Source organism: Phyllostomus hastatus, unplaced genomic scaffold, assembly GCF_019186645.2.
Source record: "Phyllostomus hastatus isolate PE091 unplaced genomic scaffold, TTU_PhHast_1.1 phas_contig_159, whole genome shotgun sequence".
Lineage (NCBI taxonomy): Eukaryota > Metazoa > Chordata > Mammalia > Chiroptera > Phyllostomidae > Phyllostomus > Phyllostomus hastatus.
In genome coordinates this window covers 29,654,573-29,798,751 of record NW_025333640.1, presented here as the reverse complement: position 1 = coordinate 29,798,751, position 144,179 = coordinate 29,654,573, and the positions used below count along the sequence as shown (strand labels likewise).

Here is a 144,179-nt window from a genome sequence, read left to right as displayed (position 1 = left end):
TACGCAAAGGAAGACTTTCTAGGCACAGGCCCCCAGAGAGGGAGGCCAGCGTGGCACACCCTGGGGCCCCCTGGGGAAGCACCAGGCTCAGTCGTCAGGCAGCGGGAGCAGGGCAGTCGTGGGTGAAGGCCTTTGTTGTGGCTTCTGCAGGAAAGGAATGGCGTGGTGGGGCAAGCAAGCTTAGGGTTGACCAGTTTAGATCGTTTCCGTGGTTGTCTGGGGCCTGGGGTCTCTCTCTGGTTGCCCTGGGTGATAGTAGGGCAATGGGCCAGTGGTCCGAATGTGAGGAACTGTACGGGACGTGGTTGGGGGTGGGCTCTAGATTGGCTGATTTGCCTATGAAAGACCTGCCTGCAAGCCAGTCCATTGCGAATTCCAGGAGTGGCTGGCCCTGGTCTCTCCAGAGGCAGTCAGGTTCCAGATGCCAAAGCATCAGAATAAGAAAACATGCTTCACACAGACAGACACAACGACCCTATGGTACAGGTGGCAAAGCAGAAGTCCAGAGAGGTCACATCTCCATCAAGGGCAGACCTGGACTGAAAGCTGGTTCGGCCGGACCCCTCACACTACGCTCTCACCCGTGTGCTGTCCTGCTGTCCCTCATCTGGCCGACTGAGTACACACGTGGGCACCAGTAACTACATAAAAAGGCAATTGACAGGCAGAGCAAAGGGAGCTGTTGAATCATTTCTACGTAAAATATTTACACTAAGCAGTGGGAGGGAGAAGGGATTGCTGGTTCCCCCTCTCCCGGGCAATGACGAGGCCAGCATGCTCGCCTGGTGGGTCTTGCGCGTGGGCTAGGATGAGGCCAGACAAGACTGAGAGGAAAAGATACTCTGAAAAGAAGGGAAATGATGTGACGACAAGACTCAAAGGCAGGAAGGGAGGTGCGAGGTCTGATGAGAACACCAAGTGCTAATGGGCTGCCTTGGCTACTTGAAAGTAGACTAGACAGGGAGAGATGAAGGGGAGATGCAGCTGGCTGATAGGCGACATCCATCGGAAGCAGTGCGTGGAGGCACAAACCATGCAGCACGACGGACTGAACATCAACGGAATCTCTGAAAGTAGTGCCATCATTTCAACACCTGGGCTAGAGGACATCAGAGTAAGAATCAAGCTGGGAATTTCCACTTTGACACAGCACAAGGTAAGTTATGCTGGGGATCTGTGCCCGACAGGCAGCACACAGACAAAGGAAAGTCTTTCCGCTTGGACTGAACAGAGTGTCAAAGGGTTGGGCAAGAGAAGCTGACGGCCACCCACTCATTTGGAGGTTTCTGAGAGCTCGCGCGGTGCCGGGCACTGTGCTGTGGAGCCAGGCCCTGCTCGTGTTAAGAAAGCAGGGTCCTTTTAGGGGCTGACAAAGCAGTGAGCGCTCACTTCTGCAGCACCGGACAGAGCAAAGGAGGTCCCCATGCAGCCCGGCCCTCCAGGGGCGCACTGAGTGGGCGCCGCCCACAAGAGGAAAGTCCCAGAGGCACCCGGAAAGTTCCTGGTAGCACAAGATCAACCCTCTCACAGGTGCCCCACTGTCTCTGCGGGGAGCCACACCGTGAATGGTCACACTCACACCTCTGGAGGGCCCAGTCACCTGGGGAGGTACACAGCGTGCACTGTCCCCCAGAGACACCCACCCTGGGTCACACGGCAAGTTCTGCCTTAAATCCTGATGGCTGCGTGGGTGCTCTCAGGTAACGTCTCCGCTGCCGGAATTAGCAAGACTTTAACTAGGATGTAGCAGGCTCCAGACAGGCGGAGACCGCTGTCTGTCTTGTTCACCGCTGTGTCCACCGTGTTTGGCCAACAGCAGATACCAGGTCTTTGCTGAATAAAGGCACTGGGCACGTGGGCACAGCGGAGGCAGGGAAGAAGTCAAGTCAAGAAGAAACGAGAAACAAGGGGTAAAATTAATGATGGAGATGGAAGCGTATGAAGTGCTTTATCAAAGTCCCGCAGTACTGGGGTGGCGGTAGGGAGCTGCAGGCCTTTACTGGGCTGAACCGGAGTCACACGTCGAATGGCACCTCTTACACACTGTCCTACAGGACACTGCGCTTACAAAAGAACGACTGTCCAGTGCAAATCCTGCAGAGGCTCCCCTGTCCTGTATTTCTAACCTCAGCCCGTGCCGTGTTCGGGGAGCACCAGCGTGAAACACATCTGAGCTGCAGGAGTCCCCGCAGAATCCCCGCACAGGGCCCCACGGCTCGTGCTGCACACGGCCGATCACCGGGTCAGCGTGAACGTGGGCCCCAGCCCCAGCCCCAGCCGGGAGGGCCTGCCATCCCCACATCTTCCCAAGGAGACGGGCGCTGCAGCCCGAGTGCTCCGGGCTAGAGGAGATCTGGGAAAAGGCGGAGGAGAAAACTCAGGGTGTCTCACCACATTAAGCACGTTTCCAAGCCAAACACCTGGACAAAAAGCCTGTGTGATCAGGTGTGTCTAAAATCACTTTCGACGGGAAATGCGGCTCTACTCGGCAACTGTTGGGCACCAGGTTTCCAATGCTCCCCCCCAACCCCCAGTCTTGAGGTCCTTTAAAAATTCTCTGTTTTGGTTTTGAGTCTAATTCATTCTTCTGTTCACATGTCTTCTTGGGAAAGATTATTTTTACAGGCTTTTCTCCTTTTCTTCCACCCTCACTCGTCACATCTGTGCTTGGCCTCGTGCTGCCCCTGCTTCGTGCCAGCACCGGGAGGGCTTCCGGGGGGAGGCGGGGAGGTGGCCGGTCTCCCTCACAGAACCGAGCAGGTGACACGTCTGTCAAACGGACACTTCGGCCCCAAGCTTCCCGTTCCGACAGGCTCAGCGCTGAGCTCTGATTTGCTCTAGTTAAAAAAAAAAAAATTCCCCTAATTTCACTGTCAAGATTTTGAGAAGCATTATCATGGTTTTAAAGAGATTATTGCATAATTTGTTCATGTTTAAAGAATTATATTGTTAAATAAATTTAGCTCTCCAGATTCTAAATGACAAAAACAAGTGAAGTTACATCATTTGAATTATGAAGTGATAATGCCTTCCAATTCTGCCCCAATCAAAAGTGTAACAGTTTAAAGCTTATAATAATCATGTTCAAACATATTCAGATTATAATTACTTTTCTTCTGATAATGATAGCCCGTCTGATTGGATGATTACCTATTTGACTTTGATAAGTCTCAGAGGTCAAAAAAGGGATAATTGCAGACATCTGTTTTCTATGGAAAATATAATCTCAGAAAATAGTGTTTAAAGTGACATCTGCAAATATGTTTTAGAAAGAAACTCGTTGCACATTTAAAACCACAGCGGAAAGAAGCGCTTCTTAAGTTACTGTGTCCCGCACCATCTTTGTAAACAGATACACAGCGGGAACTGACTCTCACTCCCGTGTGCGTCGGTGGGTCCAGGCAGGCACGGCTCTGTTCTGTGCAGGTGGAGCTGGACATGGAAACGGACTGCGAGAAAGGAGTTTGAAGGGGTCTGTGATGGGGCACAATGTGGATGCTTTTTCTCTTCGCTTGTGTGTGGTTCAGTCTGCACGTTCGTAGGTGTGCCATTTCCCCGACTGTCTTTTATCCTGAAATTGGAGCTGGAAGATCTCGTCCTCTTGGTGTCTCCTCGCCGTAAGTGACCTTCTCAGTGATGAGATGGCTCTCGGTGGATGAAAAGAGTCATCCATGGCCGCCACGATTTTCTCGTTAGAGGAGGCCTCAGTTTCCCTCTCTGCATGGGCATCAGCTTCCCAACTCTCCGAGGGAGATGCCAAAGCTGCCCCTCACCATCGCCCCCGAAGCTGTATGCTGCCATAAAAAGGGAGAGCTTTCTTCCGTATTCTCTTCCGCACACGTCCAAACTCCCTTGGTTTTAATTCACGAACTCACTGTCTTTTCGAATTCATGCAAGACCTAGGTAATGACTTCACCAGACTAAGCTTCTCAGAATACAACTTTCACCATAGCACTTCCCTTCTCAAGAGTCTTCAACGGCTCCCCGGTGTCTACAGAAGTTCCAAACTTCTCAGCGATTCATGGTCCTTCATCATCTGACCTCAACCTGTTTTCCTCAAACTTGTCTTCTACGTGCAACTCTCCGCTGCTGTTAAATCCATCTAGCACCAAGGGGTGTTCAAACCCTCTGGCCCCTAGTCCACATTTTTGGTGATGCCATGACCCTCCTTCACATCGTCTCTGCCTATGAATCTTTGGTTGTTGCTGCTTAGCTAGTGTTTGCACCTCAGGTGCAGAGCGCTGGCTACATCACAGCCTTTGATTCATGACATACGAGTACGACCGGCCTGTGCAAGAGCCTCTTTTATATTTATTCACACGTATCAAAAACTTACCCAGGTCTACCTGAAACCCTGCCTTTTCACTAAGGTCTTCCTCTCGCCACACGGAGATGATCACTTTGCTACGAAGGCCCTTGCTCTCCTCGGAGCGAGCCCAGCACTGACGAGCGAGCATCCAGACCACCCCTCGCCTGAAACCCCGCAGACGGCCTGGTCCACCATGGTGACTGCTCATGTCCGCAGCCACCCAGTCGGCAGGGTCCTGCCATGTCGGGTGTGCTTGGCGCTCGCCGGAGCTCTGTCACAGCCCTTACCGAGTTGTGTGACATTCATTTCATCCGGGCCTGTCTCCACCCCCGCCCCTGCCCCCAGAAGAGGGACTTCCTTGAGGCCAGATTCCCTTTCTCATTCATCTGTGCCTCCCAAGTACCGGTCAGAGTGCCTGACAAATAGAGTTTAGCAGGCAGTCATTGAATGTTTCAGGGAAATTAGATCACTGCCCCCTGGGAAGCCACAGAGTTTCCGGCCAGGGGTGGGCCCCGGGACTTCCATTCCTCTGGGGTCTCTCCCGGTGCCCAGCACGGTGCTGAGCAGCTGTAAATGCTCAAACGCTTATTCACCGATCGATGCTTCAGCTTCTTGAGAAAACTAGTAAACCCCATGTACTGGGGTTGGGGGCCAACTTATGTCCGTTTTTCCCTGATTGTCACCTTTTTAAAACAAAAAGTTCCGTGTCCAGGAGCTCCCCCAAGTCCCGGGTAAGCGGGACGGTTTGTCCGCCTCGTTACGGGGCTCACACACACGCCGACAGCACTAATCAACGCCAAGGCCCATGCTGGCAAACCCAACTTGAGTTTCTGTATATTTGGAAGTGATTTTTTAAAAAAAGTTTCTTGAAGATGAGTCTAAAATTCAGGCTCTTCAGATTTAAAAAAAATTTTTTTTAAGTATTACTATTCCCTCTACTCTAACTTAATAAGATTTTGAAAGTGAATGAAGAGAATTCCACTGCTCAGAGTGGGACTTCCCTCTCAGCAGCTTCAAGAGACAGAGCTCCGCACAGACTCGGGGCGGTGCCTTTTTGGCCCAGCGGGGACCTGGGGGTGCTGCCCTCTGCCAGGAGAGACCACGCCCCATGAGGCTGCACGCCCCTCCCACTGGGAAAAGCCCCATGACCTGCCCTGAGTCACCGGGTCCCTTTTGTGTAAGACCAGCCTCCCTAGGTCCTCTCAGAAAGCTTCTGTTATCTCCCGGAGAATTTCCTTACTCTCCACACTGTCCCATTTTCATTCCACTCCACATCCATTGTTGGTGAGGGAATATTTACTTGCTCTTGGAGGAGGTCGTGTGGGACGTCTAGTCAATAATTTCATCAAGGAAAAACTTATCTTTGTGCTTTTGGTGGGAAAGGGAGGGAAACAGTTTCACTCAAGTCGCTTATGAGCTTTTGAAGAATATTTACAAAGAGATATTTTTAGGCAGACAATGAGATGATTATTTTCCCGTTTTAGTAGAAAAGCAGCATAAAAACAAACAAAGCCCCAAACAAAGCAAAACAGCGGAGCCGTGGCCAGAAACTAGGACGGCCATTGATTTCTGTCTTAGTCGCTTCACAAACGTCACCCACAGAGGATGCACGTGCGTCTGGGGACCAGCTCGATGAAAGCCGCCCTGGGTGTAACTGCTGTGTTTAGGATTTGTTGGCTTTCTAAGGAGACAGAGAAGGTAAAACAAATACACTTAAAAAAAAAACCTCTAGGAAAAGCAAGACTTTGCCATAGTGTATGTTGGAACGTTGGTATACTTGCAGTTTGTATCATTTACTTAATTCTGTGGTTTCCTTTGGGCTTCTTTTGAGATACCTGTGTGAACTCAGTCTAGCTGGCTAAGGCTGTGACTGCTTTTTCGCCAGGAAATTGAGTACCAGCTCATAGCTGTCTCCACTGCCTGATGTAACTCTGGCCCTAATGGTCATCCTTGCTCACCCAGGGGGGATGGAAAAGGGCCGCATACTAACACTGACATGCTCAGGGGTGGCCTGCACGGTGGGTCCTACAGACTTGGAGACCAAAAGCAGCCACACGGGGTGGTCTGGACATAAACGTTCCAACTGAAAGTGACTCATGGAGAGTCGTCACATCCTAGACCAGCAGTTTCCTTGACAAAGGCCATTCTTCACCTTGAGTGAGCCTGTGCGTTGTCTTTTGTAACTAAGATGATGTACCCTTGGAATGTCGGTCAACCCCCACCCTCCAGACCCCTCAGGGCACACCCGCCACACCGGAGCGGAGCCCTCGGAGCCCCCCATTGCTTCTTGCGCCCTGTGTACCATCCGCACGCGCCGTGATGTGCCCCGCCAACCGTCCCGCACCCGTCTGTGTAAGAGAAGCATTTGTCCCTCCGTTTCGCCTTTGATCCAGTCCCAGAGATTTCCTTCCTTTGCTTTCTCCCTCCTCCCTAACCTACCACCAATGAATGCCATGTCACTCCTGACATCACCCCCTTAGACTGGGATGTATCAGATAAGCTGCCAAGGGCCCATCCTCCAGAGCCTTTTCTCCGTCTGCTGAGATTTTGCTCCCCAGCCATTGTCATCAGTTTGGCTCAAATTCACAGAACTCTCCAGGTTTGGATACTCCTTACCTCAGCACTAGGCTAGTGCCATCATTTTACTGCCCGCTCTCCGCACCCCCACCGCCCCTGGTCTTCACGGCGCACACAGGACCGACGTTCCATTTGCAGACACAAGCCTGTCATCCTCCCTCCCTATTCCCTGCCTAAATCCTTGCTTGAGAATGAAGTGCCCGGAGGATGAAGACCAAGAGCCCTCCCGTGGTCCTCAAGACCCTGTGTGTTTTGGTCACACCTACCACTCTACCTTGCCGTGCACCTCTCCGCCCTGGCCCTCTGCACCTTGGCCAGGCCCCCACCCAGCTCCTCGCACCGGACTCGGGGCCTTTGCACGTGCCGTTGCCCCCACCAGAAACATTCTGTCCCTCGCCTTCTCCACCTGGTCGAATCCTTGTCTCCCCCAGAGTGCAGGACAAGCCCACGCCCCCAGGAAAGCCTTCCAACAGCCCTTATCCAGGCCAGATTGCTTTGGGACAGGTTCTCTTAGATCCACGAACTTGGGTGAGTATATAATTAAATGACACACTCATTGTTGTGATTATGTAACCTCTCTCACCAACGCAACGGGCCGAGAAGGAACCCCTGAGTTGGACGTGGGGCTGAAGGGGCCCCAACAGAGCTTCTGGAACTGAGAAATAAGACAAAAGAGGAAGGCAGACGTAGGCCAAATTTTCCCCTACGCGACTGCAAAGGCCGGCGCTCGAGAATGCGGCTTACATGCCTTGACAGACAGTCGGCCTTCCAGATACCGAACTCACTCGGTAGCGCAGCACCTGAGCAGGTCCTCTTGTCCCCTCCCCACAAGCGAGCGCTGCCCCTCGGGGAGGTGAGCAGAGCCTGTTTCCAGTGGACACCTGGAGAGAAACACGAGGGACCACACACCCAGCGTCTCCCTCTCCCCCAAACCCGCATCACATTAAATCACGTTTTCTTCTCTGGGGCAAACGGGCTGGGGTTGCGGGTGGGGGAGGCCAGGATTTTCACGCTGACGATTCTCTTTCCACAGGCGTGGAGAAGAAGGGTTCCCCCCAACAAGAAAGACCGACAAATCATTTCTGGTACCCAGCCCCTCGTTCCTTTCCTGGGTGAGTTCCCAAGTCTCGTTCAGCCCCCTAGCACAGGAGACAATTCCGACCGGCACGTGGATGGCAGACCTTTTTGGTAATTGGGGTTCTGCGGAAGGCTTCCTTGAGCAGCGCTGCCCTTCCTGCTTTTCGGCCCCGGTCTCTGTCACCCGGGGCCCAGAGCACCTGCCTCCCTGCCGCGCCAGTCCCTCACCCAGCCACCCAGGGCCAGGGCGCAGGTGGCCTCCCCCGCGTTTCCCACTGAGGACCACCTGGGGCCGGGGGTGGTGCAGAGCTTCCTTTGAACGCACTCGCTGCTCCCGCGATCAGCTGACCTTGGGAAAGCAGAGACGTGGGAAACGGGGGAGCTGGAAATGAAGGCCCTTCCGCCACTAGCAAGTGGGGTCTCGGTACCTTGGTCTCTGACCTCAATTATCCTGTTTATAGGTGAACAATGCCTTTTCCTGTTTGCCTGCTCTCTAGAATGTATCCCCTGCAAATGGTAAGGAAATTGAGTGTGTGGTATGCATATAAATAGCATCCTTAATCATCATCAGCCAGCGCCCTGCGCCCTCCTCCTTGTGAAGTTTCAGGAAAACAACCAGGGCATTCCCGTGGCCTTTGGAGGGATTTTCCTTGATTCTGTAAAGCCCTGAGTGATATCGAAGCTCTGTAATAACACCGAGCTACTTTTTTTTTGCATTTATTCGAGTTCTTAGGCTTGAACGTTCTATGCGTTGTTTAAATTCTCATAGATTCCAAGGTTCGGAAGAGTTCTGGGGACGCCTTTTAAATTCCTCCTCCTGCAGGTCCCTGGTGTCGGGGTAGGGCTGCAACGCGGCTGACAAAGACAAATGGGTTTCCATCTGCTTCTGAACGGTCTCCAGGGGGAGCATCCCGTAACCAGCCACTGTAATCGCAAATTACTAATACGAGTGTGCCCCGACTCTAAGAAAACCTGATGTTGGGGGGACTCTGTGGCAGGACACTTTATTGAGATCCTAATCCCTGCTTTGTTCTCTGTAATTCACCTCGCCCCCTCTCCCCTCCATGAAGGTAGCCAGGTCTGTTTTCCCTCTCTGCGAGGCCATGGGATTTACTCAGGCTGGTTTTCTGTTGCTTGAGCGGAAAGAGACACAGGGAAAGGGGGTGCCCTCACCCACGGCCCAATTCTAAAGTCACGACTCAGCTCCTCAAGGAGGCGCGGTCCTTAGGGGGGGGCGGCACTGCCCTGGGGGAGAGGGGCAGCCCGCTGCGCTTTGCTGGCACACGGTTGTTATCCCCTGGGCCTCTGCTGGATCACCTGTAAAACGAAAGGCGGGTTTAATGATGTGTGGGTGCCTCCCGGCTCTCCACTCTGGGCGCCGTGGGACTCCCCATCCATGTGGCTCCGTCTCCCCAGGGCCAGCTGTGGGGCACGAGCACAAAACGTCTGGGGGTAGGCGGGCAGCTTTAGCGAAGGAAAAACTACTGGCAACATTTGGGACAAACTTAGACTGTAAAAGTTTGTTGTTCATCTTCAGTTCACATTTAACTGGGCATCCTATATTTGATCTGATAACCCTACTGAGGGGCACCTGTGTTCTGGGAGGGGCGAGGCTGAAATACGACCACCTCTGGTCATGCCCACCTAGACTGCAGCTGGTGTTCACAGAAACAGGTGCGTGCATTTCCTTTCCCTCTGAGTATGTCTGTTCCGTCCTGGAGTGTAGGGAACGGGCATCTTGGAGTGAAAACTACCCTAGCACAACTTTCTTCGGGATCTTTAAGATAGATATTTCACAGGAAAAAATATAAATGGAATCTGCCCGTTTTACTAAAGGTAACAATTTTTAAACTTTTTAGACATTAGAGACCATGCCCATGAATCATAAAGCAAGGAGAAACCAGCTTCTTAGTTGGTCAAAACAAGGAAAGCGGTTCCTAGCCTCGAACACTCTATGACACAGGAAAGCAAATGGAATCAAGGTTCTCAATGCATTTTCTGTACCACTAGCTTTAAAAAAAAAGTCCCTGTGTACTTTTCATTCCATATTTTAGATTGCATTTAATGCCTTTCCATGGTTTAAGGAAATTCTCTTTGGATCGAACCCACCTTGACGACAAGATGGGCTCCCTGTGATTTCCTGACACAAAACAGGCCAGGATCTAAAACTGAACGTGGAAATAAGCACGACTCATACCGCATCCAACCAGTGCACATCCGACCTTCACACGAAAGGAATAGGGCCTTGGGTGCAAGGACTCTCACTGATTCGTCCCAGGTTTAACCAGGGGGAGGTACCCACACATGTAGGACGCAGTAACTCACAGTCTCAGGACAGAATGCTATTAACATTTGTGACAAATTTAGTATCAGATATATCCTCACCCATAACTACGAAGTCACTGTATCGGTGAGGTGGTCTGGGTACAAAATGCAAAGTCCATTGTCCAGTTTTGATAACGTAGCGAAACTGAAAAGTTTGTGAATGAGAGTGACTGACTGACCCCAAAGGCCCTGAGGGCATCTGTGTTTGAACCGAGATTGACATAAATAGGACCTGCAGGAAACAGGTGCCCTTTAAAGATGAGAGACAGACAGACAGACAGACAGACAGAGGGGCGGCTGAGAGACTGAGTAAGCGCAAGTCATTTGTCGGTGCTCAACTTCCCTCAGTGTCAACCCGATCTCTCTCTCCTGCCGTACTTTACAATCTAGAAACAAGGCCACTTCAAGTCACCGGAAGCGCCCCAAACTCGCCTATTACTCCTAGTTTGCTTTGCCAAGAGACTTTGCTTTACTCGCCCTTATAGGAGGGGCGAGCGGAACGTGTTCCAGGGCCACGAAAGAATGCAGTGCCATTCGGCTGGGAAACGCACAGGCCTGGCCCGGACTCGGGACCCCGCTTCTGAAACGCATGGCCAAACCACCGAGCCTGCTGGAGCGCTTTCCGAGGGATGGGCCTGTCCTGCAGGATGGATAAGGTGGTCCACCTTCAGGAAGGTAGATCATTCACAAGAAACAACGTGGACACTCAGCCTTAGCAATGGCCTGGTGCTGAGTGGGCTGGAGACGCCAGGCTGAGCCCGGGCAGTGGGAGCCGGGTTGAAGGTGGGGAGACCCAGGGTCAGGACATGATCTTGCTTAATCAAGGTGAAGCCTCAGCCTGTTTTCGGGGAGTTGAAGAGCCGGTGAGCCTGACTACATAATTGCTATTTATCTCTTAAAAAAAAAAAAAGAAGACTTGGAAAGAAGGGAGGAAGGAAAAGACAAGCTTAGATTCTGTAGGTTATTTCTGAATAATAGAGATATTTGAAATTCTTGTTATAATTAATCAAATCTATGTTCTTTTGGAGTAAAAATTTAAACGGATGCATCATTAATGGCTTACTGTAAAAGCACAATCATGCAAATTTAGCATCGTCTCCAATCGGGCTAATTAAAAACTCTAGTGACAACGGTGAACACCTTGAACTTGCACCAGGCACCAGGCATCCGCGGCGACAGCTTCGCACACGTGTCCCCGCAGGCGCAGACGGGGAAACTGAGGCTGTGAGGAGGTGAGTTGACTGCCGCTGGATCTGCATGCAGCGTAACCAGGGCGTGGCTGTCTGAGGCCTTTTCCATCTTGTCCTTTTTCCTCCTGCCTCCCTGCGGCAGACTCATCCTTGCAGTAATTAGGAGCCGGTTTTTCTTAAGGATGGAAGAGCCCATTTAGATGATAGGAGGAAAACCGTGGTGGCGCACACCTCTGTCCCAAGCAGGCTTTTCAAAATCCCGGGTGACCGGACTGAAACAAGTGGAGAAAGCGTACTCACTCGATGCGCGGTGGGGCTCACTGCTCTAGCTAGCGCATCGGCCACACGCAAGGGGACAGTCCTCTGGAGACACAGATCGACGGCAGAGCAACAGCAAAGTGGCTCTTGGTCACTGCTTTCTTGGCTGGAGTCGTGAAAAGCGGTGGCATTTTGTGAATGTCTCTAGATTTTCATTTTTGTATTTTGGCGAATGGAGACGCTGAGAGAAAGACTATGGAAATAGGGCTTTGCCAACGTTCGGGGGAAATTCAGATGAGAATGCAGTAATTCCTTGGTCATACAGGTTAGCCAGGGACAACGGCCCCTCCCCTTCCCAGGGCCCCCGGTCGATGCTAAGCGCTCACTGCAGTGTGGGTGGCCCCGCGTGTGAGTGGCGCCCTGGGGAGAGCCAGGTGGAGCTGGCTGCCACCCACACTCCACACACAGGCAGGCCCTCCACCTCCTAGGCTCAGTGTCCTCATGTGGGCCATGGGGTTAGAGTGCTGACCCCGCTGGTTATCCGGAGGGTCAGAGGTCATGAACAGTCGTGCCTGGCACACAGTAGGTACTTGATAAACGGTGGTTACGATGAGCACACAGTTTTTACTGGGTGGGTGAGAGGAGGGTTAAACCAGGAAAGGAAAGCACTGTAAAGGCTGAAAGAGAAAAAGAGGAAGAGATGGGTGGTGGCATCCGGCCTGTGGGCCGGCTGCGGCCCCTCCCCGACTCTGGCCTTGGACAGAGCCCCACGCAGCTCTGGAGAGGCAGGTCGCAAAGACAAGGCGGAGCCACAAGGGATGGGGAGTGGGGTTGCTGACTGCCTCTCCCTCTGCGGAGCCGGCCTGCTCCTTGGGAACGCCCTGCCACTTGGAGTGCAGACTAGGTGGTGTGTGTAGTTGTGTGCCTGCACTGTCACACGCACATGGGTGGCTTGAGCACACGTGTGACTGCCAGCGTCATGGGTGGTTAGTTCCCAGCCCCGCGCTAGGCGGTGCGGTGCGCTGTGGTGCATGCAGGAGGTGTTGCCCTGGAGCCTGGTTGTCAAGGACAACTCAGGGAGCCCGGCCGCCTTCACGCTGCTGGGGAAATGGACCCCGTCAGCCGACGATGCTCTCGGAACCTCGCTGGGTGACGAGATGCTCTGGAAGTGACAGGAGGAAGAGACACTACCTGTCCCCAAAGGGCTCGTTGCTCTGCTGGGAGACCATATACATCCCGTGCACGTACACACCACACACACTCTACACATGCTACACACACATATATGCACACTGCAGTCAGATCACACACACACCATACATCACAGGTGTGCGTATACCATATGCGCCAAACGCACATGCACACAGACATACCACACACATGTACGCAAACCAACACACACTCTCTACATATACCACACACCTACACACAATCACACACATACATGCCACACACAGACTGTGGACACATAAAAATATACCACAAATCACACACATTTACACATATCACATGTACCAAACCTGTGCACATACCATACATGTCCCCCCACATGCATGGCACACATAACACAATACACAAATCCATATATATATCACACACACATACACATAACAGCCCCACACTCATCTCATGCACGTATGCCACACACAACACACACTCATACACATGCAGTGTACACATGGACTCTGCACTTAGAGAATGAAGTCCTAATATTCTGAGGCTGGCAGCTATTGAATGGTGTGATAATGTGATCCAACGAGGGGTCCCCTGGGTCCACCCCCTTTTTTCTTCATGGTGAGGCGGGTCCCCTGCTGGGAGCTATGTTGCGCAGGATTCTGAGACTGCAGAGCAGGCTACTGTAAACCCCGGGCAGTGAGTGACCCTGGCAGTGAGGACCCGAGGGCAGCGAAGACGAGTTCGTCCTGGGAGAGGTATCTCTCCCCGTTAGGAGGGACCACAGACCTTTCCAAGCGGGGAGGGGCCCGCGGTAAGCAGCCTGCCACCAAATGGCCCACCCGGCGGCTCCCGGAGGAGCGCCCGGCAGGGCCTCGGTGTCGATCTCTGCTGCCGACAGGCTGGGCATTCCAGTGTCCGGACCAGCCCGTGAGGGGAGCCATCCCTCATCTTCGTCTCCGCCCCTGTGGCCACTCCTTTCATGGGTCCGTTCTGCAGGCTCTGAGAGAGCTGACGACAGAGAATGGCCGACACCAGGGCGCCCGGTCCTTTGGCCTACGCGGTCGTCCAGGTCCTCCTCCGTGAGACGCCTTTGCGGTGGGCCTCACAGTGTGACACGACCGCCTCGACACACTCCGTGCCCAGCCCCAACGTCCACCAACACGCCTCTGCCCGGGACTGCTGGCCAGTCTTCCAGTTCTTCTCTGCGCAGGCTCCGGCCAGCCCAGGAACCACTGTGCCCTCCCCTCAGGCCACAGAGGGAGGGCCAGGCGCACTGCTCTCTGTCCTGCCCGCTGGGAAGGCTTTCCTCCTCCGCTGTCTCTCAGGGGCCCGCCCTGAACAGGCCTGTAGTCTGGGTGCCGTTCACTTTGGGCTGCATCCCATTCCGAGCCTTGGGAGAGGCAGCTCTCCGCAGGTCTCCGTTGCTTCTGCGCATTTGCAAGGGGAGGCACCGACCGTCTCTGCTCCAGACCATCTTCTCCAGGATGTGTGCACGGTGAGCAGCCTGGGGAGACAGAGATGGTGTCTCCCTCCAGAACGAACAGCAGACTTGCTTTGTCCATTTCAGGAGACTTGGGTTTCTTAAGCTCAAGGTTTCTCCCTTGTAGCGTAACCTGCTGCACAGCAGGTGTCACTTAGCATTGTTTGCATTGACTCCACAGGACTCGGAGCTCAGGGAACTGAGGCAAAACTGATACCGTGGCTACTGCTATGTGCTGAGCATTGTGCTTTGTCTCTGAACTCTTATCTTCTGACTGGACGCAACTGGGGCAGATAACCTGTTCGCTTGCAGGGCAGGCGAGGTGCAATCTCAGAGCCTCCATGGTCCTTGTCAAGCCGACCCATCATAAACCAAGCCTGGACTTTCACCTCCTTCAGCTGGTCACATGGGACACTCCTTTGGCAATAGGTGAGAGCTGGGGACAGGTACTAGTGCCATCGTGATGGGTGACAAAGGGGTCTGGGCTCCCCGCTCATGCAACTTCCTCCGGCTTCGGGTCCCACTCATTTCCGTGTTACAGCAGACGACTTCTGAGCCTGTCGGAGTTCCAACAGAACCGCGGTCACAGGGGACAGCTGGGATGCAGGGTCACTGGGAGGCCACATCGTCTAGCATTTGGTCAGGAACATGCCCAGAATCATGCTGGGAGCTTGCTCCAAAGATGTGGTTTTGCTGTGGATGGCATGGCCTTCCTCCGGAATCCCAGAGGCTGGGATGGTTGTGTTCTCACTGGGAAGTGCCATAAACTCCACACGACGTCTTCTTACACTAGCGACACGCCCAGCACCCAAGGGTCTCCTGGGTCACTGGCCAAGGGGCAGGGCAGCTCGCGCTCAGCCAGGAGCTGCTGCAGAGCTCGCTCCTGCCCCAGGCCCCAGGGAGAGCTGGCAGTCTGCTCGGGCACCTGGCGAACGGGCCAGGACGGCATTCCCAGGGGTGTGTGCTGTCCCCAGAAAGGGTCACGGAGGCCTATCAGGTGCTGTGCCGGAGGACAGGGGACAAGACAGAGAATGCGAGACACTGGTCTTTCACTTTAGGGGGACATCCTGGGCCCTGAGAGACGTAGCTTCAGGGCGGCACCCTGATTCTTCACGGGTCTCTGCCTCGGGGGGCGAGGGGGTGTCTCCTGCAGGCCTCTAATGTACAGCAACTTCTTTTTCTTCTTTCCTGATCGCCATGATGCCATCAACGTGCTGGATCAGTGTGATATTATTCCGCAGAATGTCCAGATGGTCCGGATCTCCTGGGACTGTATTGTGGCAGAGGGTGAGCACGTTAAAAAAGCTCCAGAACAAAACTGAATCACAACGACATCGTGCCTTAGGCACACAGTGGTCAGTGTGCCATGAACCTGAGGCTTACTACTCTGCCCTATCAATGAAGCCAGGGCACAGTGGCCCTGATCAGGGCTGCACTTGGCCAAGTCTGTAGTAGACAGCAGGTGTTCCCGAGGTGAGCCTGGCTTCCACAGGGGCCGACTGGCAAACTGAACAGAGGCATGGTGGGAACCACTGCCCCTGTGTCCACTGTCTGTAATGGACACCAGTGGTCACCCCTAGGATATGACATTGCTTTTGATTTACTGTTTTAGCTGGCGACGGGGTAGGGGTCGGGGCAATTGCAGAGGCTCCCATTTTGCCCTCCCTACAGTCGCAGCTCTCACTGAACAGGCCAAGGTCCAACGTGGGGCTGACGCCACCTCCCAAGTGCAGCACTTGCAATCACACACTCGGGGACCGGAGGCAAGACTATTGGGTAGATCCGTGGACCCCCCTGAGACACGCTGGAAATCAGGCTTCAGCCCAGACTATTTCCTGGCCCTGGGAGCCCCCACTCCCACAGGGGTGTCTGTGACAACACTGCAGGCCTCAGGCATCACTGCCAACTCAGGCCTGTGCCTGACAGTCCTCAGAATAACTGGGGACGCTCCTTTCCTCAGTGTATGAGGTCTCTCTGGAGAACGACTGGGGATCTGGCCACCTCTTTCGTCGATGGGATGCAGATCTGAAAATCTTCACGGGCCCAGAAAACAGAGCAAACAGGGACGCCTTTGACCGGCCTCTGCTCCCGCTCCTCCACTCATGCCACCTTCTGGTTCCTCGTCGGCTGACCGCCTGGTTTGCCCGTCTCATGTCCAGCCCTCCCAACCAAACATGCTCAAAACCTAACACCAGGGGTGCAGCCCTGGCTCCTGCTGGCTCCTGCCAGCTAATTTTTGCAGCTCCTTTAGGATGCAATCTCTTTCTTTCCTTATCCAGTGCAGTATATCCCCATCTGGATTATGCTGAAATGTAATCTTAGTTACTAGCCTGGCAGCCAGAACAAAAGGTAGGACAGCTCCCGAGGGAAGCACCTGTTAGCCGTTACCTTGCTGAGGAGAGGATTCGACAATACGTTTCTGAACTGAAACACGGCTGCTCTGCTCAGGGTGAGATGCCCCTGAGGGGATGCCCCGAAAGCTCCGAGGGTTCGGGAAGCTCTGAAGAATCAAACACTTGGTCGGATCCACTCAGATGTCCCCGTAGGGTCTTAAGTTTTCTCAGCCGGGGCGCTTAGTCCATAACAGATCCACCTTGGCTGAGCATGGCAGCATCGCCAGGGCTTTGCAGTCCTAACTGTCAGATGTCGAGCTGGCTCTTCAGCCGTGCCCGCCTGTCCACTGCGGGAGACTGATGAAAGCCTCTTTATGAAACTGCCAGCAAGGCGCTCTGGCTCCCACACTTAGCTTTTATCTGCATGTTAACGGCTCTCAGTTTCTCATTATTCCCCTATAGGCCACCAGGACAATTTAGCAGCGACCAGCAAATTCCCCTGTCCCTGTAGGCCATGTTCCCCCTCTGCCCACGTCTTGCAAATTTCTTAGCTATTGCATAGGCAAGGCCATTCTCCCCCATCAGAATATTTTCCTAGGTAACCGCACATGAGCTAGTCAACAACCGGGCTGCCACCTTGTGTCAGGGAGTATCTGTAACTCACGAGAAGGACCTAGGTTATGTCCTTCTTGTCAGCCAGGTTGTGGGTAACCCAGTCGCAAATCCCCGTCTCACTGCCAGCTTTCTCAGACCACGCCCGGTGGTGTCTGCGGTGTATTTTGGGCAGTAGGCGTGTGTGCAGGCTGAGATGCATGCGATGTTTATTGGAGCAAACACCCACACAGAATGGAAGAGGAGCAGGAGAAGGCACCAAGAGCCTGCAGACAGCAGTGGGGGTCTGTACCTGCAGAAGGACAGAGGGAGGGAAGGAACAAGTAGGAAGAGCTCTGGACCACCTTGCCGTTCTAGGTCAGTCTCAACCAGGTTGATGGGAAGGCCCTGATCCAACGTTGCTCGTTTGAGAATTCCAACTTAGGCAGGAATGGGCTGGTCTAGGAAGCCGGCCATTCTCTCTCACGGACTGGGAGCAGTCCAGAACCCATACTGAGCCAAAGGGGCAGGAGCTGGGGGCTGTCCATCAGCTGTACCCCCCAAAGCCAGTTCTCTTAAAAGGAAGTCTGCATGATGCACGTCCGTGCCACTGTGACGGGAGGATGACCCCGCTTACAGGACTGGTGGAGAGAGCTATCGAGAGGACAGCAGAGCAAGAGCCAGTCTCGTGGTGTTCTTTGGGAAAGAAGGAGACGCTACCAGGCAGCAGGAAAGTTAGAGTAAGGAGTCCCCAGACACCAACTCCTAACTTAGCTTTGCCCCATGCAGTCATAACTTGTCTACCCCTCTGGTTAAGGTGGGGATAAGCTGAAGAAAACCCTCTGGGGTCTACAGTGCTTAAAACCACAGCAGATACCTGTAACGGAGGCCTAAAGCCTGAGCTGGTAGGTGTGGTAACCACGACGATTCCGAAGCACCAAGTCCGCTGAGAGTGGCAATCCCAGGCATACTCTCCAGATGTATCAGTCCAGGTCGCCCCAGTTAGAAAATGCTTCTCCCTCCACCTCCCACCTCACTCGGTCCATCGAGAACAGGAGAGTAAGGCCGTGTCAATACCAGGGAAGGGCTCGGAGGAGAGGGCAGTAGTGCCAGACACTTCTCGGCCCACCGCCTGCGGAAGTGCTTGACGCCAACAGGAAAACGAAGCGATTCCTGACTGAAGACACTACTGCTTCAGTGTACGCCTGAGCCCGCAAGCCGCCTGCACGTATGGGCGCAGCGTGCTGTCTAATCGCCCAATTACCCTGCCCGTTGCCTGGAAGGTCCTTGGGCTCCGGAGCGTTCATATGGGCGCATGCTGATTGGCTGGCCGAATGACTGAGGTCTCCTGTTCGAAAACTTGGAGGAGGTGAGTCCAAATTCTGACGGCAGCAATTTTTAGCGGCTGTGTTCTGAGACTATTATCAAGGGTCGCCCTCATCCCCAGTCCCCCATCCGACCACAAGGTATGCAGTCCTAGCATCATGGAATTTCTCGGTGAGAAGGAACCATACAAGCCATGCCACCCAACGGCCCACAGCCTGACATGCTGGCGACACTGTCCTACAGGTGGACAGACGTGGTGATGCTGTCCCCATCAGCACTGGTGTCACATGTGCTTCCCCTTCACTGATCTGGACACAGCTAGAAGCAGTTACCGGCCCACACTCTGGCTCTTACAGTTACGGGTTGTCCAAGGTTCTCTGTGTCCAGCTGTCTCGGCCTGTGACTTGAGAGCTTACACTCTGTGCCTAAAGGTAGCTATTACAATAAGCTTGAAATCAAATCCCGCCTAACCTTCCCCGGCCACCCCACATTCTCCCGTGTCAGCGGGCATGCAGTTCAGGAAATACCAGCCACCCACCAGCGAAAACAAGACACAGTTAGGAAGCACATCTTCTGTCAAGAAACCATGCAATTAATTTCAAAGCAAAAAATAATTGGATTATCTGTGCCATGGCTTTCTTCATTAGTGCAGATAATTGGGAGATTCTAGCAGTATATTTCCTTCCTTCCTGAAGAAAATGCTTATCCTGTAGCGATGAAGATCCCTCCTCTGTAGGTTTGCACCGGGTGGGGGTTTGTAGGAGTTTATGTCTGGTGCTTGTGATTGGCAGGTCAAGGATAACATACTAGAAAAAAGGAAGTGTGGTGCCCCAGACCTTGGGGGAAAAAAGGACTAAAGCCCTAAATATCACAGCACTCTCCCCCGCCACGTGACCATGACAGCTGCCACATGCTGCCACACACTGGGATCAGAGCCACCCAGACGCACGCTCTCCAGAAGGGGTCAGGGGTCAGAGCCGGGCTGGCCAGGTGGGGCCTGGCCGTGGAGGAGCAGAATGCATCTGGGCAGGAAGGATCCCGAGGGCCAGGGCTGGGAGTCAGCGTGAACAGCAGGGAGAGGAGAGGACACCCCAGAACAACCAGGAGCTGCTCTGCCCTCCGTGTGGCCCTGCCTGCTGGCTGGGCTTGGCTCAAAGCGTGTTCACGAGACCGCCTACCTGCAGGAAAACCACCTGGGGAGCTTATGAGGATGCAGACTCCTGTCTCGCTGTCACAGGCCTGGTTAATCGGCGTCTTTGGGATCCAGGCCCAGGAACATGGATTTCCCTGGGTGATCCTTAGACAACGAAAGCCTCAGACTCACTGCTCCGGGCACATTGTGCAAATTCCAACAGGGGGGCCTAGTGTGAATCGGTGCCTGGCTGTGGCGGCCTCACCGCGGTGGAGGCGGGGGCCCCACGACCCCCACTGGCACCAATATTCACCAGGATCAAGTCCAAAATGGGTTTAATGAGCACGTTCTTTCTGAGAACCGCTGTCTGAAAATCCCAGACTAGCACTGGGCAATCTCTTAAGGCAGAAAGGCTGGAAATAAGCAACAGTTTATTTTCTCAGAGCCGGTAAGGGCAGAGTGGCTGTCTCTTCTAGCTGGGTGTACTGAATTAGAACCATGCAAAGCAAATACAGTTCCCCCGGGGCCTTGTGCAGGATTTATTTCCGGGCTTAATGAATGGCCGTGTGCCTGGGTTAGTGGAAAATAACCCAGAGCCTGGCTTGTCCCCGAAGCGCGGTGGGAACCCTCCAGCACGGAGGCTACTGCAGAAGGACGCCGGCCGTCTCGGCATCCTAAACCCCGGGCGAGGCGGGTGACAGGGTGGGTGGGTGAGGTGAGCAGGTCGCCTGCTCTGCCTCCAACAACCGTTTCCCGACATGCTACGAGATGTCTATTGATCTGAGCGTGCAGCTGGTGTCAACACCGGTTGTCTAAAGGGAGGCTGCTCAATATCACAAGGTCATGGCGAAGAAGAGAAACATCATCATTCACTCTCCTTGTACACAAAAGATGGGGCATTGTTTTTCTTCGTTCTTCATAAATATCTTTCCGCAGCTGCCCGGTGACTGACTCCTCCTGCCGCCGGCCTTGCTGTGGGATTTAGGTCTCGCATTCGCTCTCATTTACCTGGTTCTCCCTGGCTTAACTTCTCAGATTCATGTCACAGCACACACCTGCTTTATATGCTTCGTCCCTGCTGCAGCCTCTCGGCACAAAAGGCTGATTTAACTCCTCAAGAGCAAGCCACTCTCCCACCGGCCCTGGCACTTTCCGGAATCGTATTTGGGGCCTGTGAGGCGCACCACCTCTGTGCTGAAATAACGTTTCTCAGTGCTTAATTGGCTTAATGCGCACCTGCCCTGCGGGTATGCTGTCGGGCTTCATGAGTCCCTCAGTCTGTCAGGTTCTATGAGCCCCTGCGGAGGGCAGAGGGTGTTGGCCGCGCTGGGCACGGGCTGTGGCAGCACTTCGGGGTGGAGCCGGCATGTGCAGCCCCTCCCCAGGAGGGGCGGCCACCTTGGGCAGGGTTTCACGGCACAGAGCTCGCTCCATCCTCACGCTGCTCCTGCCCCCGATGACGACGAGGTGGGCGGAGTGTGTATTCGGAGGTACCACTCCCCCCGCACGACATTGTTTTGTCCCTTGATCCATCCCCCCCCACCCCCCCCGCTGCTGGTCTCCACGCTCTCGTCTCTCTCCATCCCTCACCCTCTTTCTCCCTCCGCCTCTCACCTAGAAAACGTTCCTCACTTGCACCCTGCTGTCAGAAAAACATGGAATAAACCGATTTGCATTAATGAATAAGTGACTAATAAGGTAGCATCCCTCAATAGCATGTGCATTTTAAGAGACAAATCTTAAATCTAAGGGGGGGAAACGTTATAACCGTGGAGATTTGTGCACTAGCACAGAAGTGAGGGAGAACGTGGGGTTTTCATTTTTCCTGAAATCGTGATACTAGTCACAACCTTTTGCCTTTTATTTTAAGTTAATAAAAAAAAAAACCCTGTTTCTTGGATCACACGTAAGAGGTATCCGACCTCTTCCACATAAGAGTGTCAGAAATATAATTCTTTGTTTGTCTTTTTTTTTTCTTTTTTAAGCCTCCATTCCTCTGGGGTTGCAAAAATTTAATTCCAATTAATTTGGCTTCTCCCCTCCCATCTTTCCCTGGGTTTCAGGTACACTCTGGAGGCTCACACAGTGCCAGGTCCTGGGAGGGGACATCTGGTCCTCGGGATCATTCGCCATCCATGCTGGCCTCCCCCGAGGTGTCCACCTTGCCATCTGCTCTTTGGTTGTTGCTTCCCCAGGTGGCTGCTGACTCACCCTTATCCCTGACCACGAGACACATCCAGCTCCCTCCAAGCCGCTTCCAGGACCTCTCAGCCATATGGAGAGCACTGTTCCTGCACACAGTTCCAGGCCTTGGAAATCTCCGGGAGGCTGTCTAAAACCTTTCCCCGTTTCTGTGCCGCTCGCATGAGCCCAGCACCATGGTGGGCACGCGCACGGCACTATTTTTATGGGATCGCGTTGCTTCCTGGGCTCTGGCCGGGAAGCTGGCTGCAGGCCGCTTCCTCTTCTAGGCAGAACCAACCAGGCTGGGGAAGAAGGGCATCCATCTCCCCTCCCCAGTCCTGCACCCGGCTCAGCTCCGGACGGGGCACAGGGACAGCTCTCAGAGACCACCAGCCTCTGCATTCTGGGGGCTGCCTTCCACCTCCCTTCCTCCCCCTGGCTCATCAGTTTCTCCTCTTTTCTCTGATTTCTGTTATGTTACCCTTTTCCTGAGGCCAAAAATGCAAACAGACTAAATAAAGGGATGATCCAAGCAATGCAAGAAAAAGATGGACAGGGTTGGTTTTATTTTAAAATGTCCATCAAACCATCGAATACGGTGCTAGCCATTTGTTAAGAGATACAAAGTATTGTAAAGTGTAGGCCTTGTCTGTGAAAAACTCACCCATATAATGTGATGCCAAATCCCAACTCAGGAGTCACATGAATTTATAAGGAAAAAAGAAGTCAGTTTATAATGGACCCCAAACTTTATTTTTTCTTTCTCATTTTTCCCCTCCAAAGGAATTAGGACCCTTCAGCTGCCAGGGGGCATTCCTTAAAGTTAGCAGCTAAAGAGAACACTGGTCAGACGCTGCAGCAGTAAATACTACTGCAGCTCGCATCTGCACTTACCCTAGAAATGTCAGAGCTGTACCGTCATGAGACTTACTTGCTTTGAGCGGTCCCAGAAACAAATGAATTCTAAGACTAAAGGATTTGAACACCACCTCCCAACCCCCTTAGACTTACAATGTCATTTGCCTTTTTAAAGATCTGTAAGTTTGGAGACTTTATTTCTAATATTTAAAAAAAAATAAAGGAGAACAGCAGCCAGCCTGCTTCGGGACCGGTGCAGGAGGAGGCGGTCCTGTGAGTCAGGGCAGGTAAGGCCTGCACTGCGGCGACAGCCCCGAGTCACCACAGCCTCACACAACGACAGTCATTTTTCACCCACTTCATGGTTCATTGTTCCCCCCAGTCATCCGGGTTCCTAGGCTCTGTCTTTAATGCACGGCTCCCAAGTTCACCCCGGGTGACATTGAGCCTGCTAACGGCGAGGGGGCACATGTAGGCCCGTGCCTGAGGTCTGGTGGGCCTGCCTTAGAGGTAATACACACACCACTTCCTCTCATCTGTCACCGTCCGCAGCTCGGTCACATGGCTCCATCTGATTCTAGACGCTGGGAAATGCCACCTAAGAGAGGGTCCAGGAGAACAAGGCAGCAGGTGTGGTGAGCGCATTGCAACGTCTCTGTCTCTGTCCTATTTGTGAGCACAATTCTCAGGCTGAATAAGGCTCCCGGGGACTGAAGCGTTGTTAGCAAAGAACCAGAATTGTTCAGACACAGAGGGAGCTGGAGTGCCAGAGAGGCGCGTACTTCTGTCCGATCTCCCTCCCTTTCTCCTGCTCCCGCTTCCTCATCTCGGCCAGCGCTCCTTGGGAGGATGGATGGGCAGGCGAGGCTGGAGCCTGCGTCTGCACGTGAGAAAGCAGCGGCAACAGCGGTCAGAGTCAGGTTCCTCCTCCAGGGGCTCTGAAACCACAGCACAGGAACACCCAGCACTCACACAACAGCGTGGGCTGCTGGCAGAGACCCGGACAGCCGTGCTGGGTGTGTGGGGCGGGCAAGGCACCAAGACCTGCTGGGCACGTGGCTGCAGGACGGTCTGCGCCAGGAGGGCTCTAATGGAAGATATTTGGGTCTCGCTTGTGCCGTTCAGACCAAGCCCAGGGTCTGTAGAGCGCTCACTTTGTTGATTGAAAGAGAATCATTCTGAGGCAGAAAATGTCAACGGCGCACGTGGGAATTCCGCTTTCGCTCTTTAGCCTCGAACTAAATGGCTTTAAGGAAATGAATTAACTTGGTGTTTTCGGATGAAATAGTCTCTCCACTTATCCCCGTGTGTTTGGCAAGGCGGCCTTCTTCCGGGATGAGCCGCACCGCCTCAAGACAGAGGGCTGGCACCTCCTGAGTGGCGGCGACATTTTTATCAAGGGATCCGGCTTGAGCAGCTGGTGGGCTCAGGCAGACATCTCCTTCCATTACACGCGCCTCGGAAAACCGGGGCCCGGGGAAGGGACATTTGTGCAAGAAGCCAAGATCACAATAAAGTAGCGGGGCGTTTAGGTCAGGGTCCAGGAGAAAGGCAGCTGCCACCCAAGAGTGGAATTGGGGTGGGGGGTTGGGGGGACAATGGAGAACTAACCTGGGCCCTTCACATGCAGGCACAGGTCAAGTTGAAGGTGAGGAGGATGAGTGTATCTGATGAAGGATGCAAAGGAGGAAGATCTCTGTCGTTCTTTCTTTTTACTTGTAGTCAGTCCTAACACAGTAAGGTACTGAATTTTCCTTCCCAGGGCTTTCAGCTAAAAAATAATCCATCTTCAAGTCGTCTCCGAGGACTCTGGGGAAGGTGGAATCCATGGAATTTGAAAGAGTCATCCCTCTGACACTCCTACACTCACAGGCTTCACAGAAATCCAAGCCAACCAACTCCTCGTTGCTCCGTACAACCTCATAACCCTCTTGTTTACTGGAGAAGGTCAAGGTCCTAACTGTAGCTTTCCTCGGAGAAGACAGCTGTGCCAGGTGCCGGCTGCAGAGGGACCCTTCCTGAGTGCCTCCCAGACTCTGTCACCACCACCACGTCCTGCTGAAGGGAGGTCGCGGTCCCCAGAATTTCTCCGGGTAAGTCCTTGTCCGATCCTGTCCAGCTTGGATAATCCAACAAGAGCCTGGGTCTCCACTGTGAAGTGACAGTCATTGTTGAATGTCGGTATACATAGTCCCATAAACTGTCAACCGGCCATGGAATTACATGATCACACTTCTTCTGCGGGTTTATGTTTCCAAAAAGATGCCTAATTGCCAAGAGCACAAGGAACAGGCTTTTGATATCTCAAGTCATGGTTTGAAGGAGCTGTCTTTTTCACAGTACAAAACTAGGAGATGAGGTCATTGTATCTCCTAAGCACTGTACAAGGTCAAGGGGGTCTTCGTCATTTCATCTTTTTTGTCATTCTTTCACGCCCTCATCAATGATTTCCTGTTAAAGATTACTATGGACCCGGGATAAATTACACAGAAAAGGAGGATTTTGTTGCCAAAAAGTATCAAGGAGATACGGTGCTCTTGGATTCTGGCTTCTAAAGAATCGAAGAAATTGAATAATCAGGAATGTACATTTGAGTTTCGGCACGGGCACGGAGCCAGCGTAAGACTGGGTAGAGTCAGTCAGTGGCCTATCCGAAGGTTTGCATGTCCCCATCCACGTGTGCCCTTCTTAGGTGAGATGCACCAAAAATAAGCCAGACACTATTTCTAGCCCTGAAGTCATCCTGAACAGTGTCTCTGGGAAGGATGAGCCCTCAATGACAATCGGGTGACTTGCTAAGATTAGGAGGGGAAATAAGTAAGCTAAGCAAGGCTTATGTCATTCACAAGAGACCAAAGCGAGTATCAAGAGACGTTATCAGGGTGGGTGTTCCCATCCGCGTACAGTATCGGGAGCCCGTAACGAAAGCAGATTGTAGACGCAGCTACCCAGCTGAATATTTAAATGTGTCCTTATCTGACTGTGCGTTCACACAGCCAGACATATTCAAGGGCGATTTCCTTTATCAAAAAACAAAACCATGAAATGCTTAAAGATGACCTTAGCTCAATTTTATGTTTGAAAACTTAATTCCACCCAAGTGGGAAAAAAACAAATTAAAGTTCTCACTGCAACAGCGGAGCCTTCCAGTGCCCGGTAACACGGGGAGATTTCGCCCCACGCGGTGGAGCCCACTGGGATGTGGGCACTGACACCGCAGCGGAGACACTGCCTGCACATCCATCACTGCGGTTTCGCTAGAGCTGGAAGGGGGGCTGCCTGCCGGCGGAGACCGCGCAGAGCTGCTGTCTGGGGAGTTAGACCAAGGAGTGCATCCTGGGCCGCACCCACTGCAGGGGGCGGCGGAAGGACATGACCGCTTACAAATTCTATGGAGAAGTAAGTTTGTCTTTGTCCGCTGTGCCTTGTATGCCAACACGACCCCATCCATGAGTTCAGGAAGATGACACAAGGCTCGTGTGAGTGTGTGGAAGGGACACCTCACGCCCCGCGGTCCCGCCGCCCGCCTGGCCCGGTTATGAGAGCACCTGAGGGCCCGGGAGGGCCTGCTGACCGGGCGGCTCCCGGGACTTCTCAGTGCTTGTGCTCAGATGCTGACCTGTTTCTTTCCTCGGGAGCTTTCTGGAGCCTTGGAAGTGCGGGTACGGCTTCTCCATACCCAAGCCAGCCCAGAAGAGCCCCGATCCCCCTCGCCTTCCTATAGGAGCGTCGCCCGAGGTCCCGAGTCTGGCTGGGCCTATGGGAACAATACCAGCAACTCTTACTGCCTTCAGAAAGAAAGACCTCCAAGAATCCAGGAAAAAGGGAGTGGAGCTCAGCCTGGTGAAACTGCATTTGGAGACCTTCCACTTGGAATTCCTGGGGCGCGGCTTAAGCCCTGCCCACCTGCCTCTGCTGCGCATGTTTGGGGTACAGCACTCAAGGCGATAAACTCGCTGCCGCCACTGCCACTACCTGCGTGCAGATCTCTCCGTTCAATTATGTACTCAGCAGACTGTCAGTCTACCACAGCGGTGCGTATCTCTTTGGGACATCCAGAGATGATTAAGATGTGGCCCTAACCCTAACGGGGCTCATCGTTTAGTCTGAGAGATGACGTGTACAACATGTATGACGTCAGCTAGACCGTGGGGTGCGGTGTGGGAAAACCCGAGTGCCATGGGGCTCAGACCTGAGAGGAGGCCTCAGGGAGGGGGGTGACGCTGGAGCTGGGCCTGGGCGGGGAAGAGCACACTGGCGTGGTGAGGCCCACGGCGCTGGTGCCATGAATAGGGCAACAGCAGATAAAGAGGAAACACAGGGATTTGCTGGGAGGTGCAATGGGCAATGAGGTAGCAGGTGGCAGGTGGGGGAGAGATGTGGAGATAATGCCACTGGTTCGGGACAAGTTGAATTTGAAGTTCCAGTTAGAGATCCCAGGGGAGCTTTCCAGCAGGCAAAAAAAAAAAAAGAGCAGCGTCTTGAGGAAGTTTAAACTCGGGATCATGTGTCTGCACAGAGGTCTGCGGAGATGTTGGATGTTGCCTAGGAACTGAAGCTAAGCACCGCAGTGAAGCAATTAATACCCTGAGCAACAGAGACCGATGTCTTCATTACTCGCAGGCCCACCACACACCAACACGCAGGGAGAAATCAACGTGCCCTCTGCAGGCCAGAGCAGTGCGGCTGGTCTTTGGCAAGTGGGTGACATTGGGGGCGTTTTGGTGTAGCGATCTCCGTGGCCGGAAGCTGACTTGTCCCTTTAAAAAAAGAAGAAGAACGCTGCCCCTTCCTCATTCAGAACCCCTGTGAGGCTGACGTCACGAGTGCCCCCGTTTCCCTCTTGCTATCTGGTGCACCCCGCCTTCTCAGAATGATGTGGACACGCGCCCTCACCCTCCTGTGACTGGTCCGTGCTGCACTATTATAAGCATTATTGATCACACGATCCATTAGGGCACCACTCACTGTAAATAATTTATCTCTTCAGGCCTGGGCTCGTCTCCACCACAGATGCCATCAGCAAGAATCCCCTTCAGGAGCTCTGGGCTAGGACAAAAAGGACTGCGTTGCAAATGTAGTTTCAGCATGCAATGCCCAGGGAGGCAAAAATGATCACTGAGCAAACCTCACGCCTGAAGACGGCATCACTGGGGAGGGTCCGTCCAGGGGAGAGCGGATCTGACGTGTGTCGGGCCAGCCTCCCTCCCAGAGAAAGCGCGCAGTCCTGACAGCGGGAGAGGTATAAGCCCATCCTCCCAGCTGGGGGAATCTGTGTAGGCAGCATATTCATATTTGTTCACCGCAGTAGGGCAGTGCTAAGTGTTCCAGTAGCAGGGGGGATGGGGGCCGGAGGCTGGAGGGGCTGAGTGAGGGGAAGGGACAGGCAGTCAAAGAAACAGCAGACGTGGCCTCACAGCCATCGAGACCTGAAACTTCTGAGGGTCACGTAAGACAGCATGTGCAATCAAAACGACAAGGTCTCTGGCGAAAATGAGCCTAAGAGAACAACAGCACCGAAGCTCAGATCGCATCTGCCACTCTCGAAGGACAGGCAGCAGTGCAGGGCGCCCAGATCTCAGGCTGCCAGCTGGGCTGCAAAGGAGGAAGAGCCCTGCAGACAGAGACGAGTGGGAGAGATGCTGTTCTAGGCAGGAGGGCGGATGTGCAGGGTCTGCCGCTGGGCGTTCACGCATCACGGGTACCAGCGAGCAGGCTTCAGCGGGGGCAGAGGCCTGTCGTGTGGGGCCCAAGAGCCACAGGTCAGGACAGCGGTTTTCATGCTCCCACACCACTCGGGAGCCAGAGGGGCCTTCTGTCGGGTAGACAAGGCCTGGGGCAAATTCTTCACCTTTTCTCCCCTGGGGTCCTTCCCTGAGCCCCCTAGGACTTCACTGCTACTGTGGGCCTTGCAGAGATGGAAATCATTCATCTCTCTTATAATATGTTTATATGCTAACCCTCTGAATAGGTCAGGGCTGAGACAAGGAGACAGAGCCAAGTCAGGTGGCTCACGAAAGGGATGGATAGGGAGACGGAGCACACACGGCTGGAAGAGCTGAAGCACCAACAAGAGGCAAGGAGGCAGAGCTTAGGAGCAGCAGGAGCTGGGGGTGCCAAGCGACGAGAGCCTGGACCACCGGGAGGACACAGGGGCCGTGGCTGAGCTGCCTGGTGGGAGCTGCAACCACAGAGGACAATGCAGGAGACGCCACCAGCTTCTCCCCTCCCCCAGTCCCCTGACTTCCTGCTATGGGCTCCCTCTGGCCTCACCCACCTGGAAGTCAGTTGGTAAAGAATCCTAAGACTTGTAGTTTGCACGGTGTAGGTACCGGCAGGGGAAGGGTGGGGAACGACAGGCATTTCCTCATATAGTGTCTGCAGATGGCTCGCAAGGGAGAGCAACGGCTGTCTCTCACGAATGGGTTTCTAATGGTGGATTTAGTCATCAAGTGACGCAATATTTGGGGGCAAGGTCTTCTTAGTGACTCCACAATTAACAGCACTGGGTCCGCTGCCTGTCCTATGGCAGAGGAGCTGAATTCATGATACGGTGTGGCTGAGGCGCTGCCTGCTCTCTCTCTCTCTCTCTCTCTCTCTCTCTCTCTCTCTCTCTCTCTCTCTCTCTCTCTCTCTCTCGGAATCTGAGACTCCTTCCAAGGTGATTACTCTCAAGATAGTTCTGGAGAAGAGTCAGCCACCGCCCCCCCCCCCTCCCCGGGCCCAGGCATAAAAGGGCTGCAGGTTTCTTCAGCGGGGGCGGAGCAGGAGCTGGTCAAAGCCCACGGTTTCTGCTCCCCTGACTCAGTCCCAGAGGCTGAGTCCTCCTCAGAGACATCGAGCGACCCAGAGGGGCACTCCTGACCTGTCTGAGTCTCTTAGGCCTGATTTCTACCAAGTGGCTTGTGCCAAAGCACCCCAAGGCTTGATGGACACCTGACACAGGGTCTCCCACAGAGATCCTGTCCCCCAGGAGATGCCACTTGGTAGGTAACCTTTAGGGGTCATATGCCTTTCCACTACATAGTTCAAAGTTATTTCAAATGACAGCCATGACTAGGAATGATAATGAGAGCAAAGAAGACTCTGTTTTTCTGTTTGTTTGTGTGTTTGTTTGTTTGTTTTTTAAATCCTGAGAAGTTACCGTTGATGCCATCACATTGACTTAACATAACCTACTTAATATGGACTGATCGGCCGCAGGGCAGATGGCCTTATAGATACCCGCTCCCTCCCCTCGTGCCAGTTTCGTCGGCGCCCAGAAGGCCGTGTCAGATGTCGCGGGCGGCAGCGGCTGCCGCAAGCCGGGCACTGTGCAGGCAGCGCGCGGATTTTGGGAGTGGGGCATGATTCCTGCACTGATCATCTGTTTAGTGCCATCGCGGCAATTTGCTGGTTCCGAAACAGAGCTTGACAAAATAGGCTTGTTGCTGAGCCAGGCTGCTAATTGTGCTGGTAATTAAAAATTGGCAGTACCGAGTTTGGCCCATGTTCCCTACCTTGAAACCTTCCAAATCGGCGTTTGCCTTTCACACCTCGCAAAACACCTGCTCGGTTTCCCTCACTCATTTTCTAGGGCTTTCGATAACGCCACTTAGCCCGTGCCTTCAGAGAGCCTGGAAGGACCTCCGGCATTTTCTTACGAAAGCGCGCATGTGCACCGCAGGAAGCAGGGTTATATATAGCCTGGGCCGACAGAGGGCGACCTGGACGAAAGCTCCAAGGAGCCAAGGGCAAGACTGCGTTGGCGGCCTCCTCCCACGCTCCTGCCAGGTTTCTTTGATGACACCACATTCTGTTCACACTCCCGGGCTGTGGGAGCCGCAGCGCTGATGCCCAGAGGGTGAGGGCCACGTGGCAGTCAACGGCTCGCAGGCTTGTTGGTGCGCGCGCACTCGCGCAGGCATCCACTCCAAGTGCGTGCGTCACCCCTCCTATATTTATCCAGCTGCTGCTGCACTGGCTCTAAAAGTGTCTGTAGAAAGACAAAGCCGCTCTCTCCTGCCAGGCACACTGTCTGAGCTCCAGAGACAAGCTCTGCTGTCTCAGTCTGGGTGTGTACACGCGTAGGGGCCGTGGTTCCCAGAGCACCTGGGGCACCGAGGAGACACCCGCTGCCTGCCCCAGTTAGCTTAGAGCGTAAGGTCGAGGGGCATGCAGCTTCCCTGCTCTCGCCATGGCTTGCGGTCCTTGCCCGTTCCCAGTTCGGTCTGATTGGGAGGGTACCTGGGTGTGGGAGGGGCGCTGGCCAGTTCTCTGGCACAGGACAAATGGGCACCAATAACTGCAGTAGGCGATGAGCACCTGGAAAGGTAACATGGAAGGTTAGAGCTAAAAGGGATCATTGATATCACCTTCCCAAGACCATTGTTTTACAGGGGAGGAACCTGGGGGCAAACAGGTGAAGGGTCATCCTGCACCAGGGCGGAGCCGGATGCCCAGCGCTTCCGAGTCCTGGCACCGTGCCTTGTGTAACACTGCGCGCAGCCGCTGGCACCCACCCGTCCAGCAAACGGCCTCTGGGATGGGAGGCCCACAGACAGTCTGCCGCAGACCGCTCGCAAGCTTTGGCCAAGGGAGCCGGTTGACAGGAGACAGGCAGTGTGCTGGCGAAGTGCGACTAGAGAGATGGTGGTACCACGGACCTCTGGTTTCTGCCACAGACCCCTCTCCGACGTGCTCCTGTCGCCACTCTGAGCCTGAGCCAGTGTCACATCCTGCTGTCCGCCATGGCCACGTCCCGGGCACTTCTCCTTACAACCGCCACTTGCCAGTACCCACTCCCTCTGGATGGCTCCCTCTAGAAAAATCCAGACTGACGACACAAATAAATCTGGGCTTCTTTGTCATTCTGTAAAGCCTATCCCCTCGTGAAAATTTATCCAGGAAAGAACAAATCCCATTCCAAAACCTTGAAGAGTGATGACGCTCTTCAGGGAAGCTTTCTTTCGATGATGGTAGGAGAGAGATACTCAGAAGTGCCTCTTGCAGATCTCCATTACTCCCCCTCCCCCGAATCCGCAGCCCATGGCAGCTGCTCAGCTTCCTCCCTTCCTCCCTCCCAGCGTCTCCCGCCCGAGCTGCCTCTCCTGTCACTCTCTCCTTCCTTCTCCCCTGCTGTCCCTTCGGAGTGATGGGTGTCTTCTTTGCTTCCTCAGGCGGCTCTGTGCCTTTTCCTAGGTAATCAAATTACACCTCTTCACTTCTCCCAGCTCTTTCTACCCACTTCCCTGACCAGAACACCAAAGGCATAGGAACTGAGCAACTGAGACAATTATCCTTAAAATGTGGGGAAAGGGACAGTTGTCAATTCATATATATTCATCCTTTTTCAACTGTGCCATGTGAAAAACCAGGTCAGACTGATTCTCAATTACCCATGTTTAGCTGTGTATAATGTGCACCCATGGTTTTTGTGCGCATTACACACAGGATTATTATACCCCTTACTATATATCTAGGGTATGTAATCATTATAGCCGTGCATAATGTGCGTCTTTATTTTCCCCTCAAAAATTTGAGCAAAAAAGTGTGCATTACACACAGCAAAATACTGTAGTTGTACTTGGTTGGTTTGCTCCTTATGGAATTCCTAAAGTGCTGGAAGGGATACAGTATTAATGAAAAGCTCCCTAAATCTGATGCCTCCCTACTTCAAGGAAGCTGTGCCTGTCTCTTCCCTGGACAGAGGCATTCTGAGGATGCGTGGTGAGTGCATTCCCAGCTACGGAACTACTGCCAGTTGGGTTTGTATCTCTCACTTCACAGGGTTATGGCCAAAGCTAATATAAATCATAAAACCCCATCAAACTCTTCAGGAACCTTCACTCCAGGCACAATAGATCCGTGTCCCTGTTCTACACGAGGGAGAACTCATGGCGGAAGCAGCACCCAGCGGGCTCAGAGCTTCCACACAGCTCCCCACCCTGGAGGGGGTCGTCCCTCACCCTTCCTCACAGGCCTCTGGCCCTGGGCCATCTGATAGGAGCTTCCACCCTTTTGAAACCACTGGGAAGTAGCTGCAGCCCCTCCCCGCCCCACCCTGTTTACTCTCCCCCGAGGGCCCTCGTCTCTATCTGCTGGGTGAGTTGGAAGGAATCAGCAGGAGGAACCCCGCCCTTTCTCCCTCTTCCTTTTTGGGTCTCCTGTCTGAGGATGGGTGTGATGCGCTCACCTCCTGCCGCTTGGGTGGCAGTCATGAGGTCCGGGGGGCGGGGGGGGGGCGGGGGGCGGTCAGAGCCTACCTGCTGCAAGGGCCAGGTCTACAGGCCTGGCTCTCGCTTGGTTGCGATGGAGGAGCATAGGAGATACAGCTGATGCAGCTGTTTTGCTCTGAATGTACAGCACACGTGTGAATGTATGTGTGTGCATGTGTGTCTGCAGAGCCAGCCTTCCCGTATGTGTGGTGTACAAAGTTTTAGACATGGGGAGAAGCATCAGAGAGTCTGTGCCCACAGTGAAGCTATCAGTCCAGCTATCTCATTAATAAAACATATTTATAAAACCTCCAATTGTCTGATTTCTGCAACTGTTTTTCAGTAGCCCTTTTGAAACTAATAATATCTGCATGCAAGTCATTTAAACTAATGTTCAATTAGCTATTCTATAAATACCCAAAGGGAGGGAGGGAACCAGTTGACTCATTCCCATATAATGAGGGAATCTATTGTACATCATACAATTAACATTTCCCAACCATCCACCGTAAGCCCGTCTAAAGCCAAGAGAAACAGTGGGGCCATCCGAGATAAATTCCTAGGATGATATCAAGGGTGAGGATGGAGACCTCAAACTCCACAATCCAATTTACAGTGGATTTTATCTCAATGTCAGACAGACTAGGAAACGTCCCCCCTCCTCCCGGTGAATCTGGGCTTCTGTTGGTTGCAGCATCTGTTGGTTAAGTGGGTGGGTCAGGGTCATGCATGAGTTCATCCTTTGTCCACCTCAAATATAAGATTGTGGGCTGCTAACCTAAACTCCTTTTTCCTGCAATTCCTTATCTGGAAAATTGGGACAGTATCTCTTATCATTGTGGGGATGAGAGAAGGGTGTAGGGATCTTAGAACAATGCCTGGCAGGTAGTAAGCCTTCAATAAATGTTAGCAACTGATTTTAGTGGTAATAAAATATTTTTCTAGCACCCAAAATATCTCATGAGAATGCATCTTCAGAATGTTTCAATGAGAGTCTGTGCTTTGCATTTAAAATAATTTTGTTTGGCAAACATTTTAGGAAAAGCACTTTAAGTGAGAAACAGTTCTATAACTTTCTAGCAAGTATGAATTGGAATTTACTTGTTAAAAAATAGAAATGCCATATTTATTGCTTTCTCCACCCACACCATCTCAAGGAACATTTCTTAGTAGCTTTTGCCCAAGATCCACATCAGACCTAAGATCTAGTGACAACTGCCTCTTGGAATTCTGGGCGTGGGCCCCTAAGAGGGGACATTTCTAGTTCTGAAATGAGCCACCTGATCCAAAAGCTCACACTTTCCAGCAAGTCGCTGATTGATCACTCACTGATCAAACTTGGTAAAAAGAAAAAACAGGACCTAAAAACACCCTTTGAGTTTGAACTAGGGGCATTACAAGCAAAGGAAACCCAGAGTTATGTATGTGATTACATAATTATATATTTAATTGGTTGTTTGGAGTAAAATTATTCTGAAATCTAGGGACTTTTGTTTTCTTATCTCATAAACTTGCTATTATTGCCACAAAGAGCAGAATGCTTCCTTGCTGATTTTTTTAAAAAAATACTGGCCATTATACCATCTAGGAATTTTACAATCTATAGAAAGAGCTGCCAAGAAAGAAATTCCTGCCTTGGCTGGTGTGGCTTAGTGGTTGAGCTCCAGTCTACAAACCAAGGGGTCACTGGTTCAATTCCCAGCAGGGACACATGCCTGTGTTGTGGGCCAGGTCCCCGGTTGGCAGCATGTGAGAGGCAACCTCTCCCTCCCTTCCCCTCTCTCGAGAAATGAATAAATAAAATTCAAAAGAAAGAAAGAAAGACATTCCTCTGAAGGTCACATCAGCCTTCACTCGGATTTTCTGTAAAATTGAGGAGACATTTTCTATGTTAGCTAAGCAAAGGTGACATGATAAATGATGGTCATTTCGGCTCTATTCCTCCCCTGCAGGGTGGAGTGTCCAGGTGCAGGGCTCCTTAGAGCACCTCTCACTGAGTCAGTCCTCTGTCTTTTCACGCCAGGAGATCCTCATGCCACTGCATGCACGCATCATGAGCTGCTGCTTTTCTGTTTGAACCAATTAACCAACAGTCACTAACCTGAAGTTTATCCTGCAAGCCAAAAACTTACCAAATTGGAAACGTAGATTTCAAGCTTGGCATATGAGCTCGCGTGGAGAGGAATAAGATCAGAAAATTCATCTCTCTCATTACAAACCTTCCATCTGCACCTAAGAGGTAGGAGTCGCCTAACCAAGGACCTAGGTTAGTATCCTCGGGAGGTAGCCATTGACTTCGAGACCCTCCCACTCACTCACATAGCAAAGGCAAGGATAAAGGCAGTGCGTCCTCGCTTTGTGACATAATTGGGTCCCATCTTCTCTCTCCTTTTGGGATTCCAGTGCTTTCTGTGAGTGAGAACTCAGCTCCATGACAGGAGCCCCCTACGCTGGAGAACAAAGGATCCCAGAGAGATTCTCTCTTGGGTGTGCATCTCAGGAGAAAGGGAAGCAGGAGCAGCAGACGTGGAAGCTGACAGAGAAGCTGGCCAGGTGTTCGGTGGAGACCCTGGTGTGCAGAGCGACGAGAAGGTGGTCTCGAAGGGCAATGAGATGCCCGTGGCCAGAGGGACCTGGGGGCCCAAGCTCCTGTATAACCGTGAATGCACCTCCATTTCCCTAGGTGTGGCTCCGTGGCTGCTGAGACAGTTCCCTGCCATTCTTATCTTTTTGTCTATTCTTTCAATAAGCCCCTAACCCCCAAATGGGTCTGAGTCCCTTGAACCCAAAGACTCAAACACCAGGCCACACTTTCTATCAAGAATCTGAGGGCTAGGTGGCCATTCAGTGTCCCCATATTTTGTTGGGACTCCTCCAAAAGGAACCTACTTGTTGGACCCTAACAGAACCCCCCAAAAGAAGTGAAATTCTCTCTTCTCGGTAAGGGAAATAATAAAAGTGCAAATCTCTATTCTTCCCCTGGATGTCAACAGACATTCCTGTTCTTGGGGAAGAGACCTTTGGGTGGTAGTGGACTGCGGCTAAGTGTTCACAAGGGAGGAGTGTAGCTAACACTATCCAGCACTGATTGTGCAGCTCCACGGGCCCTGCACTACAGTTTCTGATCTAGTCCCATCCATAGCCCCTGACTCACCCGGAGTCACACAACTCGTGAGTGGGATTTCAACGCAGTCGTAACCCCAGAGCTTGAGCTCCTCACCAATGCGCTGCACGCGGCAGGAGCAGACCCCGAAGAACACATTCCGTCCGGTCCCCGGCTGGGACGCTCCCTTCTCAGCCGTGTCTTCCACCAGCAGGTCCAGGGAGCAGCCCACGCCCGGCCTCGCTGGGCAGCAGCCAGGCCCTGTCCGTGGGTCGCCGGTGACACCCACACTGTCTAGGGGGACTGCCGTGTCTTCTGGGCTCCAGCAAGTCACCTTTTGAACATTTTAACCAAAACTTTTGAAAGTCTCTGCCTGGTTCTCGCAATCTGCTTCGATTCCCAAGGTATTCCTGGCCCTTAGGCTTTTCCGCTCCGGGGAAGAGAAGAAAGGCTTTGTAATACAATTTCGTGAGATGAGAGAAGCAGGCACACTATGGCGGCAGCCTTAAGACAGCTGGTTGCCATGACCTGCAGGTCATGCGGTGGTGAGACGTTGGCAAAAAATAAGAACAAGTTCCACAACCAGGTCCCTCACTGTTTCTCCGTGATGGCATCAGATAGGTGCTCTGGCAAACTCCAGGCAGAATCTGGCAGACTCCATGCAGAAGGCGCTGTCCCCCCAGCACTTGCCAGTCAGCCGCGGTCTCACGGGCAGGGCCACTGGCAACCCTGCCATCTCCACTCCGTGAGGTTGAGGGCCCCCTTCGACACACCAGCAGCAGCGCTGGGCCAACAGGACGGAATGGGAGATGCTCCCCCGTGCTCACTCGGGGGGCAATTGCACTCCGGCACTTCTTCCTGCGGCACAGACCCTTCCCGCCACCTCCGCGGAGGCCGGGTCAGAGGAGGGACAGCCTCCCAAGTCAGCAACAGCTTCACAAGGAGGAAATCCAGGGTTTGTTTTTTTTTCTCTCCTAGCTACGTATTCACAAATACACTTATTCTTTAGTTGTTTGTAATGCAAATGACACTTTATTTCAACGTATATATACAGCCCTCTATGTTTCACAGAAATGTGTTTGCTTTTACATGCAGCTTTGTAAGATCACACCTCCTGCTTAAACAGAGTCAATCTGTGCCCTTGTTTTAGTGTCCAGGTTGAGGAAAACAAGCATACAGACCAAGAGAGAGGAACGGGGATTCTCAGGGAAATGTGGGCAAAGCGAGCCAGTGCGGGGGAGGGCCAGTTGTCAGAATCACCTGCAAGCCTCAGTCAAACTGCCTCTCTACCCCTTCTCCCCCAATCCCCCTCTCTCTACCACCCTTCCCACGGCACCCCAGGAGGAATCATTACAATTGAGAGCACATTAACACCTCAGGTGCATGGAAGTGAAAGAAAATCTTGAGTCACCAGAATGTAAAATATTTTCAACAAAACAGAATGACAGTTAGGTCCCTGGGAATGAAATCCTTTCATGCCAGGTATGATTCTCAGTGCACAATTTAAGGTGTGCAAGCAATATTAAATCTCTATGTTCTAGAAATCTACTACATTGGACTCGGTACCCCCATCTCTCCATGCTCACGAGAAAATACAATCTGTCGTTCTTGGAGCCTCCCCTCCCTCTGACAAGGTCACGTCAGGGGTCCGGCCTGTTCTGCAGTGCGAAGGCATCTGTGGAGGTGGAGAACTCTGGTGTCTGTCACAGGTTTCCACTGCGGCTTCATAGCCTTCGGTCCTAAGGGCTTCTCGGGACTGGCGGTACTTTATGCTTCCAAGGCACGACTGAGATGGAAATCTCCTGTGAGGTGGCTCAGGGGTCCTGTCTACCCAGGCAGTGCACACAGGGCTTCCTCTCTAGCTTCTGCAGCCTCCTCCTTTCTGCTCTACTCTAAGGCCCTCTTTGATGTGCAGTCAAGGCGCAGGAAACTGCCTTCTTGTCCGGGACAGGCTCTTTTCCCTTCTGCCACCCTCTTTGCTTCTTCTAAGCCCTTACACCTTTCCTCCCCTGCAAACCTTCTAAGTTCTACTCTGGGTTCAGGCTTCTGGAAACAAAACCCAGAAGTTCTAGGAGTTACCTCTTTCTGTCCCCCCACGCCACTCTCCCCTTACGGCCATGAAACACAGAGTCAGCTCAAGTGTGAGTAAGGGAAACATACAGAAAAGAAAATACACATATAAATTAGTGACCCAAAACATTACGCCATCACATTTTTACGTCTTCGTTGGTGACCCCCAGTTCCAGTTTCCAAATATGCTTAGAAAGATGTTCCTGGAGTGTGGCAAAAGTCCTCCAAACCTTTAAACACCGAGTGAATGCTGATGAGATTTAAATTTTTAAATATGGGTAGTGGTTGAGATGAAAGCATTAAGAGCTTCAGGAAAGCTTTGTTTCCACCCTGTTTGGAAAAAAAAAAAAACTGGATACACTTCAAATTAATAGCTTTTCTTGAAGCTGCCAGAGAACTAATGCAGGGTGGGGCAAAAGTAGGTTTGTCGTTGTTTGTATGGAAAATAATGCAATAATTAAAAGTCATAATAGAAGAATAAACTCTGTGTTTCTTGTACTCACAAAACCCACTGTCGCCCGGGCCTGCACTGCAGGCCAGAAAGTGCCTTCAAACCGAGAGGAAGATGACAAGCTGCAGGGAGACAGGGGTTCAAGTATTCGCTTCCCTGGGACAGAGGCTGCTGAGTCCCAAAGAAGCTGGTAAGAAGATTAAACTAAAATTCTTGAAGGAATCTCTCAAGGCCAAGTGTGGGCTGGCACGCAGCGTGACGTCTCAGGGGGCTGCAAGCACAGGAGGGCTCACACCCCTTGTAGGTGTCTCCTCTGAGAACACCAGGCGCTTGCTCACGGGAAAGACCAGGAAGAACCCTTAGAAAACACCCAGGAAGGCGCCCCCTGGGGGAGGAGACTAGCAGCGCAGCCCAAGTCACCCTGAAGTGTCTCCTGCATCTTCCCTACCCAACCAGTCCTTACTCTAAGGAGGGAAGGAAACTGACACTGTGCCCTGAGGGCACTGGGGGCAACCACTGCAGCCAGGAGGGGAGAGTGGGGGGAAAGGGAAGTTCTCCCACGGGGGGATGGGGGGGGTGGGACACGGATGCTTGCTGGGCCCAGCACTACAACTTGCTGGGGGAGGGGCAGGAACGCTGGAGACCTGGTTTCCAGGGTCCCAGCCTGAGGTGTCGCCAGGCCCTAAGAGGCCAACCCTCCCCACTCTCACCGCCACGCTAACAAGGGTTGCAGTGGGACTGCTGAGAGATACAACAAGACAGAGACTCGCTCACAACGCTAGCCTATAGAAAGTCCCAAAGTCAAGGGGGGAGGCAGAACCACAGTGTCACTAGAGGAACTGGAGCCTCTGGAGTGCTGAGGATAACCATAGCAACAAGAAACTTCCGGTCCAATTTCTGACCAGAGAAACATACATTGTCACATTGAAGGCCTAGCAGAAGGAAAGGCGTGCTCACCTCTTGGCATAAAAAAAAATATTTACTTCGTTTCTATTTCCCTATACAGCATCGTCACCTTTCAACAGAACAAAATGGCATAGCACACAGAAAGGCAAGAAAAAACACAGTCTGCAAAGACAGAGCCGTCCTCAACACCAGACTGGGACGTACGCTGAGTTTATCAGCCAGGGAATTTAAAATGACTACGGTGAACCATTAAAATTTAATATGTTAAAGGATCCAATGGAAAAAGTAGACAAAATGCTGAAACAGATCATCTCAGCACAGAAATAGAAACAGTAAGAGAACTGAAAAAAATGCCAGAAATAAAAAAACTCAGTAACAGATCTAGAGAATGCCTGTGACAGGCTCACCAGTAAACTTGATGCAGTCAGAGAAACGACCAATGGCGCTGAATTTAGGTCAGTAAAATTGACCCAAACCGAAACACAATTAGGAAGAAACAGTGCGGAAAGAAATGGAACGAAGCGTGGGACAGTATCAAACAGTCCACTGGCTGCATAATTTAGAACCTCAGAAGGAGAAACAGAATGGACAGGAGAAATATTCGACAAATAATGGCTGAGAATTGTCTAAACTAGGTCCAACACCAAACTATAGATCCAAGAAGCTCAGAGAACACCAAAAAGAATAAAAAAAAAAACAAAAACCAAAGAAAATAAAACAACAAAATAAACAAAAGATAAAACACTGCGACATACCAAAGACAGAGAGAAAATCTATAAGGAAGCCAGAAAGGAAAACACATTACCTACATATGAACAAGAGTAAACATCACAGCAGATTTCTTGTGGTAAACTATAGAATAGAATAATATCTGCAGTGAGTTAAACGGGGGAAACCAGCAACCCTGACTTCTACACCCAGAAAAATGTCCCTTTAAAGTATAAACACAGCAACACCTTCTCAGAAAGAAACAGGCAGGGACCTACCTGCCAACAGCAGCCCTACCTTATAAGAAATATTAAAGGAAGTTCTTAAAGAAAAGTTACATGCCAGAAAATTAAATCTGCACCAAGAAATGAAGAGTGTCAGAAATAAAATAAATGAAGGGCTTATAAAATTGTTTTTGTCTTAAATTCAGGTATTTGCTCTGAAATACCTGACTGCTTACAGCAACAATATTAAAAATGTACTATGTGTTTACAGCATGTACAAACATGAAGTGTGTGAGGACAGTTGCATGTGACCAGGAGAGAAGAATTGAGGGTGTTCTGTTATAGGGTTCTTGACCCACACACGTAAGAGTATAATACATTTGAAGGTAGATTCAGGTTTTTTTTGTTTTTTTTTTTTAAGATTTTATTTATTTATTTTTAGAGAGGGAAGGGAGGGAGATAGAGAGATAGAGAGAGAAACGTCAATGTGCAGTTGCTGGGGGTCATGGCCTGCAACCCAGGCATGTACCCTGACTGGGAATCGAACCTGCGACACTTTGGTTTGCAGCCCGCGCTCAATCCACTGAGCTACGCCAGCCAGGGCTCCTAGATTCAGGTTTTTTAAAAAATATATATTGTAGACACTAGGGTGACCATTAAAAATGTTTCTAAATGTTGAATTAAGCCCAGAGAAGGCAGGAAAGAAGGTAAAAAGAAATAAATGGCAGTAAAACAAATAAAAAAACAGCTAGTCAGGCTTTAGTCCCATTCTATCAGTTATCATCCTTACTGTGAAAGGTCTGAGTGCACGGTTGAAGGATAATGATACAAACACTGTGACAGCTGTAACAGAATGACAATGCATTTTAAAAAGACAGAAATGATCTGAATTGACTAAAAACAACATCACCACCCCAGAATATTCAGTCTGTGAGAAACCCACTTCGGATATAAGGGCATGTTTAGGTTAAAAACAAAAGGATGGAGCAATACACGTCATGCAAACACTAATAAAGTATTTTCATTAATTTTAGATGAAGTAGACTTCATAATAGAAAATAGCATCAGGTATAAAGTGGATATGACATTATGAACAAGAAGTCGATTCCCCAAGAAAACAGAGCCATCTGAAACGTGCATGCACCCACAACAAACTGCAGACCACGGGAGGCACGAGCTGTCGGACCTCGCAGGAGAAACAGACAGATGTGCAATTTTAGATGAAGACGCAACAGTCGTCGCTCGGCAACGGACGGACGCGTAGGCAGAACCACCCGCGAGGACGCGGACGACCAGAACACCGCCATCCACTGGCTTGTCCGATCTGACCTTTCTAGAGCGCGGAATCCAACAGCAGAAAAATGCGGGCTGTTCTCGAGTGCACCAGGAATACTCTCAGACATAAAAGCCCTTAATGACGTAAAAGAATTGAAAATATACTAAGTATATTCTCAAACCACATGGAACTAAACTAGAAATGAATAATAGGAAGATATCTCATGTTTGGGAATTAAGCAACACATATCAAATACAATACTCTATGGGTCAAAGAGTAAACCTTTAGAGAAATGGAAAATTATTTTGAACCAAGTGAAGATAAAAAATACAACATCAATAATTTGTAGAATGCAGCCAAAGCATCTTAAATGGAAATTTATAGTATTAAGTGCTAATATTAGAAAAGAGCTGCAGAAAAACTTGAATTCATGGCCCTATTCTTTCACCTTAAGAAATTAAAGGGCAGCAAATTGAGTATAAAGCAAGCAGATGAAAGGAAATGATACAAAACAGAAATCCGTAAAATTAAAAATAGAAAAATATGCATTAAATCAATTAAACCTAAAGCTGATTCTTTGACTAAGTCATCAGTAAGCCTCTAGCTGGGCCGAACAAGCAAAAGAGAAAGACACAACTCATCAACATCTAGAATGAAGGGGCGGGGCACACCTTTCTCACAGGCATTAAAACCCAGTAAGGAAATACTACAGACACCCCATGTTCATAAATTCACCAACTCAGATAGGATGCACCCGTTCCCTGAAAAGCCCAACCCACTAAAACTTACTCAAGAAGAAATACTTAACCTGAATAGTCCTGTATTTATGAAAAGAATTGAATTTGTAGTTTGAGGACTTCCAAACAGAAAACCCAGATGGTTTCACTGGTGAATTCCGGGCACCGTGTAAGAAAGAAAGGATGTCAGTTATACACGATCTCTTCCAGGACACAGAAGAGAAGAGAATGTTTTCCCAGCTCATTTCATGAAATCAGCGCTACCCTGAGCCCCAACCAGACTATATGTCGCCTGAAAACTACGGGCCCAGGTGCCTCACGAGTGTAAAGGCAAAAATTCCCAAGAAAATACAAGCAAATTGAATTAGCAATATATAAAAAGGATAATACATGATCATAAACAGATGAATGAATATATGTAAAAATAAATAAACACATAATCGTAAGTAAACTGGCCAGATTTTAAGAAGACAAGGCTTCTTAAAAATCAAATGATAAAACTCACCATTATCAACAGCCTAAAAAAGAAAAGTTACTCAAAATAGATTATAAACCTACACATCAAATGTGAAACTATAAAACATCTAAAAGAGAACAGCAGAAAGTACGTGTCGTCTTGGCTCTGGGAAGGAGTTTTAGAAACCAAATAAAAAACACAATGCATAAAAGAAAAAATTGATGAATAGGACATTATTAAAACCTAAATCTTCTCTCTGCCAGAGACATAGTTAAGAAAGTGAAAAGACAAGGCACAGCCTGGGAAAAAATGTTTACAAAGCACATCTGACAAAAACTTGCATGCAGAACTGATAACACCTTAAAACTCAACAATTCAAAAAAGACCTCTAATCCAAGATTTCAATGGCAGATGAGCATAGAGAAGATGCTCAACATCTTCTATCAGGAAAATGCAAATGAAATCCACAGCGCGCTGGCACTGCACATTGATTAGAATTGCTAAAACAAGAACAACGACCAACAACCCTGCGAAAACCCAGTTCTGGTGAGGATGCGGAGCCCCAGGAGCTCTCCTCACTGCACCTGAGCACGCAGAACAGTGCCCCCCCCCCCGCTGCCCCCCCCGTCCCCCCGCCCCAGGCTGAAGGACAGTAATGGTTGTTTCTTATAAGGTTAAGCACACTGACTACAGGGCCCAGAAACCCCACTCCTAGTTATTTCAACTCCAAATGTGTTGAGAAGCGAATTTTAAACAAAAAAATATATATAAGAATGTTTATAGCAATTTTATTCATAGTTATACCAAATTGGAAACAACCAAGATGCCCTTCAACAGGGTAATGGATAAATGAACTTGACATACCCATAACGGACATGAATGAGCTATTGATTCGCACACAGTAACATCAATGGATCTTAAATACTTCCTGTAAGTGGAAGAAGTCAGGTCCAAGGGCTACGTGTTGTATGATCACATCTCTATGAAATGATGGAAAAGGCATCTCTATGGGATAGAAAGTAGGTCAGTGGTTGCCATGGGTTAGGGGAAGGGGACAAAAAGGCCCCTTTTTGTAGTTTTCTACAAAAGGGCCACACTGGGTAGTTTCTAGGGTGACAGAATGTTCTGTACAGTACTGCGGTGGTCGATTAGAGACCCTGTACGTTTATCACACTCCATGAAACTATACACTACAAAGAATGAACTTAACTGTAGGCGCATTAAAAAATAATCAACCAGGATGCCATTTCCCACAGGTATGCAGAATAAAACTGCAAAAAAATAATCAACCAGGATGCCATTTCCCACAGGTATGCAGAGTAAAACTGCGTGCTAAGTAGCAACTTTTAAAGCGTATCAAAGAGTAGAGAAAACAAACAGCAAGAAATGTAGTGCCACCACTTCAGGAAGCGGGTGTATAACCTTCCCCGTGTCCCCCGAGGAGCCAGCCTGCCTTTGTCTCCCCCTGTAGGTAGGCCCGGGGGTTGCAATGCGGTGCTTCTCAAACGAGCAACAGACGGACACCCTTTTAGGAAGGGGAACTTCTGGGCTGTCAACTCATGATGTTGATCTCTTCAATCGTTTTAAGAACAGATAAAAAAATACAAATGTATATTTTTATGCTGATAATTCTTTACAGTTATGAAACCATAACAAAATGACAAATTACAAGTAAAGCTGCATGCCCAGCAAAGCTGGATCTAGGCATGTGAAATGAACGAAGCCAAGTCACCGCTCACAGTGTGGTTGGGTCCTCGCGGGTGGGCGGGCCTGGCTGGGGGCCGGCCGCTCGGTGATCCTGCCTTATTTTCTCTACAAACAACTGCAAACATCATTTTCCCAGCACACCTTGCTGTCCCACACGATGGCTCGAAGGGGCTGGGAGCCACTTCCCACATGAACACCACCCTAGCTACGACCAGACCCCGTTACAATGTGTCTATTCCCATCTGCACCTCGCCTGAAATAAATAAAATTTAAGTTAAACTTGGCCCTTGCCCTCTGAGGAGCCTAAGTGTGAAGACATCACGATGATGCAAACGGACGTAACCCGCCCACGATCAGGGGGGAGGAGACTCCACTGACGGTTTTGAGAGAAGGCTTTGCCCTGTTTGTCCCGAGTCTGCCTGCTTTAGAGAATCCGACAGGAGGAAGATGCAAACACCATCCTCAGGTGGGATTTCAAAATCTCGCCCCGCTGCACTGATCTGTTTTGAACCGTTTGGAACTCCCTGAGGTCACAGGAATGCTTTCTACTGGGCTTTCAACACAGAGAGAAAGAAACCACTGATGATGGGGGCGGGGCGGGGGGGCACGCCCACAGCACCAATTTCAACAGAAAGCTTTACAACATCGTTTGACCCCTGATTCTGTTGATTGCCTGCGACTTGGAGAAATATATGCCATAACAATGAAAAGGCAAGTGTGAATTCCGCAGTAATTTTTGCTGTATTTCAATGATGTGGCCCGTTTTTGCCCGAGTCTGGAAGATGGCAAGTTGCGGGATGGACCAGAGCTGTGTCAGAAAAAAGATGCCTCCAGGCATTTTTTTCCTGCAGTGTTGAGTGTGGCTCCCTGCTGGGCAGCTCAACAGACAAAGCAGTCACAGACCTCCCTGCTGCCCTGCTGCCCTGCTGCCCTGCCTGAGCCTCCAGCGCCACGCCTGGGAAACAGCAGCAGGGGCGGGTACCGCTGCTGTGGGGGCTGGAGCCAGACCCTGGCTGCCTTGTTCGCCCGCTGTTTTGTCCTGGGGCAAATGACCAGTCGCGCTGCACTTCCATGTTCTCCCCAGTAAAGTAAGGTGATAGTGACGAGGGTCAAATGAGGAGATGCAGGGAACATCCCGCAGAAATACTCGAACGACATGCTCTATAAATGTCAGCTCTTGTTATTGTCGTACTTAACCCAGTGGTTTGGAATCACCCAGCTCCTCTTGCTTTTAACTCCGCTGGTCCATGGGTAAGGGCCCATGGGGAACACCCTTCCCAGAGCCCTCCCCACCCCCACATTCCTGAGCACACGGCACTCAGTCGAGGTGTTTTGAATGGCAGAGAAGGATCAGAATTAGAAAACTGTTCAAGAGACAGCACAGAGAATGCGGCCAAGCAAAGGGACGAAAGTGAGCCATTTTCACTTTGGAGGGCAGGACGGTCGATGCCCGTGCGCCACCTTAGAGTCAGCCTCGCACACAATTATATTTTCATCTCAGTCGCCACTTAACGAGTCACTGCTCACAGTCTCTTTGGGTAGACAACTGTGGCGACTCTGCAACTATCGGTGGCTTTCTCTGCTGCCAAACATATCCAGATGCTCATGAGCAAGCCAGTTTTTAAAGAGCCTCACCTCAGGTGCTGGAAATGTTTTGGATGTGAGTGTTTGGATATACATCATGTACCTATAATCTTCCAATGTGCACACTTTACTATATAACGTTATACCTCAAAACAAAATTTTAAAAAGCCCTTTGACATTGATAGCCATTCAGTCTGACATATATTTACAAAACCACCTCTACTGCCCCAACAGCAAGTCCTTTCCGTGGCTGGCTAGCACGCAAGCAGGGGAAATCTGTGACTCACTTTGAATAGGCAAAGGCAAGGCTTTAAAACGCTTTGTAACCGAGCATTCAAAATTAACGTGCACACAATTTAACCACCAGAGGGCGCCAACACAGCCAGAATGATAGGGACAGACCGACCTTAGCAAGGAGCTACCAGCCAAGCTTTTTAAACCGGGACTGCAGAGTTCCCGCACAAGCAGGTATCAATTGCTCAGTTCCTAGGAGGACAAGCGAAAATTTACTGAAGTCAGATTTAATTCATGGCTTTACTTTTGTCCTCAACTGCAGACATGTGTGAATAATCAGAGGCATCCGTCTCTGGAGGCATTACCTATAGTAAGTGCCTAGTGAGGCAATGGCCCAAAAATAAGGAGAGCTCACCTTTGAAACTCACTTTACAGACTAGGGAGAATCTTCAAATATAGTAAGTGCTGGCAGGTTTTCTCCTCAACAGAAGAATTTAATTTCTAAGTACGATTTGTGCCTGTTGGAGGTGAATAAAAAAGTAGTTCCCATTGAACTGATGCAGGGCCACCGCTGGCATGTATGCAAATTAGGAAAAGGCACGCCTGCCAGGTCTGGGCGTGGCTTGGCGTGCGCAGCACGGGATGGGTTCCGGGCCCCACTGCCCCCTGCCGGGCAGCTCTGTCCAGGCACAAACGTGCACACGTCTGTGGCGGCCCCACGCCTGGGCAGTGTAGCTCCAAGGGATGCGTGGGGGAGTTTTCAATCTTCCCTCTCCCCAGTTCTTTCATAGGATAATGCTAATTTCTTAATCTCACGTAAAATGCAGCTGCCAGACACGTTGACCACCTGCCCCCTTCCAATCAAATCCTGATTTTAAGGTTTTCCTATGGGGAGATTCTGGCTCCCCCACAGAGCTGTGGAAACGGACATTTCCCACCCGTTTCTCCTCTGCTTCCAGTCTGCCCAGCTGCTGGAAGGGTCTTGCTCACAGTTTCCAAGGTGCTTTCTTTCCTTTATAATTTCCATTCCCTGATCACTCCCCAGCTCCCGATTTTTGTGCTCGTGAGTTTTTTCATTGGCTAAATTTTTTTTTGTAACAGGAAGCGGTGAGAAAGTATTAATTCCAGTGCCTTGGGTGTGACTGTCTCTCAGCCCTTACCTGACCTGACCTCACAGGGGCGCCCAACCCCTGTGATCTCCGTGTCCTTAGGAAACAGCTTCCTCATTGGCTCCTGGGGCTGCTCCTTCTCAGCCTCTTGGATTGACTCCTCCTCGTTTTCCTGATCTCTCAGTGAGCCTTGACATGCAGGGACCATCCTCTCCTCTGCTCTGCCGACACCGTGGCCCTCGGCTTTTGCACGTGCTCTGTCACAGACAACTCTCAGGTTCGCACCTCCCCGGCCTCTGCGCTGCACTCCAGACTCGCCTCTCTCGAGGACTGTTTTAGGGCACCTCAGTCCTGATGTGCCCCAAAGCAAACCATTCATTTCCTTCTCCGGCCGTGCGCTGCTGCCACAGGCTTCCTCACCTGAGCAAAGGGTGACTCCTTTTTCAGGTTCTCACGCCAAAACCTTGGTGTCATCCCTGGCTTGTCTTTCTTTCTCTCACCCCCACCTCATCAAGTGCTGTCGGTTCTGGGTTTGAAATAGGTCCCGAAACTGGATTGTTTCAAACGACCCTCTCAGCTAGCACGCAGGTCTAAAGCAGTGTCACCTCTGGGCCTGGGTCCTCGCAGCAATCTCCTAATTCACTTCCCTGACTTGGCCCTTCCTGCCACCCGCCTCCCCACTCTCCAGCCAGAGTTAGTCTTCTTCAGTGCAGCCAGACCAACCCCAGGTGAACCTCAGAGAGATTGCCACCACCTGAGACCATGCACGCTCTGTCCCACCTCCCAGGGTGAGCCTCGAGGAGCCTAAAAGGGCCAGTATGGCTCCACATGGCCAGGCCCCTGCTGTACCTCTGGACATCGCTCAAGCCTCACTGCCCTTCATGCACCTCCCTGGAACACGCCAGACCCGACCCCACCCCAGGTCGCTGTACTTGCTGGTCTCTCTGTCAGGAATGCCCTTCTCTTGCATGTTCTCTTGCTTGTTCCCTCATCTCCTGACTAGTTTCTGCGTGCAGGTCATCATGAAAGATCGGCCTTCCCTGGCACGCTCTATTAAATAGCACCATGCTCCTGAGCCCCAATTCCCTTACCCTGCATTATTTTTCTTCCCAGAACTGCACAGCACTTCTCTCCACTGCGTGCATGGGTTTGGGTGCCTGAGTTTGTACACACATTTAGTACTTATATCTGTGCACGTACACATGTGAGTGTTTGATCACTGTCTGTCTTCCCCTCCAAGAATATAAGCTCTGTGATGGAAAGCATTTTGTTTTATTCTCTGTCCTATCTTCAGTGTCTAGGAAAATGCCTAGCACATCATAGCTGGTGTTTCATAGATATTTGTGAAATGAACTAGACAATCGGTATACTGACTAAAAGTTACATACACTATATAAAATAAAATATATTAAAATTTGACTTAAATTTTCCTGCATTGCCCAAGCAGAATTGGGCACCTTGAAAGGCATTTAAAGACATACAGTGTTTACCCTTGAACCACAGTGAAGCCACATAACATCTGATGGATATTGGAGGGAAGTCTGCCATCTCTGCACTCGGTAAGTAGATTGTCTAAAGATAATTGGGCAAAACAGGAGCAATTCACTAATATTCCTTAACCCTCTTTGGCCTTGTGTTGAATCAGGAAACAGTATGTGTACTACACGCCTGTTTGTTTTTACCAATTGCTAACAAGTTATATTACTAAACAGGATTTGTGGTCCCGTCGTATTTAAGTGAGTATATCCTGCATGCCATGCTCACTACTGCAGACGCTGAGGAATTCAGGCCAATGCCTTGTGAAGGAATGCTCACCAGTGAAGTCATGAATTATGTTGCTACTGATCACCCTATTGCAAAAGCTACTTGTTTGTGCAAAGATTCCCTGACATGAGCTGGTAGCATATTAAAGTGCATTTACTGAAATTTAATATGTGATTTCAGTGACATACAATTGAAATGTACTTGTAAGAACCAAAAGATAAATCCATGTAAAACAGGGCATAATTAAGAAAATTTGTTTTACTTTTAAAAAACCATACTAATAGCTCACCTTGTTTAGCAGCCTAAAGGATACAGATCTAAATTTTTCTAGTATTTTTTTTCATACGTGTGTTACTGTTAAGTCTTTATCTTTGAAATGAACACACAGAGGTACAAATACAATATTAACCAGACAGACTTTAACGCCTGTGTGTATTTAATACCTGTGTACTAGAGATGCCGCACACACCAGGCTGGCTGGAATGTGAGCTTTGGACTTGGGCTCCCCGGGTACGAGCGCCAGCTCTGGCTCTTGCCAGCTGTGGGTGCTGAGCAGACTGTCTTGTCCACGTGATTGTTTCCTTTGAGGATTGTTGTGAGGAATGAGATGGGTATCCAGAAAACACTCAGAATCACACTGAGCACAGACTCATCACTCAGTAAATGCTAGCCATTATTATTAACCACCTCTAATAAAAATAAAGTATTCCATCACATCTGCCTTTGTAGCTAATGGGCTGCATTAATCCAATTTGCACTCATTTGTCAAAAATATCCAAATAGTGTCATGTGAAATTATTCCTAACGAAAGAGAACGTTTTCTACAGCAGAGGGATGCTTAGCACCTTCAGAGACGCCGGTTTCTCTCCATGAGGCTACTGATTCCACGCACTTCAGATGTCGTAACTGGTACTCAGAGCCCTTAGAGATGTTTCCTGGGCTACTGCTTAGAAAGATCCCCAAGAACGCCTACAGCAAGCGCTGGCTTACAATGTGCTTCGTTATTGTATTGGTAGTTTGAGATCATGACACAGGGATTATGAGATCCTGGTGAGTTTACTAATTCTCTTTATTTTATATTTCGCTCAGCTCTGTTACCCCCAACTTCATTAATATGTGTCACCCCCAACTTCATTAGTATGTGTAAAAATGACAGGAGATGGTTGTACAACCATATTAACCACAGTGCTTATGCTTTTGCATCTGTTTTAGGGAAGGTTATATCATAAGGAATATTTGTATGCTAAACTTAACCTCCTTTCTAGCCTTATTAATTCTAGAAGTCACAGTAGTTATGAGAAGAGGTCCAGTCTAGTCTTGTTAATTCTACAATATGTGGTAGGCTAGTCTTATGTTGAATTTGAAATTGTAGAGTATGTTAGGACTTAGCGTTCTTAGTTCAACTCATCCATTCATATTATGGAGAGACAGGTAAACCACTGACAATTTTTTTCCTGGTTGGATTTTCCTAACCTTTTTCTTTAATTGAAGCAAAATCCACATAACTTGCAATTAATCATTATAAAATATATGACTCAGTGGCATTTAGTGTACTCCCAGTGTGGTTAAATAGCTACTGCTCTGTAGGATTCGAAACGCTGGGTCATATAGTAACTTTATGTCTAGCTTCCTGAGAAACCACCAAAACGTTTCCCACAGAAGCTGCATCATGGTACATTGCCAGCAGCAACACACAGAGGTCCTTATTTCTCCATATCTTTGCCAAAACGTTTTTCATTTTCTTGTTTTTATTAAAACCATCCTAGTGGGTGTGAAGTGATACACTGCTGTAGTTTTGGTTTGCATTTTTTAACAACCAATGGTATTCAATATCTGTTTATGGGCTTATTGGACATTGTGTACCTTCTTTGGGGAAATGTCTGTTCATGTTCTTTGCCCATTTTAAAAATTGGATTGTTTGTCTTTTTGTTGAGTTGCAAGAGTTCTTTATATATTCTGGACATTAAAACCCTTATCAGATATGTGATTTGCAAATACTTTCTCCCATTCTGTACGTTGTCCTTCCACATTCTTGATAAAACCCTTGGATGCACACATATTTTTCACTTTAATGAAGTCCAGTTTATCCATTTTTCTTTTGTTACTCATGCTTTCTGTACCAGATCTAAGAATTCATTGCCAAATTTATGTCAAATCTTCAAATTCGTACAGAACTGCAAGGGACCCCCAAAAGTCAAACATTATTTTAAAAAGAAAAACAGAGTTGGAGAACTTATGAATTCTGATTTCAAAACTTATCACAAAGGTACAATAATCAAAACAGTATGACACGGACATAAAGACAGCCACAGAGACCAATGGAACAGGACTGAGATTCCAGACAGAAACACAGACATCTATGGTCAACTGATTTCTGACAAGGATGCCAAGGACATTCCATGGGCCTTGAGGTTAAAGACTTTCTCTTTAACTAATGGTGTTGGGGTGACAGGGTGACCAAAGGCGAAAAAAATGGAGCCACGCCCCCGCTTCACTCCACGTCCAATAATTAATTCAGAATGAATCAGTGATCTAAATATTAGAGATAAAACAATACAACTATTAGAAGAAAACATAGGGGTAAATGTTCAGCATGGATAATTTCAATCCACGGATAATTCCCTACTCTAGTTAAAAACGAACACATTCTCCATAATAACTTTTGCCCCAAGATTACGGGGATGGTCGCAACACCGACTGATTGAGATTCATCTCTTTTCATCCCCCCTATCCGTTTGGATAAATACTCCATCAGACATGCCCTTGAAGGTAATCAGAAAGAAGATAAAGAATCAAGTACTTAGGCAAATCCTAACTAAAAGTTCAACTGTCCATAAGTAATAAAAAATAGAACTCAAATACACATCTTAAACCAAAGCCACCCTTTTGTTTCTAAATTCTTTTTCCAGGTTGATTAATTCTTCTCTTTCATCTCCCCTTTATCCACTAATTTTATTAGCAGTTGTTAATGTAGCAGATAGGAGCACAGTGCCTGGATTCAGAGGGCCTGGAGTCCGATCCCAGCCCGACCCCTTCCTTAGCTGCTTGTCATTTATTTTTCAGCTTCCTCATATTTTAAATAAGAATATTAGTGCCTACCTCATGGAGTTGTTTCCTAGCACATAGTGTGTGCTTCTTAAGTGTGTGCTATTATTCCTAGGACTAACAGAAGATGGATTAGGCCAGAGAGCTATTTCTATGCTTCCTAAAACACTGGTCCATAGTTACACACAGAGAAGCTAGAACAAAGCAGCTCATTTGGTGGCCATGATTGTGTGCCTTGTGAGCCTCCAACTACAGGGAGTGTAACTGACCGGGGGCCCAGCTGTGCTCTGAAATCCATCCCCACGTTTGCACAGAGGCCTCCCTTCCCACCAGCTGTTCCTCACCAGTAACGTGCTGGGGGAGGCCGTTCCTGGGGGCCTTGGGACTCCTCTAATGGCCAACTTTGGCTGGAGCACTCTTCGTCAAAACTCCCTTAGTCTGAAGGACAAGCGCGCTCGCCCTGTGGTGTCTTTGTTATGGGTCACTCGTGCATCATGGTCTGGGGCTTTCCCAGCCTTTCCTGGCTCCCTCCATATTTTTCTCGTGCTTTTCATCCCACCTTAGTGCCTGATTCCTACAGGACGTGGACTAATACAGTGTGGCATTCAAAGCTCTCGTGGCCATGACCTACATTCCACCTTGGTTCCCAGAGGCGCCTCCTGCTTTCCCAGCCGGGAGCCCGGGACCACGCCCCCTCACGGAGCTGGCGCTCACCACCTGGCCACGTAAGCCTCCTGAGTCCTGTTTGTCAGTGGTCACGCTTCTCATGTGTCACCTTCTCTAAGCCTCTCAAAACCTGGCAGCCAGGTATCCTCTTTCCCTTCTGGCAACTTCCAGGACTTTTGCCTTTGAGATTTTTAATAAGCTTATTAATAGTAATAACTATTTCTTACTTTGAAGCCCCAAGAGTCCCCAGCTTGTGTAGCACAGACACTCAAATATTTGTAAAATGTAATTGGAAAGTTGGAGGAAACTATTCTAATGAATTTAATTTTTAACGTTCAGGACTTCCAACAGCTCATATCCATTTGGCTTGATGTAGCAACACTGAACTTGAATGAATAAAAAAAAAATCCTGTGTATCCAAGCACTTAGGACAATGCAGCATGTAGTAACTCAATTTAAATCTCTGCTTAAAATTCATCATCTAATTTGGCTAATTTTTCCCCCCGGAGTGAGATGACATGAAATTCTCAAATAGTTTTGGGTTTGTCTGTGTACATGAACGTGGACCAGGGAACCAAGAAAAAAAGAGCTGTAAGAGAAATGCTTCCTCCTTTCACAGAGCGCCCTGGCCCTGGCACCTGGCGTTCCTGCCCTTGGGCCCCTCCAGAAAGGGAGAGGGAGGCCCTGGCACGTCAGTGAGCTTTCCTGGGGTAAGGTGTACACTCGGCCGTGTGAGCAGGCACCGGTGAGCGCGGTCCCCGGGGACTCTCGGTTCCCACACACGCCCGATCATCTCTGGCCCTTCTGTGGTTGGCGTTCATCGAGTGCATGTTGCTTTTGGTCCTCACCACAGACCCATCTGGTACAGGACAGGAAACGGAGGCTCTGTGACCGAGTCACACTGCTAGGTCACTGCGAGGTCACTGACCAAACCCTTGGGAAGTTTACTCTCGGTGTCCAAGAGATATGCTAATCATAGGACATTCCACTTCTTCCCCCAGCCTCACCACAGTGCTTTTTCGGGCAGCGTCCTTGGGCAGTTCTGCCCAAGGAAGGCGGCATAGGGTCGAAGGCCAGGTTGGGCACCTGGGCAGAGTGCAGCCCTGGTGCCAACTCAGCAGCTGCAGGTGCAGGCTGTGACTCTTTCACTCCGGGCTCTCACCATTTCCGGTTCAGATCACAAGGCTCAGGTAAGACTTCCTCAGGTGGAACGCAGGAAGAGGGTGGCTAGTGGAAGGATCAGATAGCACCTGCTGGGACGCTCATTTATTAATGATTTAACAAGGGCGATCACATGGGGCAGCTGCTTTTTTTTTCTCTGCCCTCATTTTCCTCGCCAGCAGACCTGACACGCGCACCAGATGGATGGGTCCAGCAAGGAGGAAGCGGAGGACAGCACCTTCACCAACATTCCCCTTGCGGATGACACAGGTAAGGGAGGGCCCGATGACCTCCAGACCACAAAATTCAGCAACTGCTCAGCGGCTTTTCAAAGGGATAATTTTTATTATGATAGTAAAACAGACTCATTGTAGAAAGCTTGAAAAAATATAGCTACAAAAATAAGACAAAAAGTTTTTATTTATGAGCTATTTTTTTCCTTTTAAATTAAGTGATTATTTTTAAAGTTCCCATGGTTGTGGTACATGGACTTTAAAAAAAGTAAATCAACACATAAAATTATAAAATATTTATTTCCTAAAAGCTCAGGAAACATGACTTTGAGGTTGTTACTAAAAACAACCTATGATATTATATTTTGTTCAATTAGAGTCAATTTCTTCCCTACTTTGTAAAATAATTTTTATCATTTCTGAAAAATAAACTAGAATGTGTTGCCAATCACTTACAGAATTGTTTCAGAAACTGTCTCGTTTTTAAGCAAGGGCAAAGTTTGCTACATTCAGCCTGAGAGAAGGAAAAAGGGGCGCGGCAGTTCTAAAATGCTGATGGAATAACTCCCCCCGAGAAATTAACAATGCTGGATTGTTCCCTGTTAACTGGAAACACTTCAGACCGATAAGCACCCACGTCTTGGGGTGTGTGTGTGTGTGTGTGTGTGTGTGTGTGTGTGTTTGGCCTGGTTTGTATCCAGTTCCTGCAGCACAATCCTAGTAAGAAGCCAGGACTGTGGCTAAGCCGTGGGGGTTACTGATTTTGATGAACAGAGAGCAGAGCATGAATATTTAACATCAATTGCTCTTTCACACAGCCACGCTTCTCCACTTTCTCTCTAAATGCTCAGATTCAAAAGGCCTCTTTCAAAGTGCAGCCAGACAATTAGCACAAACCTCCAGCCAGCCGGAGCTAAGCCTCCCCTCCTGGCACCGCATAAACATGCTGGGAGTTTTGGAAATCAAAGAGGAGCATTCTCAGCTTTTATGAAGGAAGGAAAGAGAGGGCGTTCTGGGGCTGTTGGAGCAAGGGGACACCTTGGCTCTAGCGTACTCTTTCCAAGAAGTTTCAGAAAATGACAGCTGCAGAAGGCAGCGAAGGAAGAAAACAAAGACCAGGGGAAACCCGTCTCCTGGCTTCTAGGAGGCGGGATGAGCCAGGAGCCTGTGCGGGGAGCCCTGCCTTGCCGTGGGCGGGCGCCCTGCACAGGGAGAGCTTGCTCGCTCCGAATTCGCCCGAGCGAGTTCTTTCTCCATTGTGACGTGCACTGGGCCCGAACGGGGGACCGTTGGTGCGGCTGGGCAAGGAGCCATCCTGAAGCCACTCTCTCCTCCAGTTCTGGGTGCGGCGGACAAAAGCATTGGAGGAGGGCGGGGGACCTGAGGTCAGGCGTTCTGTCCACTGCTGGCGCCCCTCCCAGTCGCTTGCTTGCTAACCGAGTCGGAGGCCGTGGACAGAAAGGCTGAGTAAGCTAGGACCGGGTAAGCGCTTCTCCTGGGTCGGCAGAGACAGTGGTGGCGCAGGGAGGGTCCCAGGGCTCCCGCTCGCACCCGCCGCCTCCTAGCGCTGGTGAGAGGAGTCGCAGACCCGTGGGGCACAGAGGGCCTGCGGGGATGGTCCCGCGCGGTAACTGGCGGCGGGCGCGGGGAGGAGCACTGACGGGTGCTGGTCCAGCCCTCCAAGGTGTCAAATAGAAATTGTTCGTCCACTGGTAACGACAGTGCGCCGAAACATCACGCGCTTTGGCTTTTGGAGACAATCGTCTCAATTTGATAACGGTAGCACTGGTTCTCCATGGTTAATCAGAGGTTCTCAATCTTTGATAAGTAAACACAGGAAAACGAATTATTAGGAAATGCAGCTTGTTTAACAGACGTGGTGGAGCCTATGCTAGCGTACCGTGTTAAAAACGTATGGCTTGTATTATTAAAAAGTTTAGTATAATTTATTACTTTTCTTCTTGCTCTACATTATATATATTACTATATACATGGAAAGGAGGTCCAGAGAGGTTCAGTGACTTGCCCAAGGTACACACTGGCTACCTATGTGTTGTGCTTGAAGCTGCTCGGCCTGGAGGCTGTGGGACAAGGAACGTTCATTGTTACTTCTGATTGGACGCCAGGCCTCAAGTACTCGGGCGCTAATTCCCAGTGTGGCTGCTTGAGACGCAGTCACGTGCCGCCCCTCCCCCCCAACCCCGAGTCATAACACTGTCTCTCACTCGGAGCACAGCAGGAGAAAGGAGAAGATAGGTGCTAACTCGGAGAGAAAGCTTTTTGGGAAGAGGACTGAAGGCATGACCTTTGGTGTATCTTCCAATCTAAATTACATTGGCGATCCTTCTCCCTGGCGGTCTGCAGGCAGCCAAGACCCAGCTGGCCGGGGCGGCAGTCAGCCACTCCCATCACGAGCCAGTTCAGGCTCCCTAACCCGTGAAGGTTAGTTGTATGGATTTCCCACCCGATATCTCCTATCTCCGTAGAAACAAGGTGTTAAATGACAGGATTCTAGAGCAGCTTTAACCCTACGCTTCCCAGACGGCGGGCCGAGGGGCCCCAGGGAAGCGTGGCAACCCCCCAGCCGCCCCCCCCATCACACCCTGCAGGAACGAATGGCTACAAGTTGTTCTCCATCTCACAGTAGATGAGTCACTTTTCTTCCACTGACATCTCTTTCAAAGCTGGGTTTTCTGTGGTCGCTGTGGTGAAAGCAAGTTCTCTCTTTTTTTTTTTTTTTTAAGATTTTAGGGAGGGAGATAGATAGATAGAGAGAGAGAGAGAGAGAGAGAGAGAGAGAGAGAGAGAGAGAGAGAGAGAGAGAGAGAGACATCAATGTGCGGTTGCTGGGGGTTATGGCCTGCAACCCAAGCATGTACCCTGGCTGGGAATCGAACCTGGGACAATTTGGTTCCCAGCCCGCGCTCAGTCCACTGAGCTACACCAGCCAGGGCGCAAGTTCTCTTTAAAATCAGCGCGGAACAGGTAATGAGTGGCGTGTCAGTCTGGGAAGAGGGGAGACGCCGTGAGATGCCCCGGAGGCTCGCCCATACGTCCCCTAAGTAGGTAACTGTGTGTTTCCAGAGTGAAATTAAAAAACGGAAACGTCTTTCCGTTGAGGCGTAGTGTTGTTTTCAAACGGTTACTGAGCTTGAAGGACATAAACACTTTTATTGAGGTGTTTGGACCTAAACAGCAAGGAACTCTGTAATATTTTTCTGGGCTTCGGAGCACTATGGAAAAACTGCTCAGGCTTAAGGGCAGCGTGAGCCCAGGCAGTCCGGGGGTCTCTGGGCCACGCCCCGCGGTAGCTGGGCCGGCCTCCCTTCCGAGGGAGATACAGACCTCCGAGCAAACATCTGACGGTGCTGACCTCTTTCCTTCCCGCGTCTCCGCTCGCTCGCGGGCTTGGGCGCTGCCATCCTGCTCAGGCTCCCCTCGAGCCTCTCTCTCATCATCCCTTCCTTCAGATGTTTCCTTAGGGTTCTACCCTTGGCCTCCTTTCTTCCCTCCCCAGACACACTCTCGGGACGATGTCACCCACTCCTCGGAGTCTCCTCACCGCTGTGTTGGGCGCCAGCGACTCAGGGACAGAGGGTGCGCATTGCAACACCCTGTGGGCCAGGCGATGTATTTGCAGAACAGAGGCAATGGTGTTTCCTCGTTTATTTTATTCAGTTTTCAAAATAAACTACTGATATGTCTATTCTTCTTTCAGTTTATTGGCTTTTTCATCATGCATCATTTTTTTAGTTAAATTTGTTTTTTTATTCCGATGGGGTAAGAACGTTTAACATGAGATTCTACCCTCTTAACAGATTTTTAAGTGTATGATAGGGTATTATATCACAACGTTATACATCAGATCTCTAGAACTTACTCATTTTACACACCTGAAGTTTTATACCTGTTGATTAGCCACTGTACCTTCCCCAACCCCCCAACCTGCCACCAGCGACTGCAACCATCATCCTGTTCTTTGCTTCCCGGAATTTATGTCAGATTCCTCACACCTCCTGTAATATAAGTGGAATCCTACATCATTTGTGACTGGCTTATTTCACTTAGTAAAATGTCTACGAGGTTCCTGTTGTGGCGTATTGCAAGATTTCTTTCTTTTTTAAGTCTTAGTAATATTCCACTCTGTGTGTATACCACATGTTTGTTTACCCAGTCACATGTTGATGGACATGTTTCCACATCGTAGCTGTTATGAAGGTGCAGCAATGAACATGAGAGTGCTAATATCTCTTTAAGATCTTGATTTCAATTCTTTTGGATAAATATCCAGAAGTAGGAATGCTGGGTCACATGGTAGCTTGTTTTTGAAATTTTGAGGAACCTCCATAATGTTTTCCATAGTGACTGCATCATTTCGCCTTCCCACCAACAGTGTAACAAGGCTCCGATTTCTCCACATCCTCACCATCACTCGCTGTCTTTGTTTCTTTGATGGCCACCCCAGCAAGTGTTAGTGAGGTGATCACTCATGGTTTTGATTTGCATTTCCCTGCCATGTAGTGACATGGAGCAAGTTTGCACATGTCTGTTGGCTATTTGTATGTCTTCCTTGATGAAGTTCCAGTCCTTTGCCCATTTTTAATCAGGCTTTTAGTGCTTTTATCCATTCTGTGAGTTGCCTTTTTACTCTTGCTTGTTTCCTCTAGTGCGCAGAAACTTTTTGGTCTGATGTAGTCTCAACTGCCCATTTTTGCTTTTTTTGCTTGTACTTCTGGTGTCACAGCCATGAAATTATTGCCAACATCAACATCATGACACTTTTTCTTTATGTTTTCTTCTAGAAGCTTTATAGCTTCTGGTCTTTCATTTAAGTCCTTGATCCATTTTGAGTTGTTTTTTTTACTTTTTTTATTTTTTTGGTGTATGGTGTCAGATAAGAGCTCAGTTTCATCCTTTTGCATGTGGTTGTTCAGTTTTCCCAGCACCATCTATTGGAGAGACTGTCCTTTCCCCACTGAGTGTTCCTGGCTCCCCTGCTGAAGATCAGTTGACCCTATGTGTATGGGTTTATTTCTGGGCTCATACTCTGTTCCACTGGTGTACATGTCTGTCTTTATGCCAGTGCCATACTTTTAAATGACTGTAGTCTGTAATATAGTGCGATGCCCCTGGTTTTGTCCCAGCCCCACCTTGCCGCCTGAATGCTTTTGGCTATTTGGAATCTTTGGTGGCCTCATATGAATTTTACGATTGTTTCATTTTTCTGTAAAACATGCCATTGGGATATTGACAGAGAATGGAATACATTGAATCTGTAGATTGTTTTGGGTAATATGAACATTTTAACAATAGTAAAGATTTGTGAGATAAGAACTAGAAAACATTGATAAAGAAATTAAAGATGCTACAAACATGTGGAAAGTCATCATGCACCTTTTATATCATGCAGGAATTGCTTTTAATGTAGCTTATTTCACAATGGTGTCTCAAGTTTAATTCTTTCAACCAAAGATATGCTTTGTTTGCATATCAAATATAGGAGAACTTCCTTCATTTCTCACGACCATTTTCCTTGGAACATAGAGTCATCTTTGACAAGATTTCATTTTCTATTTTTGGCTGAGGTAAGAGAACAAGAAAAGCTTACTTTCCTCTTAAACCTACTGTAAGAAAGGCAACCGAGCGATTGTTACTGTACAATGGCTGCGGGTGCAGAGTGTCCCTCGGAGACCCAGCCGGGTGGGGGCTGAGGCTGGGGGCGGGGTGGGGGGTGGAGCGCGTGCCCTGCTCGGGGCGCAGAGCTGCTTCTCATTTCTAGCTGACTGTTGCCATAAAAAAAACTAGAAATGCAGATAAGTTGAATTTCCCAGAGAAACATTAGAAATACAGGGTTTTTTTTGTGCAACTTCCTGATTTTTCCATGTTTTTCACTTAATGCTCATTTAAAAATAGCATCATCAATGTCCAAACAAACCACATCTGCAGATAGATGTGACTGCAGAAGTAACTATTTTCAGACTTCTGCTCTGGAATCTCGATCAATTGTCTTTATCTCTCTTCGGAATCTGATTCCTAAATCAACTGCTAGACACCTAGATATATTCCAGGTGTTAAACACACTCATCTTCCCAAGTCTGCTCCTACCCCTGATTTATAATTTTAATGAATGGTCCCTTTATCCAGCCACTTACTTAAGCTAGAAATTCATATCTCGTTGTCCCATTCTTATCTCTCACTCTCCAATGAATCACCAATTTCTGTTGACCTTGAACATGTTTCTCCAGTAAACCTGGCCACCTTGAACCCTATCACCCCTCCCCTGATTAAAGCCCTCATGATCTCCCACAGAAACCATAGCACCAACTTCCCAACTGTTCTCCTGTTTCAATCCTTATCCTTTCAAGTCTGTCCTCCACGCTGATCACTGACCCCCCCACTCCCTCCTTCCATTGAACAATCAATGCTTCTTGTCCCCTGGTGGGCGAAATCCAAGACGCTCAGCATGGCATTTATTTAAAGTTTCCCTCTTCCTGGCTCAACCTATCTCTTCAGTGTCATTTCCGACCACACAGCTTGGGCTCAGCAGGAAACACTTACTGTCCCATCCGCGTGCTGTCGATTTCATTCTTCTGAGTGTGGGCCTGCTGCGTTCTCTCTGCCTGAACTAACACCGCTCACCCTTCTCTTGCCTGGCTAATTCCTACTCATCCTGTGAGAACTCACTCCGACACCACCTCCTCCAGGAAGCCTCCTGTGACTTTCCCAGTCTCCTCTCTCTTTCCTGAAAACCACAAGCTTATCTCTGCCCATATTATTCGCAGCACCTTGTACTTTATGTATATGTTTCCTACCCAGCAGACTGAGCTTCTATAGGATGGAGGCTAGGTCTTAAAATGTCTGTACTACCAGCACCTGGCACTTAATAGACACTCAACACATCTTTTTCCAAACAATTGTGTCTGAGTTTGTGGGTATATTGGGGTGAAGGCCAGTTAGGCAGGCCATCCCCTAGCTGAGAATTTACTCCTAGCATCAGCTGTCTTATATTATTTCTACGTTTTAGAGTTTCTTTCCTATCTCCCCTGCCCCCACCCCCGGGTGCCGCTGAGCTGTGCTTCCGGAAAACAGTCATTGAACACATACCATCTATATGCCAGGCCCTGGCTATTTGAAGAGTTGACTCAGGAAGGGCTTGAACTTTGGGGTCAGAAATGCCCGAATCTGAATCTGTTCGACTTTGAGCAAGTTATTTAACATCCCTAAGCCTGAGCTGCCTCGGTTGCAAAATGATCTAAGAATATATCTCCGTACTGTGTTGGAGATTAAATGAAATCATAAAGGAAACTTCTTGAACTAGCCCGTTCATTCGGTACATGTGAGTTTCTCCTCTGCCCACTTCAAGGAGCTGACACAAAAGTTTCTTTAAAGGCTCCAAGATTTGTTCGCCTCCGTTGCCATGGTAACGGCGGCGTCCCGTGGACGCTGCCCTGTAGGCCAGCTCTGCCTGTTGACGTCCCTCTGGTAAGCAAGCTGGCGGAAGAAGGGGGAGGTGGCCGTGCAGAAGCTCTTTAAACGAGAGCGTGAGTCCTTTCTGATTAAAATAATACAGCTCCTCTTCTCCCTCTCCTGCCGGCCCTCCCCTCTTCCCCGTCGATGTTCTTCCCGGGGCGGCTCTCCTTTATGCTTCCGCGCCCGCCCGGCTCGGCCTGCTGAAACCGCTCCCGAATAATATTCAAAGCGGCTCTGCATCTGCTTTTGGCCTCAGCCAATTAGCCCTCCTCGCAAGCTTGTAAGAGGCTTCCCAGAGAAGGGGCGCAGTTGTTGTGCGCCCTCATTTGGCGCGGCTTCCTCCCACTCCATGGACAATGCAACAATGCCCGCCTCACGCCCTGCTGAAAGCAGCCTGGCGCTGAAAAGCTTTCAGAGGGCCATCTGCCGCCCCCTCGGCCAAGCAGAGGATCAGACACGCGGCCCTGCATTAGTTAGCACTCCAAGTGAACGGTATCAAGGGCCTGTATTCCTTTTCATCTCACCCTCCCTTATAGACGGGCTAAAGAAGGACACGGACTCGGGCTCCCCAGCTGGGAGACACTGCGAGCCCTACTAGCAGGAGTCCAGTCCGGGAAACGGGAGCGGCCTTTCTTTTCTGGCGGCAAACGGAGCCGTGTTTGCAGTCAGCACCAAGCTCCCCAGTCTGCGGCACTGCCGCTAATGGCCTTGCCGGGTTCCACGGGACCACACGGGAGGGCACTATGCCGACGAGAGGCCCAGAGCGCAGGCACCGCTAAGTGATGGGTACACGAGGCTGGGGCGAGTGTCCGCCGCCACGGGTGTCGCTGGGGAACAGGGAGGCGCGCTCCCTGCGTCATCTCAGCGGACACCCTCCGAGGGACTGGGCCCTGAGCGTTCCTTTGGAAGATTATTCGGACATCCTTCTGGATGTCAAAGAGATCATCTCAACTAAGGTAGACTTTTTTCCTTTCCTTTCTTTTTTTTTTAAGTGACATTGAACAAAGTACATTTCATTGCACCAGCAATGGCAGGAAGCTTCCGCAGATCTTAATTGACATTCGGGATCCATATAAGTACAGATAACAGCACTGGCCAAGTGAAATATCTGTCCCTGTGAGCGGAAGATAACACGGACAGTGGCATTAGGAATACCTCCCCTGGTCTGGCAAAATGCTTTAGAGACTTGGCATGAGAGATTCAGTGGGAAAAAGGATTGGCCCCACTTTTCTTCCCGGCAGCTCCTGAGAGGGGACGGCTCTGGGTCACGGATGTGTTGCTAGAAACTGTAAACGCTCTCTCTGTGAAAACACCTTCAATCAGAGGAAATCCACTTAACTGAAATAAATGATCTAGCATAATGCAAAACCCAGTTTTAATAAACAAGCTTAAGAAATGGTGTTAGGGCAGTATCTAAATGTTCCCAGCAATCGAGAGTGTTCTCTAATGTCCTCGTAGAAGAATAAGTATCAATACTCTGACTCTTCCTTTAAAACATAAACCAACCAGCAGTAGCCTTGGATTGGCGACGTGTTTTTCCTTCTTTGTTAGATTAGCCCCCCAAAATGGGAGTGAGGTTGTTTTGTGTTAACTGTATATGAGAGCTTCGTGAATGTGCTAGTTTATTTTTCTAGAGAAAAACTCAAAGGACGCCTCCAAACATCAGGGGTGAACCTTATTTACCTGAGCGCAAGAGCTAAGGAGGTGCTGACCTCTGCCCGGTCCTCCTCCTCTGGAGAAGGGGGGCCAGGTGGTCATCTTCCAACATGGACACCTTCATTTCATAAAGGCCCCGGCTGGACCGGGTCAGCCGTGGACACACGCCCCCTCTCAGGCCTGCTGTCTACCTGACTTGGTCAGGATTCGAGGGCTGGAGCCTCGGTCCCTCAGAGGCCTTTGGGGTCCCTTGAGAAACCCTGCTCTCTGAGCCCTCAGAGAGAACCCGGAGTGGAGCGAGGAGGAGGAGAACTCTAAAAGAACAGGACAAACGGGTGAGCCAGCCTCAGCGGGGCCCCCAACCCCAGGAATAAACACGCCCCATCACCCCGGAGCTGCGAGTGACCCGACTAGAAACAGCACGTGCTCCGGTCCCAGACGCACCGTTCTGCACCAGCTGCTCGCGAAGGCACGTTTCGCTTTCGCAGATACTACAGTGTTTACGTTTAGTCCTCAGCGTCGGGATGGGGGGGACTCAGAAGCGGCCCCCGTGAACGGTCTGGGAGACTTGGGTCCCCTCGCTGCCTCTCTGTTAGCGTCACCGGGGTCGTCCCTCCACCGGCCTCCCAGGGATGCGCACGGCCAACAGCCGCCTCTCCGCAGCCCTGGCCGGCCTTCTTCCCCAGGCAGTCCTCGATCCCTCGTTTCTCCTCGCGCAGGTGACTTTCCCTGTCAGCTGAACGACCGGGGCTCTCAGTACTGGGCTGTGCGCACGCGCAGCTCTCTCGTTGCGGGTGCCATGACGTCAGTGAAAGCCGTTTGAGAAAGCCTTCCCTTCAATCACACCCTTCCCTTCCTGCCCCTCGGGGTCGTCGCTGCCTTTTCCCAGCAGACGAAGGACCATTATTTTCTGTCCGCTCGTGGTATTTTGCTTTCACTTTCATTCCTGGTGGCAAGGGTAGCGGGTTTTCCTAAGGTCGCCATAACTATCGAAAGCTGCTTTTATAAAAGCATTTAGAAGATAGTTTTCAATGATGGGTAAGTTTTCTTACCCTTTTTTATTTTAGAATTTTAAACAGCTTGAGCTTCATGATATTAACTGTTGCTCAACTTACACAGTGGATTCCTATCCCTTCTGCTTTAAACTAGTGGGAGAACAGAATTTCTGTTAATAAGATGTAACGGATGTATAATTTGAGGGGCTCAGCCACACTTGGCAGTGACAGTTGGCCCCTAATACTACATTTCTCAGCCTTTCTGTGAACTATTTAGTGATTGCCCAAGGAGAGCCTACATTTCAAGGAATTTCTTAAAGAATGATTTTCATCGGCTCACTTTTTAAGTTGGGACATTATCTTTTTTCCCCCAGATAGGTGATCATGTGACCGTGAAAGGAATTCGGCAAAATCAGAGCTAACTGATCACTTTTTAAAAGTAAATTCACAGCAAACTGACCATTTTTATCAAGCAAACGGTGTGTGTAATATTTCCTTCATGTTCCAAACACTTACATCTTCAAATGTTTGGGGTTTTTTAACTTTTTTTTTTTGGAAGGCAGAAAAACTAAAGCAGGTGTCGGAGAGCTGTGATCGATCAGCATTTGCTCCAGTGCTCCTACATGCTCTCAGTTCGGATGTTGGTTAGAAACCAGTTGGTTTCTTTAGAATTCCTACCTATGGTGACTCTTCGGATACTTGATACTACCTAAAACAATAACCCCTCACTCATTGCAAAACTAAGAGGGTCACACAAATATTTGGAGTAAGCCCAGTTTTCCTAGCCAGTCATACCTCTCTTAGATGAATAACGGTAATAACACGTACTGAGAACTTATTACACACCAGGCACAGTGCTAAGAACGTCACATTCGTGATCTCATTTCATCCTCATAAATACCGTGTGATAAGTATACCGCTGTTTCTCAGATTGAAAACCAGGGCTCCAGGAAGAGTCGTCTGTGTAACAACACAAAGCTGGAATTCCAGCCCAGGTCTCAGTGCTCTCAAGGCTGCTGTGGAATGACAATGTCTCAGGACAGGAGCGATGGGACAGACAGCATCCCTGCGTTATGCTGACCGGCGTGGAGCAGCAAGGCACCCGCACTGCAGCTATTGGGCAGTGAAATGTGGTCCCCTGGCCACGTCACAGGGTCCGTGTTTCAAAATGTAATCACAGAAGCGGAGGGCGAGAAGAGCCCCAGGGGCTCTCTGATGGGACGGGAGTGTGCTCAGCCCCCAACGGCAGAACATAAAACTGTCTCTCCGATGTGATTACAGCCGTGTGGAAGTGATTTACGTGTCGGGTCTAGGATGGGAAGAGGACTTGGAAAACTACTTATTTGTGTGAGTGAATCATAGGTTATTATATTTACATGATAACTTTTTTCTTAAAAATAAGATGAGCACTAGTTTTCTAATATGTGGAAGTAAGATAGGAATGTTACCGTGAGTGCGGATCTTGAGGATCTTGAGGTGAAAATCTGACTTGTTGGTAACATTTTAAAAAGGTTTATTTCAAGGACATGGAAAGGAAATGTTTGGCTCAGGTTTAAGCATTTACAGTTTGCATATGATTGGATAGTTAAAATCACTGCTGCTAAGGTTTTCTAAGTTTTCACATACAAATATGGATCCTAAGGCTAACATTTCTTTTGTTCTTTGTTTATGGAGCATGCTTTTTCCTTATGTAGCACTGAAAGGAAATATTTACATATATCTCAAAATATCTCCCCCCTCAAATACTTGCTACTTATTAAAAGAAGAAGGAGTGAGACACCACCATAACTGAGGCATCCAAATTAACCTCACTGGTGAACAGAGAGAGATTATGTACCACTGACAGGGCGCAATGAGAACACAGAATCACTCCTGTGGTATTTTTGCCAACTTACTGATATGAAGAATCATTAAAGATAACTCCTCTGCAATCTTGAAAAGCCTTCACGGCATGTCAAGTAAAGAGTGAGGAATTGTTCCAGGCTGAAGGGGGCAAAGCCACAGGACAGGTAAATGCAAGGTACATTCTGAACCAGGAGCTTTTTGCTGTAACAAACATTGTCAAGGAAACCGGTGAAACTTCAGTGCACTTTATTTTTTATTTTTTTTAAGATTTTATTTATTTTTAGAGAGGGAAGGGAGGAGAGAGAGAGAGAGAGAGAGGGAGAAACATCAATGTGCAGTTGCTGGGGGCCGTGGCCTGCAACCCAGGCATGTGCCCTGACTGGGAATCGAACCTGCGATGCTTTGGTTCGCAGCCCATGCTCAATCCACTGAGCTACGCCAGCCAGGTACTTTAAAGATCAGATGATATTAATGTGTGAATGTCATTGTCCTCACTTTGTCGGCTGTCTTGTGATTGTGAAGGAGAAGATCCTTCTTTGAAGGAAATACAGGCTGATGTGTCTGGGGGGACAGGGCATTGGTTTGGCAACGAACTCATCAATCACCCAGGAAAACAAAGAATCCTTCTAGGCATATTTGTAAATTTCTGATAGTTGAGGCTGTTTCAAAATAAAAGTGAAATTCAAGCAAAGTCAGAGGGACTGTGCCGAAGGGTGGCATTCGCCATGTCTGTCTTATCCCCCTGCTCCCCTCCCTCTGTGCCTTGTGCGTCCTGGAACGAAACTCACCGCTTCCTCCGTTTTATTTCTCTAAGACATCTTTTTGCACGCATCAGTAAAGCTGCAAGAGGCAGTAGGAAGTTTTGACAGACGTCCCTAATCTTAATGATGGTATTTGCACATGCCCCTCAAAATCTGCACTCAATTCAGGAATCCTTGTCCCCCTTCCACACATTATTCCAGAAAACTTATTTTGATTAATTTTGCCACTAGAGGGCAGCAGCGCACCGTCTCAAAGAGAACACAAACGCGATCAAGTCACCAGCAGTTCCCCATCTGTGCCTTTAAATGGCATTCGCGGTGTGTTTTAGTTTATTCCGAATATCTGGCCAGTTGTCGGGCATGTGTTATGGTGAGGGGACATCGGCTGTCACTCCAGGTGATGTTCCATGTGTGCCCAATGTCCTCCTCAGGGTGAAGAGCCGTGACTTGGGCCTCGAGGAAAATTACTTCTCCCTGGGACGCGACGAGGGGCTGGAGGAAGTAGTGTGAGTTCTGGGGCGAAGAGACTGTGGACATCCAGTGTCATCCTCTAAAGCAACTGAGATACGCCTGCTTTTTACGGGCTAGAAAAAGTAAGGAGCCCGAGAAGAGCACTCATTCATCCATTCAACTAATATTTGTGGACACCCGCGTACTTGGCAATGAGGCTGAGCTAATGAAGATCAGCTGGTGGGGCCCCAAGGCGCTGAAGGAATCAGGGATGGGAGGTCTCTGTTCAAGCACAGTCAGTGCTCACAGACCACGGCGCCGGGCAACCTTCCCTCGGGTCTTCCCGCTTCTTCCTCCCGGCAGACAGGAGACCCAGCCCCGGAACTCCCGCTCCTGTAGACGGTCACCTGCGGCAGAGCGGGGCCGGGGCTTCACAGTTGATGACACTTCTCCGGGGTGATGTTAGGCGTAGACTGTGCACTTTTGGCATCAAATCCAGAACACAGCCACAGAGACACTAGCAAGAAGGTGTTCAAACCTGAATAAGGGTTGTGGCCAATGATGCTTGTTAGAAATAATTTTAAAAAATCACATTTCATTTTAACATAAAACTCTCGGAGGAGAGAAGCAAAACTCGAAGTGAAACTAATGTCCTGAGACATACAGACCCCCAGGGAGTTGTCTGGGGGAAACTTGTACGAATGAGAAAGAGGGACTCTGGAATACTTCCGAACGCCGGCATTGATTTCTCCCCGGGTGAACCCCACATGATGTTTTCTCGTAATCTGCTTCATGTAGCACATAAAGAAGACCTACTTCAAACTCCAGGGTAGCAGAAAGTTCTGGGCTCTTTCCATAGCTACAGGAGCTATTTCTTCCACAGCTTTAACGGGGCTAGAGCTGATTGAATTAGTTGTCGCCAGCCTTTAGAGCAGATGCACAGGCCAAGCCCTGATCCCCGAGGAGCGAGGCCTCCTCTGCATCACTAGAGAATCGGAAAGGGAGCCACACCTGTGTTTCCGGCGGGGGTGGCCTCAGTCTGCTTTTGCTGGGATGCAGGTTGCTAGCTGTCCACAGGCTTGTCCTTCTTTCTGATTATCACAAAATTTGGTGAGGTGGTGAAAAAGAAAGGTGAGGTGGTGGGAGCTAAAACTAGGACTTGATTTATGTTAAAAACACGGTTATTGTTGTGCCATCGGCTTCTGATGCTCCCCCATCCTCAGCTGGTGTAGCTCTCTTTTTCTGACTTGTAGGCATTGCGCCGACACTTTGTGAGAAATCTGTGGCGTTTCCCTTCAGACAAATTATGTAAGGACGGAGAAAGAAAAATAGGCATTTCTTACAAAACTGGAGGTTATTCAGGTTAGAGGTATGGGGGAGAGGCGGTCTGCCCTGGGCCCTGAGTGTCACTGGCTGTTTCTGCTGGTTTGCCAAGGGCACGGGGCCCTGCCTGGCCTTGACCGAGGCCATTTCTCAGGGTGTGTTTGCACAGAGCAGCTCCAAAGGATAAGGTGGTAATGCCTCCCCCCATGCCCTGCCGCCCTCCCACTGAAGACTGAACTTGCTTTTACCTGCTGAGTTCCTCTCCTGTCCCATCACCCACTGCACGTGCAGGCATCTGCCTGGGGCAGCTGGCTCTCCACCAAGGGACTTGGGGGGCAAGGGCAACAGAAGAAATCCACATAAAGCTCACTGGTGAGCAGGGAGTAAGAGTCCTAGGACGCTGGCCAGGCATCTCTTATCTACCCTCTTCTGGCATTCGTGCCTTCCTAGCAGGCTAACTCGTTAGCTAGTAAGTAGTGCAAAATCTCAGATCCTGACACAGCCTGACAGAGAAACTCCCAAGCTGATTATTTTTAGTGCAAGCGGTTACCAGGGAAACAGAAAACTATGAGGATTATGCTTATGTATTGAAGCTATGAGGACTTGCTTATGTGCTAGCAATTCCTGTGCAATCTTCTACAAAACATTAGTTATCACTGTACCCCTGATTCCTAAGCCCTTCAGATAATCAGTTTGTCTTATTCAAACAGAACCCCTAGTGATTAGTTGTGACTTTAAAGCAGAACAACTAAGTGTTAGAACAACTTAGTGCGACAGGCACCGAGCTGAAATGATGGATCGTGGTGCATTCATACCTAGAGAAGCAGAGAGACCCACAGACACAAAAGCTGGAACAGAGCGGCTCAGAGATGAGTCGCTCAGGAGGGCCCGCAGAACCTGTGGCAGACTCGTCGCTAAGGACACCATGGTTAAAAAACAGGCGGGGCATCAAAGGTTCATGCCTAAACATGGGGAACCACTCTGACTCTAACTCACCGGTATCGTCATTTGACAGTTTCCTCAGTGCTACTTTACACATTGTTAGAGACGCGGAGCTACCTCTAGTCCAGCCCCTCATCTGAGGAGGTGGGGGTCTGTAGCGAAGCCACTCATCCCCTGCAGGCTTGTGGTCAGTTTTAAATATCTGGACACTCTGCACTGTCTAGTTATAAAAAAAAAAAACCAGTAGAATATACTTTCTAACTGGCAAACACGTGAAGACTTGAGTGAACAACTACAGACTGAGCCAGAGCTGGGAGCCGGATCTCACCGTTGTCAAACCAGTGCTTGCTGCACTTTTGACAGATCAGAGCTTCCCGAGCCAGCCATTTGCATACCAACGCTGAAGCTTCTGCCATATTAAATTAACCATTTAATTAACGTCACTTTGAACTTGGCTTTGTTCTAGACAACAGCATCTGCAAACTGAGAGTTGGCTGCATTCATATCTCTCGATTGCAATAAGACACGCCACCACTGTGACTACTTTCCAAAGCTCCCCTTTTACCATCAGGGGTATATCCTTTGGGAAACGCTGATGAGACGAGGCTTTGTGTGGAGAGGAACAAGCGTCAAGACTGCATGAGCATTCCTAATTATTTTCATTTTTGTCACCAAGTTCAAAGCTTGATTTCAGGGAGACCCTAATGTCCTTCTGAATTCCCATCTGAGAAACTCTGAAAGTACACTGGTAATTTTTTTATCTATTGAACAAATGAATGAAAAGGACTCTGATCAAATCAGCCACCTATTATCACCAAGGAATTACAATCTTGAAAAAAGTGTACACAAACAACCTAATTCGCCAGGTAACACTACGGCACAAGATGAAGTTTAGTTTTGAAGTCAAGTTTCAGCAAGTAGAGTATATGCTTTACTCACCAAATTCAGGGCAGCATTCATTCCCCAGTGAATTCAATAACCTTTCAAGGGAAAAAAAAATAAAAGAAAAATGTGAGTTCTTAATTTAGGAATGAGATGAAACACATTTTGTAAATTAATGAGCGTAAAGTATCAGGGGACACACCTGGATACACTCGAAAGTTATCAAAATGACTCCATTTCGCACATTTCACTTTAAAATACCCACAGTGTGTTTAGAAGCCTCTAATTACCTAAGACCAGCTGGAAGTTTGTATGTGTGTGATGAGAGTGTGCCAGCCTGGAAGATCAGCATGATCCGGAAGTTCTCAATTTGGTTGTTTATCATTTCTTCCTCTTGTAATCCACTGCTTTGGAACAACAGTTCTCAGTTTGGAGTTTCCCATTCTCTACGAAAAATATTTTAATTTTCTGCTCCTATTTGGACAGTATATGATATTACATCACCTAAATACAAGCCAATTCCAGAAAACATGAATGTTCATCATAATCAAATATTTCCATGTAATTTCAGTGGTTTCTATCTGTGCTTGTATGTCTTCTGTATTCAAAAGAATAAAACTTTGTTGCCTATTTTTAAATTAGTTTTTATTGAAAAACATAATGCAAATATGGGATGCTGTATAAAATAAATACTTGGTTTAGTAAGTGTTTGCTTCATGACTAGTTCGCCAAAATTTTGACTCCCTTTTCATATTCACTTGAGTGTACTGTTCTTTTTTTTTTTTAGTACATTTTTGTTATTTCAAGGGTAGATCTTAATTTTCAGCTGCAGTATTTTATCCAATTTGCAATGGTTTTTTAATGTTATATTGCTCTCTAACTTTATTGTTATCTTTTTTATCTTATCTCTTTTAGATAGTTTGTCTTAGACTTCCTTTAAAGTTTAAATTACCTGGCAAGATATAGGTTTGGCTCTGGGATTTGTAAAAAGGTGAATGCTCTAAAATAACCACATTCTACTTTATAGCAATCATTTTCTTGCATCCCTTATTTTTTTCTCTTTTTGTCATCCAAGGTGCATCCAACATAAACCACAGGGGTTTTGTCTGTTTTTTTAAAATATGAATTTTAAGTGTCTTTTTACCTATAGGTTTCTTTCCATTCTTTTCCCCTGGTGCAAATGATTTTTGTTTTTGTTAAAGAAAAGGGCTTTGGTTTGTTGTTGCTGTTGTTTTGTCCTGTTGCTGTTTTGTTTCAGAGCCGTATTTTGCCCATTTTATCCAGAAGGTACATTTACCCCATGTCTCTGCCCTCTGTATTCTGTGTTGAATTTCTACTTTAGGAGCTTGGTTAACCCAGGTTGCAATTTTCTCTTCTCTTTCTTTTCTTCTTCCTCTCCTTCTTCTGCTCCTTTTTCTTCTTCTTCTTCTCTCCCTTCTCCTTCTCCTTGCTCCTGACTGTTTCATAGATGGTTGTTCACACTCTCCTTCCATCAGAAGGTAAATGTCATCTGGAAGTTCTCTTCATCATGTTAGTGATGTTGGTGCTCAGTGTGTGATGGAAGAGATCAGTGCTTCTCCAATGTCGTCTTCATTATGCCCGACCCCCAGAGCGTTTTAGACATCATTGTCTTAACCAGCCCCTTCCCATATGAAACTGTATTTTCTCAAACTTGGAGAGCCACAGTTCCTTCCAATATACCGGAGTGGGCAAAAGGAGGTTTACAGTTATTTGTATGGAAAAAGATATGCAGGTTATGGTTATAACAATAGCATTATTAATGCAAAAGAAGAAAACTGCTTTGCGTGCTCACAACTATAAACCTACTTTTGCCAGCCCCTGTATTTCAGTACCATAATTCTTCTTCTCTCTAGACTCTGATGACATAAATGCTAGATTTTTTTGTTGTCTCTCATTCCTGAGGTTTTGGGGTCTGTTTTTCCCAAAGATTTTTCTCTTTGTTGCTCAGATTGAATGACTTCTACTGAGACCTCTTCAAACTCACTTTTCCCTCTTTCATTTCCATCCTGCCATTGAGTCTTTGCAGACAGTTTTAAACTTGAATTATTTTATTTTTCAGACATAAAATTCCCATTTGGTTCTTCTTTATAGCTTCTATTATGTTGCTTACACTTTCAATTGTAACTTCTGTTTCAGGGTATTTTTTTTTGTGATCACTTGTTCAAGTATTTTTAATAGCTGCTTAAAATCTTTTCCAGATAATTTCGATATTTGTGCCATCTTAGTGTTGGTATCTGTTGATTGCTATTTTCCTGTGAATTGAGATTTTCACGGTTCTTCATAAACTGAGTCACTGTGGGTTGGAGCCTGGATATTTGGACCCTGACACTGTATGCCCCTGGGTGTTGCTTCAGTCCCGTGAAGCATGTTGACATTGTTGTTGTAGCAGAGACTTGAGTTGCTTAGGTTGTGGCTGCAAGTTCTGACCTGCCTTCTTTGGTCGGTGGTTCCATTTCGATTTGGAGTCTTTGCAGTGTTTTATTTTTACTTAATTTTAAGAATACTAATGCCCTGGCTGGCGTAGCTCAGTGGATTGAGTGCAGGTTGCAAACCAAAGCATTGCAGGTTCAATTCCCAGTCAGGGCACATGCCTGGGTTGCAGGCCACGGCCCCCAGCAACCGCACATTGATGTTTCTCTCTCTCTCTCTTTCTCTCTCCCTTCCCTCTCTAAAAATAAATAAATAAAAATATTTTTAAAAAAAGAGTACTAATAACAATTCAATAAAGTAGATATTATGACACTCATTTCACAGATAAGAAAGATAGGTGTGAGTTCAGCCGATTACTAGCCCTGTGACACGGGACAGAATGCTCTCTGAACCTTGACTTCCTCACCTGGTCAGTGGGGTTGATAATGCCTGCATCATCGGATCATCTGCGGACCGAGTAAAATCACCTGTGATGAGCAGAGCACATTTTAAACCCTAAGGAAATCCTGGACAGTCTTCTTCTCATTGAAAAACATCAGTTTTACCAGCTGAATGGGAGCTGATATTGGCAAACAACAGCTCTGGCAAGGGGCTAATATCCAAAATATATAAAGAACTCATACAACTCAACACCAAAAAATCCAATTAAAAATGGGCAAAGCATCTCAACAGATACCTCTCCCAAGAAGACCTACAAAGGGCCCACAGATACATGAAAAGATGTTCCACCTCACTAGCTATTAAGGACATGCAAATAAAAACTACAATGGGATACCACCTCACACCTATTAGAACGGCTATTCCCAACAAGATAGGTAATAACACTTGCTGAGGAGGTTGTGGAGAAAAAGGAGCTCCCATTCGCTGCTGGTGGAAATGCAGGCTGGTACAGCCACTGTGGAAAACAGTATGGTGGTTCCTCAAAATAATTAGGAATAGAGTTACCATATGACCCGGGAACCCCTCTTCTGGGTATCTACGTGAAAACTTGAAAACATTTATCTGCAAAGATATATGCTGCCCTGTGTTCATTACATCATTATTCACGGAGGCCGAGAGAGGGAGACACTCAAAGCATCCTTCGACAGAGGACTGGACAAAGAAGAAGTGGTGTATATTCTCAGACAGCCTTAATCCAAGTCCTTTATTAAATGGTGTATAGATTGTGCTAGTCTACAGATGATCTTTTCATTTTCTCATTGGTTTCTTTCAAAGGGCAGAAATTTTTAATCTTTATAAAGTTTAATGAATCATTTATTTCTGTTGTAGTCATTGTTTTTTGGGGGAAAACTTTCCTAAATTTTGCCAACACTAAGGGACAAAGATTTTCTTCTCTGTCTTCTTCTAGAAAACTTGTAGTTTTAGCTTTTATGTTCAGTCTATGATCCATTTTGAATGAACATTTTGGTATACGCTATAAGGTGGTATATGCTATAAGATTTGTACATGCTATCAGGTTGAGGTTCATTGTTACCTCATTCTGATATCCAGTTGTTCCAGCACCATTTGTTGAAAAAACTCTATTCTTCCTTGTGGAATTACCTGGTATCATAGTGAAAATCAATTAATCATATTATATGTGGGTTTATTCCTAGATTCTATTGTTTCATTTATCAGTGTGTCTATCTTTATACCAAATACTCCTTTTATTTTACTGTGATTGCTTTATAATAAGACAAGGTACTACAAGTCTTCTAAGTTTGTGGTTTCTTTTACAAAATTGTTTTGGCTATTTCTGATGGTTTTTCCATATGAATTTTAGAATCAGTTTCAGACCATAGTCACTGAGAGCAGTGAAACCCTGGGGCCAGAACTGTGACTGTCCGGCTGGCTGTTCATGAGCAGCTGCTGCACTGCGTTGTGTCGTAACAGTCTGTGAAGGGTTTGTGCATCTGTGTTCAATTTTCTTCCTTTCAATGTCTTTGTCTAGTCTTTGTATTAGGTAATGCTGTTCATGTAAAATGAATTGAAAAGTGTTCTTTCCTATTTTATTTTCTGGAAGAGTTTGTGTAGAACTGATATAATTTCTCAAAATATTGGGAAGAATTTACCAGTGACTTCATTGGGATCTGGAGTATTCTTTGTGGGGAGGTTAACCTAGTAATGACATAGATACAGGGCTATTCATATCATCTATTCTTGTGGAGTAAACATTTGTATTTTCTTTTCAGAGAATTTGTCCATTTAAATTGTAAATCTAAATGATCAAATTCATCTAAATTACCAAATTTATTGGGGCAAAGTTGTTCATAATATCCCCTTATTAGCCTTTTAATGTCTGTGGGGTCTATAGCGATGCCTTTTTTTTTCATTCTTGCTCTCTGCAATTTTTGGTGTTTTCTCTCATTTTTTTCAAAAATAAGTCTACTCAAAGCTTTTAATTTTATTGTTCCTTTAAAAGAACCATTTTTTGTTTCATTGATGTTTTTAATAGTGTTTCAAAGATTGTTTTTTGCTCTGTTGAAGTGTAGCCTATTCTTTGAAATCATTGCAAGATTCCCAGGTAATTCTGATGTGCAGCCATGATTGGGACTTGGCTTCTGTCTCCTTCCTGATTTCTTGTACACTGTACTTACTTACAAATTGCAATGGCATGAGGAACCCCCCGGCTACAGTTCTATTTACACACAGTTCAGCTCTATCCGGTTTGCTTCAGTACCATTTCAAAGCACTATCAGGATTTTGTAACTTCTTCATGAACTGACCCTTTTATCTTGTTTTAGTATGAATTTCCATGATTGTTCATAAAGGTAAATATGGACAGAAATTCTCAGGCCATTCAGTTTACTCTTCTTTCAGTTGCCTACTTATGTTATTGAATAATTTTATCTGAAATTGTCAGAATTCTTTATATTTTCAGAGCTTTACTAGTCTTCCAGCCTGTGGTTTATTTTTAACTTGATTAAAAATGTCTTCTCTTTGTGTTTTAAAACTTTTAACTCTTCTGTTTGTAAAATCATCAAAATTTGAAATATTTTCCTTAATGAATGGTGCTGTTTTGGCTGGTTTAACAATTTTTTTCCTATGATGTTGTTATAAACACATCTGTTTTCTAAAAGTTTAGTTTTGTTTTTCACCTTTTACATTTACTTCATTCAGAATTTAGTTTTATTCGTGTGTGAGATGAAGATCTAATTTCATATTTTTATATGAATAGCCAAGTTAACCAAACCAGTAAAAACTTTTCCTTTCTAAAGCCAATTAACATGCCCTGGTGGTATGCTCAGTTGGTTAGAGCATCATGCACCGAGGAGGACACATATCTGATCCCAGGACAGGGCACGTACAAGAGTCAACCAATGATGGTACAAATAAGTGGAACAACAAATCGATGTTTCTCTCTCGAGCATGTCCCCTCCCACTCTTTATCATGAAAAAAAAATCAATAAGTAAAAAAATTCAAAGCCAATTCACAAAGTTATTGTAGCATGTACACTCCCAGCAGGAATGAATAGGTTTTTCCCACAGCCTTACTGACTCATCTTCCTTATCAGACAGACACCTTCATTGTCCAACAACTTACAGGTGCAGGCATACCACATTTTTAAAAGCTGCTTTTAAAATTATTACCACCAGATCCAGTCATTGTACTTGTGGATATGTACCCGAGAGAAGTGAAGGCAGGTTCTCAGAGAGACATTTGCACACGCAATGCTCACAGCAGCATTTGCAACAGTTCAAAGGTGGAAGCAGCCCAAGCGTGTACTGACAGTGTATGGACGAACAAAACACACACACACAGTGGCATGTTATCCGGGCTTAAGAAGGAGGGGATTCTGACACATGCCACAACATGGATAAAACTTGAGGATGTAATGCTACGTGAGTCACAAGAAAACACTATGATTCCGCTTACGTGAGGTACCTAAAATAGGCATATTTCAAGAGAGAGAGAGAGTGAGTAGTGGTCACCGGGTGCTGGGGGAGAGCCGAATGGAGCACTGTTTAACGGGTATGGAGTTTCAGTTTTGCAAAATCTGGTGATTGGTTGAAGAACAATGTGAATATACTTAACACTACTGAAATATACACTTTTAAACATACATTTTTAATATAACCCTTAAAAGCATAAGGCCATGTATCAGCAAAATGTACTACAAGTAAAAAAAACCAGACAGACATAGGACTCACCCCTCTAACTCAGGAGAATGTTACTAGCTCGTACTCAACAAATATTGAAAATAAAGATGGTTCACTTTACTGTAAGGGCTAGCTACCACATTTTGCCATGTATAGTGAGCACCCACATTTTGGCCCAAACTTTCAGGAAAAAAAATTTTGTTTTAATTTTTTAATTCAGTTATTTATTATATTTAGAAAAAAAAACTATCATGTTCCAGAGTATTATTTGACATATGGATATCTTTGTTGCTTTCTAAAGAAACACTTTTAATGCATAAGCATAAAAAAGAATTAAAAACATTTACATAGATATGGAATTAGTATTACCAGTATGTAATGTGCATCCTTATTTTTCCCCTCACAAATTTGGACAAAAAGTGCGCATTACAGACGGCAAAACACGGTATCTATGAACAGTATCAAGCCAGATAACATTACAGCCCAAAGCCTGGCACAAAGCATTTGACAGGATGTGTATGACCTTGAGCAAGACATTTACTCCTAAGCTTCGGTCTCTTTCCGTGGGTTGTTTTGAGTTTCAACATGGAATATGGTGAGAGAAAGTGCTTTGTACCAAAGTAATATTAAGGTATTTTCTCAACTCTGTCATACAAGTAAATGGTCAGGGCACTACGCATTTGGAGAGGAACAACCAACTAGAGGTATACTTAGGTTTCCAACTTGGGAGATAAAAAAATATGGAAAAGTCTGCTGTTAGAATTGAGGGACCACGGAATTGCATGGGCTTCATCTGTTATGTCCACAAATGTCCCTTTTTTACATTTCAATGATTTCTCTCTTGCCTAGCGTTTCTTGTTACCAACCTCCTTCCTGACAGCTGTCAGAATGTTCCATATTGGACTTCTGAGCCCAATTTTCAGGCTCCCGCTGAGAGGGAACAGAGGCTATGCTTGGATGGGCTTTCTCACGCAGGACTTCTCTTCTGTGCTGTTATTGGCTGCTGCTCTTCCAGGACCCGCCCACAACTACTTCAATCCTGATTGGACGCCAATGTCCTTTTGTTATGGCAGGAGGTGGATCCCTGAGCTTGGAGAGAGGACGATTGGGGCGCCGGGCAGTTAATGCGCAAGCGTGCCTTCTTGAGTGGGGATTGGCGGGACGGGGCGGGACTCCCGGCTCTGCGCACGCTCTGTGGGCGGGGAGGGTGGAGCTGCCGATGTCAAGTGCTCCAGGAGTCCCGGCCTGAGGCATCCTCCAGATACCTGCCCCTCCCGTCCCCTCAAACGGCAGGTGAGGGCCGCCTAGGGCAGCAGAGGGCCTGGCCCCGGGCCACTGGAGCTGCGGCCCAGGGGGCGGGGCGGGCTGGACGCAGCTCGGCGCCCCGGGGGCCCAGGAGGAGCGGCCTCGGGCCTGGGCGTCGGAGAGAGGGCTGAGACCTGAGCAGAGCCCATGCGCAGCCTTTTTTTCTCATTTTCTCTTTACTGGGCCCAGGGCTTCGTTGGGGGTGGCGGGGGTGGGAGGTGGGGGTGCGGCGGTTGTTGTCCGGGACACGGATGTCCTGCCGCTCCTCCCGCCGCTCCCAAGTCGGAGGCCGCTGTCCAGCACCCCGGCTCTTAAATGTGGCTGCGGGAGGGGCGTTTGGGTGCGAGGGGACCTGGCCCCTCTGGGCTTAGCTGTGGTTGCTCTGCCAAGCCCAGGAGGTGGGGGGAGAAGAGGCCGAGACCAGGATGGGGGCGAGGGCAAGTGAGAGGTAAGGGACTGGCCACAGGTTTTTAGGCGCTGAAAGCAGCTCCGGGGTTGGTTTCTTCGTTTTCTTCTCTGAAGGGTCCTGCTGAACAAGTTTTGGGGAGTTAGGATCGGACCCGAGAAAGAGGATACATTCCGGAAGGGCAGGGCTTTTGTTGTGCAGTGTATCCATTCTGATACTATGACGTAACAATGTTAAGGACGTGCTATGCTCTGGTCCCCACACTGTATCCGTACCTGAGAATGCACAGCCATCTCTGTGTGTTCTGGGCGTGACCTCATGAAGCTCAATAGCCGTTTTCTGGGGATCTGGCTCCGCGTTCAGATCCCCGTTTGGCCAAACATTCCCTCAATTTGTGGGTTTATGTAATCAGAACAAGTTAGAATTTGAGCGGATCGGAACCAACCAACCATGCTGACAGTTGATGCAGCTTGAGGGGAATGAAATTTATTTTCAGTTGCTTGGTGGGAATATCAAAGGAGTTTGATATCAAGAGTTGCAAAATGTTTGGCAAAATTAGATCAGGGCTATATTAAAGTTTCTTCCATTGCATAATGAAGAAAGAGATTTTATAGTTAGATCTAGGTTCGAATAATTGACACAGACGTTGGGTCTGAAATCTAAAGCAAAATACATAGACTTTCTGATATATTTTGTAAATCTTGCACATGCTACAAACTCCAAATCTGTACATTGCAGTGGTGTTCTGTCGGTTTGATGAATAATATATGCGAGGCATTTAGTACATGAATGCACAATGACATTGGTTTTTCCGTAACTGCTAGTATTGATCATTATCTTTAAAAAGCAATTTTATAATGTAAGTGGTATTTAATTATGAATTGTTTTTATAACAGAAAAACTCAGTGTCTTCTCTCGTTTACTTTTCTGTATCACCATTTATAGATACCCTTTGCTTACCCATTGGGTGTTTATTCTTAGAAACAGTAAAGCATATGAGAGGGTACTTACTGGGTCACAAAATTTTCTTTTGAAAATCTTGTATATCTGTGTGTGTCTATGTTTCTGATTTTTTCTTATTGCAGACCAGTCATCAAGGATTTTGTATCCGAGGCCCGGAAGTTTGTTACCCAAGATGATGAATGCCGACATGGATGGTGCGTTCTTTTCCTTTTGTATGTTCCTGGTTTTGTGGGGGCTTTTGCTTTATAGAGCAATGGAAAGAACAGAGAAGAATATTTAGAGTTTTGGATATGGCTAATTTACTTATTTATATCCCTTCTAGTTCTGGAAAGGATTTAAGTGAGCTTCAGTTCCTTACTGTGAAATGAAATGCTGGCAAACCTCTGTACTTGGTGTTCTCATCTTCAGTGTGGGAACAGAACTTGCTACTTCACAGGCTCTGGTAGAAGTCAAGTTAGACAACATAAAACAGTTCGCAGATCTGTAAGTGCTACACGACACAAATGGTACCTAATGTTAATAGTAAATTTGAACCTTTTTATTACAGCAGTTGATGCTGAAAATCAGGTGGAACTGGAGGAAAAAACACGACTTATTAATCAAGTGTTGGAACTCCAACACACACTTGAAGGTTAGCTTGCATTTTGTAGTTTTCTTGAACAACATCAATCAATTGACATTGTAAGCTTTTGTGATGTTACATTTTTTTAGTGTGCACGGTTTTAAAAAGTATAAATTTCAAGTCCATTTCAATATTTTTCCCCTCCTGCCTGTAGCTTTGGCTGGTGATTTTAAGGAACAGATATTGTTCAATATCTGTTCCTTACAGATATCAATATCTGTATCAATATCAATATCTGTTCCTTGAACAGATATTGTTCAATATCTGTTCCTTAAAGCCTCCATCTTTATGGCCTAACTGATGCTGTTGAGTACACGAGAGCCCCTCTATTGTATTCCTGAGTCCACTTGAACTAACAGCCCTGTGTTAGCCGCAGAGAGTAAAAGTGAATTGATCTGAGTCTTATTTTCCAGACGCAGTGCATAAAATTCATGCTAACACTGAAACATCTCTTGGTTTTTAATGAAAGTAAGAGGTTGTGGGGCTTTTGGGGTTTTTGTTTTTTTTTTGATATTAGATTGAGCAGGTCATGTCACTCCAGTGGTGTCCCAGTTCACAGTGAATGTCACAGTTAATAAAAGCCACTCTGGAAGGCTGTTCCTTCCCTTTTATTTTTCAGAGCCAGATCACACACACGGCCTCACACCTTCTACCTCAGACACTCTGCCCAGCCCCCGCCCCTCACCGTGTTCTTTTAATAAGCTTCTGCTCAGGGTCTTAGTTGCTGTCCCCTTCTGCTGGAATCTTTTCCCGGTAGTTATTTGCGTATCTGTAGGCTCATTCCCTAACTCTATGTTTCTGGTCCAACCACCTTGTCCAAATAGCTGTCCCTGACTGTACTGTATAAAAGGCCAACTTCCCTTTTCCTTCCTATGACCCTAACTCTTGTTGCCTTCTCCCCGACCCCCGCGTGGGGCCCCCCAGTGCCCACGTGCATGGTAGAACGTAAGCTCTGTGAGGGCAGGGGCCTTCTTTTTCCGTGCTTTTGCCTCTGGAACAGTGCCTGGCTCCAGAGGGCACCCAATACTCCGCTGTTACATGAATGAATGGAGGGAATGTTTTATTTGATCATTAGAAACTGCATCTTTTGTTCTTGCTAATGTAAAACTATAAAATGTTCAATTGCCTGGAAGAAACTGACTTTCTATACCCAGTGTATGAATTCAATTGTGTTCAGCTACCACATTTTCTTAAACATTTCTAATGAAGATGTTACGGTTTTACATTGGTAAGACATGAGCTCAACTTCACATTAAAAAACCAAGTCCGTAATTTTTTAAATAACCATTTTAAGAATTAAGTTGTCAACATAAACACTATTTACAAAGAACGACATTGAGTCTACTGTGAAATCTCGCTTCAGAAATTTGGCTATCGACTTGCACGGTTCACTTTACCTTAACTTCCAAAGTGATCTGAATTTTAAGACCACAAGTTTAAGAATTATGTTCTCTTTCTTAAGAATAAATGTTAAGCATTTTATACTGTGGAATCACTGCCATCATTTTATTGATAATGGGCTTTTTTATTTTTAATATAGATCTCTCTGCAAGAGTAGATGCAGTGAAGGAAGAAAATCTGAAGCTAAAATCAGAAAACCAAGTTCTTGGACAATATATAGAGAACCTCATGTCGGCTTCCAGTGTTTTTCAAACAACTGACACGAAAAGCAAAAGAAAGTAAGGGACTGATGTCCCTTCTGTCTTACGGAATTGCTGCTGATCTTTTGTTTCTTTAAAACTTGGATAGATTTCAGAAGTTATAGTACCTTTGTTTGTGGCTTCATTGAATATTTATAAAGGTAATGTCAGATCTAGGCAAAATTAAGAGTGTAAGAGAGGACTTCCATGAGTTTGCGTATTATGTTAGTTTATGAAAATGTGAAAATGTAGACTTTATAATTAGAAATGCATATATTTATGGAACTTGATAAGGTTTTATTGAATTTGCTTTTGATCTGTAGGTTTAGCACCGTGTTTTATTATAGGCAGAGTAGGACATACAAGAAAATAACATGTTGTGAAAAAGTGACCAAAATCATGTACTGAATGCACAGCTTTTTGTACCCTGTCTACCATCTTGTGCCTCTTCTGCATTTGCTTCTTCCTCCCCATTTCCCTTCCCCTGGAGGAAAAAACTGGTTTCACATTTGTAAGAGTAATTTCAGTAGTCAATCATTTATGAGAGTAACCTGAATTCTACTGGTGAAACTCAACCAAAAGTCAGGGCTTGTCGTTTGTCATGGGCCCACATAATGGCATTTCAGTCAGTGACAGACTGCGGCTGTGATGGGCAGTGCACCTACTGTGTGGCCCAGTGTGTGTGGTGGGCACACCACCCAGCTTTGTCTAAGGGCACTCTGTGATGTTTGCACAACTAAATTCCTCAACGACGCTTTTCTCAGAATGCATCCCATCCGTCATTTGGCAGTGCATGACCGTGTTTAGTGCTGGGACTGAGGCAGGACTGCTGGTTTCTCTTTTCTCAACGGAAAACAGAGGCTATAAAAATGAAGATTTTTTTTCCTTGAAGCTGAGTTGTCAAATTGGGGAAATTGTTGAAAACTTCCCTCTTACACAAAATAACTTAGTTATCTGAGAAGGTGAGCTCTGGTTGTGCATATGTTTGAAATAGAGTGTTTTGAGGAAAAACAGAGGTAGGATGGAGAGAGCACTTGGTAAACAGTAGTAACCTGCTCCTCATGTTTTTGCCCCACACCTGTGTCTCTGGCACAGATTACATCTTTAGGGGAAATGCGTATGCAAGTGGATTAAGTTTGACTAACCTTGTAATAAACCACATCTAGAGCGTTTGGCCTCAAAGTATATTTATAGTATTCAGCAGATCAATTTTTGCAGAGTCCTTTGAGTGTATTAGTATCAAAATGATGAATAAAACCGGGAGAGTTTTCCATGTGATACTAATTAATAATGTTCTCAGTATTTTATCTCACTACTTCTCCCAGTTTTCGGTAAGCGCAACTACTTGGTTTGCAGCGTTACAGTCATTCTTTAACAATTTTTTAAAATTAGTTTGTAGATTCCATTTGCTAAGGAAATTAATATCAGAAGTAATGTTAAAATGTTAAATATTCAATAGAAAAGAGATTCAGTAACATAGCTTATAGTTATTAGGCTTGGGCTACTTTTAATCATGTAATAATATTTGTATCGATGTACAATTTGATGAATGACTTCAGCTGTATGAATATATAATCATACTGCAAAATATTTTGCATCCCTTTTGTGACCTAATTTACAAATGTTAAAAATTGTGTTGCAGTTTTGCTTTGCTGTTTAATAAAAAGCTGTTTCAGAAATGGTGGTTTGTTTCGGCATCGTGGGGTGGCAAAGTGGGTGCCTAGGGTTGTTGGAAGCCTGTCTTCCTTAAGTGCCAGCTACTGGGTGTTTAGGGGAATAATAATCTTAGTAAGACAAATGTCACAGGATTACTATACATTAATTTAAAAAATAAAAGGAATTCAAAGAAAAATCCAAGATTTCCGGGGAAAGGTATTGTACATTTTAGGTTAGGCTAATCTCCCATAACAACATATGTGATAGAAAGATAAATAATATAAAGTAATATAAACATTTCTCTCCTAACTAATGGTTCTGAGGTGAGTGCTACAAGCTAGCAGAAACTTGAAGATGTTCTGGCATTTTTAACCATAATTTCCAAGTCACACTAATTATCACTATTTTATTAAAAGATTTTTTAAAAATTTATTTTTAGAGACAGACAGAAACACCAATGGGTGGCTGCCTCTCAAGTGTCCCCAATCAGGGATCTGGCCTCCGACCCAGGCATGTGCCCTGACTGGGAATTGAACCTGCGACCCTTTGGTTTGCAGGTTGGCCCTCAATCCACCGAGGCACACCAGCCAAGGCTAATTAGCACCATTCTAATTTGCAGAAAAAGCACATGGGGTATACATGCAAAGTTTTCAAAAAAGGCTACTAATTCTAATAACATGTCTTTCCAGAGAAATAATCAATGGAAGCTAGGCTGTCTTTAAAAAAAAAAATCAAGAAAAAGGAAGCTAGTTTAACTGGCCAAGTTAAAAAGTCTCTTAAAAGGCCAACTAAAATAAAAGCAAAATATATTTATTTTTCTCCTTTATTAGAGAAAAGGACAAAACATAAGTCATTTTGAAGTCAGATTAGGGTGGTAGAAGGAAAAAGCCATCGTGTTATTAGGAAGACTATGTCCATTGCACGGCTCCAGTACAGGAAGCAGCAGTAAGTTGACAAAACTGGTTGCTCAGATTTTACCACTGCAAACTGTCAGAGTTTAACCAAATGTTAACGTTAAAATGAATCGGCAACCAGGAAAGTAAAAAAAGCTTCAGGGAAAAAATGTTCACATAGAGGATACCTGTCAGACAAGGTTTCGGTAATCAAAGATTTATCTCCCGACGTAGTTTACTTTCAGAAACGTTCTCATCTAGCATCATCCAGTATGTCTAGTTCATTTGGACATTCCAAATACGAAGCAAGAAAGGGGACCTTTGCAAGATGTGCTGGGTTAGTATTAAATAAATAAAACATATGGTTAACTGACTACGTATTAAGATTGCCACCACCAATTTATGAAAGTTTGGAATACAGCAATAGAATAAAAAACTCATTTTCATTTTCCGTTCACTCTCTGAAATAAGAGTATGTTTGGCTTCCTTTAGTAGAAGGAGAGTCTAGAGACTCATTTTCCTTATACATGTGCTCTAAATGTACTACTGGGGAGGGGGTCATACGGGAACTTAGTCGGTGCTTGCCCAACAATGGGGTGTGTGTGTCCATGCGGGAATCCAAAATGGTACCCAGTGAGTATGAAGTTCCCTGGATAGTATGAGAGTGGCTTTGTGGTCTCAAAGGTTTAGATCACCTTCCAAAGGACCTGACCTGTTACCCAAACATAATAACTTACAACATTTTCAGTGGATCACCACAGCTCCATTTTACCGCCATGCCGTGACTGTTGGTAACTCCGGTAGTTTACAAAGAGGAGCAAGAGATCACTGACAGTAGCCGGTATCTGCCTCAGAGGCAGCTTTGAAGCTGGATGAGAGAATTGACTTAAAGTAGATCTGAATTTGCCAGGGAAAAAACCAAGACAAAAATACAAAGCATGACATCTATTAGCCATTATAATTTCTTAATGATCAGGAATATAATGTAAAGCCTCCCGGTAATAACTTACCTATTAAAAAGGAAATGAAGAAGAAAATATTTAAATGATATCCTCAAGAGCAATGTACACATACGCAATGAGTAAGGCAAATGTTTTGGCATAAAATAAAAGCTTGAAAAACTTGTTTGATGAACCTTTTTTTTTTTTGCATTCAAATGTAAAATATGCTGCACTATTAACCAGTGATTCTGTGAATGACACTCAGACAGTTCTCTTTTGTTAACTTGTCTGCCAACAAAACACCTCCTTAAAGGAATCTGTAATTTCAGGGAACGGACTGAAACTGTCATTGCACACCAACTAGGTAAACGTGGTCACATACAACACCTTGTTGATAGAACAGCCACACAGAAACTTTATTGCACTTAGCTCTGTATGACAGAACACACTCGTTTTTATTGTGGAACCACCAGTTATACCGCAGTGCAGCCGTTTAAGAGGGAATCCCAATAACTGGTTTTCCCAATAGCAGGGAAGCTGCTGCATATTATTTTGCTCTGTACAAACCGAAACTTTCTCCAAACTATTAAAACTGTGTAACTTCTAATGATATTAATCTCATAAACCTCGTATGTAACGTGCCACTTTTTTTTTATTCTAAATTCGAAGACCAGGTAACTTCAAAGGTTTTTTCCCCTGGAAAGACTGAACGGAGGTCTGAAAGAACAGCATACTAGATGTGGAGACAGGATGTGCGGGTGGATTCAAGTTCAGCTCTGGCACCCTGGTCTTAGGAGTGCGTCAGGAAGCAGAAACACTTAAATACGGTCACTCCTTCCGCGCCCTCCTCCTGCGTACTGTCTTCACCGGCCCGTCTCCGGATCCCGCGCCCTCGTCCGCCTCCTTCATCTAGAGAAAGGGAATTGTGAAAACATTGATTTTCACAGTGTGCACACAGACAGTAGTAAAAAATGTACTTCCTATTCCCTAAATTACATGTTCTAACAATCAAATGCTATGTCATATATGTCCCGTTACTTCATGCGTTGACTTCACGTGTATATAAATTGATGCTTTAATTTATTGATCTCTTGGCACGATTACTTTTTAGAAGAACTCTGCCTATGAAATATGTATCTGACAAGGAATATTGCTAACAACTCAATTCATGGTTTTATGAATTAGAACTTAATCTCAATGTAATAACTAACTGAAGTTTCTATGATATTTTCATTGTGGGATATTAAGCACTAACTAGCCATCACATGACTTCTTTAAGCAATGGGCTGCTGCAGTGGATTTACAGACACTTTTTCAGAGTTTCTGGCACACGGTACTTTGAGAGAACTTAGGAGAGAGGAGAGGGAAACATCACATTTGTGGTTTGGGTTTTCCTTTCTTTTAATTCTTATTTGTCTAGAATAAGCATTTACACATAAACTAAACTTGTGTAACAATATAAAATAATGAAGTTATTATATATTATTATACAAACGAGTTATACTTATTTCTCAAAGCTATAGTACACAAAATTGGCTTGTTTTAGCTCACTAACAAAGGTATACAAGGAACCTAAAAGCCTGGAAGATGGAATTGAGATAGTTTTGAAGGTACACAAAGTGTCTGTGAGGCAAATGTGACTAGAATACACGTTCAAGTGAACCACTGCGAGCATTATTATTTGGAGCATGCCGACAGCTGAAACGACGACTGGGTAAAACCCGGTTCTGGAAGGAACCCTCCTCGCTCAGCGCCCCCTGTACACGGCTCCTCGTACTAGCTGAGGCTCCCCAAGCCCCGCTGCACCCTCACGCGGCCGTTACAACCACTAACCAGGGGTATGTTCTGAACAAGTTTAGAAAATAAGTAATAACAACAACAACAAAACCCACGTTTATTTGGGAGATTTCTTCACACAGACAACATGGAAAGCGTATTTCCCCCTGTGCGCCAGGCCAGGCCAACCGCACTGCCACCCCCGCGAAGCCGAGGCAATGAGAGTGCTGACCCCGGGAGGGGAGGGAGGGGAGCGGCGGTCCGCAGCTCTTCCAGGGAAGGGGCGTGGGAGGGCAGGCTTTCCCTGAAGCTGGACCAAACCAGAAGGCTCTGGTTCTCGATGATACAGGGACGGATGTTTCTGATCCCACAGTAACTGACTCAACAAAGGCACTGTGGGAAGTTCTATTACACACCAGGACATACAAAGGGGTGGACCTAGCCAGTTAATGGGAAAATCAGTTTATACTAAAGGTTTGAGAAAAAACACCACAACAGGCACACAGTATACTCAACTACCCAACATGTGAAATATTTCAGAATGTGAAATGTAAGTTACTGAGTCAATGAGAATGTTTTATGATGGCTGTTAAGAAAACTGTTTGTAATAAACACAATTACCTTGTAAATATTCAAATGGTATTTATTACACCTTTCAACAGAATACTTTAATGACAAAGTCTTAATTTTTTATAGATGCAGCTCTCTCTTTACACTGTTTCATTACTTTATACTGTTTATTAAGTGTGGAGGCTCTTATGGAAACTGATAGAGATACGGCCAAAAAATGCCTTCACAAAGCAGATTGCTGCTTTTATTGAAATAAGTTTTTGGCCAACAAATCAGACACAGAAAGGGGTTTATTTTCCGTTAAGAATTGCTTACCTCATCCTCTGATCCAGACTTGTTTGATTTATTGCCTTCTTCTTGCCCTTCTATGATTTCAATTTCTTCTTCACTCTTTTCCTCGGGTTCCCCTTCTTCTTCTGGAACACAGATTTCATTCAAGGCAAAGACATGATGAGTTAGAGTTTCACTACTGATAAGTATTAAATACAGGAAGGGGGATTTATTTAAATTCCAATGTTTAAAAGCAATTTCTTCTATTAGAAAATTTTTAAAAAATTGATTATGAATACTCATTATTTTACCACATTTTATAAATAAATCATATTTGAAGAAAGGGACAGGTTTAGAGAATTCTTAAGCATTCAGTCTGTATGTAACATGAAAACCAAAGAATCTATAAGTGTGTTCACAAGGTCTGTTCAGAAGGTATCCGGCCATGTGCTATGAAAAATAGAGACACTGAAGATTCAAGGTACAAGAAACACAGTACACAGGACAGTGACACCTCAGTCCCTTCAAAGGAGGCATCTTAGGACCTCACACAGTTCTCCCAATCGCTCTCAGGTGCCCTGTTGTATTTTCCTGAAACCTCTTCCCTTTCAAAGGTGAATTTACTTTTGGGAAAAGCCAGAAGTCACAGGGTGCCAAATCTGGGCTGTAGGGGGGCTGAGTCATCTGGGTGATTTGTTATTTTGCCAAAAAACTCTGCAGGAGACGTGATGTGTGAGCGGATGCACTGTGCTGATGAAGGTGCCAATCACCAGCTGCCCATAGGAGCAGCCTTCTGAATCATCCCAATAATTTCCACAGAGAAAGGTTCAAGTTTAAGGTAAAATTTAATGCAGATTCATTGCTCTACTCGCTCAGTCATTTAGAATGTGATGGCCACCCAGTACACATGCTCACTCAATGGTGTCTACTGCACCCACTGACCAGTACAGTGAGGTCCTCATGTGCATTCCAGTCCACTCTCCTTGGCTGCCAGGTTACATCGATGCTGGGTAAACCGTTCTCTCGTTATATTAACAAGGGCTGGACTTTTTAGACAGATCTTGCCTATATGTACAAATACATTATGTATGTGTGGTTTTTAAATCAACTGTTTCATCAACTCAACTTAAAAACAGTGTTCAGTTTAAGTTGTAAAGAGCTCAGTCTGGATCTCGGATCTTGGCGTGGGATACCTGGCAGGCGCTACCAGTCTCACACCTTCCTGGACGTGCGTGAGGAGGTCCTGGAGGAGAGTCACCCGAGGCCTCCGTCCTTCGTTTCTAACACCCTCGGGAGTTTAGTACAGGAGGGAAGGGGCCATAGGATCCCGCAATCCTTTCAGGAGAGCCAGCCACTTATTTGATGGGACACTGCTCTCCAGTAAACGGCAGCCATGGGAAGACTCGGTATCCTGCAGTCACCTGCCTCACGCCCATTTCCCACGTGCAGGGGCTGCTCGTCGCACCCGCAGCCTCGGAGGCAAGAAAAGCCCTTGCAGAAACCTAGGCTCGTATGCAACTGAACAGTATTTAACCATCTTTCCTCCTAGAAGACAGAAACTGTGAACAGGGTGATGGCTGCTCAGGATCCAACACCCTGGCAGAGGCGACTACTCCTCTTTGCGCCCGTCAGCATCCGTGGGGGTCCAGATGCTGCACCCGTGACAGCAAGTGCAACAGCTAGTGTTTACCAGGCTTTGGTAAAAGCCTGTTTTTACGAGCTTTGCCCAGGGTCTCCACTACAAATCACTATCACGGTCTTACCTTTCTCAACAACTTCACCATCGCTTTGCTTCTTTTCCTCTCCCAAGTCGACTGGCTTCTCCAGGGCTGCCTTCTCTTCAGTCACTTCTTGCTCTAGCGCCCCCTTTGTTTGTGGTTTACATATGTCAGTCTTTTTATACACCGCATCTTCGTATTTTTTCTGTGGTAGTGTGTAACACAAACTATCTTTACTAAAAGCAAAGCACTATTTGTTAAAACGTTTTTTTCAATAACTGACATTATACACAATAAAAAATTATGCAAAGTTTAGCTTATTTCTTTAAAGAACCACTTGCTCAATTCAGAGAACTCAAACACTAAAAGTGGTTTGTTTTTTTTTTTGTTTTAAGTTGAAGGAAGTTCATTTTACTCACCTTCACTTTCCTCGGCCAACAAAACAAAGTAATCAGTGCCACCGGGAGCCCCACTATCACCAGATAGAGGAGCCACAGCCAAGGGTGCTCCTCAGCAGTGGCCTTGAGCTGCGCGAATACGCCGGGCTGCCAACAAAGCACACAGTGAGACGCAGCTCCGGTCTGACCGCCCTTCATCGGGAAACACTACCCTTCCCAGAAAACTTACTTATCTTGGCATTTTATATTAAGGAGTATGGACTTGTTCAGCTAAAAAATACTTCATTTTCCTATCTTACACTCTGTGAAGTTTAAACTTTTTAATTATTAGCATGCATTGCTGCTGGAGACTTTGTAGGTGGAAACCACTAACCTACTAGGCAAGAATAATGACAATCTTTTTTGGCAAATTTCAGGATATGATTAGTGTTAAATTTAAAAAAAAAATTACTGATTTTAGAGAGAGAGAGGAAGGAAGGGAGAGAGAGAAGTATCACTTTGTGTTCCACTCATTTATGCATTTATTGATTGATTCTTGTATCTGCCCTGACTAGGGATTGAACCCAGAACCTTGGCATATTGGGAAGACGATCTGACCAACCGCACTACCCGGCTGGGACACAAGTGGTCCTTATGGATACATGCAAGGTGGTGCAAAAGCTGGTTTACCATCGTGAGTATGTGAAACACAAAGTTTATTCTTGAATTATTACTTATTAATTATTGTATTACTTTCTGTATGACAACTGTGAACCTACTTTGCCCCACCCTGTATTATTTGGTTCGTTTAGAAGTATACAACCCTCTGGTAACTTACTCTGCACTTTTAAAGGATTATTAGTAAAATCAACTTGACAATTATTACTAACACTTCAGCCTGGAACTGACAAGGTGACAAAGACTTGTAGACAAAGACCACAAATACAAGTATTAAGTGGTTTCATTTCTATAAACAGCAGATAATAATTCCTTGTAGCTATCATAATATAAAGAATGAAATGAAGACTTACAAATACATACACAGTTCATTATACAGTTTATAATAAAGTTGTATCATAATACAGTACAACCAAATATTCTGTTTACATAAATTTAAGGACATTTCTTGGACACTTAGTAGTTATCACACGCTTATTTACCCTTTCAAGGGTAACTCGCGTACCTAACAGGGACCAAGTCCTATTGTTACTACGTGGTCAGCGCCGTACCTCGTTAGCAGTCGCTATCATTCTTTTCATGCCCCAGCCATCTGCAGCCCAGCGATCTGCTACTTCCTTGTCTGAACAGATAATAAAATTATCAAAGTAGATATCAGAAGTCATAGACCAAAGCTCTAAACCAAGAGCAGAGAAAGAAGTCAGAAGAAATGGATGATCATCTTCAAAATAATCTGGATTAGGAATTTTTCGAGGACTCCAGACTCCCTGGAAGACAAATAATTTGAAAACATTTTCAAATAAAATCATTTCATTATAAATGTTACTTAAGAAGTACAATAGTTGTTGAATGAAATCACTGTAGTAACTGGAGAAAAAAAAGCTTTGATATTAATTGATTAGTAAATCACTGGAAATGAAATATTTTTCTTATTCTGTACATCATGTACATCATGTATTCATGATGTTCTTATAAATAATACTGACTTCAAACTCTGTAAAAAAAAGGCAAAATGAAAATCCAATACACACAGAAACTTGAGTAATTAAGTTTCACAAGTGATACTATTTTAGACAAGTTTTTTATATTAGTAAAGTGATTTAAGGTAAGACATTATTAAAATTGACCAAGTGGAGCCACTCCGTTTAACACAGGCCCATGACAGGCCTCCATGATCTGTCAGGGCTGAACCTCAGAATGAGTACCCACCACAGAAGTCCCGTGAGCCCTGACATGACTAAATGCAACCCAGCCACACGAATCCCACAGTGCCAGCCCTCACTGGTTCGCTCCGCCATCATATAGCCCTACCCTGTGCCAGGCACTGCACCAGAGCCGGGGCACAGTGACAGACACGGCTCTGGGATGACAGAGTTTAAAGTCTAAGGAAGGAGACAGACATTAAAGAAGAGAGTTACCAAAATAAACGTCTTGTGATAAATGCTATGGAGAAAAACTAAAGTGAGCGATCAGAATATGGAACTGCATTATGTGTAGCACGTGTTAGAAAATGTCAATGAATAACTAGGTAGAAACACGGGGTTAAGTGGATAATGTAGGGACTTCTACAAAAATCTAGGTGCGCTCAAAACGTATCTGATTCATGTTAGAAAAAATCCAAATTTCCATAACGCCAGAAAGTCAGCAAAACAGGCAGTCAGTCCTCTTGATCAGAGCTCGTTTCTTATATTCAGTTCTAAAGTAGAACTTTATTCCACCATGACCATCAATTATTAGGGAAAAGTACAGTATGCAGTGACTGATCTCCGGTTCCCACATTTATTCTCCAGAGAAATTAAAGAATGCTTTAATCTACAAATATAAATTAGTTGAAGTCTATCTTCCTTGACTTTTCAAGATAGCCAAGGCACACTATTACAAATCAATTTTCTAAAGTGAACGTTACCAGTAAGTAGACATGTAATAGAACAGCATAACATCTCTGACTCCACAGTGGGGCTGGAACGAGTGCGCGTTACCTGGTAGTTAGGGTTATCGATCATCGGAGGTCTCCACACGCCCTTGTATTTCGGGTTGTCAATCATGGGAGGACTCCACTCACCACACCCAACCTCGCAAGCTGGATTGGGGATACGAGGCGCCTCCCATTCTCCATCCATGTCTTCATTCCTGAGGGCATCACAGCAGAGCAGATGTAATAACCTCGACTCTCTCCTCTCAGCCGTACACAAATAGCAAGTAAGAAACAAGATATTGACCTCTGGAGATGCAGAATGCTTACCAGTCCTCAGGTTTTTCAGCACTTGGGTCAGGAATAAACTTTGGTTCATCTTCAAGCCAGCCATCAGGTTTAACAACACTTAAATCTTCTATTTGGGCAGGTTCATTTTCATCCCTGTGAACACAGCAATTTACGTAAGTTACTCAGATTGCTCAAACGCACATCACACACTTCAGAAGGCACCAAGGTGTTCCCCACACCCCTGGCCCCGTCTCTCACCTCCCGCCGCTCTGCTAGCTGCCCGCGTCTCTGGACACGGCCCCACTGTGTTCCACACATGCGCGCACACGTATACTCTTTTCTCAAATACAAGCAGCATTCTGAACAAAGTGTACTACATGTCGTTTTCATCTCTTAAAAACGCAGTCATTTGCCATCCCATGCACACACACTGGGTGTTGGCTCTGTGTGGAGGCCGCCCCCGGGGCCTGCTCCAGACACACGTGTCTCCGCTTTGTGCCCCCGACAGCTGTGCAGGCTTCTGTCTTGTGGATGGAGCATCGTTTACTCAACCCACCTATTCCTGAGGGGCATCTGCTGCTCCCCAGAGTCACCATTACAAACCATGGTTTAACGAATATCCGGGAATATACTAGGAATTAGTGAGAAATCAGCCCTCTATCAGCTACATGAATTTAAAATATTTTTCCAGTTTCTCATGTATTTTAAATTATAGTTGATGGAGGGCATTTTTCTTTTTTTTTTTTTTAATCATTGTTCAAGTACAATTGTCTCCATTTTCACCCCACCCAACCCCGCCTCCCACCCTTGAACCTACCCCCTCTGGCTCTGTCCATGTGTCCTTTATACACATTCCTTGGTGGTCCTTCCTCTATTTGCCCTCATTACCCCTTACCGCCTGGAGGGTTTTTTTTTTTTGCCACATACAAATCATTTCTTTTAATGTAGCCAAATTTTGTTAATATTTTCTTTTATAATTTTTCAATTTTATTTCATATTTGGAAAGGTTTTTCTACTCTAATATTTCTAAACTCTATGTTTAATGTTAGTAATTTTATATTTTCATTTAAAAGTAACAGTAAATTATAACATATATAAACATACTCATAGTGTGTACTGAACAGAGCTACTAATGTAATGTTCATCTTTATAGAAAAGTAGAAATTTTAAACAAGAGGCTACATTATGATCTTCCAAACAAAACTTAAGTTAACCAAATAAACTGAAACCACTCTCTATATGTAAACACTCACACTTGCCTGATACCAAAGTGGTCTTGAGTTTCTGAGGACTCGGAGTAAGCAGGGTTTAAAATTTAAGGGAGCATTTCTTTAGCACTTACACACACACACAACAACTTCTAATGTGTATCACCAGTCAGAACGGGGTTTCTATATGCAGTGTCTCTGATTTAAGGGCAAACTTATTTCCCAGCATTACACTTTATGGGAAAAAATATAAAGCAATGTTAGAAAACCCACAAGATGGATAGGGCCCTACCTTTTCTCATCGTGTAAATTCATAAAGTGATACACTAATAAGCGACTTTTTTATTGTTTAAAAAACTGTACTGTTCTTCCTGCCTTGAACCAGCTACTTCCCTATTATACTATTTGCCTGGAAGCAAAGGCTGTGAGTGAGTTGTTAACACTTCTGGTTCTAGGAGCAACGCTCTGTGTTCTGAAGAGGCAGTAACCTCAGTGTTTACACACCAACGAGAACTTTAAGAAATGGGAATAAACACTTTCCAAAATGAAGCACAGAGAGAAAAACTGGTTTAAGAAAATAAGCCAATCCTCAGTGATCTTTGGGATAATATAAAGCATTCTAGCATACACTGAGTAGTGTCCCCCAAAAAGAGATGGGGGGATAATATAAATATTTAAAGAAATAGCCCTGGCTAGTGTGGCTCAGTGGATTGAGTGCTGGCAGGCAAATGAAAGAATTGCTGGTTTGATTCCCAGTCAGGTCAAATCCTGGGGTGTGGGCCAGGTCCCCAAGTAGGGGGTGTGCGAGAGACAACCACACAGTGATGTTTCTCTCCCTCTCTCCTTCCTCTAAATATAAATAAATAAAATCTTTAAAATATATATTCAAAGAAATAATGGCCAAATGTTGCCCAAATTTGATTCAAACTATAAACCCATATTCCAAAAAAGCTCCAAGAACCCAAGCAAAAATAACACACACACACACACAATTATACCAAGGCACAGCAAAATCAAACTGCTGAAAACTAGTAACAGTGGATTTTAAGACCCAACAGAAAGAAGACACATCAGCAGAGCAGAACGGGGACGGGCCAACAGCCAACCTCTCCCTCTCGTGGGAAGCGACTCGAGCCCCAAGACACGACGCGGCTGTGGCCCGACAGCCATCGACCTGCATCCGCAGCGAAAGCATCCTTCAAAAGTGAGGGCAAGGGAAAGAGGCTTTCAGACGCATGACAGTTGAGGACATCGGTGACAGCAGACACTCACTACAATGTGTTAGGAGAAGTGTATCAGGCAAAAGAAGAACTGCTGGAGATGGAAACTTGTACCTACACTAAAGAACAGAGCACCGGAAACGGTCACTATACGGGAAACTACAGGACGCTTTCCTTCCCAACCCTCTGACCAGGAGACGCTGAGTGAGGAACAAGTATGTGTGGCCCTCGTGGTGTCTGCAGAAGTAAATGTGACAAGAGCACAAAGGCCGGGAGGGGAAATGTCCGCCTAGACGGGAAGAGGAATACAACACTATCTGAAAGCAAACCAGAGTGGAAGCTGAGAAGCCGACAGAAGAGAAAAAACAGAAGACTACAATAAAATAAAATTGCTCAGTCCAAAAGAAGTCAGGAAGAGTTTTTCATGAAGGACACAGAGTACATGGGACAAAGAAAAAACGAGACTGAGACTCATGATGGGTTTACGCCCAACCACATGGGCGATTATTGTTACTGCAAGGAGCACCCCTGCAGGGGACCGAGGGAGCACCCCTGCAGGGGACAGGGGCCAGAAACTGAAGCTGCACACGGCCAGTGGGCCTGACTACGTGTCAGGTGACCGTCTACGAAAGACAAGGCTGGCGGGACCCAAGTCGGGTCAGCGGCTGCCCCGGGGGGAGGGGGAGGTGGAGACTGATCACAAAGGGACAGGAAGGCCTTCATGGGACAATGTCATATGCCGTATCCTGACTGCGGTGTGGCGGTACACCATCGCGTATGTTGGTCGTTTTAGGACTGTGTGTAAGTCATAGGGATGTGGCTGTATGAAACTATACTCCACTCATCTGACAGAAAAAGTGCAATTAGAATTCAGCAAACATATGAAGGACAATACTTGCTGACCAAATGGATTATAAGGTTAGTCCAACATTAGAGAAGTAATCAATATAATTTACCACACAATTAAGGAGGAGATCTGTATGGCCATCTCAATAGATGTACAAAAACCATTTTACAAAATCCAACACTCAATCATGGAAAACGAACCTCTTAGTAAGCCAAGAACAGAGTCCCATAAATTCACACTTAGTATTCACACCACTCCGTGAGCCACTCCCAGATCCCCAGCTCTGAGGAGCTAGATGAGTTAACGTTTCTCGTCTTCAGCTGCTATTTTTAGGTAACTTGTTACACAGCAATAGATAACTAGTAAGTCAGGTCAAATACAAAGAAATAGATAACATACTTAGCAAAACCAAAAGCTACCCAATCTGCAGGAAAAAAATATAAAGCTCTTAGGAATAAAGGTAAGATCTTCACGGAGAAATTACAAGACATATCTGAAGACAAAGAAAACCTCCGTAGACAGAGACACACACAGGGGTCTCTCACCACCGAAGACCAAGGTATGGGAGCGCGGGGCCTGAGTACCTTTCTCTCAGGGAAAATACTCATCATCCTGAGGAATAAAAACGACACAAGTACTCAGCTAGCAAAAAAAAGTACAGTTAAGTGAACTGGTATGAGTGAGTCCTATCTAGTTTTATATGACATTGGAGATGTGCCTATTCTAGTGCTAATGGGAAAGACAACAGCTGTGTAAAATGTGCACACACACATTAAAGATTAAACCAGAAATCAAAGTGTTGGTGGTTTAGAGCTACGTACTTTCCCCCCATAGCACTGGAAGCGCAAAACTAAAAATGCGCTGAAAAAAGGAACAAAATTAAAATATTAAATTAAAATAAAAGTTAAGATAATTAGAAAGCATGGAAGTGCAAGTTCCATTTTAGGAAGGTCACCCAAAATAATCAAAGTAAGTAGTTCTGATGTTTACAAGAATACATTTCGTTAATAGTAAACTTTACTTATATGTTTTGTGTTATTCCTTAATTGCACCAAAGCATACTCCACTACCGCGTTCTCGGCTCACCAGTCGTCTGGTTTGACGGCAGACGGATCAGGGATCTTTGCTCTCTCGTCCCATTCATCAGGCTTCTCGTCACTCAGGTCTTCGATTTCCGTGGGGGGGTTGACAGGAGGGGCCACGTCCTCCAGCAGGCTTCCTTTGTTTACAACTATTTGATCGACTAACACTTCAAATGTGTCATCTGGATTCATCACTAAAGACCAATTTAAATATATTATAGTTATATTGACAGACATTCCAAAAGTAATCTTCTAAATGATTAACTACCCTAAACTTCACAGGTAAAACTTTCTCTCAGCCAGAAACAGAGGAGGTACCAACATACTAAATCAAAATATGCTGAAATCACTAGACTTAGTGCTATCTAAAATCAAAAATAAAATTTTAAGTAATAATTTAATAAAATACTCTATTACTTCTCAAATAAAAAATATTGAATAGCTAGCTCAGTTTGGGACTCACACAACCCATCAGCTTCACCCTTTTTACAGTTACAGAAAACAACCCAATCTTCTTCAGTATTTTAAAATAACTTTTTGAAACAACCTCAAACCTTCAAAGTTTGCATGTATACTACAAAAAAATTTACTTTCTTCCTGCACCACCTGAGAGTAAGTTACTGACCTCACAGACATCATTCTTGAATGTTTTAATGTGTATTAAACACGGTCATTCTCCTACAATCTCAGAAATTAACATCAATACATCACTATCATTTCCTGGAAATCCTTCAAGTTCACTGGCATTTCAAATCTAATGACTCAGAGACTGTTTAAGGTATCTCAGGGATGACTGAAATTATTCGAGCTTATACTTATTGGTATGTTGAGGTTAATTCTAGCTCTCTAGAAAGTCCTCATGCCAAAAATTTCATAAAGAACTCCCTTATCCTTTGTAATGACGAGAGAGAAGCTTTCTCTTCCTTCTGTCAACACGGAAGAGGGTCGCTTCTAAATCCGTATCTTTGGAAAGAATGACAGATGAAAACGGCTGCCTAACATTTGCTTTCAGTAAGCTAAGGAAGCAAGAGCTGCCAACGAATGTCAGAACCGCCCTGACTCATCCAGGTAAACGGGCTCCCGCGTCCTGCAGAAACGGTGCTGACGTCACACCAGTCTCCAGAGGCTGCAGTCACGGCAGCGCCAAGTTCCACCAAAATCAAATGCCACAGTTCACATGCAAGCTCCAAAAGTGCAAGCAAACACTCAACATTTTCTCCCCTTTTTCTCCACATTTTCTCTTCTACTAACAGCTGAAATTACACCACGATGTTATTACAACAAAGGGGAAAGGTCAAGCTGAGCGTAAGACCTTACGTGCAAAAGGGGACTAACTAGACCCTTCCTAATTCAAAGGAGGGGTTTCTCAAAATCTTGAACAGAATGTTTTCTGAACAAATTTTGCAACTGAAATGGATTTTTTAAAATTACAGGTAAAACAGAAAAGCAAACAACAAATAGGCATATGTGGAAAAAAAATCTTTGTCCAAAATCTTTGGACAAAAAAATTCCACATAAAGCTCTATTAAATATTTTCAATGACTCTACTCTTAAAAGCACTGGATTATAAAGTCATTTAAGGTACTCTGTTAGGTTCTTAGAACAATCACAGAATAAACGCTATACAAATATAATTGTATTACAGAAGTTTTTTTTTTTTTAAGGAAAAAGTCACTCAATCCTAGCACAACAAAGCTTTCGTGTTGAGTAGTAAGAAAAGCGAATGTTTAAGAGTCAGACCTAAATTTCAGTCCCAGTCCTGCCAGCGGCCACTGCCTCCTAGAACACGTGACTTAAGCCATGCGAAGGCAAAACAGAAACTGCCCACCTCGCATAATGGTGCTGAACAACGTATCCAGCAGAGAGCACAGCGTATAGGCGATAATTAATGACAACTCGTTTTTTTCCTCGTCTGCTATGCGCTTGCATACTTTGCCTAGGGGCCCTCATGATTTGCCTCCAATCTGAGTCTTGTTTTCTTTCCCCATTTTAATATTACGCGTATTTCTTTCCGGTGCTAAACATTTCACAGTTAGCATTTTGTATTGGTATAGAAAACTCCTGCTGGAACACTTGGGTTGCTTCTAATTTATAGCATTACATTTTCACACGGAGGTCACTTGGATGAATTCCTAAAAGTGGAATTGTGGTTTCAAAGGACATAAACCTCTTATGACTTTTGATACATACTACCAAATTGCTTCTGACCATGTTTGTATAGTAAAGTCTGATTAAATTAATTGGTCCTATATTAGTTATACTTTCACACAATTTCTACAATTTACGTTCCCCAAAATGTCCAGTACTATTTGCCACTTTCATATATGGTCTTTGATGTCAATGCTGACATTGAAAATGAAACTGGTCATTGCCTTGGCAGACCAAATGAGTATTTCTGCACCTGCAGCCCCTGGGGAGAGAGCTGCGACCCTACATAATCCTGGGTGGACCACAGCTGTACAACCACATGTGTGTGAGAAGAGGAGAAACAATCCCGCATAATGCTCTGCCCCTCCACGTCTATGCAAACTCCTATTCACATCGAGTAAAGCTAAGCAGGTTAATACATGGCAGCTCAATGCTTTCCTTTCCAAAGTTCAAATACAGCCACAGCCATCACGAGACACCACCTAAGGTTCATCACAACTGCCCGTGGGACAAAGCCCAAGCTTCTCAGCGTGGCCTTACAGACTTCCTCCTCTTCCATCTTATTTCCCGCTGTCTACTCCTCCAGCACCACTAACGTCGCAGTGTCCAAAGTACCTTTTCACCTCCTGTCTTCCGCATTCTGTCTACACTTCGAAACCAGTTCAACTACAGTCTCCTTCGCCAGGTTTTCTCAGGGTCACCAAACTGGAAGTGACATGGAACTCTTGGCTGTACCTCTCAAATGGTAATTTCACTTTCTACCTACACTAGAATGATGTCTATCTCATTTTCCTAAAAAGGTAAGTTCCTTAAGGGCAGAATCCATGTTTGTTTCTCCCAAAGCCCTTGCTGTGAACGTATCAGTGGTCAGCGAACCCTGCTGAGTGGACGAATGAATGGAAAGGATATACCGAGGGTGTACAGGTGAGTCTTCCTGTCCGTGAAGAACTTTTTAAGGTCTGCTTCTGGAGGTTTGGCGTGCTTCTCTTCAAAAGCTCCAGTTTTGGGATGTTTATGTCTGAAGATAAAATGAAGTTTATAATCTTCTCCACATTTATCTGGTCCAAACATAATGGTGTAAGGTGTTTTATCATAAAAGTTTTCCTTCAAAGAGAGATGAGTGATGGGGTTAGTCCAGCATTAGAGCATTTAATGAATTTCTCTTTCTATCCAACTGGGTGGAGTTTACAAAACTGTGTTTATGCTAATTCACCAAAGAATTATTTGACACAAGTGACAATAAATGTGGAAAAATGACACATTTTATTTTAAAATAGATTGATTTTAAAGCACACACTACTTCCTTCATAAAGATGTAGGAGGGAAGCTGAAACCACCCTGGTAACACCATAATAAGCTTTAATGACTTTATGTAAATTTGTACTATTAATATTTTATTAAGAGAATTAAGCATAGAGAAAAGCATACTTATGACCTTAAGAATGCAATGACTGTCCATTACTACCATTAGGAACACACTAGAAAATGACCTTCCTACGCAGGGGGAAGAAAAACTCAGACACAGAGCCTGTTTTCACTACTGTCTTCCTACCGGTAATTTCTCTTCACTTAACACGGCCTGCTGGGGGAGAGCATGGGATCTGGAGTCGGATGCTGGGGTTCAAATCCTACCCCTGCCACTTGAATCAGCTGCCCGTGCCTCTGAGCCAATTTCTTAACCTCTCTGCAGTTTTATCGTCTCTGAAGCGTGGATATAATAGCAGTGCCCACCTCTGAAGGTTTCTCTGAGGATTAACTGAGTGAATCAGATAAAGGGCTTAGAAAAACACTTGGCAGTAGATTTCCTAATTGTCATAATACCTTTGGGTGATCGTCACCTGACAATACCCAAAACAGGACCTTCCCCACACTCTGCACAGGGCCTCCCCTTTACCTGGCCCTCCACGAACCCCCGTCCTCCCGTCTCACAGCCTGCGGACAGCCCTGCGCTTTCACAAGTGTCCCACGTCCTCGTGGACCTCACGTCTGCTGGCAGACGCAGAGCCCGACGCAGCCTCCAGGAGGGAGTGCTGGAAGAAATGGCTCCGTCCTTCCTTCCTCTCAGATGGCCCTGGGCCACCTGCTTCGTTGTGAAAACACGTTTAGTTACTTTCTGTGGGCGACTGGCCCACCTTTTTATTTTGGTTCTTTGCCTTGTTTTATTTCACTGCTTTGCTGTGATCTTATTTCTCTGGACAAATTTATGATTTCTACTTTGCAAAGAAAACTGACTCTAGGCTGATCTCTCGATGGCATTTGTAAGCAACACACTATTTCTTAATTGTAGACACGGCACATGTTTTTGTGTTGCTAAGATTACGACACTGGACGCCACCAAGTGGTCCTTCCGTACGAGACACTCGAAGGCGCACTGACAAAGCCACATTCACTCATGCTGGATAAAGATTTTCAAAGTTCTCGATTTCAGGTGAAAATAAAAACTTCAGTTTCATCAGTAACTCCTCAAAATACTTACTGACTTTAATAAAGTTTTCTTAAACATTAAAACATCATACCAGATTCAAATCATCAGTGTCTGCTAGGAGTTTAATGTATGCACCTCCACAGTCAATACCATCTTGAAAATTTACTTCATATCTAAATAAAGGGAAAAAATCATACTGCTGATAAATAAAATTTACTAATCGCTCTTCAGAATCTAATATATCAGTCTCAATTCATTTAAACAGAAATGTTTTATATTGTCAGGAAGCCCATAATAAGCCTATCCACAACCTATAGGAAATACGCAGAAATGGTTTTTTCTATGCACATCCTTAAATATTAAAAGTAGAATGATTATCAACTATTAAAAGGCCAACTAATTTTTGAAATACTTTTTTCATCAAAACTGATGAATTAAGAATAATATAGTTTGACTAAGACTGGAATAGGAAACTCCAAATTCAGATAAGGAATACATTATAGGTATTTCTTTATAGACTAAAAAACCACAGCTACAGCAACAGATTTCTAAGAAATTGCTAACGATCTTAGATATCCAGGTTCACTATTAATTTGCCTTGTAGTAAATTTATACCTAACCATGTTAAAAAATTGTGTATTTAATTAAATGTGTTCAGCAAAGAGATTTCACAATCTCAACCAATAACCTGGAATATTTCACACTTTAACAGCCAGGAGACATGGGACATATGAAGGGGGACCCGCCAAAATAACAGAATTATCTTCTGGAGAGCAAGCCCCTTGTAGTATGGGCTTCCCCCACTAGGTGAGTGTTCTAGGAACCCATCTGTATCAGTGCACCAGCTGGTGTTGTTGTGAGAGGCTGCATTTGGCTTCAGTGAATTTTTTGAAGACTCTTTCGACATGTTTGCCCAACTCACGATGGGCAAGCCCTCTGCTGCAGTTCTCAATATGGTGACAGGCATGGACTTTGGGGTCAAAGAGACCTGAGATTTATTCGTGATTCTGCCCCTTACTTTAGAGACACCGAGGATACAGGCAAGTTATTTGGGCGCTAAGTCTCTATCTGCTCACGCACCAGTGGGCACACCGCCCACGCCTGCCCCTCAGAGGGCTGCTGTCCCTGCGCAGCTGCGGGCAGGTGAATGCTCAGAGTGTTAGCTTCTCTTGTGGTCAGAGGACAGGGTTTGTGCTTTCTAATCTTTCAAAGAAAGGATAGCTTGTCTTCCTCTAAGCCTTATCAATGTTCTTATGTTAAACAGTAGTTGATAAAGAAATTGTCTTTGAAGACTATAAAGAAAATGGTGCACATGTGAATTAAATGTACACACTATTTTAAGTAAAATAAAATTAAGAGCGACATAGGTGATTTAAGGAAAAAGAGTTCTAGGAAAAGCTAAGAATGAAAGAACAATTTGTAAATTGTATCTATAACTGTAAACATAGGTCAGTTATCCTATTACGTGTAGACTCAATCACTATGTCTATTATTTTTAAATCAATCTGCTTTTCACTCAAAACCTCGAGGTGTTTGTGTGTATGCATGTCTTGTGTGTTTAAGTAAAACGAAAAGGAAAATCTGAATTTTATGCCCATTTTATAACTAGCTATACTCAGAAGTCAAACTATACCAACTAGTATAACTTTTAGACAACTATTCAAAAACAAAACTTACTGGACTATCAAAGGTTTATCAGCGAAAACAAAGGGCTTGGCTAGTGTCGCAGATATCGCGTGATGCTTCGCCCTGGATTTCAGCACCAGCCCTCTGTCGCCGGGCACTCGGTTTTCTTTCAACTCTTCGATTTCCCATCTTCCTAAAATACAAAGCAGAGCAGATTAAACTACAGCCAAAACACTGACTCCAAAATTATTTATCAGCTGTGGTGATCCATAGGATTTTGCTCTGCAGGCTGATTTGGGGGAAAAAATTTAAATTTAAATCAGGAAATATCTATTCCTTTTTCTCTTAACAGAGAATGGTTTGATTTTCTAGCTAAAATTGTGAAAACAATAAACACTATAGTATCTGATTAAAGCCCTGAGAAAGCTGGCTTAGTTTGGATTTTTCTGAAAGACTTTTTAATCAATGAAACAAAAAATATGCTGTGTCACATAAGGTCTATCAACACTGTATTTTTAGTTACATATGAGACAAATAGCATCTTTAACACAAAATGTGCAGTTTGCCTCAGTCTCATGTATTTGGAAATACATGGTATTTAATAGCTACTTTTCTTACTTTGGAGAAGTTCCCGTGGGGATTTGAACTTTATTTTGAAAACCATGTGCCCAGGGAACACGAACCGCAGCGCCCTTCCCAGGCTGAGCCGATCGGCTCCCGGAGCTGCAGGCAAGCGCGTGGCGTGTGCGGGGCAGGCACAGCGCCAGCCGTCCCACTGCAGAGCTGACTCAGGCCCTCCCCAGGCCAGGACTCCCCGCATTTAAGGTCTGGAAGCCACGGAAATTAGATCATGTGTATTGGATTTTTCTCCTTTCCTCTTTTTAGAAAGAAATATAACCGACTTATATTAATTTGTTCTAGTTTTGCCTATTTCAACCCCCCCCCAATTTAACCAAAATTGTCTATTTTCCAGTATTGTGCCAACTTGAAATATTAATAGGCAGTTCTGAATCACTAATGCTTTTTATACTACTTTCTTCTCTTTCTTTTAAAAAAACACCCACAGTGCAAGAACCTGAACCAGTCTTATGATTCAGAGAGAGGTGTTCTGGTCTATCATTGTGTAGACTTCACTGGACTTTTAAAAATGAAGTTTTCGGGTATCTTTTGCTTTCCCCCTTCTAATTTGGTTATACTATACTTTTCTTAAAAAGATTAATTTATTTGATGTTTCTTCTCTCACAATGATGATAAAGCGTATTATCACTACTAACCTGTGGTTTGACCAAAACAAAAAGGTCTTTTAAGAAGTAATAAATAACCTTATCTTTAGAATTTTTAGGATATTTACAATAAAGGATTTTTAAAACATATTGCCTTTACTGTAATTATGCACAGGCACTTGCTATGAAAAAGGTACCACCTAGCACTTTAATTTTAGAAAACTTGTCCCACAGTAATTATTCCTCAATGACAAGAAGTGTTTCCCAACTTCAAATAGATGGTAACTTTCTATTAACCACTTATCCAAATATATACGATACCAGATAATATAATTCTGATGCAAATAAAACCTTTAAAAAATGTACATCGTTTCATAAGACATCCTGAAAGTTGGTCACTGAATGAATTGATACTTATTAAACATTATCGTACCTTTATTAACAACTTAACGTGAAAAATGTACACGTCTCCTGCCGGTGCACACACTGTGCCCCTGCACAGGTTTTATGTGGACTTGCTACTCCTAAAAGTATGAAAATGAGTCTCGCTCACGCGGCGCTTGACAGGAGCTACCATTAGCTGCTGTGAATGCCAAGTAGGGCTGCAAAGGAAACTGACTTTGGTGGCTAACGTGCAGATAACGAGGGGACTCCAGAAATACCAAAGAGGAGAAAGGACGGAATGTTCTGTGGCAAAGACCAAGGCCCCTTACATATACTTAATAGAAATACAATCTTGAAAGCTAGTGAACTTTGGGTCATACCAGCTATATTGAATATGTAAATAAGCATCTTACCACTATATATAGAAGTCTCTGTGTCTGTATCATCTTTCTTTGCTTTTGATAGGACCCACCTATAAATACAGATAAAAGCAAATGTGTATCATTAAAAATAAAACAGAAATTCATAGTACAATACAAATTAGAAACACAAAAAAATAATGCCCAACAGTTACTTCTCATTCGAAAATAAATAAATACTTAGAAGATAAATAAGGATGCCTATACCTCATCCTGCAAGGTCAGAGTTAAATCAAATTTGCAACTTACTAGCTATATGATCATGGATAAGATACACTAAGCCTCAGTTTCCTCACCTACAAAATGAGATAAAGATCGTACTTACCTAGCTACTTAGGACAGTGCCTGGCATATAATAATAAGTAGTAACCATTATTTAGAATGGAAGAGTAAATGGAATTTGTCATGTGAAATTCAGTTATTACTATCTGTCCTAAGGGATGAAGAAATGTTATCAATTTTTACTTTATATTCACAATTCATTGATTTTTCATATGAATGAATAACTATTCAAATTAAACATTTCTACCAACAGCAAAAATGTGTTAAGGTCCTAGTTTACACGGTCAAATAAAGCACTTCAACATTTTTTAATAGTTACACAGTAGGAGCAATTTTCATGGGCCAATAACCAATCATTTCCAAACAGCTAATCAAGTCAGGGAAACATTCCCTTGAATGAATACTCACCCGGCCAGCCTTCCACTATCAAAAGTTTCTGTAAAATATACTTCTCCTATAGGTTGAGGTGTCTTATATTTAACCTAGAAAATAATTTTAAAAAATCTAAAGTTATTCATCTTCACAAGTGTTTTAATAAACAATCTCACTAGTTAAGAACCTATTTTGTAATGGACAATTGGTGATACAGGTATAAGGTACCATGACTCTGACCTCAAAACTCTGCGCCCTAGTGGTGGTAAGATCCAAGGGGATGAGAGAGAGACAACGATGGAGAAAATTCCGTTTGGGCGAGCAGAGGGCACACCGACTCCTTCTAACTCGGAAGAAGGAATAGAGAAGGCCTCGTGACACCACTGACGTGGCCATAAAAGAATTTTAACAGGTGGCAATATTCAGGGATATAAACGTTAGAAGCAAAAGAAATAGCATGATCAAAAACTTGTAAGATGAACAACTTAGTAAGCATGTAGGCTAGTTTAAAATGAACTCTCCCTTTTCACTGGCACGTGACGACAGGATGATGACGACACTATGTTGAGAAATTAGGGACCAGAGAAGAACAACTTTCAGTAGAGAAAGCCCCGCAGAGCAAATGGTCTGCAGAGCTGCTGTGACGACGATACTAACGACGGATGAGGTGGGAGGGGGGGCGATGGAAGGGATATGAGGGCTCTTTCAATCCTCACGACACCTGTGAGGAAAGTGCTGCTGTGCCCATTTCACGCACGATGAAACTGGAGGGGGCAAGGAACTTGCCTGCTGTCCCACAGCCGGGTAACTACAGTACTTACAGGTAACGGTCAGGCCGTCTGCTTCTGAAGCAGGTACACTTAACCGCTGCACTATGCAGAACATATCGACAAAAGAACTTGAAAGAGTAAAGGCAATTTATTGATAAATTATCAATAGATAATTTGAATTGATGATGAGTGATTACATTTTGCCAAAAATAACGAATCTGGGTTCTTTCTGAATCAGCCTTTGTGATTTTATTCGTGTCATTAATTATGAGATTTCTTCCCTTAGCCTTTAGGGAAGAGAAGGATGCCGAAGTATCCCTTCTACTTTCACTGACCCTATCCTGGCCCGAGAGTGTAACATTTCCTGTCTGTTGAAGGAAGGAAAGTCAGTTACGAAATCAAGTTCCACATAACCCCTGACAGGGTCAAGGTTCTGCCATGGAAGCAGGCAGCCCGCAGGAAGCTCGCTGCGCGTGGCTCTGCTGCGCTCTCGGTTGGTTCCCAGGGACCGGCAGGCGCAGCGGCACGGCGGGCGCCACCCAGGGTGCCCCAGGGCCCTGAGCGCCACTGGCGGTTCCTGCGGCCCTTCGGTTACACTTTACCATCCTGGATCACTCATGCTGCACTGTGAGAAGGCTCAAATGTCTTTCACACTTCTTATCTTTTCAAACCACCTCCAAACACCGTTCAGAGGGGTAGGTGTCTGCCTCCAAAGACCCTGCAGTAGCTGCACCTAACACAGCCACTAGCCCTTAGATGACTTCTTTTCTGGGGCTCACGGAACTAGGCTTTCAAAGAGTGTGCTTGTGGAGCTTAACATCTAACAGGAGAATGAATGTCCGCCGTCCACGGCTGAACAACACTTGCATTTGCACATAACAAACTCTCCAGGAAGTCTGTAACGACCACGTATTACTCTCGTGGGCCCTTTGGCAGTAGCTGGCACAATACAACTGATGCTTTCTCATCATCAAAAATAGTTCTGGAAAACATTCTGGCTGTCCTAACATGACACATGAATACCCCTCAATGCGAAGGCACCTGTGGATTGTCCAGTACACAAAAGCCTCTGCCAGGTCCTCGGACCCCGTGAGGCACTACTGGCGGCACCTGCTAATGACGCTGAGACAGAGGCAGCTCCCTTGACCAGTGACTGCCTGCCTGCCTCCGCATCACTGCCCCGTTGCATTCATCCTCCTCCTCCTCGGTATTTGTTTCCTCAAATAAGTAAAAGCTGCTTATGTTAGTTCAAGGAGAACTGCAAAGAATACTGCCTTTTGTTTTTCCTAAGGTGAGCCGGCTGTGTCCGAAGTAAGACTGCAAACCTTTCCCCGAGCGAGGAGTACTCAGCCCACATTAGCCAGCAGCGAGCTCCTCCTGCCATGATAGTAAAGACGGTCCCCGTGTTTACGTGGTGAGGAAACCACGCTCGATGCCACGCGCACACTGCAGCACATGGGCACTCCAAAACACGAAGCAACAAAGAGTTCGGGGGAAGCAGTGTTTTTCCTATTTATTTAGAAAATGAAGACTATTACAACTGAAATAGATGTGAATAGATTAGTCACTCCTATGTATCATGTACTAAAGGAATGATTTACAACGGACTTCTCTATAACCTTACCTCTGAGGAGAGTTCATCTTCATTAACATCAGCCTCTCCTGAATTTTCATCGAAGTCTGTCCTCTCAACATCATCATCCACCAATTCTGCATGAATTGAGATGCTTAGAAGACCCAAACATAGCCAAAGGCCTTGGAAATGCATACTGATTATCTGTGAAGTTAAAAGCTGTCAGGGAAATAAAGTTATGGAAAATATGTGTAAGTATATTACAAATAAATAATTTCTCCTTAATACCTCCTTCATTCCAGGATGGCTTTTAAAGCAAACCGTTAAGAAAACTGCTTACATGATGCTTTGAACAAGTGAAAATACGAACTTCCCATCCCACAAGACAGAGAGTCGAGAGCCACAGGCCTGCCTCTGACAAGGGGGCCAATGGCACAAACCTAAAGGTACAGGTCAGTGATCACAAAGGTCAGATAAGTGGACCCCGTTAAAGGAAAGAAAAAGGACGGTTACTAAATGTTTGCTTAGGTTGCTTTATTTATTACAATGTTGTTTAAGTATATAAAAACATACAATTGGAAATTTTATAATAATAAAGCCAAAATAGGACTTCTGTCCAGAAAAAGTCCAGCCATTGTTAATGTAAGAGAACAGTTTGCACAACATCCATGTAACCTGGCAATCCAGAAGCGTGGACTGGAATGTGCATGCATGAACAATGATGACTTCACTGCACCAGTCATTGGGGGGTGGTAGATGCCCTTGAGTGAGCACATGTACTGTGTGGCTGTCGGAATCAAAATGAGTGAACAGGCAACGAATCTGCATCAAATTTTGCATTAAGCTTGAATATTCCTCCATGGAAACTATTCAGATAATTCTACAAGCCGCACCTATGGGGAACTGGTGATTGGCAGCTTTGTCATGACAATGCACCCACTCATGCATCACGTCTCCTGCAGAGTTTTTTGGTGAAACATCAAATCACCCAGGTGACTCAGCCCTCCTACAGCCCAGATTTGGTGCCCTGTGACTTCTAGCTTTTCCCAAAACTAAAATCGCCTTTGAAAGGGAAGAGGTTTCAGTCCATTGGTGAGATTCAGGAGAATATGACAGGGCAGTTGGTGATTGGGAGAGCTGTGTGAGGTCCCAAGGTACCTACTTTGAAGGAGACCGAGGCATCATTGTCCTACGTATAATGTTTCTTATATCTTCTATCATCTTTAATAAATGCCTCTATTTTTCATATTACATGGCTAGATACCTTCTGGGCAGACTTTACACATTTATGAACACCAAAATTTTTTTTAAAAGAACTTTATCACAATGTGATGAGATAGTCTTTTGCTGAAATCAATTCACAGCTTAAAAACCACACAACTATGGAACTTTTACTGCAATCAGGCTGACTGCTCTGGACAAAGTTCTTTTGCATTTACCATTCCTGTAGCACGGTGATGACTCAATTATCTAACCATTTCTCTATTCAAATACTGAGAAACTTCTGTTCCTTACAGCCAATTTTCAACTGGTGTGCCACAAGAACTTCTAAAACACGCAGTACCTGACTACTGAGTCAGGGGCACTGACCTCTTTCCCTTATATTATCCAATAAAATAATGACAACAGCCAAGAAAACAACAATAACCATCCAGTGTGAATGAATCAAAATTATACCTATTTTTTGTCAGATTGGCAAAAAATATTTCTGGGGGTATGCCACAGAATTTTAGTAATTATTACTTTATGTGTGCCATGAGATGAAAAAGTTTGAAAATTGCTGCCTTAGAGAATTAATTGAGATGAGAAGCCAAATACAATTTGGCTGCTTTTTGGAAAAAATACTTGACTTATATATTAGGTCCTCCTCTATTCCTATTAGCATGTAACAATGCGAGCCTTGTTTCTTGGTGCCAATGGACTGTTAAATACCGAGGACATGTGGATGCTGAGGTAGGGTGGCGGTCTGCGGTTAGAAGGTGCTCGGTCACGATGATCCAGAGTCTAGTTCTATTACCTTTTCTTCAAGGTACCATCAACGTGAAAATTTTTAAAGTAAATCCTCAAAGAGAACACACCTCTATGGGTCTGCGCATAGGAAACAACTGATCTATGGGACAGGATTTACTCCCCCCGCCAGAACGGCTATAATGAAAGAGAAAGGGTAACACGTGACGGGAGTGGGGAGGGGGGGTGCTGTGGAGAAACTGGAGCCAGCACACACTGCGGTGCGAACGTCACACAAGGCAACACCTCTGGGAAGCAGTGCAGCGGTCCGTCAGAATGTTAAAAACAGAATCACTGTACGACCCAGCAGGTCCCCTACTAGGTGTCTTCCCAAAAGAAATTAAAACAGATTTCCACACAGAAATTTCAATATAAATGTTTAAAGAAGCATTATTTTTTCAAGAGCCAAAAAGCAGAAACAACCCAAAATGTCCATCAACTGACAAATGGGGAAACAAAATCTGGAATATCCATACGACTGAATATTACTTAGCAGTGAAACAGAATGGAGGGCTGATGCACTACAAGATAGAGGAATCTCAAAAACATTATGCCTAGTGAAAGAAGGCAGTAATAAAAACCACGTATTATATGACCCTATTTAAAATAAATGGGCAAACCCACACGCATGGAAAATAGATTAGTGATCACCTAGGGAAAGAGTGGAAAGAAAGGGTTAATGGATACAAGGATTTTGGGAGAGGAGTAATGAAAATGTTCTAAAATTAGAATATTGTAATGACTACATACCTGTTAGGTATCGTAAAACCCACTGACTTTCACACATTAAACAGGTGAACATGAAGGTCAAAATCATGTATCTATGAAGCTGTTTCCAAAACAGAAACATCAGACTGTGAAAAGCCTTTTTACCATATAGTTAACTCAACGGATTAGAAAACCCCTTCTAATGAGATCAAAACCTTACGTGGATGTGTGGGCCAGTCTGTCTTGGCTTTTACTAAAGGTCATTGGCTATGGCTCTGAGGTTGAAAATTGTGAAAATACACGTTTTTAAAAAATCAACATCAATCAACTAGAAAGTGAACATTCTAAATACATTAAAAGGTTCGCGAATACCACTATCTTCACGGACAAAGATAACAATAAAAATGACGCACGCTGGTACTTGTTAGAAGTGCGCGAGCTCTGTGAATCACAAGAGAGCCATATAACTGGAATAGGGACTAAGTGAAGGAGAGCACTTTGACGTGATAACAAGAGGTAGGCTTATTTTTTTTTAATTTTCACCTATTGGCACGGAAATGAGTATATTTGCAAGTTGCTTATTAATCATTAATAGCCCTGAAAGCTTCCCTGTTCTAGAAATCGTCTTCCGTGACTTACACAGTGTAAAAGTACTGCTTGACACACTGTCAATAACACTTGAGTAAAACAGAAAAGCATAAAATAACAGCAGCAATAAGGAACATTAATATTAATTATTTAGACCTATATCTGCTCCTTCAAAACGAACACATACTTTAGGTTCTTGATAATTAATGTGTTGAAAAGAGTTAAGTCCCAAGCATGCTGTCTGGCTCTGGAGTGCTGGCCAGCCCGGGGAGAATGGAGGGGAGCCCTACTCCAGACAACTGTGCCTTTGCGGCCTGGGAAACAATCAGGACGGGCACGTCCACGCCGCAGCTGAAACCAGACTTTAAAAACTGGTCAACGTCACGTGATTAGAAACATGAGACAAGATTAGAATCCAGAAACGTTACATCAATATACCATGCTACCTCTTATTGTAATTTTACCCCACTGCATTATTATGTGCTTGCTGATAAAGGGGTGGAAAGAAATCACAGAAATGTTAGCCTGCATTTCTCAAACCTCTCAGAAATTTCTAGAATTTGGATTACTAGTACTATTAAGCTATGAAGATATTTACCCAGAAGTGGTCATATCTACCTTACTATTTAAGTTCACCTTACTATTTAAGTGAAGTACTTAAAAACAAACTTCAAGTGGTCACAAGTGATTCTGCAGACAATGCAGTTCTAAAGGACAACCGTCTCCACTAGGAGAACGACACAGTCCAAGGTTGTTGCTGCTATTTACTCCTTTTTTAAAAATTAGAAATACAGACCTAAAGGTTTAATTCTTCAGTGTCCTGTCATTACTCAGCAATGTACCAGCTGACAACGGAGAATTACATCATGAAACTCACAGTACTACTTGAAAGTCTGTTCCACTGTGGTGCTGACATGCCGTCGCACTCCAAACACAACTGTGAGGTTTGTCCCACATTGTTTCTTAAAAGAAGAAGGATGATATTGCCAGGTCTGCACTGGAGATTTGAAGTAACTCATTTATGGAGTTAAACTGTTTGTTTTACATTATGGTATAGAATACACATAACATACAAGTTACCATTTAAACCTATTTTAAGTGTTCGATTTGGAAGCATTAAGTACATTCACACCATTGTACACCATTGTACAGCACCTTCACCTTGCAAAACTAAAACTAAACCCATCAAACGACAACTCCTGCATCCCTCCCCCTTCTCCCAAATCCCTCACAACCACTGTTACTCTATTAGTTCTAACAGATCTTTTTTGTGTGGAGTCTTTGGATTTTTCTACATATAAGGTCATGTTATCTGTGAACAGAGATCATTCTATTTCTTCCTTTTTAATGTGGATGTTTTTGTTTTTTTCTTGCCTAATTGAGCTGGCTGGGACTCTTTCTTTTCTCCCCTGGCTTCTGTGGCAGCATTCCTGAGTCTTGCTTCTCTTCCTTTGCCTGCTTCATGGGTACTCTCTGTGATCTTCTGTAAATATTGCTGTTCTTTAGGATTCTGTCCCAGGTTTCTTCTTATATCACATATACTCTTGGCTTCTATTATAAAAGCTAGTTAAAAAGTCCCAAATTTTCTTCACAGCTCAGGGTTTCACGCTGTTTGGATTCAAATAATTATCCATCTTCAAGAGTATGCCGAAGCCTCCATCAATTTGAACTTGATCTTTCCTCCCAAGACTGCTTCTTTATACTCTTAGTTCCCTTCTCCCATTAACTGCACCTGCAGTCAACCACTCTATTAAAACTATTTTCTCCCACTGATCCCCTGTCTCACTGGTAACTAAATACATTTGGGTATTTCTTAAATGTGTCTCTCTGCTCCCTGCCACGGCCTTAAGGAAGGGAAAGGAATCCATCCTTTACAAAAAGGCTTGGTAAAATCCAACTATACCTCTTCAATTCCAGTCTTGCCGATCTTCAAATCTACCCTCCACCTTCTCTCTAGTATGAATTTTCTGAAAACAACAAAAGCCCTCTTATCTCCACTGTCTATGGAAATGTTCAATGGTTCTTTGTACTTCTCAGTATACAGTCTGTCCCTTTAAGACTCATTTCTTTCACTCTCTTCAACACTCACCTCTGTAGTACATTCATGCTATTTTTTAAAAAGATCTATTTATTTATTTTTGGAGAGAAGGGAAGGGAAGGAGAAAGGCAGAGAAACATCAATGGGTGGTTGCCTCTCGCATGCCCCCTTCTGGGGACCTAGCCCACAATCTAGGCATGTACCCTGACTGGGAATTGAACCGGCAACCTTGGGTCGCAGGCCCACTCAATTTACTGAGCCACACCAGCCAGAGCATCTATATGGTATTCTTACCACTGAGCTGCCTTTCTGCTATTCAGTGGTTTTCAGTTTCAATGGCTGACTGGGGACCCATCCAACACTAGTCTGCCACCAAAACAGTGTTTGAAAATCACTATTACTTCAAGTTTCAGTTGGCATGCAGCTTCAGGAACTCAACCACAGAATGATATAATAGAAAATACACTGAACTTGACACTAGGGCACCAAGTTTCTACTTCTATTTTTAAAAAGCCAAGGAGTTAAAATTGTCCTGGGCCTATTTTATCATTTGCCACATAAAAGTGTTCAACTAGATGATCTAACAGTCCATTAACGTTAACAATTCTAGTTTTCCATTGAAGAGCACTGAAAATCATTAGGTACTGAAAATAAGCAATTAAGGCTAATTTACGGCACTGTTTAACGCCTACAGATCCATCAACATTAATCATTCAAACACACAATAAACTATCAACTAGATAAACAAAGACTATAGAATACCTTGTTCTAAGGATTTAGGTGTAAACGGGACTGGAAGACTAAACCAATTAGATAAGAAGGCAAAACTGTAAACGAAGAAAGAAGTCAAACTTACAATCACCAAGAGGAGGGCTACCTAGAGTGACTGAATAACCTGGGGTGATGTAACAATTTCAAAGCAAGCAAAATCTTAAGGTTAGACCAGGGTTTTCATGGCTTTCATGCATCGAAACGTTTCCATGTAAATGAACTCTTTTCTAATTTGAGTCTTTTCTCCCCATGGCCATTCAAGTTACTCTCCCCCCTCACCCCCCTTCTGAGCTTTGTTGTCATTTGCTTTTAAGCCTCAAGCAAATGCCTTCTCCTTGTTATTTGGGGAGATGTGATGGATAAAATCAGCTGAAGCTTCTCATTGACCACAAACACGCTTCAGGCCATCAGGAGTCTCTAGCAGTTAGGGCTTCGTCGGATTTCTCCCAGCTCCACCGCTCCGTCCCCAGCGGCGCACGCCGGGCTCCAGGCAGCGCGTCAAGGGAGTGGTCGGCGTCACCCGCCACCGCCACTATGAGAGTCGAGTCCTGTCGCCTTGACAGAGGCGAGGATTGCTTAAGCACAGCCGAAATCGTTTGGTTCTCGTTTTCGTGAGAAGTAGCTGGCGGGACCAGCAGCAACGCGACGTCCCCCACCCCACGCCCGCTCCACACCCTTCGGGAGCGCGCACGGGAGCTCGAGCGTGGAACGGGTAACCGCTGGAATAACGGACTCGGCTCCCGGGGGCCCTAAGGCTTGGGGGACAGCCCGGGCCCGGAGGGCACCTGGCCTGCCCGCTCCCTCTCGAGCCCCGACGCAGCAGGTGGACAGAGCAGTTTCAAGAGGACCCAACGGACCCGACGTGGCATCAACACCCGCCGCCGGGGCTGACCTTCCTCCTCCCGAGGCCGAGAGAGGCGGCCCACGAACTCACTCCCCGCACCCCATCTCCAAACTCCGTGCCCGCCCGCTCACCCGGCCCCAACCGGTTCGGCCTGGCGGGGCGCCAAAGAAAGGGGTGCGGCCCAGGACCCCCCGCCCTGGGGGAAGGAGCGAGGACTCCGGCTCCTCGCCCCAGCCGGAGCGCAAAGGGCAGCGAGAGAGTGGCCTACTGCCCACGCACCTGTCTTGCGGGACCGTTCCCGGCAGTGGCAGCTTGTATGTTCGAGTCGCTGCCACTTGGTCCCCGCGTCTCCCTAGACCAACACCGCCCGCAGCAGCCGGGCAGCGACTGCTCACCGCGCATGCGTGTGCGGCGGCGGCGGGAGGAGGCGGCGGCGGCCGGAGGCGCGAGCCGAGCGCTCAACGGCCCCGGACTGCGCGGCGGGCGCCCCGGCTCGGAGGGCGCTGAAGCCTCAGGGGTCTCCGTTTCGCCGGCCCCAGGGGACGTGGACGCGGCTCCTGGGTCGGCAGGCGAGGAACCCCTGGTTGTTAGTCCTGCGACTCTTCCCTCCCGCGGAGCGCCTGCCCACTCTGCGACCCGTAGGGTTCTGCCCCCGGGCGCGTATAACTGGGTCTGGAATTCCTTGTAAATCGGGTTTTTGAACGGCGTCCTGTTAGTGCCCCAGGCTTTTCCTAGAGTTCCGTGGGTGATGAGAAGTCGCCGTGGTCAGCAGGAAGACTTCCTATTTCGTGTTTGTGTGATACAGGTATATGAAATGTTAACATAAGTCATCATTATATGTTTCTTTGCAAAATACTCAAGAATTTTTCTCCTGAGACCTATTCATATTGTATGCTCTATTAACAAATTTCCTAGCAGAATTCTAACTTGACTCGTGGGCTCCTGGTATAAATTCCAGGTTGTGTGGTGTGTTATTTTCTTAGTGGCTTGGGACTCTGCTTCTCATGTTGTATTCAGAATGATCATAAATGATATATAGACCTGTGGCTTTCTGTTTGTGCTAGCATCAGGATTAGGTATTCATGTTATATCTACTCATTACAATAATTGGTAAAATTTTCAGTATTTCCCGTATTCTGAAACAACTTTAAAATATTGGGAATGCCTGCTTTCTAAAAGTTTACATGACTCTCCCTGGGCAGTGATCTAGGTCTGGTACATCTTTGTGCCTTTTGTTGTTATTTCTCACAACCTTTATTTCTATGAATACTGATTGGTTTAAGCTTCCTGTCTCTACTCACATCAATTTGGATAAACGGCATTTTCCTAAGAAATCATTCATTTTATCTAGCTTTTATTTTAAAGAAAGAAAACTACTATCAGCAAAACAAAAAACCAGCTCCTATGAACTTACTCATAATTCCTTGCCTTTGACTGGTTATTAATATCAACACACCATCTAAAAATGTATGCCAAGGTAATTAAGGGAAAAAAAAACATAAGAAGATGGTTTGCATGGGGAAATGCCTGCCCAGATTTAACTCCAGTTATTTGGTCATGATGGTTGCAGCTCTACGTAGAACTACACAAGAAACCCAACAATATTTTATACACCGAAGTTGGTAGAGAGTATCTCGTTCCCTTCTACCCACAAGTGTGGCCACAGTTATTATTACTACTATTAGTAGTAATAGTGCCATATGACTATTTACTTCAACAGTAAATAGTGCAGGTGTTAGTGGTTTATCTCAATACCTGAGAGACACTGGCAACAGAGAATTTCACTTATGTTTCAGTGTTTGCAGAGCTTCTATTGGGGGGGAGGGAAAGGGTGTTTAAGAAAAAAAATCACTAAATCTGGTCTGAATGTGGTTTCTACAAACTTACGGTTATATTGATTCAGAGGCTCTGACACATCATTTGCTTTCCTATGAAGAAAAAGTGATTTTTAAAAAGCAAAATCAGTGTGAATACTCTAAAACAAATCCCCAAACCAGACAATGAGCACTATTTGCTTTGCTGTACCCTAGCTGAGTGTCAGGGTCCCCCACACCCCCACTTCCTCCGGCCACAGGCCAGGGACTACCGGTGCTGAGATCCTCCAATGAGCATTTGGGAGCAGTTGGGATGGGGTCAGAAGCCAGGAGCATCTCTCCTGGGACATTAGGAACGTTTTCTAGAAATGCTTTGTGCTGACCTCCAAAACAATTATTCTGTAATCATTTCATTCAGGACAGCAGTATCATGCTGGATCTCCAAAGCTGTCTTTTAACTTCCTTTTTCCCTTCTAGCATCTGCCACTCTCAGATGCTTCTTTCTGAATGCCAAAGCAGCGTTCCCTCAGAATCATCTAAACTTCTGGTAACATTCAGTGATATGTCGGAGAGTGTCCTTTGATACTGGAGAGTGTTCCAGTTTACGGTCCAACCCTTCAGCTATCCTGTTTGAGTCTCGGGTGGTAGGCTAAGAAGTCAAAGTAAACACCATTTCAAAGAATGTTGCCATCTTTTTGAGAAATGCTGTACCTGGACCTAGCTTTAATTTTTCATATTAGTCTGGGATATGCTCTGGCAAATTTAATTTAAAAAATTCAAACTTTAAGTCCAACTTAATATTTTGTAACATACATACAATTACTTTTCTCTCCTCCCCCACCCACCAGCTTTGATGTACAACTTCTTTTCCTGTAAGAGAGAATGAAATGGACACATGCAGACAGTTCATCTTTCAGGTTCTCTTTATACATTGGTATGTGATACACTTCACACTGAGGCACATGTGTGAAATTTGGGCACTTAAGGATAATACAGCAGTATGAATTAATATTTTCATATTTGATGAAGGATAAAAAAGTTTATTATTTCTAAAAATAAACTAAAACTGAATAGAATAACAAGAAGAATAGATTTTAATAGACTCCTATAAGCAACTGATGGATCAAGCAGACAAACATTAGTCAGGACTGAAAAGACTTGAACAAGCAAATGTAAAAGCCTGATACAAAGGAGCCCTGTACCCCATAAACAGGAATATTTTAAGAAGACATTTTTAGGGCACAAAACTAACATTTGTAAGAACAAATGAATGCAACACATTTTAAAGTGGCTCCTTTAACATGCATGCAGGCTATACATGCTTTTCAACTTTGTATGAAATGTAAGTCAACAATTCTCAAATGTTATTACATAAAATTCTTTAAATAGCAATGTAATTAAACAAGCAATCAACAATAAAAGATGTCAAAACCAACATATTTTTAAAAACCCCACACACATTCCCAAATAACCCATAAGTTAAGAAGACAATAATAAGAGAAAGTATGAAGTCTTTAGAAATGACTATCAGAATATAGATATATCTCAAGATGTTTGGTAATCAGCTCAAATGGCATTTAGGGGTGAGTTCATAGTTTTAAATGCGTTTATTTAAAAGACCAGAAGATATTATGGGCTGTCAGACCCTTGCTTGTTTCAATTTGTGCTTTCTATTTCTTTAGATGTCTTAACAAAGTGGCCAAGAGCAAACGCCAGTTCACACAGAACCTGTCTGTGACAATGTCAAGTTTCTGAACTTTTAGCTATTTTTTGAGACTATAAGAGGGCATCACTGTTATAGAACAGCATCACTAAGTCAACAAAAGACATTTCTTAATTTATAAAAGCTTCCCTGACTCTACTGTCTTATATTAAATTATTACACTAAGGGTACAAACATTATAAATAAACATAGGGCACAAACATCATAAATAAACATTCTAATTTTTCTTGACATAAGAGGTAGTTTAATACTGTCAAGTCCACTAGTTTGTTCATTGCTTTCTTCTTTCCTATATAATTATATACTTTCATTATCACAATGTCTGAAGGATGCCATTAGAAAGTACGGTTTCTGAGGTTCCAAGGTATTACAGAGTTTTTCTTGTTATGGTGATTAGCTTCATATTTCCTGAAATTAAAATAATCGTAGGGATGCGATCAACATAGGGATGCACGTATTCTCTCACATGGAAGCAACCCAAGTGCCCACCAAGAAACAAGTGGATAAAAAAAGCGCCGGTACATACTTGTACTGGAATATTACACAGCCATAAAAAAGAATAACATTTTAGCATTTGCGACAGGACACGCATACCTAGAGGGTGTTATTTTAAGTGAAACAAGTCAGTCAGAGACAGAGAGATACTGATGGGTTTGCATGTGGGATCTCAACAACAATATAAATGAACAAACACGACAGAAACAGACTCATGGACACAGAGCACAGGCTGCCAGAGGGGAGGGGGTTTGAGGGACTGGGTGGAAAAAGTAAACAGATTAAAAAGTACAGATTGGCAGTTACAGAATGATCATGGGGGTGTGAAGCACAGCACAGGGAATACAGTCAATAATAATTGTGATAACCGTGTGTGGTGCCAGTGGGCACTGGAAACATCAGGGGACACTTTGTAAAGCATGGGACTGTCCAACCATTATGCTGTACACTGGACCCTAATACAAAATAATATTTAATGTAAATTGTGTAATCGGAAAAATTAAAAATTAAAAATAATAAATTCATAACATGTAGAAACAAAATATTCACAAAGATGTAAATATTTTCATGACAATTACTTGTTAATATTCTTTCCTTTTGATGCCACCTGCACCTATTAAGATAAGTTTACGCTGGCAAAAGATATAATTCTTAAAATGTACGAAATAATGTCGGTTTTCATTTCGAGGTGGTGGAAAAACGATTGAAAGCAGGCCTGGGGAGTCTGTGCTGTTGGACTGGCATCACAGCTGAACAAACTGCTGTGAATAAGATACAAATACTTTAAGCCTCCATTTTATTTTATTTTTATAATTTAAAATATAAATAAAGACTCAGGGTAGGAACATGAAAGCAATAATCTTTTAAAAGTAATATACGACAGAAAATGAGAGGCTAAATATAAAGTGAGAACTGGAGAAATTATGTTGTGAATATAATATTGGTGATACATTTCCTGTAAAATCAGTTTTGAATTTTTGGTCAAAAGGAAAAAGCAAAAACACAATGGGCCAACGGAATCCTGACAATTCTCTGGCAAGGACAATCTTTTTTCTAACTATTAATTCTAAGAGGAAATAGTCATATGTAACTTTACATGAAAAAGAGATGCATAAAACGTTAACAATTTTGAAAACAATTCAAATGTCTCATTATGTCATTCTTTAATACGAGTCAAGCGCCTGAACTTAACTGCTTCAGTTAAAGCCCTTCGATGGGAAGTACCCTTCTGCTCCAGCCTCGCCATCACCTCCCACAGTGCTTGTCAGATTTAGCAACCAGGCAAAACAGAAGTGCCACACATGCAAAAAAGTCATTACTCGACTGAAATGCAAAGTTAACTGGGAGTCCTTTATTTTATGTGGCAACCCTTCCTCCAACACATGGAAATACTTTGCCCTTCGCCCGGCACTGCAGGAAACGGAAAATGACTTCCCATGTAGGAGGGAGCACAAGCAAATTATACAAATTCCATTGTTGGTCAGCTAATGGAATTTTACAGCATTATATTTTACTTGAGTTTTCAGAAATTATTAATACTGAAATATTTTAGTTCTTTCTAAAAGAAATTTTGGAAAGTTTGTCATAGATGCAGAACATAAAGTGACAAAGAACATTCAAATTGAAAACAGGCAACATTTTTAAATTTCAGAAACTAAAAAAAATATCACTGAGATGAATTTTGTTTTATTAAGTTATTTTTGAACTGCAAGGTGGATGCATAGAGATAAGTTAAATTTTGTTCTGCTTAATAAGCTATGCTTTATCTTACACTTAAAAGGAATTCGTATGAGAAGTATAATATGAAATTTAAGTGGCTGGGGAACAAATTTTATGCAAAGGTTTTCTTAAAAGACTGAAAGGAGTAAATATTAAGGAAAATATAGTAACATAACTGTTGGTCCTGCTTAAAGGAAAAAGGATGACATTAATCTCTCTGAGGTCTTATAAATAAATCTTATTTTACTCAATAAAATTAAAAATTCTTAAGAACAAAAATGAACTACCCCAACTCTTAGTCCAAGGTGATGGCTGGCTGGCCCTCTCTGAAATGACAGTAAGTGAATAAAGGAAGTATAACTCCGAGCAACGTAAAGGAGGCAGGAGGCTCTCAGATTTGTGGGAGACGCAGATCTGACGGAGGACTAAGGGCTACGGAGAGGGGATGAGGCGTCTGTGAGTAGGCACATGGGGGCAGAGGGCAGCCACGGAGATGGCGGATTTGGGGGAAGATGGGAGCTAAGCTGGGGCGCGCCCTGGGGGATGAAATGGGAGTCTGTGTCGGGAGCACCCACAGCCCACACCTGCTGGCCAGGGCTCGATGGTCCCAGCAACGCGCACACACCTAGTCTTCCCGGAGCAAAGCTGGGTGGGTGTCTGCTATGACCAGAGTAGGCCGCGTGTGCACCTGTGCCCAGAACAACGCACTCTGCACTCTGCATGCGGGTGCCCCTTTACTCAAACCACTAGGGGGAAAAATAAAACAACACAAAATTCAAAACAATAGCAACCTAGCCTCTCATACAGGGGTGTCCAGCCTGCAGCCCACGGGCCGCATGCAGCCCAGGATGGCTGTGAATGTGGCCCAACACAAAATTGCAAATTTACTTAAAACATTATGAGATAGTTTTATAATTATGTGTCACAGCGGATTTAATGTGTGGCCCAAGACAACTGTTCTTCTTCCAGCGCTGTGCAGAGGTGCCAAAGGTTGGACACCCCTGTGAGTCTAAAGCAGAGTTTGCAAACCAACAAATTCGACCCATGTACCAAAACCTCCCAGGATGCCTCCTTCATCCCTTACCTTTCAACAAAGAAACACGAGGATACGTGAAGTGTGGTGGGCAGGGGAAGAGGAGAAAATTTACCCATATTGCCACCATTCAAAATTGACCAATATTAACATTTTCTATAAGCTCATTAAAATTCAGATAGCCACGAATCACTAAATACTCGAGAAAGCATGTAACATGACAGAGAAGGATAAAAAAATATAAGCATTTAGGAAAGTGAAATGTCAAGCCACAGCCAAGACCAGTGTTCAGACTGTGCACAGGAACACTGCAGTTTCAAAGTTAAAAAGGCCAACAGCCCAATTTTTAAAATTTGAATACACATTTCACAAGTATATATTCCATAAACATGTATTTCATTAAAATACATATTTTATTATTTATATATACATGAATGTGTATATATAAGATACTCCACATTATTGGTCATTAAAAATGCAAATTAAAATCATGATGAGATAGCCACACTTGCTTTTTCTAGAACTTTATACAAATAGAATCACACAGTATAGAGTCTTTTGCATCTGATGTTTTTTTCAGTTAGCATAATGTGCTAAAGATTCACCCATATTGTTATATTGATCTGATCAAACTCAGATTTATTGTCTCCAAATGCATTGTACATGCACATCTACAGGACGTGATAAAAAAGGAAAAGGAAATAATGACTGATTCTTCTAAAACAGAATGTTAGAGTATATCAGGAAGTTATTTGCACAAAATTTAAAAATAGAAGGATATAAAACAAAAACTAATATCTGATAATTTTCTTATATTAAAATTAATTTTTATACTTACCAGTTTATTATTGAAGGTTTAACTTTAAAAGAATAGGATATAATCTCTTATCCACTGTGAAGAAGGTTGAGAAATAATCCTTCTTAGGCAGTTTGTTCCAAGAATGATTCTGATCATTTTAAAAGATGTTAGAACTATGAAACTGCTAATAGTAGATATCCTGTTAGAAATTTAAAAAGTAATTTAAATATCACATATGACATATCATTAGTTTGTTGTGTATTCTTATCTTTTCTTCTTTTATAAGAAGAAAAAAGCTATGATTTGTAACATCAAAAAATTCATGATCAGACTTACCTGCTGCTTAATCTATTGTGAATTTACAAAGGTAAGGTTAAAGTAGCTTATCTGGCAAAAAACACGTATATATATCAGTGTAAGAAAAAACCCCATTCTAACAGCACCAACAAATAGAATGGCATAGACCAATCTCTGCATCATTGACACCTGTGTTTCACGTATTTTGATGGTGTGTACTTTTTGCATAAAGATTCATAACAGTTAAATTTCCATTATTCCAGACACCTGATTGTCTTGTTTAACACTTTTTATCTTGAGTTCCACCTTGCCTGATAGCTGGCAGGCCCTGTTCTAGAGAGTGCTGTGCGATGGGTGAACCCCCGGCGGCCTCGAAGAAAAGGAGGGAAGGAGGCAGGTAGTGAACAACGGAGGAAACGGCGGGAGGGTACAGATGTGCCTTCCCCTCACTTCAGCTGACAACGGGTTAAAGCAACCACCTGCTTTGTCGTGTGTGGAGATGTCAACAGTGTTTCACATACAGAAGAAATCTTAAGGATCATCTCACTGAAACTCCTCGTTTCATAAAAGGTGAAGGGAGTGGTAGTGTGGTATCACGTGCACAGGTGACCACACTGAGGACTAGTAGTTCTGACTCCCAAGTCTTTGCTTCTTTACCCCACCAAGAGGCTAAGTCGACTGTAAATAACACTGTTTCCAAAAATGGCAGCGAATTTACGAATGGCTGAAAACCAAACAATGCTGAATTTTTGTTCATCTAATAAACAGTGATCTGAAATAAGAATGAAAATACATTTGAATTCAATAATAATGAGGGCATTTTATTTTTGAAATATTCGTATATATTTTAATATATAAGAATATATTCTTATATATGTCTTAATATTCTTATATATTCTTATATAATTTTGAATATTCGAGAAATAATAAAATAATGAATTTTTTATTATGACTTTCAAAACACTCTTTTAGTCTCACTGTTTGAATTGCACGGCTGGAGACAGCGAGGCAGAGTCTGTGCGGACTGGACCTTTCTCACTGGGAGAGAGAACCCGGCTCTTCCACAGGCGGCTGGTCGCCGCGACGCACGGGTCTGGCAGGAGACGCGCTGCGCTGAAACCACCGTGTTTTCCAGTTTCCCTCGTGTTCTCATCACCCCTTTTCTAAGTGATACTTCACGAGTTCATGAAACACCGTTTCTTTCTCAAATTACATTTTAAAGCCTTACTTTTAAATATTGCTCTGTTCCAGGAAAGGATGACTGTATACCCACATGCTGGAAAAGAGAAGGTTTATACCGGATACGAATCTGCTTATTTCGTTCTGCACATTTCTCCTGGGGACAAAGGAAAATGACAACCTTTGGTTAAAACCCAAGTGCTCCTTTTTGCTGCATTCACTAATGGCAATTTTTTTTATGAGGTTAGTTTATGCCAGGGGTTTTATTTCCCTTGCTCCTTTACTTTTTGACATTTTAGTGGGTTTTTTTTTTCTGTTTGTTCACTGTTTTTTGTCCCCTTCTTCCCACTCTTCACTGCACTTCGGCCTCTCATTACTTCACTTACTACGTAGAAGTGTCAGTAAAATTTTACAATATTGAAAGTTAAAAAATTGATGCACTCTCCATATTTGGTTTGGTCAACAAACTTTAGGTAACTACATTCGACAGTTATTTTTCTAAAATACTTGGTATTTACAAAGTAAAGGCATACTCACAGGAGTTTCTCCTGGGTGGCACATCTTCACCTGAAAGATGTCCCCCAGTAGTAAGTCGATAGGTTTGTCTTTGTAGAACATTAAGAAAAAACGCACAAAGTCATTCAAGTCCTCAGATTTAAATAGCTTTCCTATGGAGAAAATGTAAACAAGTCCAAATAACTCGAGTATTTATACTACAGATCTTAACATAATAACCCTTGTAGACAGTTGTTCATTCTATTTGTATGAGGGAAAGGCAAAAATTTATTAAGGATTATGTTAAAAATACAATTAAAAATTTAAAAGAAGGTGCAGGGATTGGTCAGATAACATACATGAAGTACCCACGGACACGGACAATGGTGCAGGGATTGACTGGAAGTGGGGGCGGGCTGGATGGGGGGCAAAGGGGCAAGAAAATTTCTGAGACAATTGTAATAGCATAAACAGTAAGTCACTAATAAAGGGGGAAAATTAACATTAATAAAGTTGGAGGATAATAAAGCAAAATAATGTATCTGCTTACTTATTAAGAACTACCCCCTCCGGGGAGTGGGGTGTGAGGCAGGTTTAGAACAGTGCTCGCTTTCGGGAAGTGCCGGTGACTAAAGCATCAACCGCCCCACGAGAGTGAAGACCGTGTCAACAACATCAAAGGTGTGGGGGCTATACTCCTACTTCACTGTCCGGAAACTGTGATTTGTAATTGATTTTTGTAAATTTTATCAGCCCATCACATGCTTCATTTTTATTAATGACATTGTTATTTCAATATTTCCATCTCTGAGCATTGCTTTGTAAGAATGTTATTTTTCTTTTATACTTAGGATTCTTAAAATGTTGCTATATTTTAAAGTATGATTTCATGACATCCAATTACTTTTTTCTAATACATTGCACCTTTAATTTTAAAATGAAGTTGAAGTTACAAGACTCAGGGAAATGCTCACTTTAGAGGAACAGTGCAAAACACAGCTAACAAGTGTCGCAGGTTCGATTCCCAGTCAGGGTACATGCCTGGGTCGCAGGCCATGATCCCCAGCAACCGCACATTGATGTTTCTCTCTCTCTCTCTATCTCTATCTCCCTCCCTTCCCTCTCTAAAAGTAAATAAATAAAAATTTAAAAAAAAACAACACAGCTAACAATCCGACAAGCATGGAATCAGGATGGAAGCAAACTACAGATCCTCACTAGCACTGGAATCGATCTGGGTCACTTAGTCAAACACAACTAAATGCCATATAGTAACCAGAGCAAGTGATTTAATGATGTAAATATTTGCTTTCTTATTTACGTTTTCCTGATCTTCTGTGAGCATAATGTACTATAAAGTCCTATTTGGCAAGCCCACATTTTTGGTAAACACTGAGTAAAGGACTGTTATTATGATAGAAACAAATAAGTCCTCTGTAAAGTTAAGCTTTAAAGCGAGTTCAGCATCCCATATGGAGTGCCCTTCTCGATGTGCCCTGTGGGGATCAGAAAGTGAGTGTTCTCTGTCCTTCGCATGCCCGACTTTGCTGAGAAAGATACCAAGAATTTAAAGATTGCTAAGTAATGTTCCTCTGCAAGCGTCTCATCAGGTATTACTGTTACCTGTCATTTTTCCTGTTTTAACCAAAGCTGAGCAAAAACCTTCAGGGCCTTAAAATTGGATTCCATACCACTTTACAGCAAGTTTGGGAAAGAAAGTGGTCAGGTAGGTATACAAAGAACAGATGGATTTTACTAGCAGCCAGAGAAATGCTTCACGCTCCTCCCGGTGGCAAAGACAATTTCTGATGGCTGAAATGAAACGTCACCAAGCACCTGGGGAAGCCGGTGCTCGCCTGCATGTCCGGGCGTCTAAGCTGTACAGCCCATGGGCAAGGTGATCTGGCAGCACCTGGAGACCCAGCTACCTCTGCCCCGGGTGACCCCGCTCCAGGCAACATACGGGTCACTGCGTTGCTCTGTGGTGGCAGAGAGCTGCCAACCATGGGGGCCCACGCCTCTGGGGATGGGTGGGCCCGATGGGTTGTTATGTGGCACTTGCGCAGCAGTGAGGAGTGAACTCAACGCACGTCACCAAACACGGTGACGGTTTCAAGGTCTTGTTTTGAGGACAAAAATGTAAAGAACAGGAGTGGGTGTATCACATCACCACTTACGTAAATTTTAAATGCATATGTCAATCTGCTTACTGATATTGTCTATCCAGAAAAATTTTTGGTTTAAAAGTACATTTTCTGAAATTCAGATCCTTGAATTTGATTTTAATATTAAGGTGATTGTATCTTTGTAGCAATCATTCCATTCCTTTTCATTTAGTAACAAAGTCATGTAAGTTCTTAAGAGCTTTTAAGGTTAATGTGTGCTAAGAAGGTGGAACCCACAGAATAGATCCATTGCTTACCTATGAATCCAAGAACTGAAAACTCAATATAAAACCAATTATCTGAAGTGAGAGAATGTACAAAATCTGTGATTTTTGTAAAGTACATCTTTTTAGCTATGATATCATCTTCTAGCTGGATAAAAAAAACAACAAAAAGAAGGCATTAGTACCTTTGATGTATCCATTGAAAAAGTTATATTAGCTTGAAAGTTGAAAATACTTTCAATAGGTTACACTGAATAATGTTTTTATGAAGTAATTAATAATTGTATTTTTTTAGTTCAGTTCCCTGAGGATATTTACTGTTTGTCTATTTTCATTTTCTGATTCTAAGAAAAGAGATTCTTTCTTTCTTTCCTAAATGCTAACATGAAACATTCACTCTAAACCCTCTTTGGAGAACTCTATGCACCTGAGTGCATTTTCATCCTCACAGATACTTCAGTGTCTAGTTTAAGACCGACTGGCTTCACGCTGAGATGGCAGGTGCTGTATTCCGCCACCAGATGTTGCAGTTGTCAAGGAGGGGACGTGAGGGAATTTTCCTCCACAGCCAGCTGGTTGGGGGGGGGGTGCTAATAAGCCCCCAGACAGTTTTCCATGAGGGGAGCAGGAATAGATTTTTCCTTTCTGATTTAATGCATACTCGGCATCACCGACAGACTCTGAGGGTCTCCTAAACGAGTTAGTGAAGGAATGCCAAAGCCCTCAGGCACTTTACCAGAGCACAAATAGAATCGTGTTTGTCAGAATACACTGGCTGGTTCTCACGTTTCAATTTCATTGTCACTAACTAGGAATCAGGAAGGATTCTTTCTTCTTTCTTTTTTTATTGTTGTTCGAGTACAGTTGTCTCCATTTTCCTCCCACCACTTCCTCCGACCCCCAGCCATCCCCACCTCCCACCCTCGATCCTACCCCCAGGGCTTTGTCCGTGTGTCCTTTTTACATGTCTGATTTTCTTCCAGTGAAAGAGAAGACGTTGCTTCCGGCCTTTTCCTAACCCTGTCGGTTGTCCAGTGATACTCCTCACACTCTCATCGCAGCTGCACAGCGTCTCACGAAGTGAGCGTACACTTGCTGCTGGGAAACGTTACTTAACGATGTGCAGGAACTTAGAGGGGACGAACGCTACACAACTGATTTATTTCATAAATACAGCGTAGTCACTGTAGAACTATGTTACTCTTAACACATGGGGTCAATGTAGGGTAGCAGTGAAAAACACATACATTGTCTGACATTTAATAAGTTCTCAAATTGCATTTATTTTACCCAGTAAACTTGTGGGCAAAGAAATGTAGATGGTAACATTTCTCTTTTTTTTTTTCTGATTTGGTAAATTCTTTTCAGTTTGCTTCAGGTAGTTTCTTCCATAATAGTGACTCCAGCAAGAGGACTAATATATGATCGATCTTATGTTTCCTTTTAGTATTTTAATCTAGTGAGTACTTTCTATTTTCTGAGTACAAAGGAAGGTGGAAGAATACATAAGGAAGGAAGGAAGGACTCAAAGGAGGGAGAACACAATATTTCCACTTTAAATTCCATTTATACAAGGTCATACCTGTAAATAATACATGGCCTTGGGTTGGGCATACAGCATCAAAAAACAAAAATCCAATACTTGTTTGATGCGCCAACTAAAGGTAAATAATAAAATCTGTTAAGATTTATTACGCTGATTTAATTTTCACTTATAAGCACATTTCCGTGATTTAAAACAAACTATTTTTACACTTTGCTACTAAAGAGCACTATCTACATTAAATAAAATTGTAGATGTTATCCTGAAAAGCTACACTCACAAGTTTCCTGCCTTTATTCAGTGGACAATGTCTGCCATTGCTAAACTAGGATAAACATAATCTATTTACTTTAAATTTAGGTTTGTGAAGTTTTGATCTATATAACCAAGTTAACATTCTTTCTTAGGTCTTGTTAGATGAAAGTGTAAAGAAACCCTATTCTAGTGTAACGCTAAGCCGGACACCAGGCCGGGTCCTGAAGGTACAGAGACCAGTACACAGTGCAGCTCTTGCTCTTCTGGGTCACATAACCTAGCAAGGAGGATAGAGAAATAATAAAATTAGGACAGCGACACAGGAGCTATGTGGAGATACTGCCCATGACGGACTACAATAAGATGGGGAGGGTGGAGCAGAGGCAGTCGAGCGTTTAGTGTTGAGGGCAGTCCTGCAGAGGCGCGGGACAGGTGAGACAGCAGCCCCCGAGATTCAGGGCACAGGGAGCCAACGGGAGAGAAACTACCGGTGGGAAGGCTGGCAGAGCCCAGATCAGCCAGGATGTTTTGCAACACGCAGGAAACTCTGGACTTGATCTCACATGAAAAGATTCTGCTGCCTACAGTGTGGAAGGTGAACTGGAGGGTAGGCTAGGCCAGAGTTGGGGAAAGCAAACAGACCTGGCATGACCTGGACTAAGTGAAGGCGGAGAAAAGTGGATCGGAGTGATGATGCGGAGAGAGATTCCAAACGAGAAACGATGGCAGACGTAAAGGGCAGACGGGAAAGCAAGGGTGAAGAGTGACTCCCAGCATTCTGGCTCTAAACACTGGGGGTGGTGTGGGCTATTAATTAAAAAGCAAAAGGAAACCCTGAAGAGATTTCCAGATTCTGACATACTACTTATTATTTGTAAGCAAAAAGAGCTAGTAAGTGTCATGGGATAAGATCTTTTTCTGAATTCAGATATGTCATTTGCTCTATTAAGTTTTGAGGAACCAAATTATTATATTTCTTTTATATCTACCACATGTATAACCAAACAATAATAATCCTCCACATATATAGGATTATTATATGTACAGAGATATATATTATTATATATAAAGATATATCTTTAAAATTTTCAAAATTCTTGCATAAATATTACCATATTTTATTCTTTTTAAAAAAGATTTCATTTACTAATTTTTAGAGAGGGGGGAAGGGAAGGAGAAAGAGAGGGAGAAAAACATCAGTGTGTGGTTGACTCTTGTGCACCCCCTACTGGGGACCTGGCCAGCAACCCAGGCATGTGCCAGGGAATTGAACTGGTAACTCTTTGGTTCAGAGGCTGGCACTCAAGCCACTGAGCCACACCAGCCAGGGCTATCATATTTTATTCTTACAATGACTTTTCTGAATATGTAAGGTATATTTTCTTACATACACTGGAAAGTTGAGGAAGCAAAGAAAAAAAAAAGGGCTAAATTACCTGCCTAGGATGATCAGAAAACAGAAAAACTGGGTCTAGAATCTAGGTGTAACGATTTATAATGCTAGGCTTTTTCCCCTTCATTATGCTTTTGCTAATCACTGTCTGTAAATGTGAACGTAGATAACCAGTGGCGTGCTGGTGGTGTTTAACACCTGTCTCTCTGCGGAGGAGTGGGGGTGAGCCCTGACTTGTAGCTGTTGCCCATTTCCCTGGTGTAAAGGCTCCTGACTTCATGTTACCAACTGATGTCACTGAGCACAGAGCTGGGAAGTCATGCACACAGTCAGCCCTTGCAAGCCAGTAGGGCTGTGTTTGAAATAACGATCTGTTAGATGCTGACTCCAGCATTTCGTCAAACGGGGTTACTTCAGGATACAAGTTTCTAAATGTCATACCTCTCGAATGTTTGTGAGTCCCCAGGTGAGTGCTTGGCATGTAACACGTCTGGATAAAAAAACTGAGGTATTGAAATGACCTCTAAGGATCCAGACTTCAGTTGCTTTTTGAATCTGTAAATAGAAGTAAGTGGAGGCTTGTAATTGAATATTTGATATACTGAAAATAACAAAAAATTAAAATACATAAATCCCACATTCCGGGGCGCATGTATATTTCCAAGCATCCAGCATCCTCCCTTTGGGGCCTCTCTACCTTCTCAGGCAATTCTACTTGCCAGACATCCCCTTTCTCCCTGCATCTGCCTGAAGAATATCTCCTTCCACCCTTCGACTTAGCTCAATTGTTGCCTTTTCCGGAAAGTCCTCCTTGAGAACTGCAGGTAAAGTGAATTACGTCCTACTCTACATGTTCTCATATTGCCCGTCCCAACCGCCACCCTAGCACTAGGCTCCTTGTGATTTGGTTTTTGCCGGTTTCATCACCCACTGGAACGGGAAGATTTGGAGGGCTGGGTTCATTCCACAGTGCCTTGCCTGACAAATGGCTTCATATTGGTTCACCAGTACTCATGTCTGCTGGGCTGCACACAGCAGGAGGCTGTGAGCAGACGCAGTGAGAGTAACTTTGTCCAGTAAGGAACCCAAGATGTTTTCAAGATAAGCTAGTAGACTTCTCACAGAGACAATGGATTTCATGGAGAAAAGATATTATAACAATAATGACATGAAAAATATGTATTTTTTCAAAGTGAAAATTTACTTTATTGCTAGTGTAAAGTCCTTAAGACTTTGCAGTTTTTCCCATGGAAAAATATGGACTTTAATGGGTAGATAACCTACAAAATTGGAGAAATTACACAGTGTACTTCCTCACAGCTTAGATAGAACTCCAGGCTCTTTCTGTGCTGATGCACAATGAAACAAATGTGATTGCTAATAAAATAACTGGACAGAAAGAACGGTATAGAAGAAATTTTAAAACTATTTTAAAAATATATCCAATGGTACTTACTTTTTTGTAATCATGTCAACAACAGACTTTAAATAATCTTCATTACTCTAAACAAAGAGGAAAATATTTTACTGAAATTAAGCACCCCTCATACTTTTATTAATTCACGTTTGCTACACGTAAATCTGAATTCTGGGTGGAATGTCATCACGTCTTAATCATTTCCAGTGTTTCACTTTCCGTGAAGAATTTTAAAAGCCCGTGTGTCTGAAAGGTCTGCGGGAAATCACTTCACGCGCCCTTTGTCCCAGTGTGGAACGTCGCTCTGTGTTATTTCCACCTCAAACTCGGTGGCTACAGAAGCCATGCACCTGAAACAGCTTTGCCCTAAAAACTGGATGGTTATTTCAAAGAACGGCTTTCTGAAGGCGTCTTCATTTCATGAGTATTATATGACAGCGAGCTGCTTTCAAAATCACCGCACACTTTCCCAGACAGTATCGCCCAGCTTAACTCCCAAATGTTCCTCCACCAACAAGCTTCGTGTATTTACTCTTTATTGAAAACTGTGCTTAGCTGAGATGACACATTCAGTTGTAAGTAGCCTTCAGTGGTTTATTCTTGTAGATGATTTTTTTTTTTAGGCAGCCAATGGCATTGACAAGATGCAGCCTCAGGGCCCACACGCATTCCCAACATAAAGCTCTGGAAATATTTCTCATAGTGACAGCTGTAGTGTTACAATTGCCTTTTGGGGAGTTCTCAAAGGCAATTCTGAGTGGATACAGTTAGGCTGTTCGTTAAAAATATCAGGCATGGTACAAATTATTATAGTACCTAAGGTTCTTAAGACGGCCATAAATTAAATCACCAGTTATTTGCTACATGCTGAAATATATTATACTTTTAAAAAGTATTAAAGTTATACTTCTTAAGCATTCCATATTCCATTTTAAAATTTGAACCCCATACTTTATTATTGGTTTAAATCAACGATTTTCAGCCAGTGTGCCACAGAAGGCTTTAAAACACACAATACCTGACTGTTCAGTCAGGGGCACTGTGCACGGACCTCTTGTCTCTTTGATTGTCAAATAAAAAGTGACAACAGGCAACACAACAATAGCCATGTGGTGCGAAGGAATCAAAATTATACCTATTTTTTGTCAGATTGGCAAAAAAATACATTTTTCGTGTGTCATAGAACTTTGTGATTAGTTGATGTGAGCCGTGAGATGAAAAGGTGGAGAATCGCTGGTCTAAACACTCCAGGCGGATGTGCACCGTGCCAGCAGCAAACAGAGGCTGAACCAGGCAACACAGAAAAAAGTGATGCAGGTTTTGGAGACGAAGTACATGCTTCTAATATTAAGAAATTAAACTTGGAGAGAAGAATTATCAATATTTAATCTTCTACTTATATTTTCCCACTTAGTTCTTCTGTTGCTTGTTTTGTTTAGAGTTTTTCTGCATTCAAAGACATGTTTATTATAAAAATTCAAGTAATAGAGAAAAGAATAAAGGACAACACAGATCCTTTTAACTCTCAACATCCAGAGATAACCATTACTGCATGTTATATTTTTTTATAATATAAGCTTATATTTATATGTAGTTTTTATATACTAATATTTAAATGTAAACCATTATTTATATCATTCCAAGATTTGCTCATTCTCTTTTCTTCTTCATACATTTCATCTATCTGTATTATCTTCCTTCCTTCCTGCTTTCTATCACATTTTGCACAGCTAATATGTTAAAAACAATGTTGTAACTTTTTTTACTCAAAAATATGTTTTGGACATTGTGTTATGTCAGTGGATATTCATTCTTTCAATGGTTACAGATCATTGTAATGTAGACATGAATGTAGACATATTCAGTCACTTACTGGTAGATATTTTGGTTATTTCCAATATTATGATTTTATAGCACTGAAAATCCTTGCTTGAAATAATTATGTATGGAACACTTACTATGTACCACACATCATTGTAAAGATTTTAAATATGTAAGCTAACTTAATTGCCGGAACAACCCTATGACCAAGGTGACGTCACCCTCACCATTTCGCAGATAAGAAGAGTGAAGTGCACAGAGGGAACTCGCTCAGGTCCGCCAGCCGGGGGGTGAGGAGACGGGCATTGGGACTCGGGCAGTTTAGGTCCAGAGTCTGCACTCTGACCTTCCATACCGGTCTGTCGTATTCATTTTTAAATTCTTGCCTGATTGTCTCCTTAGAATAACTTCCCAGAATCGTGATTTCTGAGACAAAGGACAGACACATTTTAGATCTGATGTATGTTGCCCTCTTCCCTCCAAAAGGTGTGCAGTGTCAGACTTTATCTAATACTCTATCAGTTTACATGGCACTGGAGGCAAGAGAGAAAACTTGGGGAGTCCAATAGAGAGATGCAGATTTGTATCTGCTCTATTAATTACTAGGCCAAGTACTTTCTTAAATTCCTTTCTACATTTGTAAAATCAGGATAGTGCTACTTCTTTTACAGGGATGCAATGCAGGTTATACATGATATATATAAAAATTGTCTACAATCCTTCAGATATAGGAAGAAGTCCCTCAATTAATAGTAGTTATTATTTAATACAAATTATCTCTTGATTCCTATACCAATCTTTTACTGGGCAGGTTTTATTACCATAGCATAAATTTTAATGTTCTGTTTGTAAATGTAATTTCTGTGCCATATAATATGCAGGGCTCCCAGATCCATATTTAACAATGCAATCTTACTTCTCCACACGGGAACATGGTATTTAAACAAACTTTTTAGATTGACATATTTAATTCCTTGGTGGTGTCAAAAAAAGTACTAATACATTGTCTACTATCCAAAAAAAGGCACCTGTGAATTACTTTTTGAAATTTAAGGACAGAATCTGAAATGAAACAGTGGTCAGTATGGAGACCGCGGGCTGGGCGTAAGGAGAGCCAGTGACCCTTCCCACTTACATCTGCAACAGACACAATCACCACGGAGTCCTGCGCCTCCTCATGGGTCATCCTGGAGACGAGCGAGGTCAGCGTTTGCTTCAGATAACCGTGATCTTCTCTCTTAATGGTGGGAACACCCAGCGCAAAGGATACTGCAGACCCCCAAGCATGGAATCGCCATTTCAAGCCATGGAGGAAAATACAAGTTAGTGTTAATATCTATGCTTACTTCTATGCTTGGGTAGTTATGTGGTCATAAAAATGGTGCCTAAAACTGTTTTATGAAAGTTATCCAAACCACTGTTAGCTTACATATTTCATTTTCTGTCTAAAAGAAATTCCAGTTTGCAATGAATGGTTAGGAAATGCATTAAATAGACACCCAGATGTTCTCATGGTGGAGAATTTCAGTGTAGTGAAAAAGAAACTAAACATTCTGCATTTATTATAGTGTTCCTCTAACTGGGTGTGAACACACATTGGCTGATTCTCTCCTCTTATTCCTAAGGAGACACTAGGACCCAAAATAGGAAAAATACTATGAAATAATTTCATGTGCAAAAAATCCATGAAGCAATTTCCAAATGCTTTGATGAAATAAATTCATGTCCCTAAGTGACTTTTATTGCCCGATAATGACGGAAGCACTGGGAGAACAGAGCTGGGTCATCCTAGATAGGTTTCGAGGTTCTATGTCCAAAGCAGCCATAGACAAGTAAGCGATGAATATAGCTACATACGGTCCAGCAAAATCCAATTGAAAACAGGCAGATTCAGCCTGGGGGCTGTAGTTGGCTGACCCCTGGCCCAGAGGGTCACAGTCATTGGAATCAATGACATTTGTGAGAAAGTTAAGTTTCTGCGAGTTGGCTTAATGTCCTTCTAACTCAGATGTTTTTTCTCTTCTTCTGTACCTGGTGAGCTGGAACTCATCCTTCAAGGTTTAGCTTAATCATCCCTTCTGCAAAGTTTTTGCAGACCTTCATTGTCACAAAGATGGGGAAATTAGAAGATAACCAGATGAGTGTAGATTTATCAAAACCAAGGGAGAAAAGAGCTACCAAGCACTGAGCAGATGCTTAACATACGCTTGGCTTATACTGACTGACTTTCGAAGCATCTGCATTAGAGTTGAATTTGAATTCAAGTCTCCAAATATGTATTAAACTGTCTTTTCTGCCAGACAATATACTGATTTCCGGTGGCCCAAGTGAGTGCAGGCAAGGCTGGTGATCTAAATATCAAACTGGGTATCATTTTAACAGCTCACCTTTTAAAACTTAAAAGCATGTCCCCAAAGATCAAAACATCTGCATTTGATTTTCCGATTTTAATTTTCTTACTTACCGCCTGTTTTCTCTTTGCTGATGATTACATCAGGATAAATTCTGCCTACTTTCCTTAGATGAGGGAGAAAGGACTTCAGGACTTCAAATGTATTCGGCACCGCTTCGTTCTCATCAAACGTATTCACCTCCTTCTCAACTGAAAGGGAGAAAAAATAGGGCTTCTGAGTTCATGACTATAATGATTTCCCCCCCTCTGGCACAATTTTTTAAAAAGGAGGGTTAAGAAATTAATTCACAGGTTAACTTAATATTTATACATAAGGGGAATACTGTTAAATGTAAATTACCAAAGTCGTAAGACCACAAAATATAGCTCAGAAATTGATTCATATTTATTTAAAAAGTAATATAGCAGGTCTTCCAATAACATCATGTCATTCAGTGTCCTCCGTTAACATTGATTAGACGCTGTAGGAACTTAACTGTTGTTTATATCAATTGCCATATGGTGAAGTTGGTTTCTTTATGTATCATTTACCTTGAAGTTGCAGAACCTATCAATGACGTTAAGTGAGGACTTCCTGTATTTAAGTCCAGCACTATGAGCTACACAACCAGAGGCTAATAGAACTGTCAGTTCCAAATAACGTATAACTGAAACATACTATAAAGAAGCACAACTGAAAATATTTCCAAATCACACATCCATCTGTTTTGCTACTTTAATATCATGTCATTGAAGTTTGTATCCTTATAATTATGTAGCTCCTTCAATATTTAGTGACTCCATTCATACCATGCATTTGAATTTGCCTCTACAATTTTGAAAAAAAAAAAGAACAAAGTTGGAGGACTCATACTATACAACTTTATTTCATAACACATGGTATGTTAATAAGGGCAGTGTGGTATTACAGAAGAAAACAGATACACAGCTCAATGGAACAGAATAGAGAGTCCAGAAACAGATCCACACAAGTATGGTAGATTGATTTTTTTTAAGGTGGAAAGGCAATTCAATGCAGAAAGGACAGCTTTTTGACAAATGGTGCTAGGACACTTGGACATCCACAGAAAAAAGGAGGAACCTTAACCTATACTTCATACTATTTATAAAAATCAACTCAAAGACTTCGTAGACTAAAAATGTAAACCATAAAAATAAAAAAAACACATAAAAGAAAATCCTCATGACTCTTAAGAGTTCTTAGATACAACATTAAATGCACGATACATACAGAAAGTGATACACTGGACTTCATCAAAATTTAAACTGTTTGCTTTTTGAAGGATGACACCAATAAGACAAGCCACAGACTGAGAAAATATTTCTAAATCACATATCTATCTGACATATATCCAGGATATATAAAAAACTCTCAGAACTCCACAACATAAAATCAAACCACCCAATTAAAAATTGGACAAAAGATTTGACCAGACATTCCACAAAGAGGATATATGAACGGAAAATAAGCACGTAAAAATGTTCAGCATCATCGCACCAGAGAAACGCACCCCAGAACTATGCGACACCAGGATACTGGAATGGCTGGCATAAATGGGAGGGACTGGGCCTCTCCTACAACTGCTACAGGAAGTGCCAAATGGTACAGCCAACCGGAAAACAGTGTGGTGGTTTTTTATAAAGTTAAACATAAACATACCCAGTGCCCATGAATTCTAGATATCTATCCTAAAGAAATGAAAATTCAAACAAAAAAAAACCTGCACATGAGTGCTCATAGCAACAGGTATTTGTAATCATGCACCAAAAAACACTGGAAATGCAAACAATTCAAATGTCCCTCAGTTGACGAAGAAAAAAAACCTACCCATTGTACGTCCATACAGTGGAATGCCAATCAGCAATAAACAAGTAATAAACAACTGCTCACACCACTTGGAAGAACCTGCACTGAGTGGAAGAAGCTGGTCTCAAAGGGTCACACAATGTGTGATTCCACGGGTGTGGCACGCAGGAAAATGGAGAACTGTGGGAAGAGAGGGTTCATCGGTGGTTTCCAAGGGTTGAGCGGGGGGAGTATCTGACTACAGCAGGGAGCACACAGCAGGGCTTTCATTCTGAAGAAAAGGGGAACCACCGAAGGTTGATTTACCAGACAGTACAGCCCTCACTTGGCTACAGTGAGGATAGGCAGGTGGGAATGAGACTGCAGAGAGAGAAAAAATAGCAGTGTGTCAGCAATCATCCGGATGAAGCATGAAGGTGGCCTGACTAGGGTGGCAGAGATGGTGCAGGGAAAACATGGACAGATTTGTGAGATAAATAGATTACCAATCAACGGCGCTGCTTACTGACTTGATGTGGAAGTATGCAGGAGGGAGAGGGAGGAGTCAGAGACGATGCTCTGGTTTCTGGCTGCATCTGTTGGGTGGACTGTGGGGGGTGGTGCAATTCACAGAGATGGAAAGCACAGGAAAGACCATCCTCTTGGTGGAGATGAGAGGCAAGGTACCAGTGATGTCGCTTACCTGATTTTTCCGTGTCCGACAATAAAAGAATGAGTACCGATTTGATTATATTTATTGGGGAGAAATGTTCTAAAGTCAGAAAGCATAAAATTTAAGTTTCCAAACACAAAATATAAAAGAAACAAACCACCATGCACAAAAACAGAAGCAACACAAACCGAAGTTCACTGATACATTTTCTCTCTGTCTGATGTTGTTGTTTATTTTATTTAAGGCTTCCATCAGCTCCTGGCGATTTCGTTGAGTTTTGTTTTTTAAATGTAGAATATTTTCCTTAAACTCCAAAATATGGTTTCTACAATTAGTTAATTGATTACCTGCAAAGAAAATGTATATGTTTATACATGTAGCAATGGTATCATACAATTTTCATAGCATATAACAAAATATAAAATAAATGCTTCAATATAGCTATATATCTAGCACTAAATGTGTGCATGCATTTCTATATAGTGCTATATACAACAAGAATTATTTTCTGGAGGACGGGTCCCTTGTAGTACAGGCTTCCCCTGCTAGGTGAGTGTTCTAGGAACCCATCTGTGTCTGTACCAGCTGGCATTGTTGTGAGAGGCTGCATTCAGCTTCAGTGAATATTTTTTCTTGAAGACTTTTAACACGTTTGCGTGATTAAAAGTGATGGGTGATCACCTGATGGGCGATTTACGAGTGTGCCTGCCCACACCTTGCTGAGTGTTCAGCAGTTTTTGAACAAAAACAGCATGACCTGCATGGCCCACTGTCCCCATTCACTTGACTCTCCCCCAGCAACTGTTTTTTGTTTCCCTGGATGAAACAAAAAACAGCAGAAGCACTAAAAGGCAGCAAAACCAACAAGTTCAAAAACTGTTTTGAGCAGTGAGAAAAAAGTCTCAATAGGTGTATTGCATCAAATGGAGAGTACTTTGAAGGTGACTGAAGTTTAAACATATAAGAATAAATACCTAATTTTTTAGAAATAAATTCTGGTTTTTTGCCTTCCCCCTTCTATGCCTGTACATAAAAGATTTGAAAAAAATGAAGTGTTAAAAACATTAACATCTGGCCCTGGCTGGCATAGCTCAGTGGATTGAATGCGGGCTGCGAACCAAAGTGTTGCAGGTTCGATTCCCAGCCAGGGTACATGCCTGGGTTGCAGGCCATGACCCCTAGCAACCGCACATTGATGTTTCTCTCTCTCTCTCTCCCTCCCTTCACTCTTTAAAAATAAATAAATAAATAAACAAATTAATTAATTAAAAAGATGTTCTCCCTTTAAAAAAAAACATTAACATCTGGAAGGAGCATGTATCGGATTTGTAATTAGAGGGAAAAAAACAGCTGAACCAGAAAATTCACTTCTAAGAATTTATCTAAAGAAAATGACCAGAAATATGCACAGATTTGGCTGAGGACATCCCACATAGGCAGCATTATTTATCATCATAAGAAACTTGGAAACAGCCTAACTACCTAACAGCAGAAATATGTTAAATAAATTACAGAATATCCTTTTAATAGTTCTGGTAGCTCTGACATTAAATCACATATAACTGAACCTCAGTTTTGTCACTTAACACTTGTGTGGCTTGGGCAAACCATTTAATTATTGTTAGTCTCTGATCCTTCACGTGTAAATGGATATATAAGAATCCCTGCCTCAGAGTTGGTGTGAAGTTGTAATTTGATAATGCATGCAAACCACGTGGCAAAGCACATTAAAAATGCTTTGCCAAGTGTCTAGTAGATATTATGTGTTGATGGACTATTCTTTACTCATTTACCAATGGAATACTATGCAGCTATAAAAATATTTAATGTTGTAAAAGCAATTTTGATGCTTATGAGGCTTCCCATACAAGGCAAATACTTGGCATGTGACTTTAATTTCAAGGAATAGATTAGAGCTGGTATTATAGATTTGAGAGCAAAGGTCTTGAGATACACTTATACAATGGAGCAAGACAATGCAGTGATAGAATACTGCCCCAGCCTTCCTTGGGACATTCACTTCATCCCTGCCTTGGCTCACACCAGCCTTAGCCCAGGGCAGAGGGTTCACTGTTTGGAATCCAGCAGGGGGCCATTATTGAATAAATTGGACTTGCCAGCACAGACACTGATTTAAGGGATTCTAAAACAGAACCATGCTTCAGCAAAAGAACTGTAACTACCCCCAGACAGATCTTGAATATCCACATAGTGGATACTACTTGGGAATGCTCACACATGTAAACAGGGATGTAGCTAAGCCAGTATAACCTCATGTTTCTGGGGTTCCCCGGGTAATATTCTCTTTGCAAAATGGATCATGTGTTTGGAGGTGATATATCACGGGTGATGCAACATAATGTAAGTCAGTCCCTAGGGGATCAATTTGGCAAACATGAAAAGGAAGCCTTTCCTCTAGAGGAAGTGTTTGCAGAAATACATTTCTTACCTGATAATTCAATTCATCAATATTCTTCTAAAAATATTTATATTACTTGCATATTCATTCAGGTATTTTGTGAGAATAAAATGTTACAAAACTCTCTTGCAAAGTTTGAAATCAACAATCACTCGATGTTCTGAGTCACCTCTGGGAAGTCGTGAAAACAAACACCAGGCCACATGTGCAGTGGGCCACCGTGACCCCCCCCAACCATGAGCGAGGTGGGGTGCTGAGCACCCCGCCCTTCGCTTCTCTCCGCAGGGGCCAGGAGCAGACAACCCACATCTGTGAGTTTAGCTTTCCTACTGGCCACATGACGAAGGGTAAGAGAAACAAGTGAAAGTAATTACAGATAATAGAGTTAATCCAATATATCTGAAATGTATTTTCAATATGCAATCAACATAAAGAGGGATTAATGGCTTCGCATTTTTTGTACTATTTTAAAGCCGGTGTGTATTTTACAGTCACGGTGCAGCTTAACTCAGAGGTTAAATGTTAATGGTTGGAGTAAAATGTAGTCCTACCCAAACAATAACATTCAGATAAACTTAAAATGTAAGTCAGATGAAAGTTCGGTTCCTCGGAGGCACACACTGCGCTGCGAGCGCTCCGCGCCGCCCCCCGCACCGGGAGAGGAGCTGCCGCGCTGCCCAGCGCGGGTCTACGACGCCCGCCCTGAGCTCATTAGAAATGCAGCATCTGCAGCATCTCCGGCCTCCGCCCAGAACTACTGACTCAGAACCCGCACTTTAGTGAGACTCCCAGGAGACTGGTGTGCACGTTAAAATTCGAGAAGCACTGTTACAAACCTCTAGTTGTTTGTCTTTCTCATCGCCGACTTTACTGCACAGTTCAGGTCCTTATTGCCTCTCGTTGTACTACCATTATAACTGCATGTTAATTGGCCTCTCACCTCTCTAACCCACAACTGATCTGGAAACTCTGCTCAAAGACTGGAAGAGGTCCCCTAAATGCTAGCTGGATAAAGTCCAAATGTCTTGTCTTAGTACACAAGGTCCTGTTCAGCGTGGCCATGACCTAACTTTTCCACCTGCTTTCATTCACCACACACCGCCAGGAAAGAGAAGCATGGTGAGATACTCAGTCCTCCCTCCACGTGGTACTTATCAGGTGCCACTCACTCTGCTGTGTAAGCAAAACACCGATAAAGTCAGGTTCCTGCTCTAAGTTAACTAACAGTCAGGCTCGCAAGGGATGGGGGAAAGGAGCATAGACTTGAACAACTAGGAATATTGGAATTGTCAAGACGGAATTATCCTCAAAGCACACAGGCAAAGGGAGGCAGGAATGAAGAAGAGCCCCATATCTGGGTTAGTTTATTAGCAGAATCCGTAAGTTTTAAATTCAAAATTCAACTCTATGAATGCTGAAATGGTAAGGGTGCACTAGAGGTGAAACCAAAGTTAAATGTGAATGGTAGATGTAAACACTTCTTTAGTATCAATACATCCCATTCAACTATTATACTAAAAACGGATTCATTGTTCATGTGAAATTCAAATTTAACTGGGAAACCTCTATTCTTATTTGCTAAATTGGCAGCCCTACGGACAACAATCAATGAAGGCCGTGGCGTGTCTCAAAGTGGTGCTGCAAGCTTCAGGGTCCAGCTGAGAAAGTCGGGATGCCAAACCAGCGCTCTAGATTGTGGATTACGACTCTCATCTCATCCCTTTTCTGTTTCGCAGAAAACACCCGAGGGAGCCCCGAAGTGAGGCTCAGTAAGGTAGAACACAAAAGAGGGACGATGGCCTTGCGAGAGAAGTTCTTGCAGTCAGAGTTGCATGCTTCTGGAGACGATGGGGCGGAGCAGCTGGGCACAGATCGGGCCCTTGCACCTCTGGAGGGAAGGGGCGCCCGCAGAGGACAGTTAGAGCCCAGAGGCCCCGCGGGCAGACGCGCTGGCGCGCGTGCCCACAGCCGGTCAAGGCCCCTGGAGAGACCCGTGCATCCGTTACAGTTACAGATCAACCGCCGGCGGGACAACACCGTGGTGGGCCACGCCTGTAAGCCCCTAAAGCGAAAGCAGGCCCTCCCCTCAGGTTCCTACCTCGTTCACCACCCCCTCCCCTCTTCTCTCCAGCGGGAAAGGTGGCGAGAGAAGCCACCGCGGCTTACTGGTTTGAGCCATCCTGGAGATGGAGAAACAGGAGAAGCTGAAGAGCAAGACCGCAACGAGCGAGATCAGCTGGTTCACGTGCTTGGCCCTCATGGCGGTGGCCGGTGGGGCACGGAGCAGCGCGGTGGGTGGGTGGAGGCTCGGAGAGGGCCGAGGCCTGCACCACCAAGGAGAAAAGCGCGAGCGCCCGTGCACCCTCCCCAAGGGGTCGCTGGGACCCGCGCACACGCGCCCTGCCCTTGGGGAGCTCCCTCACCCTCTGGCATGTGGCTCAGCACTGAGAACGTGAACAGCTTGGGAGGGCTGCTGGTAGTTAAATGCCTTCCATTAAGGTGGAGTTCCCCACTGTTCCACCCGTAGTCAGGTCTCAGTACCTTACTTTATTTTCTTGTAGTAGTGAGTGGCTTTTGTGCCTGACTCTGCGCTAAACAGTTTCCATGTTGTCTCTTTAGAACCCCACAACATCCCAGTTTTTTTTAAGTAGAAAATGAAGA

The 144,179-nt window shown here is 45.0% G+C and overlaps 3 protein-coding genes across 10 annotated transcripts; 1 reads left to right on the top strand and 2 right to left on the bottom strand.

The window, feature by feature from the left end:
• The first annotated feature begins 54,280 nt into the window (after positions 1-54,280).
• Positions 54,281-83,917, top strand: SCOC (short coiled-coil protein). Of its 8 annotated transcripts, none has more exons than XM_045831558.1 (4): positions 54,298-54,484; positions 80,099-80,170; positions 80,527-80,607; positions 82,139-83,917. In XM_045831558.1, exons 1-4 carry the CDS (start codon positions 54,415-54,417, stop codon positions 82,279-82,281), a joined length of 366 nt encoding a protein of 121 aa, XP_045687514.1. In that variant the 5' UTR covers positions 54,298-54,414; the 3' UTR covers positions 82,282-83,917. The 8 variants fall into 8 exon arrangements, with proteins under 8 accessions (XP_045687515.1, XP_045687514.1, XP_045687513.1 ...); XM_045831557.1 differs by having other exon boundaries at positions 54,339-54,484; positions 80,524-80,607; XM_045831561.1 differs by lacking the exon at positions 54,298-54,484 and adding an exon at positions 55,909-55,929 and having other exon boundaries at positions 80,524-80,607.
• Positions 83,918-85,845: 1,928 nt separating this feature from the next.
• CLGN (calmegin) lies at positions 85,846-116,235 on the bottom strand. Its single transcript, XM_045831338.1, has 15 exons — positions 116,135-116,235; positions 108,951-109,118; positions 106,593-106,666; positions 105,897-105,955; positions 103,928-104,069; positions 102,342-102,423; positions 100,737-100,929; positions 97,682-97,871; positions 93,360-93,473; positions 93,097-93,247; positions 91,669-91,884; positions 90,482-90,607; positions 90,108-90,267; positions 88,390-88,490; positions 85,846-86,637 (listed from the first exon to the last, which is right to left on the bottom strand). The coding sequence occupies exons 2-15, from the start codon at positions 109,092-109,094 to the stop codon at positions 86,557-86,559; spliced, it is 1,833 nt and encodes a 610-aa protein (XP_045687294.1). The 5' UTR covers positions 109,095-109,118; positions 116,135-116,235; the 3' UTR covers positions 85,846-86,556.
• On the bottom strand, positions 115,419-143,778 carry MGAT4D (MGAT4 family member D). Its single transcript, XM_045830802.1, has 11 exons — positions 143,685-143,778; positions 139,288-139,446; positions 136,692-136,829; positions 135,363-135,496; positions 132,446-132,492; positions 131,431-131,544; positions 129,381-129,456; positions 127,832-127,946; positions 125,452-125,582; positions 124,964-125,071; positions 115,419-115,559 (listed from the first exon to the last, which is right to left on the bottom strand). Exons 1-11 carry the CDS (start codon positions 143,776-143,778, stop codon positions 115,419-115,421), a joined length of 1,257 nt encoding a protein of 418 aa, XP_045686758.1.
• Positions 143,779-144,179: the final 401 nt, after the last annotated feature.

Excerpts from the sequence above, each read along its gene's own strand:
- CLGN (XM_045831338.1), bottom strand. The coding sequence starts at position 109,094 with ATGCATTTCCAAGGCCTTTGGCTATGTTTGGGTCTTCTAAGCATCTCA. Across the intron at positions 91,885-93,096 it reads TCGATAACCCTAACTACCAG|GGAGTCTGGAGTCCTCGAAA; the intron begins GTAACGCGCACT and ends TTTGTCTTCCAG. Across the intron at positions 86,638-88,389 it reads AGTCTGGATCAGAGGATGAG|ATGAAGGAGGCGGACGAGGG; the intron begins GTAAGCAATTCT and ends CCCTTTCTCTAG.
- MGAT4D (XM_045830802.1), bottom strand. The coding sequence starts at position 143,778 with ATGAGGGCCAAGCACGTGAACCAGCTGATCTCGCTCGTTGCGGTCTTG. Across the intron at positions 131,545-132,445 it reads GTTGACATGATTACAAAAAA|ATTCAAAAAGCAACTGAAGT; the intron begins GTAAGTACCATT and ends TTCTATTTACAG. Across the intron at positions 125,072-125,451 it reads GCCACCCAGGAGAAACTCCT|GAGAAATGTGCAGAACGAAA; the intron begins GTGAGTATGCCT and ends CTTTGTCCCCAG.
- SCOC (XM_045831555.1), top strand. The coding sequence starts at position 78,427 with ATGCGCAAGCGTGCCTTCTTGAGTGGGGATTGGCGGGACGGGGCGGGA. Across the intron at positions 78,596-80,098 it reads CCCGTCCCCTCAAACGGCAG|ACCAGTCATCAAGGATTTTG; the intron begins GTGAGGGCCGCC and ends TTCTTATTGCAG. Across the intron at positions 80,171-80,523 it reads GATGAATGCCGACATGGATG|CAGTTGATGCTGAAAATCAG; the intron begins GTGCGTTCTTTT and ends TTTTTATTACAG.